The sequence below is a fragment of the Canis lupus genome, chromosome 8 (genome assembly GCF_011100685.1).
Source record: "Canis lupus familiaris isolate Mischka breed German Shepherd chromosome 8, alternate assembly UU_Cfam_GSD_1.0, whole genome shotgun sequence".
Lineage (NCBI taxonomy): Eukaryota > Metazoa > Chordata > Mammalia > Carnivora > Canidae > Canis > Canis lupus.
In genome coordinates, this window is record NC_049229.1 from 56,033,509 (window position 1) to 56,177,687 (window position 144,179).

General features: G+C 35.9%; 1 long non-coding RNA gene across 1 annotated transcript; it reads right to left on the reverse strand.

Annotated features, from left to right (window-relative positions):
- Nucleotides 1-10,728: 10,728 nt before the first annotated feature.
- Nucleotides 10,729-103,623, reverse strand: LOC119876469. Its single transcript, XR_005362923.1, has 3 exons — nt 103,538-103,623; nt 102,438-102,489; nt 10,729-10,805 (listed from the first exon to the last, which is right to left on the reverse strand). It is a non-coding gene; the product is annotated as an uncharacterized LOC119876469 (long non-coding RNA).
- Nucleotides 103,624-144,179: the final 40,556 nt, after the last annotated feature.

Genomic DNA, 144,179 nt, shown 5'->3' on the forward strand with positions numbered 1-144,179 from the left:
AAAATCGAACTCCAATAAAAAAATATACAAAAAACCCCCCAATGGAGATGATAATGGTGATGATGATGATGAGGAGGAGGATAGGATGGTTACTATGTCAACACTTAGGCATGGAAATAGCAGTTCTAAGTATGTTGTGTGCAAATACAATTTTCCAATTTACAAATGTAGGCAACTACACTTATGAAGTTAAGTGACTTCCTCAAGGTAACATAGCCAAAATGTTAAAAAAAAAAAAGCCAGAATTTACCCAGACAGGTTAATTCTAGAGCCTCCTCCATTATCAGTGATAACACTGACTGTATTTTAAACATCAAGATTTCCTATGTTCTCTGTTGAGAAAAATGATTATAAATACTTACCTCAAAATGTTATGATAGTTAAATTAAATTTGATGAGGTGATGTATATGAATTCCTATCAGAGTAGTTAGAACCTAGATGATACTCAACAAATACTAATTTGTATTCCTCTTTTATCTCCAAACCTAGTTTTATGTCACAGAATGAACAAATAACTTTCAAAATAGATTTTCCTGTTTTTGAATTTTGAAAATAAAATTTAAATCTACATAAAAAAACTTTTATAAATATTTTATTCATTTATTCGAGAGAGAGAGAGAGACAGAGAGAGAGAGAGAGAGAGAGATAGGCACAGACACAGGCAGAGGGAGGAGCAGGCTCCATTCCATGCAGGGAGCCTGACGTGGGACTTGATCCCAGGGCCCCAGGACCAAGGTGGCGCGAAATCACTGAGCCACCCTGGGCTGTCCAAAATATACATAAAAATTTTTATGAAACATAAGAAACTGTCTTATAAATAATGGTCATTTACAAAAAATGTACGACTAAAAATAAAAGCTTCAATTTCATTTTTAATTCATTTGTTAACACCTATTTTGAGTTTCTCACAATTGCATACCTGGTTGTCACTGGAGACGTCTTTTTATGTTCCCTTAGATTCAGCACTCAGGTATTCTAGGAACCATATTGACTTTTTTACTTGTTTATTTTCAAAATTATGTGTGTCCAGAGTTAAAAAAGAGACAACTGAAAAAGAGATTATTAAACTCCCACTTTAAGTAGTCACTGAACAAGTAGTAACTAGAGATGTTACTGGTATTGGATTATGAAGCTGAGCACATAACAAAGCCAAATAAAGTGAAAATGTATCTCTAAAGTAAATTTGGCAAAAACAAAACAAAACAAAAAAATCTTTTTTTTTTTTGAGTTTGGGTAAATAAATGAGCCTCTCTTCTTGAGATCAAACCTCCAGCTTTAAGTGATAACATGAAGAAAGTTCAGCATTGCCATCCCCTCCTGAAGCTTCTCTTTTTCATAATGCATCATAAATACACTTGAGATTGCATGCCTGTGAAGAGCCCTTTGAATCTTCTTGTCTCATTTGTGGAGTGAAGAAGTTTTTCCTCATGGGCTGAGGGGACCTCGTGTAGAACTCCTAACCCAGAACCTGGCCTACTATAGATGCTTAAAAGTTGCAGTTATTTTAATTTCACTTAAAATCCATTTAAAGCACTATATATCTCATTCTACCCATATGCATCCAAATTTTCAGATACACTTGAACGGAAAAAATCCATTATTTACACCCCTGGATAATTCTATATTTGCAACTGATTTTAAGGGTAATGAGAACCTTGCATGTCTTGAAAATAAATGGTCTTCTCTACTAAGGCTCTGTGCACAAAAGGCATGGGATAATAGTGCCAATGATCATATATTAGTTCGCTTTTGTGAATTCACAACCCTCGCATTGTCCTCTGTTTACCTCACAACCATGTTTAAACTTAGTTCTTGCAATTGGAAATAACTGGAACGGTAGGGAGGAGAGGGTAGATAAATGCACATATATAAGCAGAGTGAAAAATGGTCATAAGCAGTAAAAAAAAAATAATGCTTATCACTAATGGAACATAAAAATGTCATTCCCTGGGAGGCAACTTAGCTGCTAAAATTGCTCTGGGGAGGTAGAAGCCATGGCAATTTCCTAGCTCCAGGGTGGTCCACATCTCTATGGTTGAAATAATACATTGCAAATGACTGATTATGAAATCAAAAAGAAATAACTTATGTAGCACTTAATATTCCTCTTCAGAGGGATAAATTGATCAATCATAAAAGAATATATATATATATATAAACTTATATATATATAAACTTCTGTGAAAGTGGCACATGGGTTTCAATGTGAATTATATATATTCTTGCTAACTTTGAACTTCCTTCCTGTTTAGAAAGATATAAAGACATGAAGATATTGAGAAAGATATAATCACTTCTACTAAAAAAAGAAGTAAATTTTATGTTTTAGATTCAGTCTAATCTTCCGCTATAAACTTTGATTATTTTTTTACCCTCTTCTGTCCCAAGTGAAAACCAACTCATGCCCTGGGAAAAATATGTGTATTATTTCTTTAGTATTCATTGCAGAGTATTTAAATAACATCATCTTACATCTCATTAATTTCTACTGATTTCTGGTCCAGATGTTTGTTAAATTTTGCCTGTTTCTTGCCAGGCAAATAAGCTTTTTACATTGGTTTTGAATTCTCAGGTGGATCCATATCTGGGAATATTAATGTAGATCTACAACGAGGAAATAAGCCTATCCAAAAAAGATGTATTCCACTCACAATTGTTGCAATCTATTTCACTCTGGGAGACAGGATTGGGCCAGTAACTAAAAACAATCCTGATTTTTTTTTTCCTGGGGGGAGTTAGAGATTTAAGTAACAAAAAGTGAAGCTACTGATGGTAGAGATGTCCTTCCCTGTTACCATTCTCTGCATGTAGTGTTGTTTCAGCTGAGGACCTCAGACAATAAGAGTGGCAGATTAAGTTGACATATTTTAAATAATAAGAAAGTATTTGTCTACAAAGATTCCATTTATTACTCTAATAAAATAGTTGAAGTTTCCTACAGTATTATATCAAGGGCTTTTTTTCTTAATAAATTTGGGAGGACAGAAATTGGTATTTCAAATGGATAAATTAGGCATTTTTTTTAAAGATTTTATTTATTTATTCATGAGAGACACACAGAGAGAGAGAGAGAGGTAGAGGACAGAAGCAGACTCCTGCAGGGAGCCTGACATGGGACTCTATCTGGAGTCTCCAGGATCAGGCCCTGGGCTGAAGGCGGCGCTAAATCACTGAGCCACCTGGGGTGCCCATGTTTTTTGTTTAAAATTTAAAAGAATAATTATTTTTGGAGGAAAGACAAACTACTTTTATTGGCTTGCTCATCCCCAGTTGACTCCAACTCTAGTTCAATGCCAGCTCAACTCTTGTTGAGCTCATCTTTTAATACAATGTAGGTTATGAGTTCAGAGAAAATTCTACACAATTGGAAATAAATTCAACCAACACTTAGTCCTATCAGAGAAAGTGACTAAATTATAATCTCCAATATGTATGTTCAAGTGTGTATTTGCTTTCAATCAGTTTGGCTTGAGCTAGAATAAAGGAATCTTGCAGTAGAGTCCAAGAGGTTTGCCAGGTGGGTGGGTTTTGAATGACCTTGTTAACAAATATTCATGTTTATTTTTTTATTTTTATTATTTTTTGTTTTTTTATTTTTTATTGGTGTTCAATTTACTAACATACAGAATAACCCCCAGTGCCCGTCACCCATTCACTCCCACCCCCCGCCCTCCTCCCCTTCCAACACCCCTAGTTCGTTTCCCAGAGTTAGCAGTCTTTACGTTCTGTCTCCCTTTCTGATATTTCCCACACATTTCTTCCCCCTTCCCTTATATTCCCTTTCACTATTATTTATATTCCCCAAATGAATGAGAACATATAATGTTTGTCCTTCTCCGACTGGCTTACTTCACTCAGCATAATACCCTCCAGTTCCATCCACGTTGAAGCAAATGGTGGGTATTTGTCATTTCTAATAGCTGAGTAATATTCCATTGTATACATAAACCACATCTTCTTTATCCACAGTATAGAGAAAGGAATTTACTTTTGATCTCCTACTTAGTAGAAAAATTTTTTAAAAAAAGGTTTTGAAAAACACATATACTCTGCAAATCAAGTATCATCCAAAATACACGGTCTTTTTGAAACTGTCAAAAAAGTCTTTTATTATTCTCAAATTTCCATGTTTTTGTTTCACTTGTTTTTTATTAGCAAGACATCTCAGCTTTAACAATGTATCTCTATGAGAGAATCCAAAAATCCATTTACAATGGAAGAATGTATGAAAACAAGAGGCATATTATTCTGCTCAGGTAAGTGACTACATGATACATCATCAATAATAGCTGTTTTTTTTTTATTTCCAGCTCAAACATATTGTCAGCTGAGACTCTATGATCTGTTCTGAAATTTAGCAATGACACAGACTTCTTATCCTTGTGAGCAAATCACAAAAGCAAAAATATAATAAAACCAAACACCTGCCCATGGTAAATTGTTGTTAAATAATGACTGTAACAACACATTATTCTTGTTAGTGCACTTGTATTTACTAGTTAACAATACACAGAAGGGATTTTCAAGGTTGTTTCTGAAATTTGTGCAAAGAATGCTGGAACCTTGAGAGAATCAGCTCCAAGGGAAGTCCCGGAAATGTCAGCATACTGGTTTTCTTTACCATTCTTTTCTGTCAGATTAATCACATGCTACAGAGACCTTTAAATTTTGTTTTTATCCTGTGACACTGGGATTGACTAATACAAAAAGTGGGGAGTCTATATAATGCAAACACACACTTCTCTGATTCGAAGTATTAAAATGTTAAGTACAAACATATGACGTTGGTAGTCTCCCCAATTACCTTTCTCCTTTGTACTGTCATATTGTCAGAAATAAAATTGCTGTAGCTGTGACTACAAGAACTTAAAGAAATGCCTTCCCAGAGTTATAATTCGATATCTATTTTCTATTAGTATACTTAATGTAAAAATGATCCAATTGAAGGCCTGTCTTGATTTACCTGCATTTTCCAATATATCATTCATTTCTCAAGGACAAAAGTAATTAATATAGGTTGAAATACTTTCAGTAAATTATAAAACATTTATAATAGTTGAATTTTATTATAGTATTACTTATGTTACTTAGCAGTACTTATAAGTATTCAAAGATAAGCATTATTTAAAACTTATGAGTATTACTTATATAAGTATATATATGCATTATTAATATTAAGAAATACTTATGAACATTCACAAGCTATAATTCATAGTACTAACATGAAATATTTGCACATGAGTGTCTGATACTTGCCATCATCAAAGTACCATTCAACAGAATATGCTCCTTTTATCACTCCATTTGAGAGTAAAATGTGTTTCCTAATTTGTGTGTGGCTTAACCAAAATTACTGAAATATTTGTCTTTCTGCTTCCTTCACATGGCCTGGATTTGCTTTGAATATCATGTTATTTTTAGGTAAAAGCCAATTCTTAGTTGCAGTTTTTTGAAACAAGAGTCTGCAGATGTATATAATAATTATATATTTATCAATGCACATACACTAAAAAAGAGTCACATCAATTTTAGTGGCTCTCCTGAGGAACAGAGCAATATATGTAGTGGAGCTCAGTTCAGCTGAACAAACACTCAGATGATGCTTCCTTTGCATTTTTCCCTCTGCTAGGGATTATTGAGTCCATGGTCCTTATTTGGAGAAGTCGAATGTAGTAAAGAAGGCATACAGGGCATTTAAGAACTTTGCTAGATGTATGCACAGGATATTATTAGAACATGGATGAGGATCACTTGAACCTGGGCTGGTTGAAGAAGTAGGAGACAAATGAGTTGAATCTTGAACTGTATTAACTACATGAAGACTATGGATGGATGAGTGTTACTGATAGAAGAAACACCACAGCTAACATAAGATTTATGAGTACAGATATATGAAATCAGAGCAATTTTCTATTAATGTGCCATAAGATAGGTAAGAGAAGTAGCAGACTGTGAGTGTGGCAAAATGAATATTGTTTTTGCCCTTTGTATAATATAAAATATAATAAATGACCATACTGCATAAAGTAGAAATGGAACAAAAAATATGGTTGATGCAGGCAAAAACTGAATACAGAGACCTTTTAAAAAAAACACTTTGAGACATAATTGAATATAATAAAGTGTACATGTTTAAATTTTATAATTTTTTAAGGATTTTATTTATTTATTCATGAGAGACAGAGAGAGGGAGAGAGAGAGAGAGAGGGAGAGACTCAGGCAGAAGGAGAAGCAGGCTCTGCAGGTCTCTAGGATCACGCCCTGGGCCAAAGGCAGCGCTAAACTGCTGAGCCACCCGGGCTGCCCTAAATTCTACAATTTGATATGTTTCTACATGTGTTCCCCTCAAACCATCACTGAAATCAAGATAACAAGCATTATCATCACTCAGAAGTTTTCATGAACCACAATGTAATCTCTTCCTTCCAACCACTCCTACCATCCCCTTCCCAAACCCAGGCAATCACTAATCTGCTTTTAGTCTCTATAGGTTCATTTGCATTTTCCAGAGTTTCAATAAATGGAATTATACAGTATGTACCCTTGTGTTTTATGGTTGCCTTCACTCAGTATAATTATCATAACATACTTCAATCATAATTTGTTTATGCTTTCACTTTTTGATGATTATTTTCAGTTTGAGGCTATTATAAATTAAGCTGCAATGTACAAGTCTTTGAACAGATGTATACTATGGATATATGCTGTCATTTTGCTGTGTAGACACCTAGGAGTGGAATGAATAAAGTGGTAAATATGTGTTTACCTTTTAAAAACTGTCTCTTTGATTTTATTATTATTTTTGTCTCTATTAAGCTTTTAATTGATCGCCTATTATCCCCTACTGGTCACTGGATACCACTTTCTTCAGGAATTTATTCAGCTGTTGGTATAAATGACACACAGGCACCAAGTGATATGAAAAACATTCTATTCCTTACATAGTAAGGTTTCTCCAAGAATAAAGGACTCAATAAATGTTTATTAGAAAGAAATAAATGAATCTATGTTCCATTTAAACTTCAAATTATGCCTGAATAGTTCTGTTGATTAGAATATATTGCAAATAGGACAACTTAATATCTAGAAGGCACAGGAAACTTTTCTATGAAATTATCTTCACTCAAACTAGCCATTTATTAAATGCTGATCCTTCCTAGGGACTGAGTCCTCAGATGCTACAAAAGCTGGAAAGGATAATTTCTGTCCTATTGATGGCAGATCAGGAACTCCAAGTTAAGTTTTATCATCCACAGTCATGTAAAAACACGTTATGTGTAATACTGCAGCCAACCAAGATTTATGTTTAAGAAAGTGTTTATTTTAAATAATTTTATTACCTTTTTGTCTAGTTATCATAAAAAAAGAAAAAAAAGAGTAACATTTAGGATGATAATAAGGGGTAGTACCACCTGTCTATATTTTTTTGTTGTTGACACTTTCATGACTTTGTAAAAACATCCTGAAAGCAGTCAACAGATGCCAACTCTGTTTGTAAAGCGGCTAGCTAGGAATCATCTTTCACATAAGAAAGAAAGAAAGAGAAAAAAAAAAAGTATACTGAGTTTGGATGGACTGAAAGAAGGGACATTTTCTTGAGAGCAAAGTGCCACCATTAAAAGTCATTTCCTAGCAGCCACAATGCCCAACCTGCAACGAAAATTTATATATCACATTACTCTCATTACATACTCAATGATAAATTTATTGTTATTTCAAATTGAAAAATATGTTATTTTCAGCTAAAACCACTTTTCATTAAATTCATATTTTGCCAATACTCATTCTTCTTCTTCCTGTTTTTCCCCATATTTGGATAAGCTTATATAAGCTAAATCTTGTAAAATGTTATTTTCTGCACAAGGCAGTCTCCTTGAAAAATGCCCTTCTCAACAAAAATCATTTGCTATTGACAAAAGTATTCACTTTTATGTTTTTTATTTTTTATTACTTGTATTTGATACCACCACTTAAAATATAAAGCCTAATTTCGACATAGAATTATTTTTGTTTAACTACTCTTATTTTTTCAACTGTGGTTCCCATCCAGTTCACCTCAAGAAAGAGGTAACATTAAGTCTGGCCCACAACAAAATTCTAACAACCTGTTGACTGCCAGCTCTCACTTCAATTTTTCTGTAAATTTAATGCATTCGAAATATGTTTATTTTATTTATTTATTTATTTATTTATTTATTTATTTATTTTTAAAGATTTTATTTATTTATTCATGAAAGACACAGAGAGAGAGAGAGGCAGAGACACAGGCAGAGGGAGAAGCAGGCTCCATGCAGGGAGCCCGACGCGGGACTCAATCCCAGGTTCCAGGATCATGCCCTGGGCCGAATGCAAGTGCTTAAACCACTGAGCCACCCAGTGGTTTTTTCCCTAACATTTCCTAAAGATGTTTATTTTAATAGGCACTATTTTGTTTTCCACTTTCTAATCCAAAATATCAAGATATACTTCTCTTCATTTATTTGCTTCTTTCTTTTTCCCCAAATGCAAGATCAGCTCAGCCGAAGAAAAATAGGTGTTTGAAATACAAGATATTGTTAAGTATTATTTAAATTGATAACTATACCATTTTGTTGAAACTTTCAGAGTAATATGATATTTGAAAAGCTAACTGTTTTGTCTTAGAATAGTTAATAGTCATACAATAGGCTGTAAGATTTTTAAAAGACCCAAGTTCTAAGGATCATCTTGGTGTTTGGAATACAGTCATTGTTTGAAATTGATAGCTAGGCCTTTGGCTCTTGGTTGCTTCTTTCGTGTTTATTCCAAAAGGTACTAGCTGGTTTTAACTAGGCTTTAAACTCTAATAAAAATTATGGAAGTATATTTTGTAACTTATTTCCTAATCTCAAATAAAAACAAAACCAAACAATAATAACACAGCTCAAACATTTTTCTCAGTGGAAACCCTTTCATATTTTTTAAACGCTTACAAATTTACAGATGAATGAAGTAATCCAAAAATGATGTGAGAAAATAAACTGGCAAAAGAAATGAAAATAAAAAATAATCTCTAGGAATAAATAAGATTGTACAGATTGAGTATAATTAATTCATCTACAAGGTGTAGAGATTGAAATAATCAATGAGTTCATTAACTTGAGACTAAGTGACATATTTATTCTAGGATGGACTTGTTCACTCATTTTTGCTAATCCCTAATCTTGGGTTGCAGAGGCAATCCTGTGATTGAATCCAGTATATATTATTAAACTAAGAAAGAGATAGTGCTTATGAACTCAACTCTGTGGACACCTGGATATTTCAGTCTCTCCAATATATCTGTATAGTTTATCTTTCACTTTTCTTTCTTCTGCCATGATTCATTCTGTCCTATTTTTGTCCTCTCCTACATTAATTGAACAAAGAAGAATCAGTACATTTGTTTTGTTTCCATTTTTTGTGAGTGGGGGGAAGTGGTTAACAGTATGTCAAAGATAAATAGTTATGCCATTTTTCATTTAGTGGCATCTTGCATGCAGCTGTGGAATAATTGTCCCCATGCCAAATAGTCTGTTGAGTTATCATTTGAGAATGGGTTTATTAGCCAGCATATATTTAGTAACATAAATCTTGAAATTAGTAGCAAATCACATGGAGGCCTTTGGAAGCATTTAACTCAGAATGATAACACTCTATTTTACAAACCCTCATTTTGGAAATAGAGCAGTACACTTTCATAAATATCTTTCCAAATGATAAAAGTAGAATAGGAAATGTAGGTTCAGATTTATATAAATGCTTAGACTCAAAAGATTACAGGAGGAATTCAAAGAATTTATGTGTTCGAAATTTCAGATATTTAATAACATCATGACATTCAGCAATACTCTTTGTGAATGACAAAGTTAACCCTAAAGAACCTAAAAATAATGCAGATGATTTTTGATTTGGGATTCATCAATGGATAGTCAGCAAAGATCAATGATAAAATGATGATAGGTTACTAAATAATAATAATAATAATAATAATAATAATAATAATAAATCTTGGGAAAACAGAATATTTAGAAGTCCTAACAACTCCTTTATTTTATTTCAAATACCACAATAAATTAGACTTATTTTTAGAAGGCAAGCACAGATCTATTAAAGATCACTGTATTATGAAAGAATGCCTGATGAAAATAGCCTTGTTTAAGTAGGTTAGACAAAATGAGACATAATATCAGAAATTTAGTTATTTCATTACATTACACATTCTATTTGCTTTTTAATAAATTTCAAAAGCAAAACAAATTGCAGCACTTTTGGAATTTTCAAAACCAGTTCTTCATTGAATGCACTTGACTGTCTTTGGATTTACTCAGGAAAACAGCAGTTGCTCTAGGTACTTTGGGTTTAAGGATTTCACCAGATTTGGAGGGAAGCTATCACCAAAGATTTCAACCTACAACACCAAAGGTGGTGGGAGCTGTTCTCTAGAGCTCCTACAGAAGCTCCGCTGATCCCCAAGAAGCTCTACGAAGAGTCTTAGGCACCTGTATGCCTGAGTCTCAGGCATTCCTCAACAAACCACCTTGAACCTTACCTCTGTCATTTCCTTAACCCACTCAGTTTCTTACAATTGTCTCAGAATAATCACCTTTCCATCTCTTCCAACTTCCAAATGTTGCATGACTGCTTCTCAGTGTTAGAAAAAGGGGCTTGGGGGAATGTAGTTCCAGATACTCCTCTGGAAGAAGTGAGAAAGCCTTAGACTTACGAGGTGGAGGTGAAAGTGATGCTGTCACCAAGGACATGCCAGTGCACTGACCAAGTACATGAATTAGTCATTCACTACTCTCTGTAAAGACAAAAAAGAATATGTATGCATTCATTTGTGGATACAGTAGACAGCAGTTACAAATTAATTAATATATATCTACAATTTTTATTCATCATTCTAAAATCTTAAAACTGCAGAAAATTCAGTTTTTTTGTGATTTTTTTTAACTCATTTGTTGGCAAACTTGACTGAGATGAACTTATGCTGAAAAATTCCTATCCCACACAGCAGAAACGTCAGCATATATTCTTTATGTATGACACTTAGATTGAATGTTCTTATTTTTGCTGGGGAAATGTCCAAGCATGTGGTTGTGGAGTTTTATACTATGCTACCTTTTGCAAATCAGAAAAAAAAAAATCACTAAATCCTGAAACACACCAGGTCTGATTTCCAGAGTAGGATTATGGGCTAATATTTGATTGATTCTCCCTTCTGTTAGATTTTCCTCTACTGAAATGATATTTTCTTTTTTTTTTTAATTTTTTTTTAAAATTTATTCATGATAGGCACACAGTGAGAGAGAGAGAGGCAGAGACACAGGCAGAGGGAGAAGCAGGCTCCATGCGCCGGGAGCCCGATGTGGGATTCGATCCCGGATCTCCAGGATCGCGCCCTGGGCCAAAGGCAGGCGCCAAACCGCTGCGCCACCCAGGGATCCCTGAAATGATATTTTCTTTATCAGAATAATTTCTCCAATCATTGCCTCATTTGGTGGCACATTCTCTAAAAAGTAAAAATCTAAATACGTTGTCTCTTCTGGAATAAAAATAAAGTGTACCTAAATTGCATTTACATCTTATTATCTACTAGCATTTTGAGAATATTTGAAGAAAAAAATACTGAATGACAGTTTAACGGAACTTTGCCTGACAAAGTAATTGAATTTGTTGTTTAACCAGTGTATAGAGATTTAGTCTAATACTTCTGACCTTAGTGGATGTCATTATTATTTAGGATAAGTACAATTTCATGAACATAACCCTAAACAGTATGCCTTTCCTAAGAATTTATGAATATATTTCATGCATAGTGCTCACAGCTGCTAGTGTAGACATTTTCTTAATGCACAGAATTTAATTATTAAAGACTTTTGTATTTTCCTTTAATGTTCAAGCACAAAACACAGGATACAAAGAGATTTTTATTGTCTAACCTAAAAGAGGCAAAATCTCTGATTTTAACTAAATTTTTAGTAATTTAATATGGAAAAGATGCATCATTCTTCATAAAATTTTTCTTGTTATTGTGCTCTGGCATTAATTATTGAACTGCATATGCAATTACAATTGACACACATCTGTCACTTTACCTGCCTTAGCCATGCTTTGAGATAATGGAACCAAAAGTGTTGGACTGACTCAATCATCTAGTTACTGAAAAGGAGAGACCTGTCCATAGAGAAATCCCAGCAGACACTGTGTAAGTAGTACATTTTCATAAAGATACTTAGTTAGACTCAGGAGTTATTTGTTACAAGAGTCTAACCTATCCTAATATTATCAATGTCCTTCTTTACAGTTTCAACAGCTAATGGAATAATTAATATGGGATGAATGTATAGATTGTAATTGTTAGAAAAAAGATACCGTATTACCAATTTTCAGAAATGTTTGAACATTTAAACATTTATTAGGATCATATTTGTCATCCTTATGGACTTTGGGGTTAAAGAGAATCTGCTTGTTTGGGGCTGTTTCTGTACTCCCTTTGAATCAGAATTATACTTTATATAATATCTACAGTTGCTCACTGCCTTAATTAGAATGAACTCTGTAGCTTTAAGAGAATGATAATAATGACCTGTTTTTTAAATATATTTTAAATAGAATAAATATTTTGTAAACTACACAATTGAATAGAAGAAAGGAGAATTCCTTATCTCTCATTCACATAAAGACAGGAATCTTAAAAATATTTTTGATAAGGTAAGTCAAATATAGCAGATATTTTGAATGTTGAAAAATTCTTAAATTTGTTTTTTGTTCATTCTTGATCATATGCTAATAGAAGGAAGATACCTTATTTTTCTTTGACACACTCTTCATTCCAAGCCAAAAAACAATGACCTAAATAAAACATTCTATATGTAGCATTTAATAAAATAAATTGCAATATTTTTTATCTGAAAGAGTTATTCAGAAGCTTCCAGGCCAACATTCCATCAGAAATCTCTTCTAGTTTTTTTTCATTTAAATGCTGCCAGTACTAGAAAACTCTTTAGTCTAAAGGAATCTGTTTCATTTTCTGGAAGAATGGTTGTTCAATTAAGTGTGAATTTTTCCCTGACATGGGGACAAAATCTAGCACATCAAAACTCTTTACTGGTCCTCAATTCTTGGAGAACTGCAATATTGTCCTGCTTCCCACTGGTAAAATTACTAATATGTGAAAACACTTCATGTCGCTTTCTCTAGTCTTTTCTCTATCAGTCCAGACATATTGTAAGTAATTGTGGAAGTGTGCAGACTCTGCATTCAGATGGAAAAAAAGTCAGTTCCTGACTTTACCACTACCAGCTAGGAAACTTGGGGCATGACCCAATTTGCTGGGCTGCTTTAAATATTAAAAAGGTGTGTATATTAAGAAGTAACCGGCACATGGTAGGTGTCTAGTAAATATTACAGTTGGTTTTAAATCATCTTTTCTTTGTTAATATCCAATGTGCTATGAATTCCAGATATTCCCTCAAATAAGTAAGCCCTTTTGAGACATGGAAGTAAGATGGCCTATTAAGTAATTTGGTCCAATCTCTGGGGATGAAATTTCCTGACAGTTTCCAACTGCTCAGCATTTAACTTTTGTCCAATGCTATTAAAATAAAACAGAACACTGAGCTCAGAGATGAAGCATGTATTAGGAAAGATAATCTCTTATTAATTTATCAAATTTCTCCACCTAACTGTGCTGCCTAAATACTTCTGCATAGCACTATATGCCTGAAGTTGTTCAAAGCAAGTTAAAGGGAAGTTTTGCATCCCAGGGGAGTATAATTGAATATGCAGGATGTTTCTAAACTAGGACAGAAAGTAATCTCAATTATTTCAATTTGATTTGTGACAAAGATGGTCTTTCACTAAATAATGTTGGTTGATTTGACACCCATAAAGAAAAAGAAAGTTGACCCTAAACTGACACTGTGTACTTCATATACAAATCACAGGTCAGAAGGAAAAAAATATTGATAAATTCAACCACGTTAAAATTAAACATTTTCCTTTATCGATAAGCCATTAAGAGAATGAAAAGCAAAGACCTGACGTGGGAGAGGACCTCTCTGATGATAATAAATGGCAGAGGAATATTCAAAGAACTTCAACAAATCAGTAAGAAAACACATTTAAGTAAATAAACCCAAAATTTGGCTAAAAGACTTGAACAAAAACTTCACAGATTTGAGAATTTGCATAGCAAATTGCCATTTTATAAAGTGTCAAACTCATTAATTATGAAGAAAATGAAAATTGGTGCTCCCACAGATACAAGACACAGAACTGCAAAAATTGATAAGCTGATAATACCAAGTGTTATGGACTGAATCATGTTCCTTTCAAAATTCATATGTTGGAAGCCTTAACTTCACAAATGACTGTATTTGGAGAAAGGCCTTTACAGAGGGAATTAAGGTTAAATGAAGTCATGAGTGTGGGAGCTTTACCCAAAGGACTAGTGTCCCTATCGGAGAGGGAGAGACACAAATAAAAAAAAGGGGGGGGGTACTTGTGCACAGAAAAAGGACATGTAAGGACTTTGAGAGGAAGTGGACATCTTGTAAGCCAGCAGAGAAGCCTCAGGAGAACCAAACCTGTCAACACTTTGACCTTAGACTTTCAGCTTCCAGAACCTGAGAAAATAAATTTCCATTGTTTACACCACCTAGTTTGTGGTTTTGTTATGGCAGCCTCAGGAAAGGAACACACAAAGTATCAGTGAGAATGTGCGAAATGGGAAGTCTCAGGTTGAAATGAAAATTGGAAATTCCACTTCGAAAGAGGGTTGGCTATTATTTGCAGAAATCAGACACACTCCTAGGTCAGTGTTTCTCTACCCAGGACAATTACCCTTCCCTGCTCAGGATATCTACCAATCTCTGGAGACATTTTTGCTATTTATCCAACTGAAGGTGATAGTGGTGGTTTTAGCGATTTTGGCATCCAGTAAGGAGAGACCAGGGATTTTGCTAACCATTCTATAATTCCGAGGATTGCTCACCAGGAAAGAAAAATAATAAAAAAGAATTACCAGGCACAAACTATCTAACTGTGCCTCTGTGAAGACCTTAAGTAAAAACAAAACAAAACAAAAAAACTATAGAATTGCATGTATGTATGCTCCAGGAGACTTGTAGAAGAATGTTGAATATCTACAATAGTCAATATATTTGGAAACAGTTCAAATGTCTGATGTCTGTAGAGTAGGTAAATACATTGTGGTGTATTTATACCTTACAATACTCTGTATAACTAGAAAAATGGACAAACCACAGCTACGTACAACTCATGATTTTATCTCACAAACATAATGTTGATCAAAAGAAGAGAGGTAGAAAATAATGCATGTTGTTAGTGTTCAGTCATGTAAATGTATGTGAAAAAATAATGAGAAAAATAAGGGGGAAAGCAGAATTTAAAAGTTAGAAGAGGGAGGGGTGGGGGTGTGAAGGGATTTATAAGGCTTCAGCGATGCTAACAATATTCTACTTTCTCTCAAGCGAAGCTTTTATTCAAATGTTCAGTTTTAAATGATTGAAGTCTACATTTCTACTTTATATACATTTCTACACGTGCATTATATCCTCCAATTTTGAAAAATACTTAAAATATATGCCTGCAAACATACCCAAAAGATAATTCCAAGGCTTTTTTGTTTGTTTGTTCATATATTTTGTTTGTTTTGTTGTGGTTTTTTTGTTTGTTTGTTTGTTTGTTTGCTTAGTTAAGAGAGCCTTATCCACATTTGCAGCAATTCATTGAATTTATTCATTTCTCTCAGGTCACAGAAATCTTAAAATAATAGTAAGCATGGAATAATTATTACTTTTTTTGGCAAAAACCTTCTCTTTCTCTGTATTCAATTAATCGTTAAACACTGAGGTCTGAATATTGTGCAAATCAAAGAAATATTGATCTAGGAAGAGATACAACTCAGTTTCTCTAAAATGGAGTAACTTAGGATCATATATTGGAACCAAGATTTTGTCCCATGAGGTCAGTAGGGAACAGTGAAATGCCAAGCTGTGGTCCTGAATCCCAGTGTAGTCAAAGTTTAGCTAAGGGAGAGATCATAGAGGTTGGAAAGTGTTGGTTAAAACAAAAACCAGAAAACTTCATGGGAGAAGTAGAATTTTAGCTGGATCTGAGAGGAAGATTGGAGGAAATAACAAGATAAAACAAATTATGATAAATGATCTCTTGGCAACTCCATAAAGGTTGAGGATCACTGCTCAAGAGAAACATTTATTAACCAACTGTTCTTTGTGCTTTGAAATAGTACATGTCTTTCTTAAAGTGATGCTCTTTTTCAGTCACCAAAGAAAAGAGTTTAGTAGAAAATTATTTCTTCTTCTTACACTAGTTGATCTCCAAGTAAAGAATGATGTGTTTTTATAGCAGATCTCCTCCTAACACAAGTTAATTCCTAAGTAGAGAGCAATATGTTTTCATAATGATTGCTTGGGTTTCGTTAAAAAGTGCATCTGGCTTCATTATTTTAAATGGATGCTCTTAACTTGGAAAGTTATACTTAGAGCTATTTTCTGGCTAGGAAACCATTATGTGAGGGGCTCATTCTTTGAAACTCTAGTTCTCACTAGCAACAGGAAGATATAAGTGTTTTTGTTGTCACCAGTGACAGCAGATGAAATTTTCTGTCTTGGATTCACTGCTTCCACGTAATTTTAAGAGAGAATTAATTATTAACATAAGGAGTATCAGACTGGGAATGAATTTCCCTAGGTCCTAATATGCCATCATCTAGATGTCTGGCTCTAGACAAATCATTTTATGTCTCTGGATTCCTGATTCCTTTTCTTATTCCATAACGTGACATTCTCTTATCCATTATGTGACATAATGATTTCTGAGGTCTTGTTCAGCCATGTAACCTGGATAGTGTTATACTGTATGATGTATAAACAATTTGTGAACTGAGAGTCCCTTTTATAAATGAAAGATGCTTTAATGTCTCCATGTGAACATAGCCACAAAGGATGTTAAATAGTGCCTATTGTTGAAATATTTTGTTGCGTTCATGTTCCCCTTCTCTTTCTTAGCAATTCCAATGTCCATTTCAGGATTCATGTGGTTCCAAGAGAAAAAATCCTTAGCTGCCAATTCTAGTAGAGAGAAAGGGACTTGGGACAAAATGAATCCACATCCGCCATTATGCTAATGATTATTTTGATAATGCACAGGACAAACCCACTCTGGACCTGCCAGTTATACTTGTTGAAGAAAGTGTGACAAGTGTGCTTTCTCTGTCCTGCTGGACAAGAACTAGGAAGTATATACCACTGGATTGGATAAAAGGCAGCTGGAATGTGTGTAAGAATGTACACTTAGGGAAGAATGTAAGTCAAGTTTCAGTAGGGTTGCTGAGCCAGTTGATCAAGTCTTTACTGAAGTTTATATATTTGCTTTACTATACATCAGTTTATGTCTTTTTTAAAAATTTACAGCTAAATATTACATTATAAATTTAACATAAATTTAAAATTATAAATTTACAGCTAATATTACATATTTAGCGTGTTTCAGATTTGGCATTTCTGTGGAATATGTAAAGTCCCTTTGAATGTTACTTTGCAATAAATATATAGGGTCAATTTCACCAAAGTCTGTCATTAAACTTCCATCTCATTCCATAGGATTTGGAATCTAATTTCTACTAAATGAGAAAGAATTTTTGCTTCAGTATAACTTACCTTAAATTTTTATTTATTTTTCTCAGTTTGAAGATACAACCGTAGATAGTATGGGCTTTGCTATAGGGTATGCGTATGGAATAGAAAAATACTGTTACAAGGGAATCATTTTCCTTGTGAATTATGTGTAATACTGAAAAGTAAATATGCAGCAGGACATAGGAAAGATTTTTCTCTTGATTTTGGGGGTCGAGGCAGAACCCTGGAGTAGATTAGGGGATAGAGGAGGACAAGAAAGAGATATGTATAACTGAATAACTCTTTAAATGTTTGAAATAATTTTAAGTTAAGTTATATGCATATGTACAATATCTATGGATATGCATATATGTATGTATATATATATATGATTACATCATTTTGGTTATGATAGTTGATAATTGATTAGTTCTATTAAAAATCAGTCAATGGGGTGCCTGAGTGGCTCAGTTGGTTAAGCATCTGCCTTCAGCTCAGGTCATGATCCCAGGACCCTGGGCTTTGGGCTTCCTGCTCCTCGAGGATCTGCTTCTCCCTCTCCCTCCCCCGGACCTCTAGCTGGTACTCTCCCTTTTGGTCTCTCTCTCCCTCAAACAAAATCTCTCTCCCTCAAATAAATAAAATCTTTTTAAAAAATCAGTCAATAAATTTAGTCTACTCAACCTGTATGTATAAAAAAGACTAGAATATTTATCACTCATTACACACAGTCCAGAAACAATCACATACATTCTTGGTACTTAGTATCACCATAAAAATGTCAAAGACATGAAACTATAATTTTGTGTAATTTGTAAGATAACAGATGTATTCCAGTGGATTATTAGTGAAGAAAAACGAAGGGACTAGAACATGGAGGTGATGAACTTAGCATGTAAATTAAAAGGTCATAGGCAGAACACAAATTAAACATAGCAGAAAACTCAGCTTCTTTCCTTCTTGGCAAATAAAAAAACTATACACTCACTGGCTTTTATTAACTAAATTAAAAGCGAGGTGCCATGATGGCTTTCACAGTGTGCCTTCTCTTACATTTTTTGTACTGCTTAATTATATGAGCTCACTGCTGACAGTCTCGCCAACCTCTCTGAGCATTTTGTTGTCTGGTAGTTGCATCTCCTATACTGAGTGTTTAATCAGCAGCACTCATATTTACATGAAGACTGATTGGAAGAATATTGCTTTTTAGAACTTTGCATTATGGTAATTTTTGCTTAATTCCAATACATTAGTTTGCAACCAGAATACTAATGATTCCTGCCACCTAGGAGCCGATTGCGCTGTGTGGAGTCAGTAATGAGCTGCGAGCACTTGGAAGATCCCTTCGATAATGGCCGCTTCATAGGAACCAAACCCATTTGCTCTGCTCATCACTGTGTGCAAACCAAAGGCTTGGTCAGATTCTGCCCAAGACATACCCATGTTTCAAAATAGTCAGGGCTGGCTGTAGTAGAGTTTACAAGGATTACCTTATTTTATGAACATTACTAGTCTTTTGTTTTGTTTTTATGACTCACTGGTGCATATCAATAGACTGCCTCAGATTGCTGTCTTGCCTCCCCAGGTGAAGAATTCTGGAATTCACACTTAAAACAAACAGGCAAACTTAACAACACAGTGACTCTTCCAAAGACTAATATTCTCAGGCATCTGGTAAAAGAGCAGAAGGAAGGATTTTCCCTTATCATGAGTCAGGCCTTGGCTACAAAATAATTAGTCCTAAGAAATACCAAGAAAATCTTGGTATTCAATGGTCAGAATAGTGCACAGGACATCCAAGCACTCAAATATTTTCAACTGAGTAAATGGGCAAATAAAAGTGAATTAATTAGTCTGGGTTTATCTGGCACACAATTCATTTTATATTGAACTCCCACCATGTTATCACAATTCAAATCCAAAGAGATCTGGACCATGCAAATATGCTGCCCTTCACCCAAATTTTCCCTTATATTAAGCAGCCATTAATTATCCTTTTGTTATCCAATTTTTATTATGATCATTGTAATAGTTCAATTGTAATATAAATGATATATTTATTATAGATTTATAATTCATATGGTCCTCAATTACTTTGGTGCTCAAATTTTCCCAGATTGAACATGGTGAGCCCTTCGGGGTGGCTTCTGCAGTAAGGTGTTTTTAATGAGGTAGTTCAGTTGTTTTGATGAATCTAAGTTGATATACAAATGTGATTGTGGCGATGGCTGAAATAAGGCAGGATTGTTTGAATTCAGTAAGTCCAATTTGGCTTATGATATGTGAAAATCAATTTCTGAGTACCACCATTGTTTTGTTCAAAGTCTTGCAAAAGTATCTTTGTATAGTTCAAAGTTTATGAAACCACTTAGCTACCCCTAAGGGTACATACCTATCTGCTCTATTATTAACCTATGCCAATAAAATGAGTACTATTTATATCCAACACAAGTAAAACCAAAAGCATACATGTGCCGAGCATGATTATATAGCATAAATAGGGGTCATTTAATTCAGAAATCACTTAATATTATTCAATTTTGTTCCAAATTTGTATGGAAATGAAAGTATAAAACAATGTGTTCCAAGTAGTCATTGCATCATTAAAAAAAAAAAAAAAACTTCTGAGTATAACACAGAGTAAACAAATATCAACATTCATAAGCATAGTGGGAAATCTTACATAAAAATAAACATGATCACCACCATTATACAAGATTCAAGCTAATATACCATCTGTATGGAAAAATTAGCCATTTCTGCATCACAGTTTTTTCATTCAGTTTAATCAGATTGCTTAACATTGATACTTCTGCTGCAAAATGTTCATTTGAAGCCCACCATAAAAACATATACCACTTTTCACAGGAGAATAGATTGAGTTTTTCTCTAATAGGTTAAAATGGATATTTGAGAAATAAATATCCCAGGGCCCACTGGCAACTACTTTATTATTTTTTTTTTCTTTAAGTAAAGAAGTGTATCTAATTTGCTGTTTTGTGAGTTGCAGCAGCCTAAAAGAATTCTCTATTGAACCATCTATGGACTTTTCATAAGAAATGAAAAGAAATGTGAAAGGTGTTTAGTTGGATAAATTGGTGGATTGGTAAATTTTCATCAGATTTTAATGATATGTTCATTATAATGGCAGCTGAGTAAAGTTAAGTTTTTAAGTAATCTATAATGAAAAGGTATACTCTCTCTTTTATACATAAGAGGTTGATAAACACTTAAAAGTGTGATGGCACCAAATTCTGTCAAAAATGCACTGCATCAGACATTTATAAATTGCCCAAAGAAAACTAAATTTGCATAACTATTTTGGAAAACAGTTTGGTTATACCCAGTAAAATGCAAGATAGGAATGCCCTATGGTTTAGAAATTCTACCCAATGGCACATAACATTTAAAGCATTTTAGAACATTGCACCAATTAATATGTATACAGCAACACCGTTTATAAAAGTGAGAGCTTATAAACAATCTGGATGACCACACACAGGGAAATAGAAAATAAATTAATATATACTTATAAAATGGAAAATACTCATGTAGAAGTACAAGTGAATAAATGGGAGCTATGTTTAACAATATGTATAAATATCATAAACATAGTATTGAATAAAAATTATTCTTTCTATGGGTCATACATATGTACAGAAGGTACAATTGCATTCATGGGAAAAACACCACCCCAGAGTTTATGCCAGTTAAGGAGGGTTACACATGTCAGCAAGGGATACATGGGACTTTACTTGTATTTGTACCTATTTGCTTTTTTAAAGTGTTAAATAGGTGTACCTGGGTGGCTCAGGTGGTTAAGTTTCTGCTTTGGCTCAGGTCATGATCCCAGGGTCCTGGGATGGAGCCCCACAGCAGGCTCCTTGCTCAGTGAGGAGTCTACTTCTCCCTCTCCTCCCTACTTGTTCCCTCACTATCTCTCTCTCTCAAATATATAAAAATCTTAAAATAAATAAAAGTGTCCAAGAATTATTAACTATGTCCCTTATATGCTTAAAACCATTCATTCATAATAAGTTGCATTGCCATTTACCTGAAGACAAAATTGGAAATCAGCTTTGCTATACTTCATTATACACCGAAGAAATAATTCCAGATCAGAAGTGCCCTGACTGGTCACGTAGATAAACCAGAGTCATCTATAGAGACTCTCTGTTCCCAGCCTATACATTTGGCCACCTTATTTGTTACCATAGTTTGACTAGAGCATTTAAAAAAGGTTATTTTAAAAAGTCCCCTAATAGATCACAGAACTATAGAATAGTCATCCTGATAGCAGCAAGACCAGGACAATTTAGACTCAGTGTCTAAATATTTAATACCTGGTTGAAAGTGAGGAATTGGAACAAAGGCTGTGATGAGGAATCATATAAATCAGCTAGAAGGCCAACAGACACTCCCTATTGATTATGTGGTATGTAGAGAGAAAAATAAATAAAATAAAAGGACTCCCACACTTCACTATCTCCAGGTGTTCACCTTCACACTCTACCACCAGAATTATATTTCCTAAATATAGGAATGGAATCTTTATTTCTCTAGTGTCTGCTATTCACTTCCCATAACCAGCAGGATCAAAGAAGAAAGTATTCTATGTGCTCTTATGACTATCCATCACTTTCAGTTGCCTGCTTTTCTAGTCCACCACTCTGTTGGAGGTAAGACTTATCTACCTCCTTCCCTACTGATGCCTTAGCTTTCCTAAATTACTTACACTGCATTTCCTTTCTCAGGGCTTTGAGTGTACTTCTCTCTCTTCACTTTTCTCACCTCATGTTATTAATAAGTTGTTTATTTGACAGGATTGACCTTAAATATCACCTTTTCCTCTAATCATTATATTGACAGCTAGATGCTTTTTCTCTGCTTCAATCACATGGTGCTCAGGTCTTATCATTGACCTCAACACATTAGGTGTCATTATAAGTCCTATGAGTCAGACTGTTACAATTCATATTCCTGTGAAAAGGCATCGGTTAAATCACAAAGAATATACTTAGAAAGAATTTATTATATCTGCGATTGAGTCAAAGACTTAGTATGTCAACATTCAATATAGAGATACAGCTACCTACTGTTTCATTTTATATTGCACACTCCCACTTAGTGAGCAAAGCAAGTGTGGGCAGTCTAGAAGGATGGCAAGTTTATCCTCTCTCCCGCTGTATCAAGGGAATTGTGTTGGCCATTTCTGCTTCTTCTGCAAGAAGTCCCAGATGTGAGAACAAAACTGGTGAACCACCTAATTAAAACCAACAATTGGCTGTATCCAGGGACGTATGGGAATGAATTTTACAAACACTGAGAGTGGGTTAGAGCACTTAGAGCAGGATGCCCGTTCTATGTCTACCATCAATTTTTTTGGAGTAGAATGAATGTCAATTTAGCTAAATTTATGTGTTTATATTTTTCACTGACAAAATGGGGAAAAATGCAAATCCAAAGCCATGGTTTGTAGGGGTTAATGAATTAATATTTGTATAGTGCTGAACAAAGTGCCCAGTAAACTGCCAGCATTCAGTGACCACTGGGTGTGTTTTTTTTCATTTCTGTTTTCATTAATATCCAGCCCTGAGTTTTGATACCAGAGGCAGTCTCTAGTGTCTTCTCTCCCTGAAGTTTTGTAGTAAATAAAACATATTCCAGGAAAAATTTCAAACAATATAAATGTATTCTTTAAAATTTATAATGAAAAGGCTATAAAATGAGGTTTTACCTCATTTTCCCATGAGGAAGTAGAATGATTCCCCATCATGGAGTTCCTGTAAGCCTTAAAACTAAGCTAGTGCGTTCTATGCTTATGGCTTTGAGGACTATGTTATACCTCCACTCCTGTTAGTCAGCAACAGCCTTTTATAAGACTGTTAGTCTTTTTTATGAGTTGAGGAATTGTGTATGAGTAGCAGATGTAGAAATAAAACAATCATTCTCTTATCTGGCCCTTCCTAATGCCATCAGCTGATGGAAAATTAATCTTGCACAAATTAATTACATTACATAATTATTATTTTGTTATAATAAAAAGTAAGAAGAAAATAATTGAGAGCCTTGTGCTGAGTGGACATAATGCATCAATCGTCTTGAAAAGATACAGGTTCCTTTTGTCATCTACTAGATGTTAGTATATCTGCAGAAGAGAGCTGAGCTGAGTAAGGAGCCATAACGTATTCAATAAAATAAGTGCAGGCATCTGAGCTTTTGAGGTGCTCTTATTTATTTGACAGAAACAGTTTTATTGGTAACACATTGTAAATCTCCTTGGCCCCATTAAAACAATTTAACATAACAAAGTTGTTTCCTATCATGGTTTAGATAACACCTTCAATTTTTGCAACATGTGTAACTCTGAGTCTCTTTCTGGGGCAACTGTTTCAGCTCCTAACTCAGTTCTTTTTGCTTTAATAGCATAAAAGAAGAATCTGCCTATTAAGAATCATGGCACTCCAAATTAATTGTTTCCTCCAGCATAAAAGCCCAGGCTATTTCTCCACTTTTGACTGTTGTCTGAATTGAAGAGATTCTTATGATATATTAAAAGATTTTATCTTTCCACCAAAGCTACAGCTGGATGATTTAGAGCAAAAGCAGACCAACTTATAGCATGAATTAACAAGAATAGCGGTCACTGTTTAAAACCAATGAGTTACACAGGGTGGAGATAAGGTATGGCTAACCAAAGGCACTTTGTGGAATGTAATCAGTGGGGATGATTTGGAAATAAATCTTGCTCTCCAGGGGGTCCTCTCTTGTCTCCCTTTCCCTCGGGGTAAACAATGAATTTCTATTCTAATTAATTTTCCAATTTTCCCATTTAGAACATTCTATAACATTAATTCTTCAACATATAGGGATTTTGGATACTCAGTAGAATCAGAGGTTAGTCTTTAAAGGTCACACTTAAATAGCACTTATAAATTATTGTAATTTGCAAATTAAATTAGACCCTCAAACCAAATGTCGTTTTTTTTATTGCAGGTGATGGTTCATTATAGCTTAATAAATGACTCACAAAAGATGAGAATGCAGATATTAGCTGATTTAATTTTTTTTCTTTTGCTATTGTTGATTTCTGTACTGCATCTGAGCAGTAAGTACTCCAACATCTCTCCTTTTACAACTGAGGTAACTCGGGCAGAGAAGGGATAAGTAATTCCAGAAAATTATGCAGCTAGGTAGTGATAAGGCTGGTATTTAAATCTAGGTGGCTTAGTTCCAAATGTTATGTTTAATTACTAAGCTATACTTTTCCCATTAAGTAACTCATATTTCATAAATACAAAAGATTTCCTTCTCTTCTTATTGCTTGTCTTTATGCTTTATAACAAGAAGGGTTAAGGCTACCATATAAAATATTAACAAATCAGCTCCCAGAAATTCCTAAAATAAGTAACAAGTGCCACGAACACTGTAAAAAAGTGGCAGGACCAGGAGAAGGGTAGTGACAGAAAATAGTGATGAGAAAGGATTGTGGGAATATCCAGACAATCATAGACTCAGATACTTATTCTCCCTTAGCCTTTTTAATTTCATAGATATTTGCTCAGATCATATAAAGCTAAACAAATTATACAACTGTGTTCATCTAAAGCTATTATAATATTCATTTATTTACTTATTTGTATATAAATATTTACTAAGCATCCCTTTAGGATAAGCAATATCCTCAAGTTCTAATGGTAAATATGAGAAAGTAGACATATAAAAACACAAAATAGGACTTGATGAGTTTGACAATATTTGTGGCAATATGGTATACATGGGGAACCATAAGAAGTTGTTTGTTACACACCAAAAAAAAAAAAAAAAAGCGCCAGAATTTAGAAAGAGATAAGCCCCAAAAGATTATGAAAGATCATGACATGCAAGGTTATGAAGGGGCCCTATATTCCACAGTGAAGATTTTTTTTTTCTCTCCTAGGGCTAAGAGGGAAGTTCTCAACTAAGAATGGAATGATAGGATGAACTAGAGTTGAGGGACTGAAACAAGTCATTACTCTGAAATACACAATTTCCTTTTATAATCATAAGAAAAACTCCTGAACTATATGAAAGATCGTTTAAAAAAATTAGAGATGTCAAGTTACTGTATTGCACAAATTGGTTAAATAACTCCAAGGAGTATTCAATCATAGGGATATTTTTGAACAGTTGGTGCTATATGCTGATTTACTTATTTGGTTACATATGCAATATATTTGATTCACCTATTCAGATTGGTGAGACAGTCCCTTTATGGAGTGAGAGGGCCAGGGGCTAGATTGCAGTGCTTTGAAGAGTGAGTGGTTGGCTGATGGAAAGGAATAGCATAGGTAGATTGAATTTCTAAAGTGGTTTGGCAGTAAAAGGTATAGAGTGTGGGGGAAGCAGTGGGTAGATGGAGAGCTTATAAAGAAGGTTTTCTTGTTCTGTTTTGTTTTTTAATGTGAGACAATGGAGTATTTTAAATAGTCATTGGGAAGATCTGTTACCAGAGTGAGGTTGGATCCACAGGGAGAGAAAGGATAACCATAATTACTACCCAATGCTAGTGAAGCCAGCAGGAATAAACATCGAATTTACTAAAAGCAACCTCACCCTAAAGAAAGAGGAGAATGGTAAAGAGGGCACCACTCTATATTTGATAACCAGGCAAAAAAGGCACACAAATCTGAAGTGAGTGAACTGCAGAAAATGGGAAAATGAGAGAATATATGGGAGAACCAGACAATTGAGAAAAATAAAGAAAATCTGACATAGCTACTTTAGAGTAAGAGGTTAAGCTGACCAGAGAGACATATTGGTAGTCTCTGCCAATGAACAATACTGTTTAATAAAAATTGTGGACCAAAAATAAATTTTAAGTGAGGTAGCAAGTTGCCAAATTATATCTATTGCATTTAACTCTCTAAGTGCCCACAAAAAAAAAAATCTAGAAAGGAAATATACAGGATAGTGACCCTGACCACCGCTGGGATGTAGAACTAGTAATACATAGATGCATCTTTTTCCTTACGTATTGCTGAATTTGTCAAACTTTGTTCAAGGAGTAGGAATTAGGTTTTTATAGTTTTTATTATTTATATTTCTTACCTGAACCATAATTCATTTATTCATGGTTGGACTTTTTGTTTATTTTCCATTTTATAAGCATTAAAAGTGATAGACATCTTTTGTACAGGTTTTTGTATACATGAGCCAGAATTTCTTATAGGCTCTGCACTCGAAGTAAACGTTTAAGTCATAAGATATGCATGTTTTTCTTTGTAATATATTTTGAAACTTTAACAACCTCCACAACTTCAGAGAATAAAGTGAGAAGCACACGCATATTCATTTACCCTGAATTAGCTATTGTTTGTAGTTAGCCCTATTTCTTCAGATATTTTAAAGTAAATAGTGAGCCCAGTGCAGGTACTCCTGAGCCCTATCTTGTTCCCTATGCCATTATATCTCCTTTCCTCTCCCCAGAAACAACCACCACTATTCTACATTTCACAAGCTTCATTCCTGCCAATTGTTTTATTTCTAGTAAATATTTAATAATCCATAAATAACCTAAAATCTAATGTTTTGTGTGTTATGTTTTTAAAATGTACCTAAAGTCTTTTATATTATATACAGAATTCTGCACTAAGAAATTACAGAGGAGGGTTTATTGCACCATTGTATGTAATTACAAAGCCAATTTAGAAACTAGGAAGAAAAGAAAAAGCGTAGGAAGAAAAAACTTCATTTTATGTTTATGATGAACTATTTTACAGTGTTAATGAATAAACTAGATCTATATGATTCAACATGAAGAAACTCTGAAAACATAATATTGATTGTGTTCTTTTGGTGATAAGAAAACAAAACAAAACAATATATCAGTAAATATAGTATTATGTATGAATGACTCCCTTGGAGGTTTTACAACAGGATACAGTGTTCATCAAACTGTTTGATGTTTACCAAAGTATTTCTTTTGGTTATGTTCACTTTGGTCCTCAAAATCTGAGACTGAAAAGTGCCTGCGTCTGCTTTTTCCTCTTTCTATAAATAATTAGTTAATGCTTGTTTACTATTACCTTCTCTAAACAACAACAAAAAATATGTTTGCCTCCTCTAAGCTTTTGCTCAGATCAGACCAATATATAAAATCTTCTTCCAATACTTTTTTCCAACTGTATTCCCATTTCACACATTAAATCAAAATTCAAAGTTCTCCTCCAGAAACAGGATTTTTCTTGCACTCCAAGAAGAATGGCACTCCATAATTGCAATTTCCAGCTCCTGGGCCCTTATGTGTTTACTACTGATGTGTCAAATATGTGTGTCTAGAAATCTGTGGACTGAAGGCCAATCTTCCCCACACCCTCTAAGTCAACCTACACTAAACGCAACCTGACCCCAATAGATCATAAGTGTTTCAATGGTGGAAACATGATCTTAGAATATCAATATGCCCTGAATTAGTGGTCATGCAGAAGTTTCATATTTACTTTTTCTGTACTGAACTAAAGATACTAGCTTGAAGGTTTAAAACTCAGAGAAGAAGAGATTGCTTTTTATCACACCATTTCCTTTGTATAATTTCCATCCGTGCCTTGAGAAAGCAATTTGCATTAGTTAGCTATTGCCACAATCATCCTGTGCTTATGCATTGTACATTAGCTGAATACACCCTGTCCTGAGCTCAGAGCTGCAGGTTTGTGGGTAGCTTTGCTCCATGGGTGTTTGGATCCAGTCTGGTGCTGTAGTTCCTACATGGTAATAGTATGTAATGCCTATGTAGTTTCTCCTAACAGCCTTGGAAGCACCAGAGGGCAATTCCAATGACTTCTCCAGTGTCTCCTAACATCCCATGTCACAAGGCTATAGACAAATTTGAGTATGCAGAGTATCCAGAGAACAAAAGATACGCAGAAGAATAATCTGCCTGCCACGAGGCCACCCAAATAGTAAGGATGCATCATCCTATAACAGAATGAAAATAATTGAGACCAATAATTCACTCGACTGCAGAGCTCACTTCCTGCTTGAATCGTCTTGCTGAAAGGAAATATTGGCTCTGCTGAACACATGGATTTGTAGGCTATTTCTTGTCAGAAATGAGAAACACTGTTAGCCAACATGCTTCCCTGGTTAAGACAAAAAGATTTTCTTAATTGACAGAAAATAGAGTGTACATCCAGAACCCAAGTACAGCATAGTTATCTTTTCATCTTAGAAACCTGGGAATTCCTAAATCTGTGTTTGTTGTTGTTGTTGTTGTTGTTGTTTTAATAGAGGAACTCTATTTTATTCCTAATTGTCTGCTTTTGAATCCTATTTTAAATCACAAGCTCTTTCAAGTCCTCTTGGAAGTAGGCAGGGCTTTTGAAATAAATAAATTTTGGTTCGTGGGTAAAATAAATTATTGAGCACTTTAATAAGTAGAAAAGTGGCAGGCCAAACATATATCAGCTTCCAGAAAGTCTTATAGGCAAATGTAAAAATGAGAGAGTGGCTCATATGTGGATGCTCATAGAGAATTGGAACGATATCTGTTTTATCTTAGTGTAATGCAATGTATTTCTTCATATACTTTCAAATGTGCCATCAAAAGTTGCATAGATTTGTGGGGATGGAGAAGAAAGAAAAAGAAGTACATTACTTGATTCTTTAAGCACCCTTCCTAGAGAGGGTTTGGCTTTGCAAAGGTATCCAGGGCTGCTGGGCCAGTTTGAACTACTAATTTTATTGAGATTACACAATTATATAATGATTATACAATTATACAATAAAAGATTATTGTTGCACTGAACCTAATAAATAGAAACAATAATGGTGACATAGAAACATTGTTATACCCTAACAAAAAAGGGTATTGTAAGTTCTAGTGCCTTCCAAAATTAAATAACAGTGATGAATTTATTTTCCTTCTTTCTCAAAGTAAAATTCATTAGGGAGAAGTAAAAAGGATAATATATTGGAATTCAGATTTATAGTCTATTTACTGCAATCTCCTCTGGATGAGATATTGCAATTTGTATACTGGAATTTTTAATATATTTCTTCATTTAACAAAAACTTATTGGGAGCCTATTGTGTTTCAGGTACTGTTTGGGGAGCTGATACAAAGAATTAGACAAATCCCTACTCTCATTGGCTAAGGCATATACACAAAAATATGTATGTAAATAAGATATTATTAGGTAGTTAAAGGTAGTAGAATAAAAATAAGCCATAGTCTTACAACTTGAGTTGACTGAGACTATGTAGTTAAGGGCTATGAGAAATGGCATTTAAATGTACGAAAAACAGAAGACTTGAGGAAAAGCATTTCAGGCAGAGGAAACAGCTAATACAAAGCCTCCGAGGCAGTTCTTTGCACCACCTGGTTTAAGGAGTGCCTGGGATATGGAAAGCAGAGCACAGAGTGGTAGGCAGAGGCTAGTCCTATGAGCCTAGATAGCAGGTAAGGAACATAGATTCAGTGTACATGCAAAGAGGGAGATGGAAGGAGTTTTATCAGGAAGTCGAATGCCGCAATGTACACATCAAAAAGATCGCTCTGCAGTGTGTTATATGGGAAGTAGACCCAGGAAAGAATCAGATGTGTGAGTCCATAGTCAAGAGACAGGTTAGTCAAGTAGGAGAGATGAGGCTTGGGTTGATGATACGCTTTGTTAGTTTAAAAACAAAACAAAACAACTTTTAAGTAATCGACTCTAGGATTTTAAAGTGCAAACAAATGGCATAAGATTAGTTATTACAAACAAACAGAGTAAGGAACATAATCCATATTATGTTACTTATAGTTAAGTAGAATATTCTTACCAAAAAATTGTTTTAAAAGTAAACATTTTAGAGCTTTTAGTTTCCAGTGCTACATATAAGGAGCTTGGAAGTCACTACTCAGTCCTAACAAGAAGTATAAAAAATCTGAACAGGCTCAAAAATCAACAATTCTTCTTAGATCCATAAAGAAGTGAGGTCACAAGCAAACCACTGCCACTAAAATTGAAGAAATAGACTGGCCCATACAGAGGATCACATCTCACCAGAGCAGACTTCTTCAGGAAGAAGTGCCTGGTTAGGAAAATCTGAACTGTAATTGAAGAATTTCTGGAGGCTCACTGTGGGCAATTTGAAAGCTAAACAGCTCTGAAAAATACCCAGTCATAGGGGGGCCCTATGCTTTTGTGAAACTTATCTCTCAGAAGTCAAGGGTCTCACAGCAAATAAAGGAGTAAAATGCCCTGGAGCTTCTAGCAGGGGGAGGGAAAAAGGAACCATTTTGAAATATACCAGAGAACTCCGTTCTTAAAGAGTTTGCCCTCAGAGAAACTACTTAAACAGATCCTAAACTGCTGGGATTTTATCAGAGCTAACTGACTTAAGGGAATGGAATTACCCAACTGCAGCCCACTCTAGCCATCCTGTCCCACCTAAGGGGAGAAAAAAAATAAATTAGAAACACTTGTAAAGTTCATAGTCCAGAGGTACAGGCTCACTAAAAGACTGGCACCTAATCATAGAACTCTAAAATGCTTCCCCTCCTCCAACACCATGACATTTTTAAAATCTTATTTACAGCACTTTCTTTAACTTGGTTGATCATATCTGGCTATCACAAAAAATTACATGGCCAAAATGCAAAAAACAGGGACACCTGGGTGACTCAATGGTTGAGCATCTGCCTTTGGCTCAGGGTGTGATCCTGGGGTCCTGGGATATAGAGTCTTGCATCAGGATCTGCAGGGAGCCTGCTTCTCTCTCTGCCTATATCTCTGCCTCTCTTTCTGTGTCTCTCATGAATGCATAAATAGAATCTTTTAAAAAATGCAAAAAAAAAAAAAAAACAGTTTAAAGAAAGAGAACAAGCATCAGAACCAGACACGTTAGTATTGCTAGAATAATCAGACTGGGGATTTAAAGCAATTATGATTAATAAAGTAGACAGCATGTAAGAACAGATGGGAAATGTATGCAGAAAGTTGGAAATCTTAAGAAAGAATTAAAAAGAAATGCTAAACAGCATAACAGAAATGAAGAATGCCTTTGATGGGCTTATTAGTGGTAGACTGGACATGGCTGAAGAAAGATTCTGAGGATATCTCAGTAGAAACCTCCAAAACTGAAAAACAGGACAAAGACTGAAAAAAAAACAAAAACAAAAACAAAACAAAACAAAAAAAAAACAAAAACAAAACCCAGAACAGAATATCCAAGGACTGTGGGACAATTGCAGAGAGTGTAACTTATACATAATGGGAATTCCAGCAGGAGAAGAGAGAAAAGAACAAAAGAAATATTTGAAGCAATAATGACTGAGAATTTTCCCCAAATTATTGTCAGACAAAAAGCACATTCCAGGAAGCTCAGAGAACACCATGCAGGATGAATGCCAAGAACACTGTACCTATGGCAGACCATTTCCAAGGTATAGAAATTTAAATATTAAAAAAATATTGAAAGAAGACAAAGGGAAAGAAAAACCTCACCTGTTAGAAGAGCAAAGCTAAGAATTATGTCCAACTCCTCAGAACCATACAAGCAAGAAAAGCATGAAGTGAAATATTTTAAGTATTGAGAAAGAGAAAAAAAATCCCACCAATTTAGAATTCTGTACCCTGTGAAATTATTTTTCAAAAGTGAAGAAGAAATAAAGACACTCTCAGGCAAGCAGAAATTTATGATACTGCTTGCCTTTGTGACTCTCAAAGGCTGCTCCAAGGACACAGTCTTTATATGGTGATGTGGTGTTAAATACATCTGCACAGTGTATGTGACTGAAGCTAGTTGAGGCCTCTATATAAAATTTTAAGATTTAGCAAAATGGTGCTGGGATCCACTCATCTCATAGCCACCCAAAACAAGCCTCAGATGTTAAGTTCCTTTTGCTTATTAAGACTGCCACTTGCCAACCTAGAGTGGCCAGTTTCTTCCTTCTGTCTCTCCCTGCCCTCTGCATAAGGGATTCATCTCCAAATCACAACAGGGAAACTCCTGAGTGGACTATTAATCAACAGGGAAAAAAATCATAAAACTGTAATAAGTGAAATCAAAGAAAACTTAAATGTGGAGATATTCCTGATCATTTATAGGAACACTCAATGTTGTCAAGATGTCATCGTTTCAACTTGATCTATAGATTCAACAGGAGGACATAGCTGGAGATTGATATGACCAGACTTCAAGACTTACAATAAACTTACAGTAATCACGACAGAGTGATATTGATTAAAAAAAAAAAAAAAACGACATAATCAATGGAAATAATAGCCCAGAAATAAACCCAAGTAAATACAGTGGCCCAATTTTTGACAAAGGACTAAAGGCAATAAAATGAAGCAAGACAGTCTTTTTAAGAACTGGTACTGGTAAAACAGGACATCCATATGCAATAAATAAATAAATAAATAAATAAATAAATATTGAGAAAAGAAAAAACAAAGAAAAAGAAAATCTAGACACAGATTTTACAGTTTTCATGAAAATTAACTCAAAGGGATAACAGCCCTGAATGTAAAATGCAAACCTATAGAACTTCTAGAAGATACCATAGGAGAAAATCTAGATGACCTTGGGTTTGGTCATAAGTTATTGGATACAACACCAAAGGCATAACCCATGAAAAGAAAGAATTGATAGCCTGGACTTGATTAAAATTTGAAATTTCTATTCTGCAAATGACAATGTCAAGAGATTGAGAAGAAAATTCACAGACTGGGAGAAAGTATTTGGAAAAGATGCATCTGATGAAGACGGTTATATGAATACACAAAGAACCCTTAAAGCTCAACAATAAAGAAATAACCTGATTAAAAATCGAACAAAAGGCCTCAACAGACACCTCACCAAAGAAGATATACAAGATAGATGACAAATAAGCTTATGAAAAGATACTCCACATCATATATTAGTAGGGAAATGAAAATTAAAATAGTAATGAGATACTAATACACAACTAAATTGCCAAAATCCAGAACATTGACAATACCAAATGCTAGAGAGGATGTGGAGCTACAAGACGTGGCAGGAATGCAATAAATGGTGCAAACACTTTCAAAGACAGTTTGGTGGTCTTTTATAAAGCTAATCATACTCTTATTGTACGAGCCCAAAACTGAACTCACTGGTATTTAACAAAAGGCATTATAACCTTAGGAGGGGAGAGTATGGTGGGGAGAGGGGTAATTGGGTGATGGGCATTAAGGAGGAGACTGTCAGAATGAGCATTGGGTGTTATATACAACTGATGATTCACTGACCTCTACCTCTGAATGTAATAATACACTATCTGTTAATTAGTTGAATTTAAAGAAAGTGAAATAAATTATTAAAAAAAACACTTTATGTTCCCACAAAAACCTGCATGCAAATGTTTATAGCAACTGTATTCATAACCATCCAAATCTGGAAGCAACCAAGATGTCCTTCAGTAGATAAATAGATAAATAAACTGCAGTACATTCAGACAATGGAATATTATTCAACATTAAAAAGAACTGAGTTACCAAAAAAAAAAAATGAAAAGACATGAAGGACCTTAAAATTCATACTATTAAATGAAAGAAGCCACTCTGAAAATGGTAAATATTATATGATTCCAACTATATGACATTCTGAAAAAGACAAAAATACAGAGAAAGTAAAAAGATCTGTGGTCTCCAGGGATTAGGGATGAAAGTGGAATGAATAGGGAGAGCACTGAATTTTTAGGGCAGTGAAAATAGTCTGTATTATACCATAACGGTGGATACACATCATTATATGTTTGTCTGAAGTCACGAAATATACAACATCAAAAGGAAGCCATAAGGTAAACTACAAACTTTGAATGATCATGATGTCTATATAGTTTCATCAAATATGACAAATGTACCACTGTGTTGGGGGATGTTGATAATGAGGGAGCCTACGGGTGTGTGGGGGGTCAGGGGATATATGGGACATCTCTTTCTTACCACTTTTGCTATGAACCTTAAACTGATCTAAATAAATAAAGTCCTCTGAAACAGAATGTCATACATTTCCTATTATATAACACATTTGAGCATTAAGAGAAGGAACTTGATTTACAGAGCAGTATAAACTTAGACTGCATAAAAAGATTCTTCTCTCACTTATTCTCCTCTTATTTGAATTTATTCTTAATGCTAGAAATAAATTTCTCCTCTTCAGCCAAGAAAATACACTAGATGTCATAAATATCAAAATTAAATGAATCCTTTTAGTTATGATCCATCCCAGGTAGTACAGATCTAATCCAATGTAATGACTACCAGTTTTCCAGGGAGTTAATACTACTACCTTTCTTTTCATGAGAGCTCATAGTGTATTTTGATGAGTCAGGTTATTATTGATCAAGCCCAAACTGAATAATGGCAATATGTCCTCATTAACAGGAGCTAGATTACAATTAATCTTTCCTGGGAAATATATTTTAAAAATCTTCATTTTCAAGTTAATTCTATCTCTGTTGCCTTTAAACTGTAAGAAAATGGACTTTATTGCACTTGGACAATGAGAGGCCAGGGTCTTGCTATTTGAGGTCACAAGGCACCTATTCCAGACTTGAGCCCACTTGTGCTGGACCCACTTCTCTTCCTTTCCCTATGTTTCTTTGTGTTGTAGGAAAACAGTTCTGCGGGTCCATCTTGCTCTCACCGTGCTCCTGTGTCAGCTTGTTTACGTCTGGGTTTGGCTAATGAGAGGTATTGGTGGAAGCTGGAATTTGAGAGAAAGTGGGAAATCTGGTATTTCTCCCCTTCCCCAAGGGTTTCTAGGACTATTCCAACACTTCCATGGCTACTGCTCTTGCCAGATGACCCGAGGCCCAACTATGTTAGCCTGGCCTCTTTTCTTCATTCTTCCAGCAGGTTGTTGCTGATTTCTAAGTTGCTCACTGTCCTTAGTTGGTTCTACTTTGTGTTTCCTGCTATAAATACACAGAATCATTGCTGTTTGCCTGTTTGGACCTTCAAAGACATATCAGCCAATATTTTACTTTGTTTGGCTTCCTTCTCTCCCTCTCCCTCTCTGTCTCGTCTCTTTTTCCACTGCATATCTCCACTCACGTTACCTCCTTTAATGCCAAGGACACTGCATGTTCACAATGGAAATCTTTTTCACTATCTCATTAGGGAATATGTGAGAGATATAAATATTAATCTGGTACCATGTAAAATCAGCTTGTACTTAATTCATTCTCTTCCTCTGATTGTGTTGTCATCTTACCAGGAAGAATAGAAGTGTCTATTTAAATTTATGCCTGGATGTTCATTTCAAATATATAACCTAAAAGATGTGAGTAAAGCTTATCAGATCAGAGACAATAGAATATTCATCTTCCCTAACATGATGACTACTCAGGGTAGGAACTCAATTTAAATCAATGTTGGATGGATCTAGCTTTGTGAATCTTATATATAGTACTTCCACTCATTGCCTCATTCATTTATCTCAGATTTCTTTAGTCCCTACTAGATGCTGTGAATGTAATGGTGATTGAAAGCAGATGATCTTCATTTCCTGAGGCCTGCAGTCTGGTTAAGAGGATCCATCAATAAGATAATCACCTGATAAATGTATATTAACAACTTCTCAAAGGGCAAGAAGGAAAAGTGCATGGTGACATGGCAGGATAATAGGGGAACTCAAACTTTTAGGATTCGGTTTCACAGAATCCTCTTCCTGGGGTTTTAACCCTGAGCTGTGATCTGAAGAATGGACAGAGACTAAGCATATCAAGAAGTCAGGAGAATTTTCCGATCAGAATAAACAAACATATCTATAGCTAAGAGGAGACTGTCAGAAAGAAGATTGGAGTGACTCTTGGCAGAGGGATTAAGGATGAAAGGGGACTGCAGGGCTGCTTTTTCCTCTAATTTTAGATCATTGCATTAGTTCTTGCTTGCTGCCTAACAAACCAGCACAAATTTAGCAACTTTAAACAGCAACCATTTATGAGCTCACAGTTTTGTAAGTCAGGGCCTGGTGGGCACAGGTGGAATCTCTACTTAGTCTCATTCAGCAGAAATCAGTGTCCAACAACTTGCATTCATACTGGGAGCCCTGGAAGAGAATCTGCTCCTAGGATCATTCAGGCTATTACAATTCAGTTCCCTGCTGGGAGAGGATGGAGGCCCTTTTTCCTTTGTTGGCTGACAGCTGGATGCTGGTCTTTGCTTCTAGAGGCCACCTGCACCTCTTCTCATTTTTATCACATATTGCCTTGCAGGAACCATGGGTCAAGCCTCTGTCATGCTTTGTGACTTTCTGATTGATCCTTCTGCTTTCCTATTCAACTTTTAAGGGTTCATGTGATTCCATTGGGCTCACCTGGATAATCCATGCCATTATCCCTATCTTAAAGTTCCTGATGAGTAATATTAATTACATGGGCAAAGTCTTTTTGCAGAAGTACCTAGTTAGCATTTAATTGAAGAACAAGTGATAGAAATCTTTGGGGGGGATTTAAAAAAATCCTGTACAATACAATCATATTAGGGGACATTTACTTCTTTCTAAGATGTTTGTTATGCCACCAAAGAATTTTAAACATAATGATGGTGGTAGTGTTAGTAATGTAAACCTTGTAGTGTGTCACTGAAATACCTTCTGCTGCTAGTAAGAGAATTAAGTAAAACAGTATTTCCATCAGGAACTGTGAAAGAGAAACAATGTGTGTGAACAATCAAGAAATGTATGAGAAATTCAAGTAGTAAATCCAGCTGTGGACCTGGGTTCAAATAGAAGGAACTTAAAAGGAAACATGAGTTCTCACTCTAGGGAAATTATCCACTAACATAGAAAGCTGAATAAGCAAGCAAAATAAAATAGAGAGGACTGAACCAATATACATCGTCAAAACTATTAACTGAGGAGTTCACTAAAAAGATGAATGATACTTTAGGAATAAAAGTGTTAAACATTTAGGAAGTTAAGGTGTGGAGGTCTTCAAATTCACATGTCTATTTCTAAATATATATTATGTCGGGTATTATAGTTAATTTGTTTAAAGTTAATATTATGTTTTTAATGTAGGGAGCAGTACAATTAGCATTTCACTAAGCATTGAATCTGTAGCCCCTGAAAGTGCATCAAAAATTAAGTGCAGGGAGCTGTATTATGTAACAACTCTTCAGAAGACACATAGAAGGGCTATCTTAATAGGACATATTATCTGGAAGAGTATATTATTTGTGCAGAATTCCAGATATCCCCAGAATCTAGCTGGCACACCCACATTATGGTAATATGTGATGCAGGAAGGAATAGACATCTTTCCACTTTCTGTGCATGAATAGAAAGCAAGGATAATCAATAAGAATTCCCTCTCACTTCCTTTTGTATATTAAAAAAAAATAAATAGAACTCCAGGAAGTAAGAGTTGAGATTAGATATGAGTACTTCTAACAAAGGCTCATGTAGTACATTTTTATTTTCTATAGATGCTAGATACTTGGAATAACTGTCCTCAGTCTTGTCCAGCTTTTTTTGCAGAGTGGGACAAATACAAGTTCAAGCAAGATACAGAAGAAAATATGAGAGTGTGTGTGATCTTGGAGTGTATTTTAATGCTGTTAGGTTCTGCTCAGCACAGTTATTACATTTCTAATGGTATATCCTATTTCTATTGGGAGTCAAACCACTTTTCTGACTTTTCAAATTGAAGGAATAGCCAGATTAATTATCTTTAACAAGAGGTCAAAGCACAAGTTGTCTGTAAGTCTTTATCGGAAGATATCTCATATTTGAGTATTTATTAAAATGGACTTATGTGCAGAAAATCATTTATTCTTTAAATCAAAAGAATTTGGGGGAGGGTTTCCTTTTGGAGGAATTTCCATGGTAGCTATAAAGATCTTATAATTTTCAACTACTCAGAATTGTATCTCATTTCTAATAACTATGAAAATTCCTTTTGGTGAACAATCTTTTCCCCTCTTTCTTGAGGAAAAGAAATAACACTTCCACTTCAAAAGATGAGGAAATCATAGTGCCCTTCTTTCCACCCTAGAGTCTGAGGGAGGGGGATATGACTTATGCTTGGCCATAGTAATGCTCTTGTTCAGAATTTCCTATTTCATTGTTTCTAAGTCTCTTTAATTGGCGAAATGCACATGTAATTCCATGAATACTACAAATGTGTACAAACATGTACTGTCTCCCTCAGACCAAAGTATAGAAAAGTATAGAAAATTTCCAGCATCCAGAAAGTTTCCTTCTTGCCCCTTCCAAGTCAATATTCTCACCTAACAAGTAAGTACTATTCTTACTTTTACACTAAATTAGTTTGACCTGCTCTTCAATTTCATATAAAAAAATCATACGATGTATATACATTTTTGTATCTGTCCCATTTCACTGGAGAAATCTCTCTCTCTCTCTCTCTCTCTCTCTCTCTCTCTCCCTCCCCATCTCTCTCTATATATATTCATACGAAATCCATCTATGTAATGTCATATGCCTTTTTTTTTAATTTTTATTTATTTATGATAGTCACAGAGAGAGAGAGAGGCAGAGACACAGGCAGAGGGAGAAGCAGGCTCCATGCACCGGGAGCCCGACGTGGGATTCGATCCCGGGTCTCCAGGATCGCGCCCTGGGCCAAAGGCAGGCACCAAACCGCTGCACCACCCAGGGATCCCTGTCATATGCTTTTTGACCATCATGGAGTATTCCATTCTATGAATAAATCACAAATTGTTTACCCATTTTCCTACTCATATATATCTGGGCTTCTTAATGTATTTTTGCAATACAGAGTGAAAATGATGTATGCACTCCTGTGACTGGATCCTGGTCACTATAGGGACCCATTTCTCCTAGGTAAATACCTAGGAGTCAGTTCCTTTGTCATAGAGTAGATATATGCTTAGGCTTAACAGATACATCAGACAATTTTTCAAAGTTCTTGAACCACTTACCATGCCCACCAGCGATGATTGAGGATGCCGATTGTTCCACATCTCACCAATACTTGGGTTGGACTTTAGTTGTTCTGTTGATTGTGTAGTAGCATCTCATTATTTTGTATTGCATTCAGGTTGCATGAGTAAAAATATGGATTTCATTTTTTATATGCTTATTAGCTACCCAAGAAGTCTCACTATTTTATTTTGTTAATTTTTAGTACTTTACATAAATTAATGTGTATACTGCACACATTTTATTCTAATTTCTGGCTTCCTAATTCACATTGTTGATTTTTTTCTAAGCACATATTCTTAATTTTAAGGAAATTAAATTTATCATTTCTTTAAGATTAATGCAATATGAATGCTATGAGTTATCATTAAGATATTTCTATGTCTTCTTGTATTTTAGCTGTCTTATTTACTTTTTAAAACTATGATCCAACTCAAATTAATTTTTACTTATGGTTTCAGAAGAGTCAGTGTCCTTTTGCTTTTCACATAAAGTCCATTGCCCCCATATAATTTATTAAAGAACAACAACAACAACAAAATTCAAAAACATCCCCTTATTAAGTTGTAGTGGTGTCTATTATAAATCAAAAGACTTTATCTATGCTATAATATATCTAAATTCTATATTCTGCATTGCTCTGTCTATAGTCTTAATTTCTGCAGCTTTCCAGTAGTTCTTAAAATTCTTGAAATTTGCTATTAGATCTGTGTTCTTCTATTTAAGATTATTTTGGTTCTTTAGAGTCATGCATTTCAATATAAATTTCAGAATCAGATTTTCCATTTTTATTAAGAATTTCTTTTTTACATGTCTGTAGTTTACATTTAAAAACCAGAGATCAATTTGGTGACAATCAACACCAAATTTAAAAATAAACTTAAGAACTTATAATACCTCTTCATTTATTTTTTAAGCAACATTTTCTGATTTGTAGGGAAGATATCACACATACCTTTTGTTAGATTTAGCTCTATGCATTTGATATCAGTTGATTTTTTGATGCTTTATAGATGGTATTTTGAAAATTATTAGAATACTGACTTTGTATCCAGTTGCCTGAGTAAATACACTTATTTCTAATAATATATTTTTAGGTTGTTTTGGATGTTCTCTGCCATGTTCGAATGAAGAAAATTTTACTTTTTAAAAAATATTAATAGGCTTTGTTTCTTTTTCTTCCCATTTTATATTGTCATGAAAGGTAATATTATTCTTGACATCAGGCAGAATGTATGGTATTTTATCACTGATTATCCATTCTTGTACCTTTAAAGGTATTCTTCATCATAATATATGCATTGGTTTTCATTACTAATATATAAACATAAATAGCTATTGATATTTTAATTTTTTAAGATTTTTTAAAAAATTTTTAAAGATTTTATTTACTTATTTACTTAAGAGAGAAAGAGAGCTTGAAAGAGAGAAAGAGTGAGAGAGCACGAGCAGTGAGGAGAAGTAGACTCTCTGCTGAGCAGAGAACCTGATGTGGGACCTGATCCCAGGACTCTAGATCATGACCTAAGACAAAGGCAGATGCTTAACCAACTAAGCCACCTAGGCACCCTTCTGTTGATATTTTTAATAGACTATTTTTATGATAGTTTTAGATTTACAGAAATAATACCATGAAGATATAGAGATTTGCCATATATCATATACCCTGTTTCCCTTATTATCAATACTTTACCTCAGTATGGTATTACTAATATGTCCCAAATTATGAACCAACATTGATACCGTTATTATCAGCTAATGTCAATAGTGTATTCAGATTTCCTTAGTTTGTACAAAATGTCCTTTTTTGTCCTGGAAGCCCATCCAGGACACTACATTACATTAGTTGTCATATCTCCTTAGGCTTCTCTTGGCTGTTCACGTGTCTCAGATTTGCCTTGTTTTTGATAATCTTGATAGTTTTGAGGAGTGCTGTTTGGTTATATTGAAGTTATATTAGTTATATTCTCAACTAGAATTTGTCTGATGTTTTACACATGATTAGATGGATGCTATGAATTTGGGGAAGGAAGATCACAGAAGTAGTGTACAATCTTCATCACATTTTGTCAAAGTACATAGTATCAACATGACTGTTGATGTTGACCTTGATTTACTATAATGTTTGTCAGATTTTTCAACAGTAAAGTACATTTCCCCCCACTTTCATATTGTACTTACTGGAAGGCTGCCATTTGAATAGCCCAGAGTTAAAGAGTGGGAAATTATGTTTGCCCTCCTTTAATCTATTTGGAATTCTGTATAGTAGATTTGTCTCTTTTACCTCATGTGAATTTACTCAATCATTTGTGTATATGATGTGGAGTCATAAATACATTTTATATTCAAGGTTATAATCCAATATTAATTTATGTATTATGTTGCTCATATTGTTACAGTTTTGGTTATTGACACCTCTCTTAATTGGCTCTGGTGCTCATTTGTATATGTGTGTATGCGTGTGTGTGTGTGTGTGTGTGTGTGTGTGTGTATTTGGGATGCTTCCTTGCTTCCCGGCACTGCACAATTCTCTAGGCTCATTTTACGTATCTTCTATATGGTCCTATAATCAACCATTTCTTCAACGGATAAAAACTGTAAATAGGTAGTTCTTAAATAGTTTAACAGTTCCTCAAAACTATGAATATATGGTTTCTTTTATTGGAGAATGGCATTTAACTGGGTGCTGGCCCTCATTGTTGTTACTGGGATGTCATGTCTTCTAGGCCTTCTTAGCTACAGAACAAATAAATACAGGTATGTATACTAGCCTGTGTATATACACACATCTACAAATATTTCTAGTTATTTGTGTCTATACAAGTTAAATATAAATTGTTACTGATGTCTCCAACTCTAATCCATTATTACATGGATTATTCTAGCTTCTTCCCTTTCATCTGTAAATTTCATCCCCAAAGGGCAGAAACCTGGCTTTCACCATCTACCATCCCATTACTTAATTGCTAAATTCCAGTATCCATGTATAGTAATAACAGAATTGTTAACCTGTACCCTCATTGGAAACTACTTTCATTGACCTGACTACAATACTTTTGTACAATTCTTTTTGCCTCTAGACTTACAGAATGAATTAATTTCTGGTTATTTATGTCAGCAGCTTTCCTCCCACCCTCTGCAGTGAGGCTATTTTTAATCCCTTTAGATTCTTTTTTTTTTTTTTTTATTCATGAGAAACACAGAGAGAGAGAGAGAGAGAGAGAGAGAAGCAGAGACACAGGCAGAAGGAGAAGCAGGCTCTGTGCAGGGAGACTGATGTGGGACTTGATCCAGGGTCTCCAGGATCACACCCCAGGCTGAAGGCAGCGCTAAACCGCTGAGCCACCCAGGCTACCCCATCCATTTAGATTCTTTTATCACAGTCTGCCTTCTCTCTATGGAGCTCCTGACTTCCTAAATATATTTTTTTAATTTGCATACATTATGGTCCACTGTATTACAAAGTTCAATGAGTTTTGCCCAATGCATAATGTCATGTGTGCACCAATTCATGGTAACATATAGAATATTTTCACCATCCTAAAAATCCTGTGATTCACTTAGTCATCATCACTCCCCTCTCCCATTAGATCCTACCAGTCACTCATTATTTTGTTGGCTGGATAGTTTGACTTTTCTAGAATGTCCTATAACTGGAATTGCACATAATGTTGTGTTGGGAAATGAGAGCCGGTGTATTAAATTAATAATATGCAGATTATGACCTGCTGCATGAGGAGGTATAAGCCCCCCAGAGGGGGTCAGCAAGAGACTCCTTTAACATCTGAGCTCCCACTTTGGGGAAGGGAAAACCAAAGGGCCTTTTGATTGAATGTGCTGTTTCAATACACCCATGCAAAAGAAATCACCAGGTTTATTACTTACTGATCCCAGAAGCATGGGTGGGGAGTGGGGTGGGGCACAATAAGCTGAGGGGAAGGCAGCTCTCTCTCTCTCTCAGATCACAGAAAGCAGGACTGACATCGGGGTAGCAAATACCTATTGCTTAAGAGGTGGTTGGGGCGGAGGTCATCAACTTTTTGCAGGCTCAGCTCTAAGTGGTTATTTTAAAAGATACCCTGGAAAAAGCAATGTGGGAACTTATAGTGGGACTCATAAGCTCAAGTCCTTATCTAAATGTCCAGATTCTGGACAGAATTATCATATTGTAAAATTCCTAGGTAGCAACTCAAAATACTTGTTTTTCTCATTATGTAATCTTTTCAGACTGACCTCTTTTACTTAGCAGTTGCACTGAAGACTCCTTCATGTCTTTTTGTGTCTTGATAGTCACTCCTTCTTATTGATAAATAATATAATATTCCATTGTATGAATGCACCAAAATTTGTTTATCCATTTAGTCATTGCAGAACAGCTTGGTTACTTCCTTTTTCTCTTTCTTTCTTTCTTTCTTTCTTTCTTTCTTTCTTTCTTTCTTTCTTTCTTTCTTTCTTTCTTTCTTCTTTCTTTCTTTCTTTTCATTCTTTTTCTTTTTATCTATGAAAAAAGCTTCTATAAACATGGGCATGCATGTCCTTGTGTGTACATAAGTTTTTTCTCAAATGTTTAAATACCTGAGCATGATTACTGGATTGAATGAAAATATTTTTTTTAATCTTTGTAAGAAAATGCTAAAATTTCTACTATACCATTTTATATTCCACCAAAAGTGAATGAGAGTTCCTGCTATTTCACAATCTTACTAGAATTTGGTATTGCTGGTATTTTGGGTTTTAGGCAATTTAATAAGGGTGTAATGGTATATCTTTGGGGCTTTATTTTTTTTATTTGAAATTTTCTTATGATGAATGATGTCAATATGTTCATACCTGGGTATCATATATATGACATAAGCTCTACAAATACAGATATAGATATGGATATACTTACGCAGGTATAGATATCATCTTTGGTGAGGTATTTGTTTAAATCTTTTGTCCATCTTCTAATTGAGATTTTTGCTTTCTTATTTTGGATAATTATTTGTATGTTTCAGATAGAAGTTCCTTATCAGATATGAAGGTTGCAAACATACTCTGTCTGTGGCTTGTATTTTCATTCTCTTAATAGTATCTTTCATGGAGAAGTCTTTAATTTTAATACAATCCAGCATATAATTTTTTCTAACATCAATCATGCATTAGTGCTATATTTAAATATTAACAATCAAACCCAGGGTCACATATATTTTCTTCCATGTTATCTTTAAGAAATTTTATGGTTTTATTTTTTACATTTAGGTACAGTATTGATTTTGAGTTAATTTTTGTGAAAGGTGAAAGCTTTGTGTCTAGATCTTTTTTCTTTCTTTCTTTCTTTCTTTCTTTCTTTCTTTCTTTCTTTCTTCTTTCTTTCTTTCTTTCTTTCTTTCTTCTTTCTTTCTTTCTCTCTCTCTCTTTCTTTCTTTCTTTCTTTTCCTTTCTTTCTTTCTTTCTTTCTTTCTTTCTTTCTTTCTTCTTTCTTTCTTTCTTTCTTTCTTTCTTTCTTTCTTTCTTTCTCTTTCCTTTTCCTTCTTTCTTTTTAACATAGGGACATCTAGTTATTCAGCATCATTTGTTGAAAGCTCCATCCTTTTTCCATTGATTTGTGTTTGTTTCATTGGAAAAGATGTTTGCTATATTTGTATGGATATATTTCTGGGCTCTCAGTTCCACAAATGTATTTGTATATTCCCTTCTTTTCCCCCAATATGTATATACCTTTTATTTTCTTTTAAAAAAATCTTATTGCAACTATAACAATGGGTTTGTCCATTTCTTCCTCCAGTTTTACCAATTTATGCCTCATGTATTTGAAACTTGGTTGTTAGATACATATATGTTAACAGTTATTATGTATTGCTGAAGGATTGACCCCTTAATAAATGTAAAATAGCTTCCTTGTAGATGTCATATAGTTGTATCTTATTTTTTTATTCACACTGAGAGTTTCTATTCTTCAATTAGTCTATTGAGATCCCATAAATGTAAAGTGATAACTGAAATGATTGATAACCTTGTTTTGAGTGATAGCAGAGTGAAATTGGAAACACTCTATTATAAGATCCACTATGAAGTGTTAGCCTGTTATTTGAAAGTGGACTTTAATTAGTTGTAAATGTATATTGCAAACTCTATGGCAAACACTAAGATTTTTTAAAAAGAAGCATAAATAAGAGTGGTGAGAAAATGGAATTATATAAAATGCTCAGTTAAAATCAGAGAAGGGAATAGTAAGGAAAAATAAAAAAGAAAAAAGATAGATGAAATGAATAAAAAGTGGATATGGACATTAATCCAACTATATCAGTAATTCTTTCTAATTCCATTGAATATGCTATGAATTCCATGCTGTTTTGACGAAGTTGTATGTGCCAAGAATGTTTGCTTCTTTTGTAAAAATAATTGTCTTTTTTTCCCCTTTTTTTTAATTTATTTATTTATTTGCAAGAGAGAGGCAGAGAGAATCTGAAGCAGACCCTGCACTGAGTGCAGGGCCCCACACAGAGCTCCCTCCCACAACCATGAAATCATGATCTGAGCTGCAATCTGATATCATAACCTGAGCTGAAACCAAGAGCCAGTTGCTCAATGGACTGAGCCACCCAGGTGCCCCAGAAAACTCTCATCTTCTTTATACATTTAGTTTAAGTAATTTTTTAATTTAATTTTATTTTTTTTTACTCTTCCTTCTAATATGCTCTGAAAGACGCCAGCTATGGCTGTGTGATGCTGTGGCTCTCTAACTTTTTAACATGAGTACTCATAGAACATTTTTTCTTTAGTACATTTTCCTTTGTAACTGAGAGATTCTGCTATGGAGTTCACCCTTGATCTATCATTTAGTTGCTGAAGAGATTTTCAGAGTGTGTTCTCTGATTTTTTCATCTTATCCACAAAAAGGTCTGTCTTTTCTCCTTTAGCTTCCTGCATTGTTCCAGGTCATATTAAAAGCAACAAAATGTTTTGAACTCTATAGTAGACATAATTCTGTAAAACCAGACAATGAGATAGTTGTCTGTGGTTACTGTACAAAAAATGTTTATCTGTCCCCCCAGTGAACAGTCAAGTAGTGAAAGAGCCAGAGTTATGCTCCCTTATTCCAGCCTATATAATTATGCAAAGGCAAACTTTCTTGAAGACAGAGTCTGGATAAGGCTCAAGATTATACTTCCCTTTCTCAAAACTGACGTGATGGAACTGATGGTTCCCTCCTATGATACACTCAAGCACTTCCTTCTGAGGATTAAACTTTTTTTTTCCCCCCCAACGGAACAAAAGCTTGGATCAAACTAAAGGATGTACCTAGGTTCGGTGCTGACTGGGTATTTTCTCTCATTTTTTAAAGCAAGAAATGAGATTGTCAGTAATATTTTTACAGCATTTGTCCATATTCCACAAGTGTTCTCATATTTCTAGACATCTTTTAGCAACTACAAGCAGGGATAGGTCATACAGGAGAAAATTTTTATTCCTTCTAACTGTGGCATTACTATGAAGTGATAAAAGTCATGGAGGTACCAACTTACACCTGCCTCAGGCATCTTCTTTACCACATTGGTTACAACTGTTGATCCACATTTCCAGAAGATGAAAGTAAGAAAATCACTGCCTTCATTAACAATTGCCTTGACTAACTTTATCACTGCAAACTGAAGCTACTTTTATTTAGTTCCTTTCTCCCTAACTCTAACCCTAAGAGTATGTGTTCTTCATCCTACAATAGACTGAATTTCTAGCACCATTGGTTGAATGCAAAAGGAATTTTGATGGCGATGCTTTTATATTTGAGCTACAATTGGAAAGATTTCTTTCTTCCTCAGGCCAACTTTTCTCTACATCTCCTCCTGTTTGCCTTCCTTTCCTGCACTACGAACTTGTGTTTGTTCATGGGAGGCAGCAAAACACACACCTTGCAATGTTTCTCTTTTCCTAAGTGGCAATGTCTCTGGTCTTCTTACCCATGGAGATGAAAGCCTTTTGTTTCAAGTACCAGTGCCTAATCAATCACATTAAATAGATGCCTGCCCAGAAGCAGAGAATGATGAAGCTCATAGCAATCATTTTTAATTTTTATGAACTATTACTCCACTGACAATCTAACAAGAAGATAAAACAGTTGTAAATATTTATGCATCCAACATGGGAGCACCTAAATACATGAAACAGTTCATAGCAAAATGTGATTTTATCTATCTATATCATCTATATCTATATCTAAATCATATATATATATACATATATATATATATATAATGGAATATTATTCAACCATAAGAAAGAAAGAGTGAAATCTTGCCACTTACAATGATGTGGATGGTTCTAAAGAATATAATGCTAAGCAAAATAAGCCAGTCAAAGAACAGGAAATACCATATGATTTCACTCATATGTGGAACTTAAGAAACAAAACAAACAAAGGAAAACAAAAAGAGAGAGACAAACCAAAAAACCAGACTCTTAACTATAGGGAACAAACTGAGGGTTACCAGAGTAGAAGTGGGTGGAGGGATGGGCAAAATAGGTGATGGGAGTTAAGGAATACACTTGTCTCGATGAACACTGAGTAATAAATGGAACTGTTGGATCACTATATTGCACACCTGAAACTAATAGAACACTGTATGTTAACTACACTGAAATAAAAATAAATAAATAGAAATTTTACTCCCTTAATGATATGAAGTTAACAAAATCATAGAACAAAAGAGAAGAAAATTTGTGAAAGCTAATAAAACTATAAGAATTTCCTATGAGTAGGGAGAAGTCAGCTATTTAAATTATGGTCCTACCAGGGCCAAACCTAAGTGGATCTGACTTGGTGGGTGGGGGCAATATGATAGCTCTTTTTCAAAGATGAGCTGCAGAATCAGGTATATGATTTCTATTATTCTTCATATTAGAACATATTTTAACATAATTCATACTCATGTTTCAACAAATCTGAACAACTAACTAAAAGTCATAGCTAAATGGGATGGGAAAGAGCAGACCATTCCTCAAGTAAATGGTGTTTTCGGGTAGAGTTTTCCTGGTGTCTGACAACTAGGTTAGAATTTAGAATAAAGCTTCATTCTTGAGAAGAAATAGACTGTATGTCATAGAAACAAAGGCAGAAACCCAGGGACATGGGAGGAGGCATAGGAAAAAGGAAGTTATGAAAGATATGTAGAGTTTAGAGTACCACACTAGGCAACCCAATTGCCAGGCTTAGGTGACTCAGGCTTATTTTAGTTACCCCTCTTATCTAATCTGACCCTAAAATCAAGACTGGAATATCCAATATAACACCAGGTTTGTTCAGAATTGGATAGGAGCTGGCTGCAACTGATCACCCAGGCTGGTAGATGAGTAAGATTGAAAAAGGTGCAGACAGGGGCACCTGGGTGGCTCAGTGGTTGAACGTCTGCCTTCAGCTCAGGTTGTGATCCTTGGGCCCTGGGTTCAAGTACTATATCAGGCACCCACAGGGAGCCTGCTTCTCCCTTTACCTATGTCTCTGCCTCTCTCTGTGTGTCTTTCATGAATAAATAAATAAATTCTTTAAAAAAATTAAAAGAAAAAAAGGTGGAGACTGATTGAGACGCAGGTGAGGACCATTGTAAATGAGGATGAGAAAGAATAGGCAGTGGTTTGGATTAAGCAGACCTATGGAAAACAGGAAAAGAAGAGAAAGCAAACCATTGAAGAGTTCTTTTTCCTCTCTCTCCACTCCCTGACCCAAATAAAGCACAAGATTTGTGTATATTTCCATTGTGCTAATAGCTAGCCCTACTAATAGTACAGATTTTTTTTAACCTTTTTTGGACCACTGAAAATTAGATATTATTTAATTTAACATGCATAATCAGTGAATAAGAAAATGAAGACTTAGACCAAGTGACTTGCAGCAATTCATAAAGTGGGGATGAGGAGGCTTCACTCATTGGCTTCCACCATTCTGCTATGGTTGGGTCCTGAGCAAGATGGACTTAGATGGAATATACAAGGAGTTTATTAGTGGGGGGGGGGGGCGGGCTCTTGAGAACAATAAATAGAAAGAGAAGGGAAAAGAAGGGTCGGGAAGGAAAGGGAAGGGAAAGGAAGGAAGAATGGGTAGAAGGAGAAGTTGAGCTGGTATGCTGTCTCAAGGGAAGTTTCAGCAAACCTTAGAGGGATTCAGAAGAATCATTCCTAATTGTCCCAAGTGAGAGAGCCAGACTTTTATACTCCTGCATTGATCAGTACTTGAATATCATTTCCCTGTAAAGGTGGAAGGGCCTTGAGCAAAGTGGTACTATTCAGTGAGGTATCCCTGAATGGGTCTAGAGAGGAGGGCTGTCTTCCCACAGTAATTCTAGTTCCCAGGGTAATAAGTACTTCATTCCAAAGGAGTATGTACCTACATGACACATCATGGCTGCCACGACATAGACAATCTTTTATTTATAACTCAGGGAGAAGGAAATAGTCACAGGGGCAGAGAGCTTCATCTGGTAGGACCCACAGATTCCAAATGAGCAATAGCTGGAGAACCATTTAAAAATCGTTCTGATTTCCAGAAAAGAGAATGTATAGATGGGAAGTGGGCACTCTTATACATGGAACAAGCTTTCAGAGTGTGTGAACATCACTGCCACAGGTCATTGGGTCATCATTTTTGAGACTCATTTTACTCTAGATGAGCTGTAAGAAAGAAAGTCTGCAGGCCAGAGTTCTCCTCGGTCTTTGTCCTGATCTGATTTATCAGTTTATCAGCCTTTAGTCAATCTCTTCATCTTTACAATAGGGTGCTCGATTATCTGCTTCACTTAGCCTCTGTCAAAATTATATAAAATAATTATAAAGAAATGCTTTATAACTTGGGTAATATTTCTGTGAAACTTTCTGGTATAATTCAGGTTCAACTGAGACCTTCCTTCAGACATGAACTTCAGACAGTAAATGCTTTGTTTGTATGCAATGGGTAGACTTTCAGTCATTAATAGATGCAGCATCAATCATTTTTAAAATTCCATTGACGTTTGAAAAAATATTTCATTACTTTTAGCAATACACATTGCTTTCTTATCCATTGTCTTTCTAATCCATTGCATCTGAAAAACATAAAAGTAACTAAAATACAATCTTTTGTTTTGCCTATCTCTCTCCCACAGAATATATTGTTTGCTCTTACAAAGGGAGCATATAGTTCCTACTTTATTAGGTCATTAATTCTAAGCCTGAGAGAAGTTATTGTGCCCTGATAAAACCTTCTACTGTCATAAATACCAGAAAAATAGATGTTGGATTCATGGATCTAACTCTTGGATTTTATGATCTCCAAAAACTTTAGACCTTGTTTGTACTTCAATTTGACTCTTTCCAAAAATGAGAGTTTAAAAAATTATCATATTAAGATTCATAGGTGAAGCATAATTAGCAATGGATATGATGAACAATAGAAATAGGTCTTTTCACAAGTGTTGACCATACTGATAATAACAGAGTACACATAGAAATGCCTTTCACAGAAATCAAAAGATAAATTTGCTTGCTATAGCCAATAGGCAAATGAGGCTTCGTTTTTGTATATAATTTTTCAGATTTAACAAATATTACCTAACCTGATGTTTTCACATCCTGCTCAACATCTTTTAATGGTGGCTTAAAGTCCCCAATACTATTCTCTCTATTTAGGACTTTGAAGGTCACTGATACAGCAAAATATCTACCTGAAGAGATTATCTCCACAAAAATTTTAAGAGTTATTCAGTGCTGAAATTAGCCAGTGATTTACCCTTTGAAAGAATAAGAAATGAAGTGAGTGAATTTTTATTGAAAGAATCTAGGAAGGTCAGATTTAGGGCCATCACTATGAGCAGATTTACAGTCATCTTGAGACACAAAAGGAATTGAAGAACTTTGAAAACAATATTGAAGACTTATGTCAAGGAATTCACAATTTTGTTTAGGAGTGGTGTTTTCTGTTCTGAGTAGATGGGCATTTATAATTTTTGTCCTCCAAAAACATATCCAAATTAAACAGGTAGAGTTGTGATCAAATTTTGACATTTGTGTATTTCTGACATCTTCACATGCTCTTGTCATACTTTATAATCAGCAATAAACCATGAAGGCTATAGAAAAAAGGCTGTGTAATTGTTTTGAGTTAGACTGACCTTTTATCTGAGCTATGAGCTACTTTGCATAATCAAGTAGGCCTCATATATGCCCAACTGCAAATCAACTATTGCTTTACAGTCATCCTGACAACTGTATTAGAACTGAGGACTAAAGTGACCAGACATTCTGATATGGAGTCACATATTGATAATAATTAGGATAATTTCTTGCTCATTAACCTGAGATCTTCTTGGGGCCAGGAGATATGTCTTATTTGTATTTAAATTCTAAGGGTGTTAGTTAGCCTCTGTCAGGTTGCAAGTTTTAAAATCATCCAGTTTCCTCTGGTTAATGGAAGAGTTCTTATGAGACTAGGCAAGGAAGTAAAAGGATTAAGTACTTAGGTACTGTGTGCACTCAACTCATGGAACACCTCCTTGGGCTCCATCTCAGTAAATAAGGCAGTTCTGATAGACTCTCAGACCCACGTGACTCAGCTCCCCACTCCTTTCCTGTTTCTCTCTTTGCTTTTGTTTCCTTCTTACTCAAAATTATCATTTCTATCCTTTTCTTTGTCCTTTCTTTTCATCCTCATGGTTTCTTCTCTTTCTTGGCTTCCTTACTTCTTTACTTATCTCCTCCCAACCCCTGTTTTGACTTACTACCTTCTTTATATTAACTCTATGCATATGGTCTCTCTCTCTCTCTCTTTTCTGTATTTATGTTCGGCGCTCTAAAAAGTGACCATATGATCTTTCATCCAACCTCATTAAAAAATGAAGCATCTGGGATCCCTGGGTGGCGCAGCGGTTTAGCGCCTGCCTTTGGCCCAGGGCGTGATCCTGGAGACCCGGGATCGAATCCCACGTCGGGCTCCCGGTGCATGGAGCCTGCTTCTCCCTCTGCCTGTGTCTCTGCCTCTCTCTCTCTCTCTCTCTCTCACTGTGTGCCTATCATAAATAAAAAAATAAAAAAATAAAAAAAATAAAAAAATGAAGCATCCCTCTGTTTGGAATCATCCTCGATGAGCATCACTTATTTCTGACTAATTATAGGCCTCCTAGCAAACCTACGGTTCGTCATTGCGGAACCAGGTAGCTTACCTCTGATTCCATCACCTGCTACCACAATGGTCAGGCCACATGTGTCAAAGTATGTTTACTTCCTTCAGAAATTCATGGGGGTTTGTCAAAGAACAACAAAGCCATGAAACAGATTTTATTCAGTAATTACTGACGTTATGGGAAGAGCAGAGCTCCATTTTGACCTGCATAGAGGTGATTAGCCATTTTGAAGGGAGAATGGTGTAGAGAGAGGGAGCGAGTGGGGGCTTAATTAGAGTCAGGGAAGTGAACAATTACAAAGAGCTGGTCAGTGTAAATGCTGATGAGGCCTGCTACGTAGAAGAGCTGGTAATTATCTAAGTGAGGCTACATCCTCCCACAAGACTGGGAGACAGAAGCATTATCCCTCCTGATGATCACATTTCAAAGAAATGGTTTGCAGGTCCTTGAGAGAGACACTTCTGAGTTGTAGGAGATACATATACATCTCAAAAGGACAAAGGATGAATTCACAATTGTGAACCCTTTCTGCTGATACATATTTTTATAACCTTGGGAAACTCATTTAATTCAGAGGGGCTTTAAATTCGCACCTGTAAATAATGGAATCTGGTTTCAACAAATATGAAAGCAAGTTCATTATGACTTTAAGACTTTGCAACTAAACCAAGGGATGTGTAAAAGTAAGTAGACTCATTTCATCACAGCAACTTTTCCATGTATATTTCTACACCGATCTGAAAATAAATGACTTAAAAATAAAATGATGTATGTGATTCTAGAAGCTCAATTCAAAACATATGTGAAACTCGTTTACTCCATTATATATTTCCCAAATGTTTCTACTTCATTTGTTTCTCCTTTTCTCTCTCACACACACTTCTGACACCAGATGTATGAGTTTTCCACACAAAGCAACTCTGACACTGACTGTCTGGAGTTAGCATTAGATCCTGTAAGTTAAGGGCTTAGTGACTCAAGACTGTCTCCCCTTCAGATACCAGTTGCAAACCTCAAGGTGGTGCTTAGTACTTTTGACCTATCAAACCTAAACAGGGTTCCCCAGCCCTGAGTTCAATAATTTCCTAGAATGGCTCACTGAACTCAGGGAATCACTTACCAGTTGATTATAAAGGATGTGTTAAAGTTCACAGATCGCCAGATGAAGAGATACATAGGGTGAAGTCTGGGGGAAGGGTTAGGGAGCTTCCATGCATTCTCTGGGGGAGGTGACCACCTAGCACTTCCATGTGTTGAGCAGCCAAAGCTCTCTAAATCTTATGCTTTGGAGGCTTATCATATAGGTATAACTGATCATTAACTTACTTTCTAGTCTCTCTCCCCTTTCTAGATGATGGGGATGTAACTGAAGATTCCAATCTTCTAATCATGGTTAGATCTTGCTGATGACCAGCCCCCATCCTGAAACTATCCATGAAAAGTCATCATTAGAAAAAAAGACACTCCTATCACCCAGGAAATTCCAAAGGATTTAGGAGTTGTGTGTCAGGAATTGGAAGCAGAGACCTATATATATATATTTTTTTTCCATTATTTCACATTTGTTTTTAACATGGGACACTGCTGAAAACTTTCTTGGGTTAGCATAATGGAAATTTATTTGTAATATATGATTTTAATATGATAAGCAAAAGTGTTACACTTAAAGAGATCTGCATGCCTACACAATAATTCATATGCCATTGTTTTCATAAGATTAGTCCTATGTTTTCCTATAGCTTCCAGGTAATGACTTGAATAGCCAAAACTTCAGTTTTTAAGGTCCCAAATGTTTTCTGTCACCCTGCCTCTCTATCCTTCCTAGGCTCACCCCAACTTTCTCTGTCTTCAGGAGCTTTCTCTGAGGTCCTCCAGCATATCATGTACCTTCTTACCACTGGGGTTTGGCACATGCTATTCCCACTGTCTATGATGCTCTTCTCCCACTTAGTGAAAACTTGTAATTTTACAAAAAACATTATTGTTTTTTCAATGAGATAGTTAAGTGAAAAGAAGAATTCTCCGTTGTCTTCAGTTTGTTAAAACTAATCATCATTGAAAAAGTGAGTAAGCTCATGCAGTCTAGCTTTTATGTACAAACAGCAATTTTGAAGACTTGTGGATTTTTTTCCATACCACAATTTATTTCTCCACTAAAACGTAATCACAGTCTTTGTTTTGATTTTAGAAAGAATTTGAAATAGGATGGGACAGTATTTAAAAGCCGCATGCAATTCTACAAATGATTGAAAATAAAGATATGTGGGAAACATGGCAAAATTTGGATGACTTGTCAGTGAGCTAAATATGATTTTGGTTGAAATATGAATAGCCCACCACTGTGGGTTTAAGTGTGTCCCCTACCCCCAGCCCCAATTTTGTAAAGTTCTCATCCCTATACCTGTAAATGTGACCTTACTTGGAAATAGGGTCTCTGTGCATGTAGTCAAGTCAAGGTGACACCAGTAAGAAGATGCTGAATTAGGGTGAGCCCTGATCCAATGACTGAGGTCCTTATGAGAAGATCCATATACACAGGCACACAAGAAAAAGTACCATATTGAAATGACATATTTATAAGCCAAAGGACATCAAGAGTTGCTGGCAAACACCTGAAAAGAGAAAGAGGTGAGGAAGTGTCATCCCTTAGAGACTCCAGAGAAAGCCCGGCCCTGCCAACACCTCCATTGGATTTGTAGGCTCCGTAGATTTCTGTTATTTTTAAGCCACCTACTCTGTGGAGTTTTGTTCTGGCAGCCCTGGAAATCTAATATACCCACTAATACTTGGCCCTTGCCAACACTGCTTTTGGAATCTGTGATGATCTCTGAAATATCCAAGTGTCCGTTTACATCAGAGAATCCCGCTATCATTCATTTTCTTTTGCATTCTCAATGGATTTACGTAATGGTCAATGACAGAGACACATTTGCACAAACACCCACAAGTACAGTTCAAAAGCTGAAGAAGATGATTTTTGAACTTTAAAACTAATCACCGATTTGGTGGTGGTGGTGTTGCGGTGGGGGGGAGTTATTTGTTTTCAGTAACAAAATCCTGTGACTACACAGGTTAAAATGGAGATCATTTTCAATTTCATGGTGTTTTTTTTCCTCCCTTTAATTATTTCTCAATGAAAGGAAACAAAGAGGAAAAATATAACTGTGAAAAGTCTCAATAATTAAAATGTCACCTCAAAACTTTAAGAAGCACTGGAACGAAGCTTAGTATTTCATTTGAAAATAAGGATTTTACTATCTTGTGTTCACAGTTGGGACTTTCCAGCAGGATTCCACAGCTGTGTCTACATTGAGCCAAAGCGCCGCAATGAAGAGTTATATTCAGCCCAACATTTACAGAGACTCTCAGGTAGCCAGATGTGAAGTTTTTGATGAAATTTCAGATGACTCACTAAATGTTTCTTTTTAATCTTTGTTTTGTCATTACATTGGCAGTGATTGAGTTAGTTTGGGAGTGTTTTTGATACTTTAAGTGAGCAGTTCAGAAATAAGTACTGGTGGAAATGGCTTCTTCATCTTTGTAAATTTTATTTTATTTTAATCTACTGAAAATCCTCTATCATGCTTTTATGTTATTTCTCATTTATTCACTTATAAATATTAATTATACAACTATTATGGGCCAGAGCCTTCAGTTGTTGGATCTTTCAGGATTGTGTCATTTGCAGAGAGCTGTTTCACCCAAGCTCTCTCATCCTTCCCTGGGACAGCCCACATGTAATAGCTGATGCATCTGGAGTTATCAAACCCTTGCCCTTAATTCTAATGAAGGACAACTTTGGTAGGACATGTTTTGCTTCCAGAGTTCATGATGGGGCTGGCTAAGACTGATTTAGGTTAGAGAGGCTCTGGCACCTTGGAGAATTTCAGTGGTTGCTCTTCATGGTAGACCATGGCAGACTGTAGGAGAGACCATTACAGAATTGGCCTCAGGATAGCAATTGGGATGATAGGATTAGAAACACTAGTGGTGCTAAACCACCAGAAGGCAGGAAGCTGCAATGATTATAATGAGTGACAAGGTTAGAGCAGCAGCCAGGAGGCTTAATGCAGATAGAGTTATGGAACTAGTTAATAAAATACAGCATCCCTAGGAATGTGCAGCCAACAGAGTCATTGCCAAGCTCTGACAATTCTGAAAGTCAGAGAGACCTGTGATTTCATCTCTGCTCAATTATTTACCATCTGTGTAGTATTAGCCAACTCACTTAACTCCTCTGAATTTTTGTTTTTCTAAATATTAGGGATAATAAATCCTGCTTTGCTAGATTACTGCTTGATTTAAATCAGTTATTATATACCAAAATAAAAAAGACAGAATTGAATCACAGTGAGATTTCAGGAAGGCGTAACAATTATTGTTACTTTATCTGTGGCATTGACTAATAGAATATCAATGAACGCTTCTTTAGAACATTTAATAAAAGTCTCTCTATGAACAAAGAGGAAAGTTTGGGAAAAAAGAAATAATAGATATCCAAATTAGCTTATTAATGACAGACTAATCACAGATGTTACATATATGCCTAAATTGCCTCTATGATAAAACAATCGGAATGACGCAGAGCCCTTTTTGGGAAAAAATGATAAAGCTAAAAGAAGACATTTAAGACCCATTTTTGACTCCATCTTATGAAACTTAGACCTTTGAATAAATGCATTGGGGGAAAAAAATCATAGCTTTGAGGAAATATTCCAGAAGAGAGCAAAATACCTTTTCAAGGACTGGGATATGCAGGAAGATAATTTAAATAATGTAATTTCTATTTTTATAGTTAAAAGACAATTTTATATTATGCATCTTGAGGTTTGCCTAGTCAAATGATGACATTTCTTTAAATCTAAATATAAATGCATGGCAGAAAAGAGAAGACAGAAACAGCTTGTCAACATGTGACAGTCAAGTGCCAAATTGTAAGTGAACAATGATAGTAAATGGAGACATATGACATAAAATCTGTTCTTCGACTTAGGAAGGTTAAGTTTGGCAATATTACACATTTTTCAGGAAAATCAAAAACTAAAAATCTGTGAAGCTAAGCATATCTGAGAATGTATGGTCTCTCCATATTTTCTGAAATTAAGACACCTTGTCCCTAAGCTCCTAGGCGCACTTAACTTTTAAAACCTTGTAGTTAATTTTATCTCTGGAATGTAGCTGTTCTGATTGTCAAAAATGTGACAACTTTTAAAAGTCTTTTTGACCAATTTCATTTTCCCTAAACCTTTCTAGCTGGTTCCTTCTCTCTTCTAGATCATTTCCTTCTAGAGGAAACATGGATAGTGCAAATGGATCTTTGAGGTGGTCATTTCTCTACTAAGAAAGTGTTTCAAGTAAAATGGACCAGATGGAAAACGTAGAATTAAATCTTAAAATGTTTGAATTCAATTCCAGTTCTACTACATACTAGTCATATGATTTTGAATGGCTTAGTTATTTTCTTTGAGTATTATTTCATCATCTTTGAATTGGAGATTCATAATATCTCCCCTTTTTAGATAGCTAGTTTACTTTTGCCTATTGATTTGATTGTATTTTTGATAATAAAATGATATTATCTACACAAAAGTATTTTTTTAATATTTTATTTATTTATTCATGAGAGACACACACAGAGAGGCAGAGACACAGGCTGAGGGAGAAGCAGGCTCCCTGAGGAGATCCTAATGTGAACTCGATTCCAGGACTCCAGGATAAGGCCCGGAGCCAAGGGCAGATGCTTAACCACTGAGCCACCCAGGCGGCCCTACACAAAAGTATTTTTAAGTGTAAAGATTTGGGAGGGTCCTGTGGTTTTATTATCCTCACGAACTTATTGTTGTTTGAACAGTAAATGTATTTTTATGTAAATTCAAACTTTGGATGATATGGAGAACTACCTACAAAAGTTGACATATTGTTGATCAGCATCTCCTATGGCCTTGACTTAGATGTTTCCTGGAAGGGAAATGTGATACTTCCTCTCACTGTTGATATTCTCCCTCTGTCACAAGTCTTAAACCAACCAAATGATAGCAAACACAACAAAACAAACAAAACAAGCAGGAAGAAAGAGAATGAATCAATTTTTTATTTGTTTTGAAAAATTCTTTATTTAAAAACAAAACTTCTAAAACTGTGGTACACAATACTTTCAAGGGAAGTAAAAATTCCACAATTTAAATTAAAAAGAATTTGCATGGAAAAACAGAAATATTACATGATTAAAAACAAAATCTCTTAAAAAAAAAAAAAAACATTGTTCTTAAGGTAGATACAAGGTTTTTATTTTAAGAACCAGTGTAGACTTGTCATTTAGACATGTATATCTCAGATACATGGCTCCCGCTTGTCCTTTTTCTCCTCTTTTCCATCTAGTCTCTTATCTCCCAACTACTATTTTCCTTAATACCATTAGCACTAGAAATGTTAGTGAAGATTTTCTTTAAATGTTCTTAAGGGACCAAACAAGGTAAAATAGATGGTTCGGCAAAATAGCATTCGGATTTAAATACATTCGCTGAGTGAAAAAAATCCCTGACACATATAAAAACAGGATCTTTATATGGTAATTGGAGCACATCACAAAATTTTATGTTCACCTCATATTATGTCTAAGGAGAATGAATCCAATTTAATAATTTTTATTGAGGCATAATTTACATAAACTAAAATACACTCTTTTTTTGTGTGTGTGTGTGTGTGTGTGTTCAGCTTGATGAGTTAGATAAATCTAGATGTGTTACTACAGCCCAGAGAGGTTACAGAGCATATCTATTATTCCGGAAAGTTCTCTTATTCTCCATTGCAGCTAACCTTCTCACCTATCCAAGGCAACCATTGTTCTTCACTTCATCCTATAGCTTATTGTATCTTTTCTTGCATTTCATGCAGATGGAACAATATGCTCTATATTTCTTTGTGTCTTTGTTCATTTGTTCAAGAAAATATATTTGAGACTTACCCATGTTCATGTCTGTATCGATATATTATTTTGTTATTTCTGATAAGTATTCCATTCTATGAATATGGCACTTGGGTAACCATTCTCCAGTTGATGGACGTTTGAGTTGTTTCCAATATTTATGATTGTGAATAAAGCTGCTATAAACATTTTTGTACAGTCATATTTGGACACAGGTTTTCATTACTCCTAAGTAAATATATGAGTGATATTTCTTAGGGTACATACATTTTTACTGCTATTTTTAAAAACTGCCAAACTGAAACAAACAAATTGTCAAATCATTTTCCAGAGTGATTGCATATTTTATACTCCGAGCAGCAATGCGGAAGTGTCTCATTTACTTCTCATCTTCCCAATAGTTGATATTTTCACTCTTTTCTTTTGATTATTTTTCCATTTTAACTGAGCGATGTCTGTCTGATTTGGGTTTTAATTTTAGCTTCTTTGGTACCCAAAGATGATGAACATTTTTCCATGTTTCTAATTGAATGTGGATTATTCGTCTGAAGACTCTTCAGATCTTTTGCTCCATTTTATTGGACTGTTTTTTCCTTTTATTATATGTTTGAGTTATGTTATAATTTTGTATACAAATCCTTTTTCAAATTTATCTAGTGTGCTTATTTCTTGAGGTCATTAAATTGTGACTCAATGGTGACTTTATTTATTTATTTATTTATTTATTTATTTATTTATTTATTTATTTATGATAGTCACAGAGAGAGAGAGAGAGAGAGGCAGAGACATAGGCAGAGGGAGAAGCAGGCTCCATGCACCGGGAGCCCGACGTGGGATTCCATCCCGGGTCTCCAGGATTGCGCCCTGGGCCAAAGGCAGGCGCTAAACCACTGCGCCACCCAGGGGATGCCTCAATGGTGACTTTTTTTTTTTTTTTTTCAATGGTGACTTTTAAGAACAGAACTTATTAATTCATATAAAGTCTTTTTTTTTTTGAGTGTTATGAAATTGTGTTCCCCTCCAAATTCATATGATGAAGTCCTAAATCCCAGTACTTCAGAATGAGCCCAAATTTGGAGATACGACCTTTAAGAGGTTATTAAGGTAGGATGAAGTCATATGTGTGGGCCCTAATCCAAAATGATTGGTATCCTCACAGGAGGTAATGACACAAATATACACATGCACACAGGAAAGACCATGTGAGGACATAGAAATAAGGCAATTATTTACAAGTTAACAGGAAAAGACTGAGAAGAAATCAAATTGACCCATATCTTGATTTTGGACTTCCAGCCTGTGGAAGAACTGTGAAAAAATAAAGTTCTGTTGTTTAAACCCCCCAGACTATGGTACTTTGTTATGGTGGCTCCAGCTAATAAAATGAATAATTTTCTTAATTTCATTCCTAAGAAATCTTTGCCTACTCCAAGACTGTGAACTATATTCTCTTTCATTCTTTCTAAATTGAAGCTTCCTTGGGTTAGTTTTATATTTAGGTCTATGATTCACCTTGAATTAATTTTTGTGTTTGAGATGATGTAGTGCTTAAACTCTCTTTTCTTTCTTCATAAGGTTATTTGGTTGTTCAACAATGGCTTTTGTTGAAAAGCCATTCTTTTCCCACTGAATTACTTTGGCACTGTTGTTCAAAATTAATTGACAAATATGTGTGTCTATTTCAAGGCTCTCTATTCAGTTACAGTGATCTATCTATGATCACACCAATATTCTACTGCCTTGATCATATTTAGGTATTGATATGAATTACTTTAAAATTTTTAAAATTTTCTTTTTTTTCAAGGTTAATTTGGCTATTGTAGCATTTTACATATAAATTGACATCTTGTCAATACTTTTAAAGAATATCATGCTAATGTTTTTAATAGAATGTAATTGTATCTATAGACCATTAGGGAGAGGATTGATATTAATAACGTTGAGGCTTTTATCAATAAACATGCTACAATTAGCAATCTATGAAGGCTTTATTTGAATTTCTCTGTGATATTTTGTAATTTTCAATGTAGAATATTTACATAGTTAAAACACCATTCACCTCACCATTCATAATTACCAGTTTGTTGTTGTTGTTGTCGTGGTGAGAACATTAAAACTTTACCCTTGTAACAATTTTTAAGCCTGTAATACAGCATTGTTAACTATAGTCATCATGCTGTCCAACAGAGCCCTAGGACTTACACATATTATAACTGAAAGTTTGAACATTAAGACCATATATATCTCCCTATTTCTTCCACACCTCAGCCCTTGGCAACCACCATTCTATTCTCCATTTCTATGAGTTCATTATTTTTAGATTTTACATATAAATGAGATCGTACGATGTATGTCTTTGTCTGACTTATTTTACTTAATAGATAAAGCCCATGAGGCCCATCCATTTTGTCCATTTTGTCTCAAATCACAATTCTTTCTTTTTTAATAGCTCAGTAAGTTTCCATTATCTATATCTATATCATCTATCTATCTATCTATCTATCTATCTATCTATCTATCTATCATCTATCACATTTTATTTATCCATTCATCTGTCAATGGACTCATAAACACTTAGGTTATTTCCATATCTTGAATATTGTAATAATGCTACAAGGAACATAGAAGTGCAAAAGTGCAGAAAACTCTTCAAAATAGTGAATCCAGTGCCACTGGGTTTATACTCAGATGTGAGATTGTTGGATTATATGTTATTTCTGTTTCTAACTTTTTGAGAAAACTTCATAGTAGCTGTACCAATTTACATTTACATTACATTACATTACAATAGGATTCTTTCTTCACATCCTAGGTAGCATTTGTTCTCATGTTTTTTGACAACAGCCATTCTAAAAAATTGATTTATTTAAAAGATTTTATTTATTTATTTATTTATTTATTTATTTATTTATTTGAGACACAGAAAGAGAACCAGAGACATAGGCAGAGGGAGAAATAGGCTCTTTGAGGGGAGCCCAATGTGGGACTCAGTCCCAGACTATGTGATCACGGCCTGAGCAGAAGGCATATGCTCAACCACTGAGCCACCTAGGTATCCCTAAAATTTGGAATTTAGATTTACATTTTTCTGATGATTAGTAACGTACTTGCTGGTTATTTGTATGTTTTCTTTGGAAATATGTTTATTCAAAAACCAATTTCACATATTGGTTCCACAGATTTTCAGGTATATTAGTCAGTTTTGATAAAATAATATTGTACAACAAACAATTCCCACATTCAGTGTCTTATACTTGCAATAAAATATTTCTTATCAATAGTTTTGTGGATCAACTGTATGCTACTGACCTTAGTATGGATCCAAGTTTTGGGTGGGATTAAAGCTGTCTTTAAATTTCTCCTTGGTCTAGGGACACCTGGGTTGCTCAGTGGTTAAGCCTCTGCCTTTGGCTCAGGGCATGATCCTGGGGTCCTGGGATCAAGTCCTGCATTTGGCTCCCTGCATGGAGCTTGCTTCTCTTTCTGACCATGTCTCTGCTTCTCTCTCTGTGTCTCTCATGAATAAGTAAACAAAATCTTAAAAAAAAAAAAGTATCCTTGGTCTAGAATCAACAACTAATTAAGCATGTTCTTAGAAATGGAAGACATAAGCATAAGAGATTGAGTGGTGACATGTGTTGCATGCTAATGTCTCAATTTAGAAATGGTGAAATGTTATTTTACTCATATTCCTTTGGGCAGAGTAAGTCATATGGTCAAGCTCAAAGTACATACATACATATTTATATATATATAGACTATATATATATATATATATATAGTCTGCTTATCTACCTTACTGGGATGTAGGATTATGTAACTACCAAGTTACATAATAAAAGGCATGGCTGTAATTCCCATAATAGACTAGTGAATAATTGGGAATGATGATTCAATCTATTCCATCAGAAATGACCTTCATATCTGAAATTGACTACTTAGTATTACTATTCCTTTTGAATATGTTCCAGCCACTATTTTGTTTCGATAAAATATCTCCTGTCTGCCTAAAACCCAATAGGAGATAAAGGTTCATTCTAAGTGTGTTCCTTTAATCCTATGCTTTGATCTATAATGACATACTTTATCATATATGTACCATTGCGTTTATTTCTACTTATCCCATCATTGCAATGGAAATTTTCTTAAATCATACTGAGAGTCTTTCCTTTGTATCCTTAGCACTTTGGATCAGACCAAGCACTGGATTAGCATTTGGAAATGTTCAATATTCCTCACTGGCTTGAATGCCTTATCTGTACTTACTCCTATCTACACTTAACTAGTTTCACTTTAAATTTAACTATGAGGGAAGATGCAAAAGTGCAGTTCTTATGAAAGTGTAATATGTCCAATTCACTGTCCACAGAGTGGGAAAGAAAGAAGAAAGAAAGAAAGAAAGAAAGAAAGAAAGAAAGAAAGAAAGAAAGAAAGAAAGAAAGAAAGAGGGAGAAAGAGAAAGAAAAAAAAGAGAAAGAGGAAGAGAAGTTAAAAGAAAAAGAAAGATTAGCCAGAGGTTTTAAGACCTGAAAAGGAATAATATATCAAATAGATATTGAGGCAATTTATTAAAATATGCCTACACAAAGTGTATTTAAAATGCATTCAATTTATTATAACTCATTCTTCCTTTGATTTGCATAGAATCTATTATGTTTAAGCTTTTTTTTGTACATGCTTTTTTTTTCCTACTTATGGCAAGATGAGTCAGATACAAGAATAGGATGATGTTATATAACATTTCAGTAACCACATTATATTTTTGTACAAATAATTCAGAATTACCTTGTGGGATAATTGTTTTGTATATACAACAAATGTTAACATTTAAAACAACCTTAGGAGGGGGGTGTTTATTTTTCTAATGTATAAGTGGTGATACAAATTTTTGTTGACTAACTATAATTCCCAGTAGCATTTAACTATTAATACAGGGCAGAATTAAAACAGGTCTGTGTTCAAAATACTGTTCAATATATTTAATTTCACAGATAGTGTATAGACATTAAAAAATCAAGAAATTGTGAAAAAAATTCTCAGTTGAAACAATACAGAAGAGTATATAAAAGTCTTATGTTGTCTAGAATTATTATCTTCCCCTTAACTCCACTCTCTCTCCAGAACCCAAGAATATTTTTATAACTCCAATGTCAATATCCAAAGTATGAAGGCGGAGTGAAACTTTTTATCATTTAATCCTTTTAAAGAAGATAACGGCTTCCATTCTTTTATTCATCTTTAGCCTTTGAAACTGGGAGTCAGCATGAGCGTATTCTTGGTGATTACTGTCATCTGGAATAACTTTTTATCTTTCTTTTCCAATTGGCCTTTTACCTCATCCTCATTACTCATCACCAAACAAGATGTCTTCCCCTTGTTAACACTTTTTACCTCCATTCCCTTTCAACTGTGATTTATTATCAGCATAAGCTATGTATCTTGGCAAAGCAATTTCTTTGATTTGTCCAACCAAATCAAGTCATGGTGCATGATAGATAGATTTCCAAAGATGCTGCCCTGAGTTTCTGGGGATAATTCCCAAAGCTTAAAACACCCACAACATCATTCAATTAACATATTTCATGAGCATCCTCTTTGCCTAAGACATGGTAGTCCCTTTTGCAATTAGACTTTATGAAAGTTGGGTCTAATAACTAACTTTAAAAAGTACTCAGTTCATTAGGGGAGGCTTGCATATGCATGCAAAAAATAATTTAACAGAACGTGAAGTATGTTCTACATTATAGGCCATGTATTGGACACTGAGGTTACAGCATTACACAAAGAAGACAAAAGTCCTCACTCTTATGTACCTTATATTTTAATTGGGAACACAAATAATAAAAGTTAAATATGATAATAACATGCATAGGAAGTTATAAGTGCTAGGCTAAAGTGGGTGGAAAGGATTGGGGATTGTATGTGATTACAATTTTAGATGTATGGCCAAGATAGTGTAATGAAAAAGCAGCATGTGATCCATGTGGATACCTTGCTGATTAGTGTCCCTGGCAGATGGAGCAAATGGTGCCAAGACTTTGAGATGAGGGCACTTGGCATATTTGTATTTGAGAAACAGGAATTAGATCAGTATGCTGTAGCAAAGTGTGCAAGTGCAACATGTGAGTAATAGGAAAAAAGGTTAAAAAATTAACTAGTGCACAATTTTTATAGGATCTGTTAGATCACTTTAAGTTCTCTGGCTTTTGTTCTGAAAGCAAGGAGAAGGCATCGGTAGATTACATTATGTAACTCTATGGGGTCAAAGATGTTTGTCAAAATGTCAGTTGGAGAACACATCAATTGTCCAGGTTAGTGATAATGGAGCTTTGGACTGGGGTAGCCATGGCAAAAAGCTGGTCTCACCAGGGGTAGTGAGAAATTCAGGATATATTTTGAAGGAAGAACCAACTACATTTTATGATAGATTGGCTGATGTTTGAGAAAATGAGACAGACACCTTCAAGATTTTTGAACCAAAACAATCTAAGACAGAAACTCTTAAAATAATACCATAGATTTCTGGAAAGATGGTAGTTTGGTACAAGTGTAGTAATACTTTCTGTATTGGTGAAGTCACTCAGAAAAGAACAAAAAACTCATAGATGAAGCAGGTTTAAAATTGAGCCTTTGGGGACAGGTAGGATTTAGATAGAAAAGACCAGAGGGACATGTTTCCAGTGAGGTAAATGCCACAAGCGAGATAAAATAAGACACATATATTTGTGCAAATCCGGTATATATGGTCTGAACCAAGAATGTGGGGAGCTAAAACAAAACAAAACAAATAATTAGAAATTAGAAATTAAATTGGGAGAATTTTAGGTGTTAGATCTAATTGAATGAGGCAAGTGAGATAAGGTTGAAATAATAATATATATACTAATTTTAAGGGTGAAATAATAATATGTAATACTTTTAAAGGCATCTGGATATAATGGGGGAACAAAGTGATACTTCTTTAAAGCTAATTAAAATAGATTTTCATTCTAAGTGACAATACAAAGTTTAGGACCTGTATTAAGATATTCAGTCTTAAAAAAAAAAAAAAAAAAAAAAGATATTCAGTCTTGGGTTGAGTCCATCATGGTGTGTTTTCTTCCTTTAGAAGCTGATTTTTAGGTACTTGAGATTTGCAAGTGGGATACAAAATGAGCAAAACAATAACCTGACCAACTTGGTCAGTATTTTAAAAAATACAACTATTATCAAGCCCTTAATCCATCAAGTGTGTTTTATGACATTCAACTGAAAGTGGTATTGTTGTTTCTGATTTCTATAATAGGCAAATGGTCAGATGTCCCCCAAAGAGATATCAGTGACCATAAAATAACTGACCAATGTATCAGAAGAGGAATTTATTACTTTCTACTATTCAGTAACTCCATGGAAGTTGCCCTGAAGACAGTCTTTAACATAGCATCTTCTTAGTAGATATAGTGCTACTCATCGGCTTTGTTCAGTCAAATACCTGTGTTTTTGTTTTGTTTTGTTTTGTTTTTTGGCTTGTTTTATTTTCCCTATCAAAAAAAAATCTCTGATTATGCATATATATATTCTCTAAGGGAGCCATGTCTTAGAATCTACTTATGTTCATTGATAATAAAAAAAAAAAAAAATCAAGGGAAGAAAAAGAAGCACAGGGCTGCATTTCCACAGTACTGTGTTATCTCTAGAATAATAATATAAATATGATAATAATATAAATATGATGCACTTTATATATATATTAAAAAGAGAAACGTAATGTCAAATTAGTTTGCATATGCAATTATATACAATATACCATGCATGTGTATTGAAATACATACATTTTGAACAGGTAACGTTTGCAGCATGAAATTATATTTTCAAGGATGGTAGGTAGACTTACAGCAGGAATAGCTTGTAGGAGAAGGCTTCTTAAAATGTACATTTTATTTTATTTTATTTTATTTATTTTATTATTTTATTTTATTTTTAAAGATTTTATTTATTTATTCATGAGAGACACACAGAGAGAGGCAAAGATGTTTGATCCCAGGACCACAGGATAATGCCCTGAGCCGAAGGCAGGTGCTCAACTGCTGAGCCACCAAGGCTTCCCTAAAATGTACTGTTTAAAATACACTTTCATAGTAGCACCATTGAAATGAATAAGTGAGCAAAATGATTTAATCTAATGACTGATTCAGCAGAAGTCCCTTACTACAGATCTCTTGCAAGTGGACAGAGGTACTCATCCTGGGCATGAGTCCCAGTGATGTCTGTTTTGTGTACCAAGTAATGAATGTTAAATTGCTCTGCCAGCCTGTCACCAAACCCCTATGGTCCCAGAGCCCAAAAAAAAGTGCATTTATTTACTCACAGTATCTGCCCCAGACCATGAGCCATTTATCTGTAGAATGAGTCAACTTATCAGTTCTCTCCCTCATATTACCTCTCTGTAGCCAAGTTATCCTGAGACTATTTCCCAAGCTTCAGTTGTCCATGGAGTACCCACATGTTTCACCAGTTGTAGTATTATTTGGCTGTTTTCATTTTACCAACAAATTTCAACTAAAATATGCAGGTGCTCATACTTCTTTCACAGGAAGATAACCACTTAAATATTAAAACACCAAGTGCTTCTATATTTTATCATCAAACAAATCTTTAATATTGTGTAACATGTTTTGAAATATAGGGACTCCAAAATTAAAATTGACAGCAAGATAGAATTCTCCCTTAATCCATGTTGAGGTTGCACTACACTGTATTCCGTTGTCATGAAACTGAAAAACATTAAAATTTATTCAACAAAAGGGTGCCTGACGTGTGAGGGAGGACTTTTTCCTGCCTCAGAAAATCCTAGGAGAACATGACTCAGTATCTATTTCTTTTTAAAACATTTTTAAAAGATTTATTTATTTATTTTAGAGAGAGAGCATGAGCAGGAGAGAGAGAGAAAGAGAAAGGGAGAGAGAGAGAGAGAGAGAGAGAGAGAAACTCCTCACTGAGCATGGAGCCCAAAGCAGGGCTCCCTCCCAGGGCCCTGAGATCATGACCTGAGCTGAAACCAAGAGTTGGATGCTTAACAGACTGAGCCCCGTAGGTGCTCCTGGTATCCCTTTTCAAAGAACTTCTATGATATCAGGGACACACTACCGTGTTGCAAGAAACAAAGACAGGCTTACTAAAGCTACAAAGAAATTCAGGATGAGGAAACATGCTGTTGATCCAGGGGATGAGTAAAGAATTCAGGAATAAGGTCAAGTTTTTCCTGGGCCTTCAACACTTGATAAAGGGCTGGGGAGAGACATTCCTGAAGGTTTTTAATGGCAGGAAAGACGAACAAAGCTGTTGATGGAAGAGTGCTAAACAGGGTCAGAGTACTGCATATGTCTCTTAGAGTACAGGGCACAGGAATTTTGGTAAGGAAGAAGGCAACTAAAAGCATAATCAGGTAGTGGATTATGCAAAAGTCTAAATGCCAGCATGTGTCATTTGAAATTCTGCATTAAGGGATTCTGTGATTATTTTTCTTTCAAGACTGTGTAACCATTAACATGTATATATATTTACTTACTATAGTGTATCACATATTATCATTATAATATTTATATCATCCTAATTATTCCTGCTATTATAATAGTATATATATTATATTGCTCTTATTATTAATGTTATACACATGACATATAGTGCTTCATATATATGTATATTTACATGTATACACACATGCTTAAAACATTGCTGCTCCAAACATTATGCATCATTCAAATTGAAAAGAAAAAGTACAGTGTTAGATGGACTTTGTTATCTTTATTTTATAAATCTGAAAACTGGCAATCAGATAATGGTGACTGTCTAACATCACAGAATTACAATTCATACCCCTGTCTGTTATGATTCAATCTATGCTTGACACACATTAAGTAGGGTTAAAAAAAAGCCTTTTAAAAAAATTCAGATTCTTCTGGGGAGTTATTCTTCACTTTAAGAATTTATTAAAGTCTCTCTGTTTCAGAAAAAAACACACAATGTCTTTAACCACAAATTCATCAAATTGGCATTGATAACCAGAATTTAATAATCAGTATACTCAGGGTCACTGGCAGAATCAGACTTGGGCACACAATCCTTGGTTAGCATATGTTACTGAAGCCATGATATCGAACCTCAGTTTTTCATTCAGAACACCAAGATCTTTGAATTTAATAATCTTGAAAATCCTTACCTAATCTATGAAGCTATAATTTCCTTACTGCCAGTAAGAAAAGTAGGTTTCAGTCATGTCATCATGTTCTTCCCTTCAGTGATTAGTATGGTCATTTTTAGAAAAAGTAAAATAAAGTTACTTTGAGGACTACTATTAATTCTGAGAATTGTAAAAACAGAGAGATCATCTTTGTTGTGTTTCCATTGTGGTATAGGAAAAAGGGGGGGAGGGGAATCATGGTTTCAAGCCATGGGTTAGTCACTTCCTACCTATGTGATCTTGAGTAATGTATTGCTAGACATTCTGAATTTTAGCTTCTACATCTAGGAATATAGCATGGTAAGGATTAGAAGTAACATATTTGAGACACTAGCCATACATCTGGCAGTCAGCATAATGGAGAAAATATAGCATGCTGTTTATGAGTACAGGGATGGGAATCAGCTAGCCTGGGGTGATGGGTTGTATAACCTTGAAGGTATATGAGTCAACCTCTCTAAGACTTTAAAACAGAGACTGTAAATACCTACTTTAAGGTGTGGTTGTGAATAATAGAGAATGTATTACTTAAAAACTGCTTGGCTCAGTGCCTGGTAAAGATGAATGATATCAATTAATCAGCTAATCAATACATACATATTTTAAATTATTTCTTAGTAATAGGTTACAATTACAACTACTAATAAATCTAATAATAAGAAATGATAGTAGCTATTGCTATTATCATTCCCAGAGATACTTCTATTTTTTGACTATATGAAATATGTAACTTAAAATACCAGTAGATTTATAATTTTTAAAAACTATGTGCATAGCTTAAGTGACATATTGCCTGGATTACTTATTCCTATAATGTTTTAACACTGGCCACTGATAATCAGGTGCCTAGCACAAAATTTCTGTAAGTAGTGAAGAGTCATTTTGAAAATTCTTTCAGTTTTCTTTTAGGATGTAAATAATAGACTGAGTAAAGTTGCCAAACCAGGCTATTACCAAGAAACTTTTCTAATATGATATGACTAAACAGTGAGAGAGAGAGCAAAAAAAATTCTCAGTTTTGTTTCTGAAAAGTCTGGGAAAAACAGTATTTCGAATCCATATTCTAGTCATTGTTTATGAAAGCTAAGAACAGAGCTCCCTTTTGTCTTCTAATTGTAAATTCAAGAACACATATTCTGTTACATAAAGTTACAGTATCTAAACACAAAACTATTAAAATATGCATTGGAATCAATTTATAATGATTAGGAATTTCAGGAAGAAGCAATGTCTTTCTGGTGTCATTTTCCCTGAAATACCAGTCTAGGTTATTATTTAATTATAACCACAAGTTGTTTCATTTTCAGGGTAAAATAGCCAGTATTAATTTGCTCACTCTAAGACTGTTCTCCAAGTTTATTTATTCTTGTCCTAGCTTTTGCCTTAATGAATGCATTATCTGTTCTTGTCTAATCCTGCTGCACGGGAATGGTAAGGGATATCCGGCATGAATGCCTTTTGACCTTCATCTTAAGTGCATTGAAACATTCCTGAAAGTCAAACCAGCGTGCCTTTTCGCTTCTCATTCCTGAAATCTCATACTTAAAGCGTGTTGTGTTTGTCTGCTTTATTGGCCTCAGGACAGAAATCCTGACCTTCTGGGCCATTCATTCTACCATGCCCCTTTGTGGTTCCCAAAAGCTCTTTTACCCTTGGGAAAATGAAATAGAGCAAGAAAAATGAGGAATCAAATTATTTTATGAATGAAGGAAGGGGAAATTGATAAGAATCAAATAGCCAAGCCATATATCACACACACACACACACACATTCAACCCCTATAATATATATATTTTTATATTTGTATATATTGCATATTATAAGTTTGTATGTGTAAACATATATGTAATTTGTATAAAATAAATTTTACATATAATATACGCATATATATTATGCTTAGAGAGGTATATGAACTCTTGATCCTGTGTAAGTTTCTATTGTCTCCAATATTAAAACAGGAAGTTGGTGCTATGACCAGGTCACATACCTATGAAATCAAATCTGTATGCATTATAATGGATGAATTTTATAGGCATAATATTGAGCCAGAGATGTCAGAACCAAAGGAGTGCATTAGATATGATTTCAATTAGTACCAATCTACGGGATTGGGGATCATGCTAGTAGTTACACTTGGAAGGATACTAATGACAGGATAGGAGTATGAGGGCATTTCTAATTATGGATCCTTGGATATGTGTATGGTCACTGTGAAAATTTATCAAGTTAAACTATTAGAACATAGTCCTTTATGAATATTTCAATTTAATAAAATGTCATAAAAGTATTTCATCTAGAGAATCAAATTTACAACTCTTATTCATAGAGGAGAAGATGTCTTTTATTTTACTTATTTTGAAAGGTACAGAAAATTGCATTTATGAAATGACCGCTTCAATAAGAAATGACACTTGAAAAAAAAAAAGAAACGAAACTTGATTTAGCACAAAACTACTGAAAATTCCTAATTATTCTTCATATATTTTCCTTCACTTGCTAATAATATCCTGTCAGATTTTGGAGACACAGGAGTGATTAAAAGGGAGTCCTGCCTGCAAGGAGCTTGCAGTCTAATGGGAAGGAGAAGTAACTCCAAGGGAAATTTATACTTTTAATATGATAATGACTTTAATGAAAGTTTATGGCACAGATGAAATTGGAACTCTAAGGAGGAACACATGGAAATGCATCCAAATAAAGCTCAATGTAGTTCTTTAAAAAAAAAAAAAAAAAACTGATACTAGGTTGTCTGCTACTGGAATGAGTCTGAGTTAGCCAAATAGACAAAGAGTGCTCAAGACATCCTACAGATATCTTATATGTATCAGGTGATAGATACCTAAATACAATTCCCCAAAGGCATTATTCTCAACATTTTCTCAATTGGACTCTAGATGAGAACTAATGAACTTTTCTAAAGGTCAGAAAAAGTGTATGTTTTCTCAGTATCCCAATCAATGGTGCCCAGCAGAAGGACTTGAGTGACAGAAGAGAGTAAAAGAAGAAATTGAAGCCTCCTTCCTTGAAGGCTTCCTTGAAGTCTCCAAGGAAGGAATTTTAAAAGTAATTAATTCCATAAAGAAGAGACTGAGGGTTGCTGGAAGGGAGGGGAACAGGAGAATGGGTTAAATGGGTGATGAGCATTAAGAAGGGTACTTGTGAAGAGCACTGGGTGTTACATAAGTGATGAATCACTAAATTCTACTCCTGAAACTATCATTATACAACTTGTTAACTACCTAGAATTTAAATTAAAAAATTGAAACAAAGAAAATTTAAGAAGTAATTAATCCCTACCCTTATGGAAACAGTATGACACATGTGGAAAGAATATCAAGGAATAGGGTAGGGAAGCAGTAGGGGAGCTACTCTTCAAAGAGCTATTTTCCTCTTATTTGTGGTCCAATCAGGAAGTTTCTAGAGTTTGGATTAACACCATCACCAATATATAGGTATCTCAATTCACCATCTATATGTATGTAAATAAAACAAGATAAGGCACTTGAAGTAATTGAGACAACAGGAATCCTAAGGCATAGTTCTTTTTTACATTTAAAAAAAAATTATTTATCTTTTTCTTCATTTATTTTTATTAAAATTCGATTTGCCAACATATAGTATATAACACCCAATGCTCATCCCGTCAGGTGCCCTCCTCAGTGGCCTAAGACATAGTTCTTGAAGCTAAGAATATTAGCCTCTCAACCTTGACTATTAGCCAAATTGGGATCAGAGTGACTCATTAGTGGGTTTCAGATATAGCCTCAAAAATATTTCTTCTTTTCTAGGCAAAACACAAAGAAAACATGTGAATATTTGCGGCAAAGGGGAGAAAGAATTTAAAAGCAAGCAAATGAATGACATAGACAAACTTTTCTGAAAAACAGTGTTTCAGAAATACCTTGTATCCTTCCAAGACTTCAATTGATTATTATACATGTTTAAATCAACTCCCGACAAATGATCATTGTAAGAGTTTCATTGAGAGTCCAATGGGCTAAAAGTCCAGCTGAATGATTAGAAAAGCACCTCTATTAAGAGTGTTTTAATTAATCTTAGATTGTATCATACTGCAACTTTACTAGCTCCCTCATAAATGAGTTTACTTGTCTACTACGTAACAAAGTCAAATTATTTATGATGAGATACAAAGATCTCCATCATCTGGATCCTGATTATCTTTCCAGTCTCTATGTGCTCTATCCCCCTCACTCAGCAGGTCTCCACTGCAGTGACCCCCTTGAAATCCCCAAATTAACTGCCTTGTCGCACTTCTACTTCTTTATACATGCTATTTGCTTTACCAAGAATGACCATCTTATCAGAGATAATGCATCCCAACACCTCTAAATGTCAAACACAATAAAAGCGTTCCATAAACATTTGTGAAATGGAAAAACAAGAGCATTAGATTTTATTTATGAGTCTAAAGACATTATTCAAGGTTATTGAAAGATGCTAAATTTAAATAATCCCTGAACTTGCAGTGATGATTACCTACTCCACTGTCTTGAATCTTCATCAGACACAGCTCATTTACTCTCACTGGGTGCCTAATAAGAGAATTTTCCAGAAAGGAGAGCCTGAGGTGAAATGGAGTAGTTCTTGCTAACAATTTTGAGACAGAGAGTTTACATCTGGAATGAAGTAGAAATACATATGTTTTCTTCCTAACTTGGAGCTTGAAGTTGCAAACTTTTCATTCTCCATTCCAGCTCTTGATGCTCATTATCTATTCCACCCTCCCTGCCAATTTGTAAAATTATCTTGACTATAACAATACCGATGAGTTGCAGTTGTTAGGAGTTTACAGTAAGGTGGACACCGACATATACTATATCATTTAATTTTCAAAAATGCCGTCAGGGTTCCAGTAGATGTACACTTTACAGATGAGGAATCTGAAGCAAGGGATTCTAGATATATTGCTAAGGATACATAGCTGATAAGAAATGAAGTCAGGATTTTAAAACATGAGGAGTCCAGAGGCCCTGTTCTTAGTTATTGTGCCACATGTCTTCAGTACTAATGTGTATTTTCCACTAAATTTGAGGCTCAGAACTCAGTAATTTGTATTAACATTACCTCGTTGAAGTTTACTAGAATTTTGTTTACTATATACATGTCAAAAATATAACCCAGACAGAAGACCCTAGCCCTAAAATCATGAAATTATTTCATTAGCCATAAAAATTGAATTTCAGATCTATATATTCTAATTTAGAAAACACAAGAAATGAAATTATTATGCTTTGGAAGAAAAAAACAAGTTATTTTATACATACTTTGTAATGTGACAATAACACTGGAAGACAAAATAACAGAAAGAACAAAAAGATGAATGTGAAGATGATAGGACTACCTCCAAGGAGTTACGGTCATGGGCAGAGACCCTGATGATTTCTACGCATTGTTCTCTACTTAGGTGAAAAGAATTAGGGCTTTACCAAAAGTTATGTGTAAACACAACTGTAGACATACCACACTTCCAACCATTTATAATGAATTTTAGAAAAAAAGCTTGCATGGTGCCCTCTCTTCTCCAAGGATATTCTTCCATTTTATACATAGACCATGTCTGTTCTTTTTCTCTTCAACTCTGTTTATAATTTTCTCTTATCACAGACCATGGTTATTTAAAACACTATATGAGAATATAGAATTAGGACTCAAAACAACACCCAGTTAGTGTCATTGCCAATATAAGGACCCAGATCATCTCAGATTTTATTTATTTGGGAGAAAGTGAGTGAAAGACCTATAAGGGGCGGGGAGGAGCAGAGGGAAAGAGAGAAGCAGACTCCTCATCGAGGCTGAGCAGGGAGCCTGATGCAGGACTCGATCCTGAGACTCTATCCCCAGACTCAAGCCTGGGACTTAGGAATCATGACCTGAGCAGAAGGCAGATGCTTAATTGAATGAGTCACCCAGGTGCCTTAGAACTCAGATCTTTTAACTCATACCTTCCATTCAATGGCAATATATGCAATTTAATATTTATCGTCTTATCCTCAGAACTCAGAGCAGAAACAGTGACCCTACAGAAAAAGAACTGATAGTCATAGAATAAAGGAAACCGAAAATAGCTACAATATACAGGAGAAGTTTAATAATGTGAATAGGAAGCATTTTATGAACCCGTAAGAATAAATTAATTTAGCCCAAGGAAATCAAGAAAGACTTCAGCATTGGAGCTTTCACCAGTGCCTTCCTGGAAGTTTGGGGTGGGACACCTGTAACTGATGACTATGGCTACTTAGCTTTTAAGAGGAAATTTTCCTTGCAATTGCTTGTGTCATTTTAAATGTAATGCAGCTTTAAAGTCATCCATAATTTGTATGTGTTTTATTTGGAATATAAAATTATCTACATCTTCAAGTGAAATTAAAAGACCAGGAAGAAATGTTAAAAATGTTTTAAATGCACTTCTGTTTGAGGATAAGAGTCTTCAGTGGAACTCTGTACTTGGCCAAGGGGAGGCCTGTGTGTGGGAGGAGGCCCCGGAGGACTTGGCTGTTTGTGCGAAGGTCTGGGGGCACCAAAAGCTAAGAGGGCTTCATGTTCAGTGAATGGTGGGGTGACTAGAAAGGTGGAGTCCAGAGCAGGCAAACGATGAATCATACCAGAAGTGTGAGTTGTTACTGGCTCTCTGGGGGAATGGATAAAATAATAATTAAAACATTTCTGTCTGGAGATGTTATCAGACATTTTTAACATAAGTTGTTTTCTCAGATAGTTTTCACAGTAGGCTGTCCTCTTGTTTTGAGATATTTTTCCTCATTGAGAAGGGAAAGGGAGACCTAAGCTTTAAGTTCTTGCACAGATAAATCCATTCCCTCTACTCATTCAAACAGCTACAGAAAAGCAGAAGGTGATGCCCGAAATTTCGTTTATGAAATATTTCCTCTCTAAACACTACTGGAGTATGAAACACAAAGTTTTTGAGAGAGGAATTTTATTATTTATAGTACCAATGTTTTTAAAAATTTAATGATTATTTTTATTAGAGCATTTTTCTAAAAGAAAACTTTCTCCATCCTCCATTTGAAACCAGTTTTTATTTTCTTTTGCTTAATAATTTTTTTTTATCATTGAAAAGTCAAAATGCTCCTTGTAGAAAAATGCTGCTGCCCTTTTGTTTTATGTGATAAGTTGACCTCCTGCTTTCCCTTTCCCTGGGAAACAAGTATTGTCTCCTCACACACACACACACACACACACACACACACACACACTCTCTCTCTCTGCAGTCTTCAGCTTATTCTGTTCATTAAAAGTCATTGCTCTTATGCATTACAAGCTGTAATTGCTTCTAGCAATATAATGCCTTACCTCACTAACATAATCATAATGCAGTTACTAAATATTTTTTACATGGCAGTATCTGTCGTTGGATAACTATTATGTCGGGTATTATTATAATTCTCTCTTTGTACCATTGTAGTTTGAAGATGTATAGAATAGAACTGGCTTCTATCTGCTGAGCAATTAAATGAAATATTATAAACAGAATAGCCTATCAGTAAAGCCTGACTATTTACTTGCCAAATTGATGTTCGGCAGAGAAGCAGTGGCAGCCCAGAGTGCCCTAGGTAGGAAAGGACACATTTCATCCACAATCATGTAGGCAGCATGCTTCCTTTATGAGGTCTTGATATTCACTTCCTCTGTTAGTAGAAGGTGATAATAGGGCAGGCAATCCAGCGAGGTTTGACTGCACAAGAAGACAAAGAAGGATATCAAAACGTATCTCCCCGCCCCCCACCCCGCTTCAGCTCACATTCAGAAATTCTGCTGATAGAATAGAATGATAATAAAAACTGGCATTTAGATTATGACTTTCATCCCAAGTTCTCAGCCCTTGCAAAAACAATTTCTCCCTTTTCTGTGTGATTATCATCACTAGGGTAGGAGCCAATTACCTTTAAAGAGCCTAGTCACCTATCCAAATATCCTTATATCCTCATCCAAACAACAATGCATAAGGAGTATAATATAATCAACACATCGAGATTGTCCCAAGATGTGAGGGTATTTTCCAAGTCTTCTCTTCATAAGTCTTGTGGTAATTGGAATGATTAAGAGATCTATTCTCACATTTTAACTAATCATGGTCCAGTATTGGTCACTAGGGTCAGAGACCTCAAATTTATCATGGAAAGATGCTAGCAAGTTCCTACACTACATCTCCTTGAGATGAGCTACAACATTTTTCTATCCTAAATAGACCAATCCAAATAAATGTCTCTCCTTCTGAACGCTTATGGCATTTACATAAGTTCCTTACTTCTTTATGCATTGTCATGAGCTTTATTTATTTTAATTTTGTCTCCTAGTAAGAATAAGTGTATCTGAGTTATAAGATTGAAATATCAGATTGCTTCTGCTTCACGTTTGGCAGACCACAGGTTAGAGCTTAGTAGTTTTTTTTTTTTTTTTAAAGATTTTATTTATTTATTTGGGAGAGAGGGAGAGAGAAAAAGAGCACAAGTGGTACAGAGGGGCAGAGGGAGAAGGACCTGGGGCTTGATCCCAGGACCCTGACATCATGACCTGAGCCAAAGGCAGCCACTTAACTGCCTGAGCCACCCAGACCCTCCAATAGATTTTCAGCTGATAATCAACAGTTAATAAATTAGATGCTTTGAGGAAGAGTTCTAAACCAGATGGCTTTCTTATTCCTTTGAATATATGATTCTATTTATTCATTTCAATACACAGTACAGGTGGGTTATTTCAAAAAAAGAATGCATTTCTGTGGAAGTGACAGACTCTTCAGATTAAATCATGTCCGTGGGCTACATGAATTTAGGATTTCTGGATAATAATTCTGGTTTATTCTGAACCATAGTTGCTTTATGACTAGGTAGGTAGACTTTATTCAAGGACCCTGTAGACCAAATTCATTCATTTTAGGATTAAACTAAATGTACTTATAAAATCAAGAATATTAAAAGAAGATACATTTGTAAAACTAAATAGAGAATTTTCTACCGCAAAAGAATGTTCTTTCTGTCAATCACTCGCTGTCATGGAATTGAACCTCATCTTTGTCACACAGGTTAAGACTCTAACTTTTACACCCAGGCTATTGTTGATGGCAGATGGAAGGAAAGGGAGAGAGGGTGAATCACTAGTAGCATTTGTTACATTTAAAGCAAACTGATGCTGTCGAGTTGGACCAAAATATAAACAATGTTTTAGAAAAAAAGGTAAGTGCTCCCTGAATTATTTAAGTCTGTACTATATAATTAATATACAGCGCTATTGATTTAATTAAACTAAGCTGCCTCCATACCAAAGAAGGCCCAAAGTTAATTAGCACCATAGCCCTAAGCATTTTAAACACAAGAGAAAGTCATTTGCTGGTAAAAATGCTTGTTTATTGTAATTTTGAAGACCTTAGCAATGTGAGTAATTTCTTGTCATTAGTAGTTTTCCCTCATGGTATTCCTCTCCTATAGATATATTACAGTTGGACATATCACTTATTAAATATAATCTTTGCTGAGAGTGGATTCTACAAATTCTACAAATACATCTGTTCAATACAACCCTAGAGCTCCATGGAGAGTTAGTAGTACCCTCTAAATTGAATACCCCCCGAGAGATCAAAATAGTTCTTCTGCCCACCCTTGTCTTTCTCATCTTCAACATTTATCGAGCACCTACTAAGTGCAAGATGACACTAAGAACAGAAAAGGCAACCTAAGTGTGGGGCCTGAGAATCATCTGCCATTCTTCTTCATCTGCCCACATCCAAGAAATAACCACTAATTGCTAATTCTACCTCCTAAAGGCTCTTCTTCTAGGCACACATAAAGAAGAGCTTGGAGAACAGAGTTTTCTAAAGCCATGGTCTTTTTCTACCTCTGATGCTCCACGCACTTGAACTGTTATTCTTGTTTCCTGACCGACCTCCCTTAGAACCTGATGTTAGCTCTCCACACAGGCTTCAGGAGGAATTTTCGTAATACCAGCCTGTCCATGTGACCATCCCTGCCCCATCACTCCAGTGACTGCTTACGTCACGTCAGATGAAGTCCAGATTCCTTAAATGGAACCAATAGTTCTGCTTACAAGTGAAAATGGCATCCAGGCCTGCAGATGACACATTTGCAATAGTTAATTGCAATATTTAATTATTTGCCACCTCTGATATTTTTCTTTGTGTTTTCTTAGCCTGTACTTTTGGAAATATTTATAATATGTCATTCATGCTTCTAATCTTGCGCTTGAAAAAATAGTGCATACTTAATCCATGCTGTGTCTGCCTCGCCAGATGATGAGCTCTTTTAGAAGAGAGGATGTGCTTGATTTATCTTTGTCTGATATAGTGTCTACTATATCACCCAGCTCATCACATGATTTTAAAAAATGCCTTATCCACATAGTTAAGAGCAAATAATCTGAGATATAATAATAATAATAATAATAATAATAATAATAACCTACAATTGTATACCATCTAAATGCTAGGGACTTTGTGTATCTTTTTCATATAATTTTCCAAATCACCACAAAATATTTCTCTGACATGAAACCTAGGAAATGAAAGCCCAGATGATTCAGAGACATAACCATGAGTTTTAGAGTAGAAGTCTGAACTCAAGCAGTCAATGGTTCCCGAGTCAACACTCTTAATCACTGTCCTATAGGAAGTGATAAATTGGACTATATAACTATAAAAGCATGGGCTGTTATTGGCGTGGTACACATAAATACTGTCATTATTCAAAGGATCAAAGCAACACTACAACAACACTATAAGCCCAGGTGAAGAATCATGAGAGTTCAGGCTTGAGTCTGATTTTCTCCTCTGGGTTCAGATTTTCCCTTACTTCTCCCAAATGACTCCATTTATTCCTCCCCATAGAGTGTTAACTTACTTTTTATAGCTCCATTGTGGATATTCTCATAAGCAGCAAACTTTTGAGTGTTTTCTTGTAACATCTCTTTGCATTTAATCTCTTAGATACAAAATGGCTTGATCTTCAAAGATGCTGAAAATTCTGGTGACCTTGACCTCACTATGAGAGTGTGCATTATTTTTGGAGAAAATTAACCAGATAAACATATGTTCTCATAAAATCAATCGCTGACATATCACATCTCATAGTGACCTGTCAAAAGGAAGAGCTACCATAAATCCAAGCATCTGTAAAATGTAAATTTAGAGGACATAAAAACCCTGTGCAATAATACAAAGCACAATCTAGTTAGAGAAATATAGAGGAGGTGGGAAGGATTTATGCACTAACCATAAACTTGAATATACTAAATATAAAGCACCTGATTAAAGTATCTGTTCCTCTCTCTTTTGTGTATTTTATAGTGCATTTTCTAAAGGAGTACAAGGCAATGAACTATGTTTATTCAGAGATTGGAAAGGCCCTTCAAATCTTCCTTACATTTAGAGAATGAAAAGCTAAAGTGTACTTTTCTATTGGATCCAGGATCCAGGATTCAGAAAAACATCAACTCCTTTCTTCCTTTTGCCAAGACTAAATGTCTTCCTCCCCATTAGAATTTACTGTAGAAAAATTTTACAGTTACCTATATCCTAGTGTTAATAGTTGGATATTTTATCACTTTGATGGCTGTTTGCCTTTCTAGGTTACTTTTTTAGCTAAGTATGAAAATATGTTCCCAGAATCTAGTTTTCCAAATATATTATTCCAGGAAAATTGCTTTCAAAATCAGTGATACCTTATAGTCAAATCCAATATTCAGTTATTCATTTACTTTCTTTTTTTAAAGATTTTATATATTTATTTTTGAGAGACACACAGAGAGAGGCAGAGACATAGGCAGCTCCCCTCAGGGAGCCCGATGTGGGACTCGATCCAGGGACCATGGGATCATGCCCTGAGCCAAAGACAGATGCTCAACCCCTGAGCCACCCAGGCAACCCCAGTTATTCATTTTCTTACTGAAATTCTATAGTCCCATAAATCGTGGATATACATTTATTTGTTTGTTTGTTTGCTTGTTTATTATTTATTTATTTATTTATTATTTATTTATTATTTATTTATTTATTTATTTATTTTTATATTCTTGGGGTTTTTTTTGCTAATTTCCTTCCCAGTTTCTTCTGTTCCTTGGTTTATACCTCTTAAATGTCACGGCTACTCAGGCTTCTTTTCTCAGCCCTTTTATCATTCTATATATTTTCTTTAAATGATGTCACCCAAGTGTATGATTTCCATCACCACCTATGTTATCAATGACTGTAAATTATAAATCCCCATCCCTGACTCATCTCTTTTACTATAGATACACATGCTTCCTGAATTTGCTAGTCAGTGCTTTTTCAATGTTCCCAATGGAGGAGTCTCTGTTTAACACATGATTCCCCTTGCCAGTTCCTTCACACCCTCCAGCATCCCCTGACCCCATGGGTAATCCCATGAGTCATTCCTCTCCTGATTAAAAAATAAATAAATAAAAAAAGCTGTTCTGTAACTTATATGTGCAAACTTTATGTTGAACTCCCTCAACTCTTGGAGCTTTCTCGAAGAAGCAGACCCAAGCCAGGTTTTGGATCCATGTTGGAGACTGGAGACACACGGAGGACACAGAGTTCTCTGATAAAACACACAATGGTCCCAAACTTCCAGCAACTTAGCCTCTGTGTGAAGGCTGCCAAAATCAACCTGGCAGCCCTCCTGAGTGAATGGCCCTAAATGGGGTTCAGGGGAGTCACCTAATAATAATTCTTGCAGAGCCAAGAGATGATGACTTTCAAGGCAAATAGGAGGACATCCTTGGGGTTTATAGTTGCATTTTACTATAGTGTCTAGATGCATGTAACTGAAAGTATACAGGTCGCTTGAACACCATAGAAACAGAAAATTTGACGAAGAAGGGAAAAGAGAATGCACCTGCCATTCCCTAGGAAATCTGCCCTACCCAGCTGGTACCATGGGGATTTCTTGTGTGTGCTTTTGAATGTGTTCCTAGGCTTCAAAATGAGATTCCTGAGTCTGAAATGCCGGGTGCCTATAAACCATTTTGTTTGTCAGGGTTTAACAGCCTCCCTCTGTGTGAAGGGAAGGTAAAGGGAGAGAGCTCCTCTGAACTTGATAGCTTGAGTTGGCTCCATTTATTATGGCCTTGCCCTTTCTGAAACACCTGCCCTGACAATTGTACGGCCCCTAACACACAGAAGAAATGCTGCGGATTTACAATATGCCTTCCTTCTGTATAGCTCCAGGGACCAGAAGGCAAGCAGCAGGTGAATAGAATAAACGAGTTTTCTAGGATCCCAGACTTGGTTGTTTGTTCTCAAATTTAGAAAGAACTTTACAAAATATGGCTCTTTCCCTACATTACAGAAGTCCCAATTCCTGCCTGGATCAGCTGTGGATCATTTAATGTTCTGTACTAAAGCCTACACTGTGTATAGTTCCATACCTAAGCAGAACTAAAAGTTTGGTTTTTATTCCTTTCAATTAAAATCCAGATTTATAAATTATTTACTGATCAAGTATGATATTTACAAAGTTTAGTAAGAGATTTTGTTATGCAAATAGTAGTCTCCTATTTTTTTTTTAAGATTTATTTATTTATTCATGAGAGACACAGACTGAGAGAGGCAGAGGGCATAGGCAGAGGGAGAAGCAGGCTCCTTAAAGGGAGCCTGATGTGGGACTCGATCTGGGATCCTGGAATCATGACCTGAGCCAAAGGCAGGCGCCCAACCGCTGAGCCACCCAGGCATTCCAGGCGTCTCCTATTAAATTGATTCGTTATCTAATATTTACAGCATTTCACTATGATTTGCCTTAACATCGGATTCTATCATCCTCCATTTACAAAGTGTTTTAGGGCACCTGAGTGGCTCAGTGGTTGAGCATTTGCCTTTGGCTCTAGTTGTGATCCTGGGGTCCTGGGATCAAGTCTGGCATTGAGCTCCCTTTGAGGAGCCTGCTTCTCTCTCTGCCTATGTCTCTGCCTCTCTCTGTGTGTCTCTCATGAATAAATAAATTAAATCTTTAAAAAAAAAACAAAATTTTATTATGGTCACTATAGGGCAGCTGGGGTGGCTCAGCGGTTTAGTGCCACCTTCAGCTCAGGGCATGATCTTGGAGACCTAGGATGGAGTCCCACATCGGGCTTCCTGCGTGGGGCCTGCTTCTCCCTCTGCCTGTGTCTCTGCCTCTCTCTCTATGTCTCTTGTGAATAAATAAATAAAATCTTATACATATATATATATATATATATATATATATATAGTCAATATAGAATCTTGCAGAATGCTTCAATGATGCTACTAGCTATTCAACATGTAGGCTATGGTGGAAACTGCTGAGGAATTTTTGAGTATGAAAGGCTAGGTCTGCCTATTTAGGATGACACAGGCATTGTTCAGCCCAGTTATTCCATCCATTCCAGCATGTCGCTTAATTTTCCATTTTGATAAAAGTATGGGTTTCTTACCATTGGTGTTTCACCACTGTGTTCAGACTGTCTGAGGTTGAGGGTTTAAAATCCCCTCTCTTCTTTTTTTCAGAAGGTGTTTTATTAAAGACTTTTCTTCTATTACCACTTCTAAACATTTGTCTGTACATATTTGATCCACTCATTTAGCTATACTCCTCTTGCTGGGGTGGGGAAAGAAAAAACCCAAAATGTGATACTTAATTAGTTCTGCATTCCTTCCAGTGTTATTCCTAACTTAAAATACCATAAAAAGTAATTTCTTGTCAGAATGCATTTTTATTGAATTTCCTCCTGTGCTTAACTTCAGTGGTAATGTGTAGGCTCAGAGTCCTGCTTCAATGTCTACTCACTGGCATACATTATTCGTATCGCATTTCAGGAAACCATCAGTGGAGCTCTCTCTCTTGCTTCCTTCGATTAGAGAATCAAATCTGTGAGCCAGATCTTAAGTTCTCGGGCTGTACAAATAGATGTGTGCATTCCTGGTCAGTGAAATGTACATTTCTTATATCAGATGCTCTCCTCATTTCATTCTTTTACTTTGGTTTTAAAGAAGTTCAGGAAATTGTGTTTCTGGAGGATAACCTTCGTAGGGCTTTGATGATATGTTGCTTTGAAATAAAGACCTCTATAGACCGTTCATAAACATCTGATTCTCCATAATTACTACCAGAGAAGGGAAAACAAGATCCTGTTTATATAGTAGATGAAATAAATATTAAGTGCTTTGGAGGCCAGTATCAAGTTGTTTACAATTCATCAACCAGAACATTCACATCTTATGTCAAGAGATCAATTCTGCTATTAAATAACACATTGAATCATACTTAAATGCATTTTATAAATCTCTCAAAATAATTTTCTGAAACTAGATTAGGAATAACACCGCTGAGACCTAATGGGTGGAGTCTGTTTTCTGAGGGTCAATTATGTATGAATTGTACCAATCAGGCCTTCTGTGTTTTTTAAATATAGTTAGCTATGAGTATATAAATGGCAAAGCAACTATATGTTATCAATATCGGTAATTCTTTCTATTCTGATTATTTGAGAATAATAGTATGCAGTATATTGAAACAGGTATTTTGATTATTTAATATTAGTAATGCTTAATTTAATTAATGGGCTATTTCAATAAACTTGTGATTCAGGAGTCTGAGAAAGTTCAAATATACTGTGATACAGCATAAAGCACAGTTATGAAAGTAAGTAAAGTCAAGAATACGTACCTTATTTCATTAAGCAAATATACCAAGTATATGCCAGGATCTATGAGGAATCTGAAGGATTCTGAAGGACCTAAAAAGTGGGTCCTTTCTGCCCTCCAGAAATTAAAATTATATATATATATATTTATATATATATATTTATATATATATACTTTGCATATATATATATATATATATATATATATATATATATGCAAAGTACAATAGATCCTCATGGCATAGTGTGAAATCATGAAAATACAGGCACCACAAGCCAAAGAAATCAGAGGTCTAGTGTGCAGGTCACTCAGGGGGGTAGTCTTCTCTGACAGTGGCCATGAAGGACCATAGCATTAGATCAGGCAGAAAGAAAAAGGAAAATAACCTCCTATTGGAGGGATTTGTAAGAGGATAAAGAAGGGGCTGAGACTTGCCTGTGGATGTCACAGGAGACCAGAATAGAGAATTCAGTCAAGGCAAGACTGTGAGTTCTATATTCTCCAAAGTTCTATACTCTCCAAAATGTTAATGTTACATCACTATCAAGCATAAAAATAAGATTCAATTAACCCTTATTTATATAAGAACTATTACATTCTATAATTTGAAGGGTCAAAAGACAAAACAAAACAAAGCAAAAACACCTTAACACATGATGCCAGCTGCAGAGTCTTGGCTTGAAAACTCCAAAAACATGTACTTTAAATATTTACCTCCTTCTCTACTACACTGATAAGCCCCCTTTTACTCCCGTTCTTTCCTGGTCTGCCTGTCCTAATTATTTAGGAAATTGAATTACTGATGCAGGATTTTGTAAAGGAGTTCAATGGTTTCTTTAGGGGCTCAGGGTCCTAATGCCCTAAATTAGTTTGGGGAACTTCAAAAAGCAATTTGCAAAGTCATCAGAGAATCATCTCAGCCACATGCTTCAGCCTCATCAGGGTTGCTTGGTAGATTGCAGATTTGGAGCTAGGTCTCTAGAGTTTCTCATTCGGTGAATCCAGTGTGAAACCTACAAACCTGCTTAAAATCAAAATGAGGGGGAGTCTACCTTTTTAAGCACAGCCCCCTCTGTTTGATCATTCTTTGTGCCCTAGAGCTGATTTACCAAAATGCAACAGGTTTTCATTGTTGAGTTGGAAATAACTTGAGACATATCTTAGAAATTAGGAAAAAGTTAAAGAGACCCCCTAATAAATTGGAGTTCATCAAAGGTGTGGTTGCAATGTCTTGCTTGCCCATAAAGTGCTGTCACATGAACAACTACCAGATATCAAAGCATCAAATGAATGATTGCATTGATTATTCATATTTTACCACATTAGTGTTAATGATACTAAAAAATAAAGAAGATTGCTTGGTCTCTCCACATACCAAAACTCTTCTAGATGTGATAGTGGTCCCACTGGCATCTTTCCAGAATAAAGCTTAATTCTTAGATAATCAATGTGTTTTGCATATCAGTAATCCTTACCATCCTACCAAACATAGTGAGATTGTCTAGATCCAACTTTTTTAACAAGGTAGAAAAATATTATGAGAAGAAAACCAACATATTGAAGATCCATAGTGTTTAAGGAGAAAATGGTTTCACAGTGAAGACTTTTCTAGATCCATTGCATTCACTGAGCTTCTCTTTAGTATGGATTCTCTCATTTCAGAAAAATTGCTTCTTTTGATAGAAGGCTTACCCATTTTCACTGTATTCATAGCATTTATCTCCAATATGAATCCTCTGATGTTGCAAGGGAGGAATTCTTGGTAAGGGATTCCCACATTCATTATTTTTCCATGGAACTTTGCCTGCATAGATGCTCTGATGTTTAATTTGACATAAGGTGTGTTTAATGTGCTTTTTTCCCATGTGTCTCACATATGTGGGATTTCTTTCTTGTAGCAACTGTCTGCTTTGTAATAGGAATTGATCTGACTCTAAAATTGATTTCGTGTTTCCAAGGATTTCTTTCTTCTGGAGAATTGTAATTTGCTCCAACTTTATGAACAATGCATTCATCCCCAATATTCTCCCAACCTGGAGAGTTCACCAGGTGAGTATTTCTCCTAATGCTCATGTCCCAGAAGTGCCCTACTTTGATAATGGTTTCTCTGTTTCAGATAATTTCTCATTATGGAATGGAGTGATTGCATTTACATTGCAACTGAGATCTGAAGATGTAGATACCAAATTTAGGTGCCAGTACAAAATACAAATATTCTAAGCAAATGTCATATTGATGGGTTCATATTTATTAATGCCTCTCAATCACCTGAGAAATATGCAAAAAGGTATCAGAAACAATTTAGTGAATACTATTTTCTTGAAGAAAACTGTTTTGTTGTCTCTCTCCAAAAGGAGGAGAGTATGGAGTTATCTACTAATCTCAACTTGAGCCAAGTGAGGGGGACCTTCATTATGAATTCTAGGAAAATTGATGTATGACTCTTGCACTTGAGAAGATATAAGGTATTTTAATTATTGCCTGGGACTAGGAATTCTAACAGAAGCTGTAACTGCAACTAAAAGTACACTTAAGACTTTATCAGAGAGGGGCATTTGGGTGGCTCAGTGCTTGAGAGTCTGCCTCTGGCTCAGGTCATGATCCCGGCATCCTGGGATTGAGTCCCACCTCGGGCTCCCCACAGGAACACCGCTTCTCCCTCTGCCTGTGTCTCTGCCTCTCTCTTTGTGTCTTTCATGAATAAATAAATTTTTAAAAATCTAAAAAAAAAAAAAGAAAAAAAAAAAAGACTTTACCAGAGAATGAGCAGAATAAGTGTGAGCCCTTGGAGAATGAATAAGTGTGAGCCCTTGGAATTTTCATTCAAGAAATAGAAAGAATCCCCGTACTGAGATAAAATTCCAAAGAGATAGTGAGAGAGAAAATAGAGTTGTATATGGATTATCTCTCTTAACATTGTCCATGACCAACGTACAGGTTCTGTGAATTTTGCATATATCATTTTCATCATTTTTAAGAATGCTTTGCTCTGATTTGATGATCAAATTCATTGTCAGGGAAATGTATAAAGTCGGTGGAGCTGTGTCCCATTGATACTTCTTCCTGGGTGAATTCCACAGGTTAATTCCAATGGTACTGATTCAGAACTTGCCGATGTGCTTCTGTGCTAGCTCTTAAGGATTTGCTTTTAGAGAAGAAAATCCAAGACCTCCAAGAGGGAAAAAATAGCCCAAATTGTTTTGCTGCCCTTTTATCTTTGAAAATTCAAGGTAAATGTTATGCTTATAGATTCTAGACTCTGGCTGAAGTGAATGTCTTATTTGGCTTATGTGAAGACTGTCTCTCAATTCCAGTGCTGATTCAGGATTTTTGAGTTTTGAAGGCAGTGTGCATAACGGGTTCTTATATCTGTCTATCTGCAACCAGTCTCCACCAGGTCAAGTGGAAACATCCACCTACATGTTAGCTCATTTTGGACTTGAGAGACAATTTTTTAAAATATATAACTGAAACATAGGATATAAGCTGTACAAATTTTTAACCAAAGAGGAACTTTCAATAGGACACCTTTTCCATCATGTTACTACAGATATATAAATCCTCTTCTCAGAAAAGACCCACAAAACCTTGCAATGTGTCATTGAACAAGAAGGAAAGATAATTACAGTCCGTTAATTCCTTCTGTTTTCAGTAAGCAAACAAGGGATGAGTACACGTTCTACCAGAGGATTTTCAGATTTAGTGTTCATTTTTTTTCTTTCTTTCTTTCTTGCCATTCATGGGGAAAGTTGGATTCTCAAAAGGATCTCCTTTTTCAGATACTGTGGCCAAAGCTTATGTTCCGATTAACTACATCATCCTTATTTGTTCTTTAGATGTTTTGACTTCACTCGAGGCTGGATATCCCTTGTCTGATGCCCCAAATTTATGATATAACATGAATTTGGGGAAATTGGTTAAAGTTATAGGGATAGATATATGGTATAGTACTCTAAATTGCACCATGTCTATTTGTTTAAGTTTGTAAAAATGAATCTGTGTCTGTTCTACTGCAGGAATGTTGGTGGAGTCATTAAAAGCAAAAATCGCTGAAGCCAGACCATTTTTTTTTTAAGTTAACATGTTTTTTTTTAAGATCTTATTCATTTATTCATGAGAGAAACAGAGAGAGAGAGAGAGAGAGGCACAGGCACAGGCAGAGGGAGAAGCAGGCTCCATGCAGGGAGCCCGACGTGGGACTCAGATGTATACCTAAATAGAAATATATTATAAGGAATTGCTTCACATGACTATGAAGCTTGGGAAGTCTCAATTTGCAGTGTGTGACGGTAGCTAAAGAACAAGTAAAGCCAAAGTTTTAATTTTTTTTTTAAGATTTTATTTATTTGGGACACCTGGGGGGCTCAGCGGTTGAGCGTCTGCCTTTGGCTCAGGGTGTGATCCCAGTCTCAGGATCGAGTCCCCACATCGGGCTCCCTGCTGAGCCTGCTTCTCCCACTGTCTGTGTCTCTGCCTCTCTCATGAATAAATAAATAAAATCTTAAATTTTATTTATTTATTTGAGAAAAAGAGATAAATTGTCAAAGAGAGCACAAACAGGGAGTAAGGAGAGGGAGAAACAGGCTCCCTGCTCAGCAGGGAGCCCTACATGGGGCTTGATCCCAGGACCCTGGGATTGTGACCTGAGCCAAAGGCAGACACTAACCAACTGAGCCACCCGTGTGTCTTACCAAAGTTTTAATTTAGTTAAAGGCTGGAAGAATGAAGAATTTCCTCTTGCTCTAGAAGGTCTGTCTTTTGTTTCATTCAGGCCTTCATCTGATTAGACATGGTCCATCCACATTATGAAGGCTACCTGTTTTGTTCAAATTCACTGATTTAAATTTTTAACTCAACTTAAAACACTCCCCAAGCCATCACACTTACAGAGACAGAAGAGTATCATTAGAAAACATAAAAGACAGCAGAATTCATGGAAAAATTTGAGAGTAGAAAAAACAAAATTTCATGAACAGGATCTGTGGCTGTTGTTACTAATTTTTTTGTTTGTTTGTTTTTTGTTTGTTTTTTAAGGAGAAATTTGAATTGAATGACTAATAAAATCTCTCTCAGCTCAAAAATTTGAATAAGTTCAGTAGCTAAAATAATTTTGTAAATTATCCAAAATGCTTTCTTTGTTTTTTCATACACATTCTACTTTTTGAATAAGGCAGATCTTATCCAAAATTGACCTTGACCTTACTGGCCATTCCCTTCTTATAAGTGAAAAATTAACTGAGAGGTAAAATTATAATCAATCAATTTTTCCTATTGATGAATTTTTAATGTTATCTACGGATTTAAATTACACATTCTTGAGTTCTCCAATATTATAAGTAATCAGTGGCTTATATAATCTGTATGGAGTACAGAAAATTTTGAATTCCAGAAATTATTTTAAAACCAAAGAAACTAATGCTATTTAATGATTCAAATATGTTAGATAATGAATCTGATATTTATAAGGCTGGATGATTGACAAAGGAAAGAAAAAGCTCTTACATTTTCCATTTCCAGCAATATTCATTCATTTTCATTATAAAATGTTTTTATGAACCATGTTAGTATTGCAGCAGGATATTAGATGGCCTAAAGGAGACAATTTTGATTTATACCTAGTACTTGCTTTGACTAATGTGTCCTTTTGGAACAGTTGAGTAAATCTTGAAAATAATAGATACTAATGCAGAAAGAGCCCATAAACCAATTTTTTTTCTTATTTTCTTGAAAGCTTCACTGTGCTGAATAAATCTTAAAAGTGATGGAATTTTTAGCCTGCTGTTCCTTAACTAATGGAATTTCCAGCTTGTATCCATTAACTGTTATTTTATAATTTAATTATTATTTTTCAAAGTATATGAAATTCATTTTATTGAATAGGAATAGTTCTTGATTTTATTAGTATGTCGAGATAAAATAACAATAATAACAACCGATCTAGCATTCACTGATAAATAGAACTGCTAAAGTCTAAAAGTAAATTTTACATGATTCCTTTGAAAATATTTTGATTATTTTTTGCTGGTTTGTAGATAATATGCCTGACTCCTACTTCTGGGAAACGAACTAGGGGTGGTGGAAGGGGAGGAGGGCGGGGGGGGGGTAGGGGTGAATGGGTGACGGGCACTGGGGGGGGGCACTTGACGGGATGAGCACTGGCTGTTATTCTGTATGTTGGTAAATTGAACACCAATAAAAAATAAATTTATTTAAAAAAAAAAAAAGAAAACGCCAAAAAATAAAGATAAAAAAATAAAAAATCATTTTCAATATTAGCAAGAATAAGTAGAATTGATAGCAAAACAATAAGGAAAACAACAAAACTCACAGTCCATTCTTTTTTTTTTTTTTTTTTTAATTAGTAAACCCTAGGGGCACCTGAGTGGCTCAGTCAGTTAAGGGTCTGCCTTTGGCTCAGGTCATGATCCCAGGGTCTTGGAATCCAGCCCCATGTTGAGCCCTCAACAGCTGAGCAGAAAATTTGCTTCTCCTTCTCTGTCCTACCCCCTAACCCCACCTGGGACTCATATGTGCTTTTCTATCTCTCTCTCTTTTGTTCTCTCTCAAATAAATAAAAATCTTTAAAAATAATAATAAAGTAAATAAATTAGTAAACCCTAGTAGACTGATTAGGGAAAAGAAGGAAAGAAAAAAAAGAGAAAAGAAAAGAAAGAAAAGAAAAAAAAGAAAAAGAAAAGAAAAAGAAAAGAAAAGAAGAAAAGAAAAGAAAAGAGAAAAGAAAAGAAAAGAAAGAAAAATGTTACCAATACCAGAAGGGAAAGAAGAAACATCATTATGGCATCTAATTAAATTATAAAGAAGAATAAATGAATATTAGGAACCAATCTATTCCAGTTAATCCAGTAATTCTAATGAAAGAGGCATTTTTAAAGTATAAGTTACCAAAACTAACTCAAAATGAAATAAATAATCTGAAGAGCCTCTATATATTTAAGAAATGATTCATAATTAATGGCCTTCTGATAAAAAACATTCCAGGTTCAGATAGTTTTACTTGTAAATTCTGTCAAACATAAGGGTAAGATAACATCTATCAAGAAATAAAGCTACACTTCACAATTCACCTCTTTAGCTAGCATAACCATGACACCAAAATCTGACAAAGGCTTATGAATACAGACCATAAACCTGGATGCACAATCCTTTAAAAAAATTAGAATACAATAAATTTCTATTCCTTTAAACAAAAATGATCTGTCTTCCTTTGGTGAAGGTCCATCAAGGTCTTGCTCTGTATCCAAGTAATTGTGAATCTCAGTAATTAATTAGCAGCCTTTCAAATCATAATGGATTAGCATGGAATTAATCTGTACTGACTCAATCATGTCTCCTGGTGGTACCTCTTTGAATGTGTTTCTTTTATTTCCTTGCTTACCCAACACTTCAACCTTCTACACTAAAATGACATGATAAAAATCAGTTAGAACTTTCCAAATTTCAAAATCCAAGAGAGATGGGAAATGCTTTTAATTTTAACCAGACACGATTCTGAAGCATAATGGACCTCTTATTTTCCAGTTGAAGTCATAATCATCTTTTTTGTTTCTCTGTCTAGAATTTAGGTTGATCTCCATGGGTTTAAATCAATGTTCAGGTTGACTAAAAATGAAGGCAATTCATATTTAAATGATCTTCTGTAAGTGATAGTTAATAAGGAACTCATTCTCTAGAGACCTCAGTACTCACATTTCTTCTAGGATGGAACGAAAATAATGAGAATGATATCTCTTAATTTGCTATGTATTATTTCTCTTTGGGTCAAATAAGCAGACATGTTTGATTAGGGAAGAAATGTTTATAGAATTCTTTTCTATTTTGACAAGAATTCACAATTGCTATCTGTTTTGTGGAGTTAGAAATTCTCAGAGGACTTGGAGAATACTCTGGCACTATCTTCACACACTGTACATATGCATACAGATGAAATGAAATGTAAATAAATTCAGGCACTCTGAGGTCCATCCATGGAAGAGTCCAGAACCACAAATGAAGATGTACCACTCCAGGGCTTTCTTTCCACATTTTAAAATACTAAATAACATAGGGTTTTAAAGAGAAATAAATAGTAAAAACAGTTTGTATTTTAAAGAAATACTACAATTCCGTTACTTAAAGACAAATTCTCAGTTTGATTAGGAAATAATTACAACAATAAACCTAGAAAAATAACATTTTGAAAGCAGATTTAGTCCAACCATATGTTTGCTGTGTGACCTTGGATAAGGTCTGTTTCCATATTGTTAGTTCAGAAAACAGCAATAACAGCTCTCACACAAGGTTGTTATGAAACATGAGTGACGAAATTGTCCTGAAATGAATTTCTCACTGTGATTGGCACATTGACTGTTTTCATAAATATTCATTGAACCAACATAATGCAGATTGCAGGGCTCAGGTCAAAACCATCAACAATTCTCCAGAAAAGCTACCTTTAAGTTCCAAGGAACTTCTCTCAGAGGTGCTAACACATTGTGTCACTAAAACAAGAGGTGCAACAGTGTAAATAAACAAAGCCAAGGCCCTTGAAATTTAAGAAACCCAACAGACTTGTTGAGTCAATTTCAAATCCTATCCACACCCAAAGCACAAAATCATTTGGTTGCATAATGAAAACATTTGGGAGTAGAACCTAAAGGTTGCAGTTGTAGAATAGAAGTGGGGAAGAAATGTGTCTGTGATTATGGTGCCCACCCCCAGCAGACATTCCATGATCTAGAGCCAAGACATGACTCAGTTTACAAAAGCATTTGACAGCCTTACAATTACCAGTTACTTCTTTTTCATAGAGTAGTTGTCAAAATTCTGGGGAAACACCTGTTTAAATCCACACCAAGCATCTTGGCCCTCAGTAGGTTGCTTTCATTCTTCAGCCTCTGAAAAATCTGCTAGGCTTGCCCCTGCCTCTGCGTTTCTTTTCTAGTGGGTAAGGCAAAAGCGAGGTGATTTAAAATAACAGTCCTCTGATTTTATTTATTTATATAAAATGATTTATGCCATATCAATTCTTTGCCTGTTAAAATTTGCCCATTTTCCTTGTGATTCCAGTATGTGCATGTTGTCACATATGGACAAATTACAGCCCCTCACCCCCACCATGGCCCATACACATACTCACAAGTACATACTTCACTATTCCTGCCCAGGCTGATTCTCTTTAGAAGGCACCAGAGACTAGACTAAGAATTTTTGCAAACATTATCCAATTTAGTTTTCTTAGGCAATATTGATGTTTTACTGATTTGCTGATTTTGACAATCAGGTCATAGTTTCTCAATATCACAACCTATTAAGGGGAAGAATAACAGTATTTTTCTGCTATCAAAGCCCAGTGCTTTTGATTGCTAAGTTATACACTCCCCCATATACTTAGAATACCTATGTGTAGATACATGCAGGTGTTTTGCAAACCTGAAACCCTGTGTGGGGTTCAGGAATACATTGTCTTTGAGATTTAGCTTCAACAGGACCGGCATTAAATTAATCAAAAGGAACAATGCTCTCTGTTTTCTCCAATGTTTGGTACAACTCAAAGCTAGGTCACAGCAATGCAAGATGGCCTCCTAGAGGATGAAGCTGAATACTTGGTGACATAATGGCCAGAGGTCCAAGATGGTCCAAATTCTTTCCTGTCCAGCTAGTCATCCCTTCACAGCTCCTCATGTTCTAAGGAATCTAAATGCAAAGAACTGGGCAGCCCGGGTGGTTCAGCAGTTTAGCACCACCTTCCACACAGGGCAGGATCCTGGAGACCCGAGATCAAGTCCCACGTTGGGTTCCCTGAATGGAGCTTGCTTCTCCTTCTCCCTGTGTCTCAGCCTCTCTCTCTCTGTCTCTCATGAATAAATAAATAAAATCTTTAAAAAAATAAATGCAAAGAACAATGGCAAAATGGGAAGAAAAGATCTTCTTAGTTACTAGCTGTAGAGCTCAGATACAAACATCTATTAACACTAAGGCTTAGGCTAGTAGGGTCTCATAGTTAGCTCTTACCCCTGGTCCAGCCAGTGCTTAGCCTTCCCTTCAGCCCTGATCAATATATTATTAAGCTTTAGAATGAATTTAGAATGAATAAGTGCCATTCCCTAAGGTTACCACTCAAGTCCATTCACCTTCATAATCACATGGAAGCAACAGATAAAAAGGAAAAAAAAAGAGAGGATTTTGATTCATCTGTCCCATTGCTGCATTGAGTACAAGAGGAGGTGAGAAAGAGTAGAGCATCACTCCATAATGATAATTGTCTTATTCAACACATCAAGTTCTGGCCAATCACAATATCAACAATTCCTCTTTTTTTTGTGACCCTGGACGTGTGAAGCGGTATTTAGCAGAGGTGCTATAAGCTCCTTTGTGAAGAGAGAAAAGGCTGAAAATACCTCTCTCTCAACACAGATATACTCCATAGTTCATTCATTGATTCATTCATTCATTTTACAGATACTATGTCAAAGGCACTCTTTCAGGTCCCAGAGATATTTCCATGTACAAGACAAACACATTTTGTGCCATAATCCAAATTATGTCTTAGTGGAGATCTGGGGGCAATGGAGATATGACATAAAAAGTTATTTTAGAGAGGCTGATTACTTTAAAAAAATGGAATAGTGCCATTTGACAAATGACTGTCTTCCAGTAAGGGAGAAAGACATGATTTGAAGTCAAAAGACCTAAGGTCTTCAGATACACATTATCACTTAACGTTCTATTCCATAGTTCATGGAGGCTCCTTTTTATTCTCATCTGTAACATGGAGAAATCAAAATTATTCAAAAGCATAAGGACTCCTGGGAAACAAATGCAAGTTTTAGTGAATACCAATTCCACTCTTGTTTTTTTTTTTTTTTCCAGTACCTGCTCTACACACATTACCTGCCATACTAATTTTAATTCTTAATGCTATTCTAGGAGGTGAATACCACTGCTATGCTTTATCTCACAGATGATAAAACTTAGGCAAATAGATGTGAAATAATATGCCCAAGGTCACACATGGGGAAGGGGAGCTATCAGAAATGGATCTAGGGTTATTCTCTGTGAAATCAGAGCATACCCATATACTACAGTTGTTTTTATATTATTTTTTAATCTATAAAGTAATGTAAGATAATTGTTGAGATTGCTGTAGTTGATTAACTCTTTTTGGCAGTTTCTTTCCACTTGGGTAGGAAAAATCCAAGTGGGGACCTATGGGGTCTTAGGGTAGAGTCATGATTCTTTGTCTCTCATCTCAGGACCTCTTCTCTAGTAGATCTGAGAGTCAGTCCTTAGGTACATGGAAATAGTTTCTTTAGGACATAAATCCTAGTGAGATGGGAGGATGATAAATAAAACCAATATATTTCAACGTTTTATTGTTATGTGCATGTTTATCGTTAAATTTCCCCCTGGTTGAAATCTTCTTTTAATGATACAAAATTTCAAGTTACTGCAAGCTCTAAAGAAGTGAGATACACACATGGAGGAATATTAGGAAATACACAAAAAAATAAACACTTGGTAAAATTGGAAGAAGTTTTGCCAAGTTCCACTGCAAATGTAAAGAGCAGTGTGTGGATATGCAAGTCAGATAAGGCATTCACTGCTCTTCAAAGAGATTCAGTCTTATTGCAGAGACCAAGCATGGCTTTAACTCAATAATCCTATGATTAGCAGACTACATTATAAAATTTAATATAGAAAGAGTGAAAAAAAATTCTAGAGTTTAGAGGAGATAACTATGTTGAAGTTACCAGCTTTACATGTTTTTATACATGTCCTTTCCTTTAACTTTCCCAGAAGCAAAGCCAGGTTAGCATTCTATGGGGGGGCCATGGTAGATATAGATCAGTGGAAGAGAAAGGCCAGGGAACACCAAAGCATCATGTAGAAATAATCATCAGGGCCATCTAACTAAACCCTTAGCGACTGCAAAAATGTTGAATAGTAACAGCATGAATGTAGAGGCAAGAACAAGAAGGTGTGATGGAACAGGAATAATGATAAAGCCATGTGGGGTGGAGGATTCTGGGTGCAAGCAGCACCAAGCGAAATTGAACAGACTCTAAAAGGCTTTCATCCAGACAATGGTTTGAACCCTAGTTTCATTATCTGGGACCATTGCCTTGGTCAAAATGATTATCTTCCAAGAGAGGTGAGCTCAGCAGGTGAGCATAGTAACACATGGTTGTTTTGCCTCACCTTAGATGATGTCCCAGCATAGGACTGAGCCAAGTCCGGGGCTTCACAGTTCTGATTTTATGGGCAGTGGTATCATTAAGAGACAAAGCACCATAGAGATTTGAAATCAACAGATTCCACATGCCTGTCACTCAGCTTGGCTGTGCATGGTAGCTAATGGGGATGGCTCTGCTCTACTTGAGCTGGGTCTCTCGGGAACAATTTACAAAGTGTGACTTAAATGGAGTCATTGTAAATGAGTCTGTGCAGGGCAGGCTCTGAGTGTGTCATGTGGGAATCAGGCTGTTTGTGTCAGAGACGAGATGACAACCTGAGTGCTAAAGGGAGTGTTTACTTAAAAGAGGAGGGCATTCAGTCTTTAAAATGGTTCACATTATTCTTTATATTACTTCAGAAGTGCAACTGGTCTCTACTTCCAAGATTGAAGAGATTTTCATGTTAAATAGATGTTTTAATTTCCAACATGTAGGTATGTCTCATTTAGCAATAATAGAGAAAACTTACTCTGTGGGCAAGAAGTGGAGAGGTAAATCCTCCAGACCTGACTTCTCAAGTTATCTTTATATATGGTATATGCACAAAGTAATGAAGTTTTAAAAAGTGAACGCTGCAGAATATCTGTATATGTAAATGAGCTCTGGTTACATAATGAGCAGCAGCAATCATGATTTAAAAAAAAAAAGTAAAAAAAAAAAAGTTACACACACACACACACACACACACACACAAATAAATAAACCAAGAGTTCAGGATTTGGAATCTGGCAGTTCTGAGTTCCAATACTGGCTGTCCCCTGCTGACTGCATAACCTTCAGCAAGTCATTTCTCTTTTATAAACCCCAGTGTATTATCAAATAATTAACTATAATGCATACCTACAGTGTTACTGAGAGAATTAAATAAAAATCATTTAAGGCAAAAGCCAATGGTATGTAGTAGGCACACATCAAATAACTTGTAGTATATCTGCTTATTCTGATGAGGTGTCATTGTTTTAACCTCTTTTAAAAATTTCCGTAAAAAAAAAAAAAAAAATTTCCGTATTCTAGGTCTTCTTTGAATAGAGGACAATGGCATAGCGAATGAGTGAATGATGTACAGGACTTCTTTGCTAAAAGTCTTCTTCTTCTTAGTGTGTAGTCAGATTACATGCCTGAAAACAGAAATTTTCTACTCAATTTCTCAACAAGTCGGTTAAAAATTTCAGCACATCTTCCCCATGTCGTTCTTAACACAGGTAAATGTTCTCAGGATAGATGGCCCACTTTATTCCACATAAGCTTTTACTCCTAATGATTTTTGACCACTTCCCAAATTCAAAGCTCAGGCACAAATCACGGGCAAGCAGGTTGTGAAATCTGTCACCCCATTTACTGCTAGGCTTGACTCAAATGATCCGTCCACTAAGTGGATATTACCTTCCTACATCACAACTCAACAGGCATCCCTCCTAAAGATGCGGGATCAAAAATGATGATCTTGATGATCTGTTCAGAAAGAGGATATGATATATATCCATCAGTAGTTTGCAGCAAGTGGCTGACCTCTGCCAGAGTCTCCACATACTTATGAAAGGCTATTTATAGGAGAAAATGAAATTTAACGTTAAAGGACAGAGATCAGACGTGATGACAGGTACCCACATAAGTGTCCTCCCCAAGAACCTGAGGGAAATATCAAGAACAGAATCCCAGAAATATCTCAGGCAGTGACAACAGCTATTCCTGGGGAAATGCTTAGCCTCCCATATGTTTGAGTGGGCAATTTTTATCTGATTTACTCATTTTTGAATTCCAAACTCCTAGTGCATGCCTGGTCCTTGCAGGGAGCATTGCAGTGAGTCAATAGATATTTAAGTGAAATAATTTGTATATTTAGCTTGCTTTTTTTCTTCTTTCTTTCTTTCTTTCTTTCTTTCTTTCTTTCTTTCTTTCTTTCTTTCCTTCTTTTTCTTTTTTCTTTCACTTTTTAAAAATTTTTTATGTCATTGCTTTGAAACCATGGATCCCCCAGGATTCTTTTGAAGCATACCATGTTAAGCAAAGTTTACTACATAGTCTGTTTCCAAAGTCTCCAGCAGGAATACATTACAATTAAGAGATGCTTAGAGGGATCCCTTGGTGGCGCAGCAGTTTGGCACCTGCCTTTGGCCCAGGGCGTGATCCTGGAGACTCAGGATTGAATCCCACATCAGGCTCCCAGAGCATGGAACCTGCTTCTCCCTCTGCCTATGTCTCTGCCTCTCTCTCTCTCTCTCTCTCTGTGACTATCATAAATAAAAAAATAAAAATAAATAAAAATTAAAAAAATTAAAAAAAAAGAGATGCTTAGAGTATAACCTCAATCATTTGAGGTTTAGATGCTTCAAGAATAGGGCCAAAAGTTTTAGTAAATATTCACTATTGTCACATCAGTGATAAGATGCCAGATTTCACTGATTGGTTTTTCTAATATTTAACCCAGATCTTCAGATTTTTTATAATACTTTTTTATTAAAGATTTTATTTATTTAATAGAGAGAGAGAAAAGAGAGATATCAGGCAGGGAGAGCAAGGGGAGGAGCAGAGGGACAAGCAGACTCTCTGCAGGGAGCCAGACGCGGGGCTTTATCCCTGGTCTCTGAGGTCATGACTTGAGCTGAAGTCAGACACTTAACTGACTGAGCCACCCAGGCACCCTGAGATATTTTACATTTTAGGAAAACAAACTATATTTCATTACTTACAAGTTTTTAATTATGAGATCCCCTTCAGCATTGTTTCTAAGCAGCTAAATCAAGTCAACTTCACCCTCACATTTATAAGGGAAGCTGTAAAAGCATTCAATTGTATCATCTTTGAGCATGGATATTGCATTAATGGGAGTGAAACCAAGTTGAAAAAACAGGCTTGGTATCAGAAATTACAATCCTGCTTGTACCCTAGATTAGCTTAAGACTTTGTCTAGGACACTTACCATATTCTGGCTTCTGTTTCCTTGTATGAACAATTAGGAAAAAATTTACACATCCTGGTATTGTTGTAATGATTACATGATGCAAAATAAGCAAGTGCATAGTAAAGGTGGTGGTACACAGCAGGTGCTCAAATCAACATGTATTCACAAGGAGATTAGTAAGAGTGGGTCTCAGATTATAATGCAGAGTTATTTTGAAGGATGGACTGTTTAGGGAATTTTAAAGGATCTTAAAAGATAAGCCAGAGCAGAATTCCAATGCAATTGGATAATAATGTACATTATTATCCAGCTCTATATATTGAATATATAGAATATTAATGCCACATAAAATAGCTGGGCATCTATATAAAAAGGAATTTTGAGGCAGGGTAGTTACTTTGAGAAGGTGGGTTTGGATTTGGTACCTGCAAGTTAGCATGCATGCAGATGCCATGATGTTCTCCTTAGCAAAGGTTCACGCACATGCCCCTGCAGTACTTTGGCTCTATTCAGCAACCTTTTCATATGAGAGTTCTCCTGGGTAAATACTATCATTCTGTTTTAAGAAGAATTCTTAGTGAAGGCAATAGAACCATGTAAATATTTGCTAAATTCAAAAATTTCAATAAAATTAAAGTTCTTCTCTACCAGCACAAGGATATATTAAAAATTTTATTTTTTTTCTGGAATACCCTGAAAACATCAGTAGCTCTGAAAACAAAGTACTGCTTCTCAGTAAGGATCTTGGAAAAGGATGGGAGGTTTTCATTATCTTACAAAAGCTTATCACTATCAAGCACACAACAGAAGATGAGTTTGATACCAAGGGCCTCAGGATTGGCTGGTAAAGATACAACAAGCCCCTTTTCGATTCAAGTCCTTTCTAACTTGCAACGAAAGGATGAATAAACAAATATGCCAGCTACCCAATCCCTGTCTCACATACCAAAAAAGATGACACAGGATGACTCAGTGTATGCTATGGAATATATCCTACTGCTGAGGAGGGAACTCTAGACTGCAGCTAAGTGGCTACATGTCCTGCTGCTTTCCTCTGCTGGGCAGAAAGCCCATATTCATCAGAAACCTGGAGGCAATGAGAAAACGTCTCATGGCAGCCTCCCAGGGAAGAAAGGGAGGAGAGCAAAAGATGCCTTCCTAGCAGCTCCTCACAGTCTTCCTGTGCTCTCCGGTTCTGACGGGATCACGGGAGTTCCTCTAAGACTCAGAGAAGCCACCATTAGAACCCTTGCCTGGATGGTCAATGGGAATATGTGCAAAGTCACAGGTGCAAAATTATGGGGAAACTGTCCTACAATCACCCTCACATTGATCTTTCCCCAGTGAGGGAAATGCATTATTTTGCATTCTCCACCCAAATATTCGAATGTAAATAATATCAAGATAAAGACTAGAAACCAGAATTTTCATGAAAGTTTCTAATTCATAACTTGTCTATCATAGGCTAGAAGTGAAAGCTTAAAATTTCTTAGCGAACTGAAATGAACTTTCCGTGATATATTTTTTTTTAGATTTTATTTATTTGTGTATGTATGAGAGAAAGAGAGAGAGAGAGGGAGACAGAGAGAGAGAGATAGAGCACTTGAGCAGGGGAAGGACAGAGTGAGAAGGAGAAGCAGACTCCCTGCTGAGCAGGGAGCACAGTGCAGGACTCAATCCCAGGACCCTGGGATCATGACCTGAGTGGAAGGCAGACACTTAACTCACTGAGCCACCCTGGTACCCCATTATAACATTTTAAAAATGCATTAAGCTAGTTTTTATTTTGTCACTTGAAAACCTTACCATTTCCTTGTAAAACCATGCTTCCTTTTTCTTGAAATCCAACTGGAAGAAGCTGGAAGACAATAAACCACCAACACTCTCAAGTAAGGTTGACCTACAACATCCAAACATGAGGATACATAGGCCATGTAACCGTCATTAGGAGTCAAGTAGGGTAAGTTCTAGGCTTGTATCCATCTGACTAGGAGCTATTTTTCCCTCATTCTGCTCCTCCAGATATCTCTTTGGCAAGGTAGGGCAGGAAAAAGCAATGTAGCTCTGATTCACATCTGAGTCCTATTCAACATTTGTTGACATCGCTTAACCCATGATGAAAAGCAGCCTCATGTGGGGAAGAATCTTAGGCTTCTAGAAGCAGAAGACCTCTGATATTTCTTAACTTTGTAAGGGCAGACAAGTTAATAGGGACACCTCTGCCTCAGTTTCCTTATCTGCCAAACTACCATGAAGAATTCCAAGAAAATATTACTTATTAGCATTTTTCTTGGGGAAAAGCACTGAATTGTTTGGAGTCTTTTTTTTTTTTTTTTTTTTTGGTAAGGAAAAGACTCCAAGGGAATATACAATAAAGTAATTTTAAAAAGGGAGAGGACTGCTATATCCATTAGTGAGAATAAGAAGGATTTATTCTGCTTCAGAGAGAGAGGGATCAAATCAATGTAAAGAACAACTTGCTAGGGCACCTCAGATGACACTGAACCTTCTATGATTTGCCCCTGTTTGTGACCACCCCCTAGTTTTTATTTAAATGTTTTTAGCTCACAAAAAGTTCAGTGCTAATGATTATTATTTTCTAACTCATCTGAGAAATATGCTATGGTTAGAAATCAATCTTATTCTTTCAATCAATTAAAGCAATAATTATTCACTTTGAACATAGCTCATCAGAACCTGGGAGGCAAGATGAAAGTATCCACATTCTCACTGATATCGTCTTCGTGTTTACTTCTACAACTAACATTGCAAGCACTTGCAATCTCTGCAGTACAGAGGGATTTACTTTTACTGGCTTCAGGATCACTGTCAACCAATATCCATGGCAGACTGCAAATGCTACAGAATTAATGCCCTTGGAAGTAGCCCAGGGTCTTGAAAAATACCTTAGCATTCTGATCGTTGGCTGGCAACTCTTCAGGAATATTCTGCTCTGTCTCCAATGGTTCCCTCAGCAGAACTGAGCTCTGGTTGTCCACAGGCGTAACTGGCTCTATTACATAAACTGTATTGGCTTTTTCCTCCCCTGAGTCACTTTTTCATTTCCCTATCAGTATTCTTCTGGATGAACTCCCACCAAAATTATTGGCACTTAAATTCTTGTCTCATCATCTGCTTCTGGGAAAACCTAAACTGAGATATGAGTGCATAAGGTGAAAACAGAAGAGAACATATATACTCCAAAGGTCCGGGATTCAGAGACCACGGTAGGAAAATAAGTTGCTTGGAATTTTCAGAAAATTAGAAGACAGGCTGTGCATTTACACAAGACATGCAGTTAGTGGCTTTTCAACAAGTTAAAACAAGGTCTATGAGAGGAGTATCTGCCATTCAACTTACATTTGTATAATAAAACCTACCACAGTAGGTGGTTGTGAGGTTTAAAATAAATGGGATAATACATATTTAAGTGTGTTGTAAACTGTTAACTTCATGAGGAATGTAGATCATTTCTCAACCCTGTGATTTTGATAGATCGGTGAAATGAATTTTGATCAAATATATTTTATAGCTTTGACCTACTTTGTTGAGTTCACTTGGCTTTAGCACCAATCTGAAAGAGAGCACTCGCTGTTACTCCCTCTCCTTATTCCCAGTCTGCAGTCTGTCCTTTCTCTTATTATCAGATGAGATTTGCAGCTACAGCAGTTTTTGTGTGAAATCCCTGTGCTAAAATATTCAGCTTGGGGTAGGTCACATAGGTGATTCTGTGCACAGAGGAAGTGACATGTTATCAGAATCTAAGAAAAGATTGATCCCCTTTCTCAATAGTTATGAAAAAGCCAAGCTTGACTTTGACACGTGTTATTTGTGTGTTAGGGTTTAGTTCTCTGGACCAGTCGTGGCACAGTCAGTAAACAAGACTCTTAGTACTGTTTTCTTCTGTTAGTTTTGTTATCTGAGCCATATTTCTTAATTGATGACTATTGTCCTTTGGGGATCAAGCCTCAAAGTATTGATGTGCTAAGTGCCGCATAGTAATCTTGACTTTTGACATTGGGATTCATGAAGCAGACAGTATCTTGTTGAGAACAGGATTTTATTACCAGAAAAAAAAAAAAAAAAAAAAAAAAAAAAAAAAAACCACAAACTTGTTCTTGGTGTATAAATGACAGCTTTGAGATAAATCTATTGTGGCTTTTCCTTTCCCCCAGATATTATAGGCCTGTCACTACAGAGGTCTCAAGTAAGTTCAGGTCAGCATGCGGAAAAAAAAAAAAAAAAGGTATTTGTTGCACCAGGACTCACTTCTATCACCTCCTGGCTTACCACAGCTTTATTCTTCGCTGATTGGCAACATTGTCCAAGGCTATTTCATAGCCTTTTAAAAAAAACATGAAAAGAATATCCAGTAGGTAAATGCCTGAGTTACTAGATTTAAGCCAGGCCACCATGGAGAATGTAACCCAGAATGTTCACACAGAGGTCAGAAAAAGATTTGTCCCTTGACTCATTTCAATTCCCAAAAAGGAAAGATGAGAACTGAGATCTCGGCCTTTCAATATTATGTTGTGTAAAATCATTACTGCACATGGGACTTCTATAAGGAAGCACATGTGTAGGTCAGCATCAAAAGAGCATTTGCTGAGACATTCTTTCAGGAGCCCAGGGAGAGCGAAAGACTGGCATTAGGGCTGAACTCACTCACTCTTCCCCTTGTGTGGGTCACAGCTGACAGAGGTGAGGATTCAAGTATTGCTAATAAACCATAAAATTGAAACCATGACCCCCTACACACTACACCAACCAATGGATCACCTGGGTCGCACATGTACAAAAAGAAAGAAAAAAGAAAGAAAGAAGGACAGAAGAATTAGATTGTGACAGCAAAATTACTGATGCTAGTGTTATGTTACTTGTGTGAAGTACATCAGAGTAGAAAGATTATGAGTTTAGGAATCAGAGAGGTGAGTTCTTGTGGTGCCTGAATGGCTTAGTTGGTCAGTGTCTCATTCTTGATTTTGGCTCACGTCATGGCTTCCCTCTCCCCCTGCCCTTCTTATCTCTTTCTTCCTTCGTAGAAAGAGAGAGATTGAGAGAAAGAGAGAGATAGAGAGAGAGAAAGAGGTGAGTTCTCACTAAGTGATGTCTTCAGTTTCATCATTTGTAAAACAAAAATGTCTATCTACCTATAATATATTTGCTAGTTTATTTATTTATTTATTGTTTACATATACCACCAAAGGAGAAGAGTTGTAATAATTAAAATCTTTGCCAAGTGTTTAGCACAGTGTCTAGAAAGAAAGAAATTCTGAATCAACGGTGAATACCAGTATAATCACTCAGTATTTTTCAATGAATGAACTCTGAATGGTTAAGTTGAAATCATTCATTTACATGTTTATAAAGTTATCTCTTAGGTGCCACTATTATAGTAGGAGTCGAAGTGTACACAATCTAAACAGCAGGTAAACCAGAAGTTGTATATATTTGGAAAAGCTATATAGTGCTGATCTTGATATTAGCCTGTACTTATGAATCTGAATTCAAAAAATAATATGTCAGAGAATAAAGTAATGTAAGGAGAATTGGATTTTTATCTCTGATATCTGGACATAATAATAATAAAGCCATCAATACCTCGATGTCACTATAACCTTCTTATAATATACTTAGTAACTTTGCATATTCTGATATATGACCTTGCATAAAGACATTCACTCAGCTGACATTGGCCTTAGTTCCTTTACATACTAAGTAAAGAGGTTGGATAAAATGCTTGGTACATGCCAAGTATAGAATAGCACAGGTTATAGAAAATTCAATAGTTTTGTGCACTAATAATAAATTAAAAATATTTTCCCTGGGGTGCCTGAGTGGCTAAGTTGGTAAGGCATCTACCTTTCTGCTCAGGTCATGATTTCAGGGTCCTAGGATTGAGCCCCACATAGGGATCCCTGCTTAGTGGGGAGTCTGCTTCTCTCTCTCCCTCAGCCTGCTGCTCCCCCTGCTTGTGCTCTCTCTCTCTGTCTTTCTCAAATAAATAAATAAAATCATTAATAAAAATGTTTCCCAAATAATAATAATTTTACCCAAAGAAAATGAGAACACCAATGTGAAAAGGTATATGTATTCCTATGTTTATTGCAACATTACTTATAGTAGCCAAGATATGGAAGCACATCATGTATCCATAGATAAATTAGATAAGTGAATGTAAAAACAAGACATATATACACACTTATATAATGGAATATTACTCAACCATAAAAAAGAATGAAATATTGCCATTTTCAATAACATGGATGGATCTGGAAGGCATAATGCTAAGTGGAACAAGTCATTCAGAGAAAGACAAAAATCATATGACTTCACTTATATGTGGATTTAAGAAACAAAACAGATAAATAAACAAAGAAAAAAAACAAGCTAAAAGACAGACTTTCAAATAGAGAGAACAAATCGGTGGTTGCCAAAAGGGAGGTGGAGGGGATGGGTAAAATAGATAAAGAGAGTAAAGAGTACATTTATCAAGATGAGCACTGAGTAATATATATAGAAATGTTGAATTATTATATTGTACACCTGAAATGAATAGAGCACTATATGTTAGTTATACTCAAATGTAAAATATAAAAATCTTGAGCTATAAACCAGGTTTTTTCAAAGATTGCATAGATTTAGATATCTTTCTCAAAGTTAAATTTCAGAACCCTTTATATAGTGTGACATTTAGTAACATCACCACTGTGACATTCTATTTTAGGTAGTCACCACCATGGCACTCACTGTATATTTGCTTCTAAATCTCTGTCCTGAGTTCAAGAAGGGGGAGGTGGAGGAGAAAAGTGGAGATTTATACCCTTTGGAACATTGGAAATTATTTGCCAAATGTTATCCACAAGATAGATACTCCACGGGACAATTACTGTAAACAAAGATACAGAAAAATAGTTCTGTCATGCCCTGAGGACATAGTATGGGAACTTATTCCTCCTGAAGAGTGAACTCAGAATTATGGAATACAGTTAAATTTTGTAGTTTTACATTCCACAAGACTTTATGATACTTAGAGAAATTGAAATGGAAATCAGGCCAGCCAACAGAAGTATAAACACAAAAGATGCTTTAATGGAGTATATGGAAGGCAGCTTGGAACCCATTTAAGTTTATGTATTTGATGGAAGTAATGTTCTTTAGGCCTTAATGCCTTTATCCAGGCTACAATAAAACATACTGAGTCACATGAGTCTTCTCTCGCATGTTCCTAAAGCCTCTCAATTGGTCTAAAGATTGGTATCCATATGTATAAAAGTCTGTTCCTTTTACTGTATAATCAGGCTATGTAGTGTTTTGGTAGTAGTTTGGGGCTTTTGGAAAAAGTGGATTATTTCAAATGCTCACACTGCAGAACAAACCAACACTGTTCCTCTGAGAGTGGAGCTCACAAAATGTTTGCTGCTGGCAAACGGACATGCTCTGAAGCCATCTCTGGAGTTTGCTTTGACAGATGTCAGCTGATGGACATGTGCACAAAAGTCTACGAAATGCCTTATTTTACACCCAGTGTCAGTTGGCACATTACTTTCTTGTACCTTCTGTGTTTCCATTAAATTAGGTTGGAAACAAAGCCTCCTATTTACTGAGAAAATTCTTTTCTATGAGAAATGGTGAACAATTACAACCATTACCCTGCCAACCATTTCCATCAGTTCAATTAAAAACGCCTACACTCTGCATTCTGAATGAGAGTCGCCCTGAGTGGAGCCTGACTCTGGCATTCATGACTGGTGAAAAGTCTCTGATCACACTGGGGTAATGGTGGAGGGTTCTTTAATTTGTAGACTTCTTAAGGATTCTGAAAAAGTGAACAATATTCTATGAACTGTTGGCACAGTCTCATGTCCCCATTCAAAAGAAGGACTTTCCATGATTACCAAAAAAGCCATTATTCTTATCAAAGAGATACTAAGAAAGCATATTTTGATGAATTAAGTATAAATGAAGGCAAAATATACCAGCTGGAGTTCATGCTTTTTTAGCCAAGAGTTGAATGCCAATGTATTCCAGATATGGTCAAGTTCAAAAACATGAGGAAAGTGGAAGTGATTTTAATATTCTGAAATATTGTCATATTCTCTGTTTCTATGGGTGCTCCTATAATTACCATATGCCAAACATTATACAAATTTGATCCTTTTAGTATTTCTGAATTAATACCTCACCTACCATTCATAAGAAAGTTTTAGTCTAAAGCTTTTATGCCTAATAATTTATTATTCATCTGTCCTATAAGTCATTCATCAAATAATATTTTACCAACTGACTATGAAGTCTATAACACTTTGCTAGATTATGAAAGGAATTTACTTGACAACAACTCTAGCCATCTGGATATTATATGTGTTGGTGGTAAGCAAAATATTCATTCAAGAAACTATATATTAATAGAAGCTAATAGATCATTACCAGCTCAAAGGAGTACATCAGTAGATACTTTAACTGTCATTAAGGGACATGGAGAGGACTTTGGAAATGCATAATAGACACATAATAAGATTTAACATTAACTTAATATTTTTTACAGAATTAATATGCATGTTTTAATCCATCATTAACCAAAGGGGAAAACTATGAGATACTTTAGAGAAAAAAAAATACTTTCAGATTCAATTATAATTTAATCGTGTCCCTTACTAAGTTTTTGGTAGCAACCAATTGTCAGGTGGAAATTATATTCTGCATCACATTTTAAGAAATGAGAAAGAGGAAAGAAAGAAAGAAGAAAAGAAGAAAGAAAGAAAGAAAGAAAGAAAGAAAGAAAGAAAGAAAGAAAGAAAGAGAAAGAAAGAAAGAAAGAAAGAAAGAAAGAAAGAAAGAAAGAAAGAAAGAAAGAAAGAAAGAAAGAAAGAAGAAAGAAAGAAAGAAAGAAAGAAAGAAAGAAAGAAAGAAAGAAAGAAAGAAAAAGAAAGAAAAGAAAAAGAAGAAAAGAAAGAAGAAAAGAAAAAGAAAGAAAGAAAGAAAGAAAGAAAGAAAGAAAGAAAGAAAGAAATGAAAGAAAGGTAATTGCTGTGTTGAAGGAAAAAACCAAAACCAGAAACTTCTTTACAGACTGATTCCATGCTATAACTAATAGCATAAATTCTATTTTTCTGGAACATTTTCTGACACTTTGAATGTAGAACTAGATCTCTAAACTTCCTGGCTTACATTTCAGAGAATATCTTTTAAGAAGAAATTAACAAATAGTTTAAATTGTTCTCTGAATAATTGAGTTCCATAATTCATTGATTTGATTCTTTAAATAGTTTGAAATATCCTCCTCTTACCTGCCTTCAAACCATTTGCAAGGCTTCTATTAGAAGTGTTCCTAAGTTGTTTTTTTTTTAATAGTTTGAATTAAAAATACAAACCAAATTTGACTAAATAATTCTTTGTTGTTTCCTCATCAAGATTTTTCTATTAAATGAGGAGTACTGGCCTACTTCCCAAAAGAGAAACAATATCAGGATTTATTCCTCACATGTTTACAAATCTGATTGCTAAGCTTTTCAAACTCCACATGTTTAGTTATCTTCATGCAACAAATATCCAATCCAGTTAGAGGTGTAATATACATGTAAAAAGTGACCAAAATAAAGGCAGAACAACACGTAAATAAGGATGTGATAATGCCACACAGAAGCAGGGCTATCGAGACTTAAAATGAGCAGTGATCAGAAAGGGATAAAGATAAGAAATTCTCATGAGAAAAATAATGGCACAATTGAGATCCTCATTTATCAAGAAAAAGAGGTTTATAAAGGTCTGTAAAGGATTCTGAGTTAGAGAACATTGCTTCTTTTTTTTTTTTTTTAAATTCTTTTATAACAATTTTTTTTTTGAAATTTTTATTTATTTATGATAGCCACAGAGAGAGAGAGAGAGAGAGAGGAAGGCAGAGGGAGAAGCAGGCTCCATGCACTGGGAGCCTGATGTGGGATTTGATCCCGGGTCTCCAGGATCGTGGCCTGGGCCAAAGGCAGGCGCCAAACTGCTGCGCCACCCAGGGATCCCGGGAACATTGCTTCTGATGCGGTTCTGCTGCATATCAGCTGTAAATGTGGGAAAGTCATCTAGTCTCATTTGTACACCAGAAAGGAGAGACTTACATGTTTCAAGGGATAGTGCAGCCCAATTTTAATAATATGCTGAAAACACGTATAAACTGATAATTCACTGTAGGATTCCAAGAATAATTGCAATCATATCCAGGATCCCAGGATGAGGACTTCTTATGGCCTACCTGCTATAAGAAATTGGGCAAGCTATAGGAACCCAGAGTGAAAAGAGAAGTCAGGCACATTGGAAGTCCAGCTATCTTTAGCCAGATTCTTGCACTGCACTGTCCAGCAGAGCTCATCAGGCACATGTGGCCATTTAAACTAGCATTTAGGGATCCCTGGGTGGTGCAGCCGTTTGGCGCCTGCCTTTGGCCCAGGGCGTGATCCTGGAGACCTGGGATCGAATCCCACGTCGGGCTCCCGGTGAATGGAGCCTGCTTCTCCCTCTGCCTATTTCTCTGCCTCTCTCTCTCTCTCTCTCTCTCTGTGACTATCATAAATAAATAAAAATTTAAAAAAATATTAAACTAGCATTTAAATTAATAAAATCAGATATAAGTAAAACTTCAGTTATTATGTAACAGCAGCCATATTTCAAGGGCGTCGTTGTCATATATGACTAATAGCTATCATACTGGACCATGCAGACACAGGTCATTTCCATCATCACAGAAAGTTTTTTCTTATGAGCCCTGCTCTAGATCTTTAGTTCTCAACTGGGCCCAAAGTTTGCTTTCCAGGGGATATTTGACAAGGTTGGTAGGAAATTTTGGTGTTACTGAGGTGCCTGGGTGGCTCAGTTGGTTGAGTGTCCTGACCTTTGATTTTGGCTCAGCTCATCATATCAGGCTCCTGAGACTAAGCCTCCATCAGGCTCACTCTGGGCTTGGGGCATGCTTGGGATTCTCTCTCTGCCTCTCCCTCTGCCCCTCCCTGCCTTATGCTTGAGTGCTCTCTTTCTTAAAAAAAAAAAAAAAAAAAAAAAAGGTGTCTTGTCTGGACTGGTGGAGGCCAAGGATGCCGCTAACAATGCACAAAAAATCCTTTCACAACAAAGATTTATCTAGTTCAAAATGTTAGTAGTGTTGGGGTTGAGAATTGTGCTCTCAGGTAAGCAAGGCCAAGTTTTGGATATGAACTTCCCAGATATGTGCACTTGAGGAAGGAATTCACTTGGGGGAAAAGAGTTACCTCCACTTGTATATATAAGCAGTCAGCATTTCGAAAGCAGCTCTAGGTGTTTCATCGACTTCTCACCTGACATGGTCTGTGAAGGAATTTATTGCAAGTTCCTAGATAGAGAGAGCTCTGGAAAATAGCTAGGGATGACACATGAAGGAATCAAAATTAAAGGCAACACTACCAGCGGGAGCTAGGACCAGGCTTGGGAACATGTCATTAAGACTGGGAAATCAATATCAAGTTTGTTGACTCTGGACTATGACAGTGACAGCACATACAAGGAATAAAAAAGGAACTTGATGCCAAAGCCACTACTAGGTAACTACCTGGCAAGCCCAGGATTCAAGGCGAAGGAGTTAATTTGGCCAACATTTAAAGCCTGTAATTTTTGTTTGTCATGAGGAACAATAAAACATGTGTCCAACAGTGTATTAGAGACCATCTTCTCCAAATATGAAGCTATCTTTTCATCTTGAAAAAGATAATAAACCACAGTAAGTGTGGCTGACACTGCCCATATTGCCTTCGAGATTCATCTTATCAGTTCTGCACCACACCCCAGTGTAGTTCATGACTGATTCTGAGACAGGAAAGCCCAGCTCCCTTGCCTTAAGGGGGAGGAAACACTCAGGGTGATTTATGCTCCGGAACTCCCAGCAGGGTCAGGTTGAGGTTAGAATTTTGCCTGAAATTACATCTTAGCTTGGCTTCTTGCCCTTTCCTGTCCAGCTCTCCACTCTGTGGGTTCCTCTTCATTAAGCTTTTGCATTTCTTTAATTCATCACTTGAATTATGCTTCAGAGTTGGCTTCTGGAGAACTTGTCCTAAGATGATAATTTTCAGAAGTCATGCATTCCTCTATCATTTTCTGTTTTCAGACACATATTTCTGCTCTTACTGTGACTATTTTCTTTCTTCTTGTTGATTTGGAGTTATATTCCTCTTTTTTTCCCCTTAATTTCCTCAAATGGAGGATTAGGACTTTGATTTCTTTCTCTTTTTTTCTAGCATATGCATTTAATGACGCATATCTTCTTCTAAACACTGCTTTAGCTGTAGTCCACCAATTATATGTTGTATTTTGATTTGTATTCAGTTCAAAATATTTTATTATTAGCATATGACTACCTTTTTGACTATGTTCTTGTCCTGCTTAGTTGATATATATTTAGAGATTTTCCAGATATCCTTATGCTATTACTTTCTAGCTTAATTCTATTGTGGGTTGAAAAATATTTTGTATGATTTCAATTCTTTTAAATTCATGGACGTTTCAAAGGACATTTGAAAATGTTTGTATTCTGATGTTATATGTGGTGAGTTCCATTAGAGCCAAATAGTTCAAGTTAGTTGATAGTATTAGTCAGACCTCAAATATTCTTTACTTATTTTTCTGGTTTCTTTCCTGCCCCCTTCTTTTCATTTCTCTTTGTTTGTTTGTTTGTTTGTTTCTTCCTTCATCAATTACTCAGAGAAAAGCTTTAAAGTCTTCAAGCATAATTGCAGATTTGTCTATTTTCCCCTTTATATTTGTTTTTTTTTAATTTTTTTAAATTTTTTTATTTATTTATGATAGTCACACAGGGAGAGAGAGAGAGGCAGAGACATAGGCAGAAGGAGAAGCAGGCTCCATGCACCAGGAGCCTGACGTGGGATTCAATCCTGGGTCTCCAGGATCGCGCCCTGGGCCAAAGGCAGGCGCCAAACCGCTGCGCCACCCAGGGATCCCTCCCCTTTATATTTGAATCATTTCTGTTTCACATATCTTAAGGCTTCGTTGTAAGATACATTCATTGGATTGTTATACCTTCTAAGAAAATTGACTCCTTTTTCATTGTGTATTCTCTCTCTCTTTATTATAGGTAATATTTCTTGTTCTGAAATCTATTTTTCTGACATTAATATAAACATTCTAGCCGTCTGTTGAGTAGGGTTGCATGGCATATGCCTTCCTATCCATTTATTTTATCCTAGATCTGTCTTTATATATAAAGTGAGTCTCTTGTATACATCATATAGATTTTAAAAAATAGAATCTGGCCATTTATACCTTCATTTGATATGTTTAAACTCCTTATATTTGGGTTTGGATTTGGTTGTTATTTTGGTTGTCTTCATGCATTACTAGCCTAAAATTTTGCTAGCTTTGCCTTCTCCTTAGGTGTAGACTATTGTGCCTGAGGATTCCTAAGTAATCATTCTCTATCCTAAGCTTTTAGTTTATCGGTGCCATTGAGTCACAAAGAACTTCTGTTGGGCTATGTATCAGGGACAAAGCTTACTCAGTGGCCACGCCCATCTCCTGTCTTGTAGTTTTAGCATATCCTGTCTAAAAACAATTTCCTGACACTCCCAGTGGCAGGAGAGCCTAATGGCATTGGTACCGAATTCTAACCCCAGGATCTTTGCCTGCTTTTTCCTTAAGATAGAGAGAGGCCTTTTTGTTTTGTTTTGTTTGTTTCAGCTCTTCCTCCAGTTGTAAAGTATTATTCACTTGAGTCTAGGAGGTTACAGGACTTACTACCCTTAATTAAAAGCATAAGGCTTTTTTCTGCTGAAGAATAAGATTCAGTAGGTTTTGTACCTTTCCTGCAGGGCTGTCAATTCACTTTTTGATGTTTACTCTGCTCAGGTGAGTTTTCTCTGGTCTGACTTCTATTCCGAGCTTTTCTTGTGAGCACTGTGGAATTCAGGGAGAAGAGACCATTAATATTTTCAGATCAATCTCTGTGGGTGATTCTGATGATCCTGGAAGTTCTCTGTTATCCAGAGAACCTATACTAGGCATCAGCTTTAAATATTTTAGTGAATCTTTATACTTCCTCTATGTCCATCAGCATCTCCTCCTCCTGTTGCTCTGCCAGGGCTCAGAAAAATCTACTATCTGCTTCCCTGGGTGGTTTGTCTTTCCTTGGCTCTTAGGTTACTTGTTTGCCCTGCAACCTCTGCTGTGTGCATTTAAAAGAAAGTGGTCCTCATAGTTTTTTGTTTTTTTATTCTTGTCATTAAGGTTACAGCCTCTCCAGCTTTTCACAGCCTAGGGAATGTGGAACCTACTGCCTTAATATTAACCCAGATCTATGTTTGTTTATAATATGGATTTCTTTCAGATAACATATAATTGGCCCTTGCTTTTTATGCATCCTGGCAATATATCTTTTGTTTGGGATACTTATACCATTTACGTTTAATATAATTCTTACTATTAGATTTAACTTGCTGATAGTTCTCTATTTGATACTTGTTTTTTTTTTTTCCTCTCCTATTGATCTTCCTGCTTTTGATTAATTTGAGTTGAGCAGTTTTTAAAAAATTTACTTATCTTTATTTGTTACTTATTGCTCTACCTTTTCCACTACATTACTTTAGCAATTGTTCTAGGTTTTACACCAGATCTCTTAACTTCTCACCATTTGTCTTCACGTGGTTGTATACCCCTTGAGGTATAGTACAAGAAATTCATAATAGTATACTATTGGTGCTTCCCTGCCATCCTTTGTGCTATTGTCTTCAGACGTTTCATTTTTGCATGTGCAAACATAACCCTTTTTAAGGTTCTCTGAGCTTCTTTGATCTCTGATCTTTCATTGCTTAAAAAATTTGGTAATGTTTATTGATTATTTCTTAATATTGTCTTCCCTATTGATGAGCCCTCAAAAGTTTTCTCCATTTCTGATGCTATGTTCTTAAATTTTTGTCATTTCCATTTGACTTTTTTTTTTTTTAATAGTTGGACAAAGATCCTATCCTTGACCAAACTCTAATGGGGTTAATCTGTGCCCCTCTTAGTTTTTTGGTGAATTCTTCCTCTTTCTTTCTGAGATATATAAGTCTCTGCTAAAATAACAGGAGTATCTTTCTAAAGGATCTGAAAGCCATTCCTCTAAAATGTATTCATCAGGGGCACCTGGCTGGCTCAGTCAGTGGAGTATGTGACTCTTGATTTCAGGTTTTTTTTTTTATTTTTTTAATAAATTTATTTTTTATTGGTGTTCAATTTGCCAACATACAGAATAACACCCAGTGCTCATCCCATCAAGTGCCCCCCTCAGTGCCCATCACCCAGTCACCTCCACCCCCTGCCCACCTCCCCTTCCACCACACCTAGTTCGTTTCCCAGAGTTAGGAGTCTCTCATGTTCTGTCTCCCTTTCTGATATTTCCCACTCATTTTTCTCCTTTCCCTTTTTTCCCTTTCACTATTTGATTTCACGTTGGACATGAGCCTTCTTAAGAATAAATAAATAAATAAATAAATAAATAAATAAATAAATAATTCTTTAAGAAATTAAATGGACTCATCAGGAAGGATGGAAGCTCTGTTTCCTACCTGTGTGAGGATAGAATTCTAATGCTGATAACCACCAGCTAACAGACACAGGTCAACATTTACACTGACCAACCTTCTGTAATTTCTCACTTTCCTGACTTTACTGAGTATTCACTCACCCTCTTCCTTGCAACATCTTTGTTCCTATAAAACTCTTGTCACTCCTGTTCAAAGCAAAGTTGAGTTCAGTTTATGCTGGGTCCCCTACCCTATTGCACTAATATATTACTAATTAAAATATATACTTATTGCTTTAACTAATTACTAGATTTGTCTTTGTCAATTTCTTTCTCTTCTGAAATCCACCACCACTTCACAGGGTTCATTTTTCCACTACATCTTTTAACATGCTAATCAGTTACTAAAATTCCTCATCTGTCTGATAGTTGCAACATTGCTGTTGTCTCTTTTTTTTTTTTCTTTTTAAGATGTATTTATCTATTTATTCCTGAGAGACACAGAGAAAGAATCAGAGACATGAGCAGCGGGAGAAGCAGGCTCCCCGTGGGAAGCCCAATGCAGGACTTGATCCCAGGACACCAGGATCATGCCCTGAGCTCAAGGCAGACGCTCAACCACTGAGCTACGCAGGAGTCCCTGGCGTCACCTCTTGAGTCTGGTTCTGTCATTGCTTTGACTGTTTGACAGGTTTGTGTGTGTGTGTGTGTGTGCACATTTGTTTAAAATTTTTTGTGTGCTAGATAATTCATACAAAAGGAAAGACTGAGGTAGATAGCATTCACATATGAAAATGAACATGCCTGAGAACCTGGGTGGTTCAGTTGGTTATGCATCTACCGTCAGCTCAGGTCAGGATCTCTGGGTTCTTGGATGGAGCTCCAGGGGGGCTCCCTGCTCAGTGGGGAGTCTGCTTCTCCCTCTCCCTCTGCCCCTTCCCCAACTTATATTCTCTCTCTCAAATAAATAAAATCTATTTTTTTTTTTTTTTTTTTTTTTAAGAAAAGGAAATGAACATGCCTTTCCTCAGGCAGCTTTTGTGGAGGGATGATCCAATCCTGTTAGTTGAGCTGGCTATGCCCCCAGTGCTTCTTGCTGATAGAACCTAACAATAAGCAAAGAGACAAGGGAGAATGTTGATGCAGTTTTCAGGCTCCTAGTTCTCCAACTTCATTCCTCCACATTTGCATAATCATAACAAGTTTTTATACAGAGCTTGAATGAAACTCGATGTGAAATTACACAGAAATACACCCCAAAATTAGTTTTTATTGGTATTACTAAACATTTTTCTTCCTAAGTAAAGTTATGTATCTGAACAAGCGATACTTTGATTCTTGTTTCCTATGATTGAATCTTAAGATATAGAGAATAAGATCAGGAGTTGAGAGTTACAAGTTAAGGATGCAAGCAGGTCTGCAGAAAGGATGGGGGTGTTGTGATGCTTTGTGATCAATTCCACTTGAAGAAAGCCCCCGGAAGACAAATCCATACAACACAGCAGGGGCCCAACAAGAGCCAACTCATGCTGCTAGATGTGCCATAAAATCCAGATCCACAGCCAACACCCCCACCCTGATCTCATCCAAACAGAGTTTGGCACATATAGTTTGGGTTGAAGGACTGGTACCATTTGCTTTCCTTATCCTTTTGTTTGGCTTTTTTGTTTAATAATCTTCTTAAATAAATATTTTCCTTCACCTAATAACTGATATTCATGAGTGACCGTTTTAAAACTCCTACGCTATTGATTTCAATCCTTCATATTGCTATAATCCATGTTACGATGTTAATTGATTCTCTTTATGAAGTTCCCTCTTCAAAAGGCACCTTCCTTATTTACTGTTTATCTCGTTAAAGGACATCTTCTGGGCAAATATTACTCCCAGCACACCATCACTAGAGCACAATTAAGTCAGAAGGCTGCTTCTCTACACTTCAGCAAGTGGATGTGCTCAGAGTTGACTCTCAATTTGTTAGAAGCAATTTATTTTTCTGGTCTTTCTTAAGTGCTGCATTTATTTTGTTTCTTTGATAGAATTTTGAGAATTCCTTAGATCTTGATGCCAAGCCTGCAATGTTAATCTAGATAAAGGGAGCTAGTAATGGGGAAGGGTTGAAGAGGATTTGAAAAGTCAGCCCAGGGCTCAATTCAAAGGATCTGCCAAAGAACCGGTAGATAAGTGCGCATTTTTATTTCCTGGAGACGAGTTTGGGATATTGAAGACATAAGAAAAGGGTGACCGCTGTATCATTCCTTTAAAATAATTGGTTAGGATGTAAGAATAACAGACAAAAAGCCTCTGAGTTTCGCTGACTCATTAGTATGAAATAATGTACCTGATTCCAAAAACACGTCAAAAAGCGATATGGAATATAAGCCAATTCCCAGCAGTTTGAATTTATTATTTATGATGCCAGTTAAACAAGGCTAATGTGCTCTGCAAAAGTGGTTATAGCTGCTATGCAGTATTAGTAGACATTAGTCAGATGCTACAAGCTCAATACAAAGTAAATTTGCAAAGGTTCCTGCAAATGACAGTTTGGCTGAATTAACATGACAGTTGAGAGCATCTAAGCGACTTCAGTGTTGGCGAGTGGGTTTAGAACCAAAGTCGGCACTTACTGGGTAGGAAACAAATTAAACCAAAGTGGAGGAGGAACAGTAATGAATTCCAGCACTTTACCCATCATGTGAGAAGCCTCCATAATGTCCTCCTCCTCATTAACCCTCTTACAGATCTTAAAGAAAGGCTACAAGGGTTACCTTCTTCATGTTATTGAGTTACTGCTCTGTCCCGCTCCTGTTCATAAAAGTGTGCTCTAGGAAGCCCCTCCAGCAGTGGGTTCTCGCCTACAGGTCGTAATTATGTCAGCTTGCTGTTCCTAAAGGAAACAGTACAGGAGGATCTTATCGCATACTTTGGGGTGTTTAGCAAAATTATTTTGCTAGTGAAAAGACATACCATGAGATTTACTTTTAATTCATAAACATTGATCATGACTATACTGATGATGTCATTCGGTAAAAAGCTTAAGGCAATAAAATATTGACTCGTTTTGTTCACAAGAGCCAAACTGTGGAAGGAGCCTCGGTGTCCATCGAAAGATGAATGGATAAAGATGTGGTTTATGTATACAATGGAATATTACTCAGCCATTAGAAACGACAAATACCCACTATTTGCTTCAACGTGGATGGAACTGGAGGGTATTATGCTGAGTGAAATGAGTCAATCAGAGAAGGACAAACATTATATGTTCTCATTCATTTGGGGAATATAAATAATAGTGAAAGGGAATAGAAGGGAAGGGAGAAGAAATGGGTAGGAAATATCAGAAAGGGAGACAGAACATAAAGACTCCTAACTCTGGGAAACGAACTCGGGGTGGTGGAAGGGGAGGAGGGCGGGGGTTGGGGGTGAATGGGTGATGGGCACTGAGGGGGGCACTTGAGGGGATGAGAACTCGGTGTTATTCTGTATGTTGGCAAATTGAACACCAATAAAAAATAAATTTATTATAAAAAAATATTGGCTAGTTTTGAAAAGCGGTGCAACGTATCAAATAGCAGAGAATATACATATATGCAAAAATACCTTCTGCATTTCTCAATCTGAGCAAGGAAATGTTAGTCTATCCATTTGAAACTTTTCGTCAAGAAGAATGCATATCTAATTTTTAGGGGGATTTGGAGTAATTCTTGAAGACTGAGGGGGAAAGCAATACCCTTTTAGTGGAAATGTGGGCTCAAGGAGATCCATCTTTAAATTGGGTTTAAATAATTCCTGCTGCTCATTTCCTTCCCTTCCCCTACCTTCCACTCTCTTTCCCTTCCTTTCTCTTCATTCCTTGTCAGGAGTGTACTGCACTCCCATTAGGTGTGAATTCTCCTCCCTTCGTGTCAAAAAAAGGGCAATGTTCCACTCCTCGTGGAGCTTGCCTCCAATCATCGAATAGGTAATCCCTAGGAGCTTTAAAAATACTTTGTGCATGGGCAGCCCTGGTGGCTCAGTGGTTTAGCTCTGCCTTCAGCCCAGGGCATGATCCTGGAGACCCCAGATCAAGCCCCCTGTTGGGCTCCTGGAATGGAGCTTGTTTCTCCCTCTGCCTATGCTCTTTCTGTATCTTTCATGAGTAGATAAATAAAATCTTTAAAAAAATACTTTGTGCATTTCAATAAGTATGGAGATAACTGATGTACTGCTCATGATGAACTTCATTCTTGAAATATAGGCTCTGGATACTGTATGCAGATAAATGTGAGCTAGATGCAAGTAAGGTTAGAATCCAGAGCCAGGCTTTTAAATGCATGGCTGTTCAAGTTACTTCATGATAATTAACTTTCTCTTCTTTACTAACTGTTGAATATTCTGTTGCTACTCTTCTGAAATAGCTCTATCTAATATTTTATTTCAGTTCCCAGTTCACTATCTCAACAATTGCGTGGCCTCCCAACTACTCTTAGTGCTATTGGGAAGATTATTTGCAGTTTAACATAGTCTCTAGACCATGGAAACAAATGATAACAAAATTTCCAGATACTCGGGTATAAAATGATAATCCTGGGACACCTGGGTGGCTCAGTTGGTTAAGAGTCTGCCTTCGGTTCAGGTCAAGATCCCAGGGCCCTGAGATGGAGTCCCGCATAGGACTCCCCGTGTAAGGAGACCCTGCTTCTCCCTTTCTCTCTGCTAGTCCCCCTGCTCGTGCTCTCTCTCTCTCTCTCTCTCTGTCAAATAAATTAATAAAATCTTAAAACAAATTAAAATGAAAATCTTGAACACCATCCAATTTGACTCATAAAGACACTTATTGTGACACTTGCCTCAAGTGGTACATACAGTAGCATATGCTTGCAGCTGTTTCTACCCAATTATCTCCCTGAAGCTTTGCTACTACCTTTAAATTAGATGAAGTGGGCAGAACTACTCTCTGTTGTACTTAAGTAAACTAAGGTCCAGAGGCAGAAGCTGGCCTGCCTCGGGTTACATCTAAAATAACTTGGAGTTAGATGTGGTAATTCTCCAGGGCTGCTGTAACAAAACAGGACAAATTAGGTGGCTTAGACAACAAAGATGTGTTGTTTTATGGCTCAGGAGGCTAGAAGTATGAAATCAAGGTGTTGGTACAGTTGGTTCCTTCTGAGGACAGTGAGGGAGGGATCTGTCCGAGGCCTGTGTCGTTGGTTTGTAGATGGCTGTGTTCATGTTTATGTGGCGTTCTCCCTGTGTGCGTGTCTGTGTCCAAATTTCCCCTTCTTATGAGAACACCAACCATGTTGGATTGGTTCTACCCTAAGGATCTCACTTTGTAAGTTGATTACCTCTCTAGAGACCTTATCTCCAAATAAAGTCACATTCTGAGGTCCTAAAGGTTAAGACTTGCACGTATAATTCAACCCAAGACATCATGAAAACTCTCATGTCTCTGTTTAGTACTCAGTGTCTTTGTTGCCATGCCAGGCTGTTTAAGGAAGAATGGGAAAGTGTTAGCAGGGATAAATCAAAAGAGCTGAATGATGGGGAATTAAGGGAAAGGTGGGCAATTGTGAAGAAAGTTCAGAAAATAAAAGAACGTCAAGTATCATGGCTTGAATACAGTTCACAGAATTCCCTCAAGATGGTTCTAAGTTTAATAATACATAGATTTCCTTCAAGCTTTGATAGGATTAACTACAACAAAAGAAAAGTTTCGAATGGAGTAAGAAAGCACTTGCCCATTCTATTTAGTTTATGGTAATAAATTCCAATTATTTTGAATTGACATTGTTCTGTTCAGCCTAAAGTTGACTCCAAGAACTTCCTTCTCTGCTCTGTTTAAATACCAAAGACAAACGACTGCACTGGATTCTTTGGCATGGCTCCATTTATTTAAAGCTCATCTGTGCCTTTCTTTTTCTCTCTGGGGGACTTTGGGAGAAGAAAATACACACAGACTAAACACGGAGCCTGTTGTGGATGCTCTGATTTTAGAAAAGAAGTGATCCAAGCCTGAGGTTCAGCTCCTCTGGTTAGAAGCTTCTGTAGAGAAATTACACTAACAGCAACGGATACCAGTTTATTGTGTGAACCTGGGAGGGTTCACCATCCCCCACTTTTATCCACCTACCCTCCTGCTCCTCCAACTCCATCAAATGCTGAAGTTATTAATTCAAAAGATACATTCCCAGATCTGTTTGGTTCCCCCCTAATCTTGCTCTCATAAATATTTGAAAATTACAGCCAAAGCCCAGTTGTGCTTCTCACAGGATGGAACTGCAGGCGAGTGCAGCAACATGCTGCTTTGAAGTTCCTGGAGTAGGGAGGTGAGAGATGATGAGATTTGGGGACAGTTTATGTGAGCAATTTGTTATGCATGTAGGAGGAATGGTGACTTGATGACAGATTCACTTCTTGGTCCTGAACCTTAATTAACAAGGCCCTCTGAGGAACACACTGAGAAACAATAGAAAATTCTTTGGAGCATTTCACAGATTATTCACTTATAATCTATGGGGATTTATTTTATTATTATTTTTCTTTCTTTGGGAGCTGTAGCCTTGTTGCCTTGACATCCACACTCAAGAGTTATTGGTATCAAACCAAGCTATATAAAAAGCTATCAAGCACTTCTCAGATTTTCCACAGTTCAAAGCGGTGTTGGCAGCATGCCCACTGTGAAAGATGAGCTGAGCCCCAATGTGGTGAGTGTGGCTGCACGTGCAAAAGGGAGCCTGGGGGTGAGGTGGGAAAGGCTGACAACTTTGAGGGCTCTGGAAGGAAGAGAGCTGGATGCTTCCTCACAGACCTGAAGGTCACATTCTCCCCCTGCAGGGAGTAAATGGAACTTACAGTGATGTCCACTAAATAAATACAACCACAGCAGGCATAGCACTCACTGTTGTAGAAAAAAAAATAAAAAAAAAAATTAAAAAAAGAAAAGAAAGAAGAAAGAAAAGAAGAAAAGAAAAGAAAAGAAAAGAAAAGAAAAGAAAAGAAAAGAAAAAGAAAGAAAGAAAGAAAGAAAGAAAAAAGAAAGAAAGAAAGAAAGAAAGAAAGAAAGAAAGAAAGAAAGAAAGAAAGAAAGAAAGAAAAAGAAAGAAAGAAAGGAAGGAAGGAAGAAGAAATCTAGTAATATTATTCAGATAAAATATTAGTGAGAATTCCATTTATTTTGGTTCAGATAGGTCAGAAAACTTAAAGATTTAGGGAATCTGAGACCAAAATGCCAATGGGTAGGAACTGTGTTACCTCAGTAATACAGTCTTATCACAGACATTAAGAAATTCTGATTTTCTAAGAAAATCTGTGACATTCTGTCAACCCTGGCTCTGTCCCAGGCACAAGATTCAAATTTACTTTTAATTTTGTGGTCTGTATTTTGCAATCCTAGTTTGTAAATGGAGGTGGAAATGTAAGGCACACCTTAATTCCTTTTTATCTTCCCCAAACAATTCTGTTTGGTGTTCATTTAGGGAATGATGGTAGACAGTGATGTTGACATTCCACAGATGAAGACCATCATGACCCAGAGATATTCAACACTTGTCAAAGCCCATTGGACTAGCAAGTAGGAGAAGCAGAATCAAGATCTGCTTTCTACCCACCCATCTCATCCTCTTGATGCAGGGATAATTTCCCCTTCTTAAGAGCATATTCATTTATGAATGCAGGCATCCTACAAGGCTAAGGGAGAGGATTCTGTTGGTGTTCCATCTATGTCATCTGGACATTAGGTGGTGTTCACAGTGGAAGTGAAAGTTAACACCCTAAGAGTGATCTCAACCAATGAAGATAAGAAATTGGGGACAGATACCACAGCTCCTTCGTCTCGCAGTGGTACAATTTCATGAACACTCAACACAGGTTCTGGAAAGGTCCGAAATGGATGGAGCCTCATCTGTCCACACCATTGCCTCACTTGTTACCGTTCCTGTTAGTTGGCTGTCATCCACTGTCATAATTCCCCTTTTCCTCACTTTCAGATATACTCCTTGAACCCAAATCAACCTCAACTTACACTGTTAACTTGAGTACTTCCCACATATTACATAAATAAACTGACCTTGATTCCAAAGATCTCACAATTAGGAAAATGAAGTTAGACCCGTGGCTTCTGTTCTAAATATAGCTTCACCTGTGACTTGCATTGGCTGCTTTCTTTTTAAAGCATTTTAATACTACAATATATTAAGAATAATACAAGTTTTTTTGGAGAATCTAAAAAAATCTATTCTTTATTTAGAATATCTAAATAAAGGCAAGCAGAAAAAATTAGCTATCTACCCCTAAATTCTACTAACTAGAAATAACCATAGTTTGCATATTGGTGTATATATACAGATATATACACATATATTTGTTTACAAAATGAAACCATTATACATACTATTATAAAACCTTTTGACTTAATATATCATGAACATCAAATATTATTCTTTAATATTGCTTTTGTAACTGCAGACAATTTAATTACTTTATGTATAGAACTTTAAGCAGTATTATAGGACTCTTTCCCCCTATTTTCTACTTACATAAACCTTCTTGGACTTAAGAAATGTCCTTATTTGTGTTTCAACTAGCAGTTAATAAAAGCACTGAGAGCTTCCTTGTGATTCAGAGTCATATCCTTAAAAAATGTTAAGAAATAATAAAGCAAAAAGTAAATAAAATAAAACAAACATTTGCTAATTTGTTTGTAACAATTTGATTTTACCACTCTCAAACATGATTTTTTTTTTTCTATTACTCACTAATCTCTTCTTTATATGGTTATCCTAAGTATAGCAGTTTCCCTCTTTGAGAATGAGAAAAACTTTGCTGTGAACTTTTCAACTTACAATTCTTTGTGGCTGAAAACTATCCCCAACAGCTGTCTGAGAATTTAGTCAATTCCATCCCAAGCAGCTGTTGGTTTTGGTGGCTATTGGGGTAGTAAGAATGTTCCAAGGGATTGAAGCAGTAAGAAGATAGGACTTTCTGAGGTATTGGGAATTGAACTTCAACAAGATATTTTCTTGTGGGTTTTTTAATGTGTGGGAGAAAGACTTTCAACATGTGACCTTCCCATAATATCTAAATCAACAATATCCTGTCTGTCTCTAGGTTTAAAAGCAAAGCTCTCTGAAAGAATGCAATAGAGCTGTGTATGAATCTTACTTTATTTAATCTCTGATTTCCCCTATCAGGAACATTGCACTATGATTCTCATAGTTCTTAGAAGGTTATGAGCTCAGTGTCTGCCAGGAAAACTTGAGTGATTTTAGGGGTTTTCATATTTCCTGCTGCATCAGTTCCACTCAGAAATGTAGGGAAAAAATAATCTCTCTTTTGAGCATCTGTGCAGTCTGGCATCAGATCCCTAAAATGTAAGCAAGCTAACCACAATGTCAGAAGAAAGTTATTTTAGTGAAAAAGAAGGAGAAGAAGGAGGAAGAGAGAAGAAATAGAAAGACAGAGGGAGGGGGAAGAGATAGAGACAGAATGAGGGGGGAGGGGAAGAAGAAATAAAGAAAAGGAAAGAAGGAAGAAAGGAAGTAGAGGAGGATGGGAAGAAGGTACGGAAGAAGGGAGGAAATAATGAGCTATATTTAGTGGCAGGCTAGTTATACCACAGCGAAATTTGGAACACTACAGCATTCCATTAGGAGCAATTGCTAATGTCACTTCCATCCCTGGATGATAAATACTTTTAATGGGAAGGAACAGGCTTATATGAACTATTACTGTTTCCATGAATTCTATCATAATGTACATAATCTCTGGGTGTGCATTGTGTGCATGATATGCTGGATGATTTGGGCTGATGGGATTGTTCCCCAGACTGATTGAGCTACAACAAGTTTCTGTTGATATTTCCCAGTGTCTTCTACTTGCTTTCTTACAAGTTATGGACATCTCTCCAACCTCAAGATGGACAAAAAAAGACTGAAAAATAAATATACTTTCTGACCTGGCCTATTACTATACCTCTTCTCACTGAATCCACAGCTTTGGATAGATAGAACAAATTCATTCAAGCCATTCCATAGAGCAGCTTTTACTTCCAGACAATGTCTCCTTACTATAGACTTCCCAATTGATCCCCATCTTTCCTCTTCAACTACTCAACCCAGCCCTATTTCAAAACCCCTAAAGCTTTGGTCAAGAGAGACCTAAGGCATGATTGTAACCATAAACACATTTTGCCTTAGGAAAGTATTTCTGCCCAACATTGTTATTCAGGGTTTGCTCAGTAGGTTCAATTAGCACTTGTAGAAAACTAAGGCTAAGTGGATGAAACATGCAGCCTTTCAGTAGTCAGTTTTGAGAGCCAACTTTTTGTATTCCAAGTGAAGTTGAAACATCAGCAAATTGAAGAATTTGAGATGGGGGTTAAAGCAATATGAATCTTTCGTCTCTACCTTTAAAATATTCCCTTAGCCAGTGACTATTATACCAAGAAATGCAATAAAGCATACAATGTAGTATAGGTAGCCTCAGGATGCATCAATTGGTAGAAACGCAGAATCAAAGCAATGCCAAAAATACCTATAATTTAGGGAATGTCTACTCTGTGCCAGTTTTTGAATTAATGTCATTATTTTATTAATTCCACAGATAGTTACTGCAGAACAACTATGTGTCATATACTTTCAACATGCTGGAGATATAGCCATAAATTACAAAGTTAGAAAAATACTATTATTTTAGTCACATTGCAGGTTAAAAATTAAGGTTCTGAAACTTAGATCATTTGCCCCATGCCAATTAGTTGATAAATATCAGTAGAACTGAAACAATCTAACTGATGCTTTAGTGTGTGCCTTGATACATCTACACTCAGAATCAAAGAATTAATTTCTTTTCTTTTAAAAAAAAATTATTTATTTATTCATGAGAGACACACAGAGAGAGAGAGGTAGAAACACAGGCAGAGGGAGAAGCAGGCCCCATGCAGGGAGCCTGATGTGGGACTCGATCCCAGGACTCCAGGATCATGCTCTGGGCCGAAGGTAGGCACTAAACTGTTGAGCCACCCAGGTGTCCCAAAGAATTAATTTCTATATGTGCTTTAAAGTCTTCTCCTATGCCAAGTTTGAGACCCATGGAGGGGATTTATACCATGCCTCTTTTCCTTTCTCTTCTCTCCTCTTCCCTTTCCTTTTATTCTTTTCCCTCATTATATTCTATTTTTTTCTTTAATCTCCCAGATATTTTTGTCACAGTGGGCAAGACTGTATTATCTGTTTTCTTCAAGGAGCAGGAAAAAAATGACTAGGGTACTGATAATCTTTTTATTTTCTTTTAAACTCTACATCAAAGTCCTCATTTTAAACTGCCTTTATTTTCAGTAAAAATATAAAGTTACATAAATTGAAAAGAGAATGAGAGATTATCATTTGCGTTTGTGAAATTGCAAAACATTACAAGTCAATTAGGTAGAAATGCATGATGTATAAACTAGGGGTTGGCGGGTGAGAGAGTAGGGGATTGCATAATTATACAGAGAAATAAGAAGTATTTTGATTTGGCTGAAGTGTTAATATTTTAACCACAGCAGAGATTTGTTTTTTTAAGAAGATACAACAAAACGCTCCAGTATTTCAAGCGATTGAGACAAATATCTTATACATCTCATAAATCAAGAAGGATGTTTATATTCTCTGAGACATTCTGTTACAGTTTCCTTCTTGAATGATAAGCTTCTACAAGAGTGTTAGATTTGGGCTACAGAAACAGGAATGCTCTTTGTTTTGGTTAGACAGTCACCATCTTTGAAATAGATGTGCCTTGCTATTCTAGGAACTATTTTTAAATGATTTCTTAGAAAATGTGATAAACGATTCTTCTCAAGATGTAGAAATGTGCTCCAACAGGACCGGACTGGAGAAGAAGATAAGGAGAAAATAAAAAGCAGAGCTTCAGTTTCTGACTTCAAAAAGTGGGGATGAGGTTGTCACAGTTATGGCGACTTATGGTTTGCTTTTGAAAATTCCTACTAGGTGGTATTTGAACTATCTAAACTTGGTTTGCTTTATAAATCCTGTTCTTGTCCTTCTTATGTGGTTGTTCCTTTTGAGATCAATGAACAAAAATAACATATACACATTCTCACTTTACAGGACCATCTAATAAAAGTAAAATTAAAATCACACATACACACACACACACACACATAATTCTATTACCTGGCTTAGCAAAGAAACGATGCTGTAAGCCTTCATTATGTCCATGTTGGTTCTGGTGTAGATGTGATGTAGAACAATGTTGTGCTCAGGGTGTCAGATTACTCATTAGTTACACATAAGCATGTAATGGACCATGGGGTACGTTTCTCTTGGAATTATAAGAAAGTGGCATGAATGCAAAGGGGTTTTTTCAACTAACATAGTCCACTGGATCACGCCCTGAAGGTTTGTTGCCGTTTTATATGCTTGATTTCAACTTCTTTTTAAACTTTCATTTAGTTATTTGAAGCTATGAAGTACAGTAGTAGAGGGGACAAGCTTTGCAATCAGTTACACGTTACACATTTTGCAATTCGCTCTCATAATCAGTACCCATATGTCCTGATCAGGTTCTCAATCATAAATTTCAGCCTTCTCATTTGTAAAAAGAAATACTACTTAAATTACAGAGTCACTAATAGATTCGAATGAGTTAAAAAATATCAAGCATTAATAACACAGATATCATCTAGAAACTCCCTTTACTCTTGAAATTTCAGGGAATATGGCTCAAGCTCACAATTTCATTAGTTCGAGAATGCAGATACTATTACATAATTCCAGAACATTTCTGATAACTTACTTCTTCATGGTTCTTGCTTTCTAAGCTGCTTTATCCCTACATGCTTTCTCAAATTTGTTCTTGGTCAAATGGGTACCACACTCATTGACTTCCATAGAGACAATTCCACTCACAAAGTCTCCGTGATTTTTTTTTTCTAATTTTATTTATTTATTCATGAGAGACACAGAGAGAAGCAGAGATACAGGCAGAGAGAGAAGCAGGCTCCATGCAGGGAGCCCGATGCAGGACTCCATCCTGGGTCTCCAGGATCATGCCCTGGGCTGAAGGCAGCACCAAACCATTGAGCCACCTGGGCTGCCCTGTCTCAGTGATCTTAATAACAGATTACATATTACACAGCATCGTGCTCACTCTTGTGTCTACGTCCATACTTTCGTTTACAATAGCAGACTGAAAATCCTTTTTCTTGTCTCAGACAATACAATTTTAATCACAGGCAGGTTTTCAGTTTGAGTTCCAAGTTCTTAACTGAGAATTTTCTTAGTGTTTTATACAGATAGATAATCTCTCTAAGAAGAGTTCATGTCACCAAACGAAGTGTACTCTATGTTTTTTAGATTATAAACAGTTTAATATTTGTGTAGTTGGTTATTATTGTTACTGCTGATTATTCTTAATACTTAAATGTGGGAATTGGCTTATTGTCGGTAATACTTAATTATTGTTCATACTTAAATGTGGGAATCTGACATGCTTATTCAGACTCTTCTTGCTCTTGAGTCTTGGTGCCCACAGAGAATTTGTACCTTGCTCCACTTACTACCATTCACTCAGTACTTATTCAGCACCTACTGTGTGCCTGACACAATTTTAGATGTTGTTGAGACAGCTTGTAGCTGTCAAGGGATATCGAGTATTGGGTGGGTAATCTGAGGTTCAAGTTTGGGAATTCCATTTTTATCAGACATGAAGCTGATATTTTAACATCTTTATTTCTTACTCTTTGTCTATTTTCATTTAATTAAGAAATTGGGTGGCATATAGTTCTCTAATTTAGGGACCAAACTCCAACATTATTATTATTTTTACATTTGGCTATGTGTTGTCTTTAATTTATCAGAGCTCAGTGACTTTCAACCCCAAGATAGTTCTGTTTTTCACTTGAGACAAGTTGTAAAGCAAATAGTCATTAGCTCAGAAAGAGCCAGCATACTTTCCCAGCTCCCCTTAGAGAGTTTTTATACAAGCCTGAAGAGTGATGCTGCTTATTTCTTCATTATAAAACTAGGACCTGCTACATATCACTCTCAGCTGGCCCATGCTGCAGTATTTCCATTTTACCCCATCACACTTTCATATGAAGTATAGTAGAATTTTTGAAATGTGTATTTATGCTAGTAGAGAGTACTTTTATCACACTCACATACCTTCACATGCACATCACACATATTCCACCACTTTGCCAAACATTGCTGACACTTGAGTTCACATGCCTCTTTGGATCGTCACCAATGATCTTATTTGTCAAATGGTAGGCTCAATTGTTTAGCATGTTTTGAAGGATTGATCTCTTTCTATTGATGATGGGAACATCAATATAACAAAGACAAAATAGAGAAAATAAACTTTGTGTAGAATGGAAATTAAGGCAACAAAAAGGGAAATGAAGCTGCAGGTAAAGTCATGTGTCAGCTGCTTCCAACCTGGATTTTCACCAGCAGTTAGGGGAATAATTAGGGGAAAGTGACAGCCCCGGAGAGTGAGCAGAGGACACTAGCCAGAGTCACACAGCATTTCAGAATTCCAGCTCAACACTCTGAGATTCAAAGCATTGGACTTGTCCCTGAAGAACAATGTGGTATTGACCATAATTCACAGACTCTCAAATGAAGTCATACAATAGGCTAACCTGGTCCATGAATACATATAATACAGGACTCATAGCTATATTTTAGGCACAAATTATACTCAGCTCATTGCCAAAATCCAAATCTACTGACTGGTGGCTATAAGCCTCCTGATATATTGACCAGACTATATAGCAGGATTCTAAAGCTCAAAAATTTGCCCTGGTGCTTTATAGAAGACGAAAAAAGACTTTACTATTTTGTAAAGGTTTGAAGATAGTATCCTTACAAAAATCATGAATCACTGAATAACTATTCATTAATTAAATAATTAATACATTATGCTGTTCACTATAGTTAATTCAACAGGCAAAATAATTATACGTAATAGATAAAAGTACAATAATACAAGAGAGTGTGGAAGTGAGAGAACTTTCTAAACTTAAAAGTAATGGAATCAAGTCATAATCATAAAATTGGCTCTCTATGTATTTAAAAGTAAACATCCCTCAAATCACCATACAATTAAAAATAAATAATATCCACGTAAAATATGTTCCTTCAAATATGATATACAGGGTCAGCATTAATTACCTGTACTGAAATTCCAATAGATAATAGGTAAGGGAATTTTCAGACAATTTACAGAACAAAAAATGTGGCTCAAGAAAGTGAAAATTGCAGGTTCATCAGGGATCAAAGACAAAGGCACTGAAGTAACAAAATACAAGCAGTTTCTTCCTAAAGTAGTGAAAGTTTGTGAAGTTTGCACTTCCATGTGGGTGGGTGAGAAAATGGTTTGGATCCTCTGTACTGTAGTGCACCAGTACCTATGGAGAGTGTTAATAAATTCATTAACTCATTCTCACCCTTCCATGATGTCTCATAGGAATATCAAGCATATAATACCTAAAATTGACCCCTTCCTCCTCAACTATGAATGCATTTGTTTAAAAGTTCTTATATCAATAAACGTCAGTGTAAATTTTCTAGTTTTTCATGTCACCCAATCCAGAGACAAATCTGGTGTCTCATAACTGTCATGGAAAACATCTCATTTCCCAGCTACTACCATCTTACTCCGGGTAAAAACAATCCTAGGTCCATCACCTGGGCATCTATACTAACCTTTGAACTGATTCTCTTTTTCCACTGGGCTCCTCTGTCCATTTCCACCCAAAATTTAAAGCAATTCTTTAAAAATTCAGGCCAGATCATATGATTTCTGAATTCAAAATCTGTCTGTGGTTTTACATTATGATTAGCATGGAATCTCAAGTCTATACGTACCTACACCTCATTCTGTCAGCATATTCATATCTCAGATTAAAAATACCCTCTTCAGAAAAACACATCTTGTCCTGTTCTTTCTCCTTTCTCTGCCTTAACATTTTTCCTAGCACTTGTCACAATATTATGTTATAATATGTGCCAATTTATTTCTTTATTGACTATCTCTCTTATGAAAATCTAAGATCAATGAAAGCAGATAATTTCCTGGATTTCTCTACTTAATAAATATTGAATAAAGTAAATAAATAAATTAGTTAATAGGGGATATTAGAATTAACCCAAATAAGCAACAATAAAAATAGTCAAGTTAAGTGGAATATTACAAATTATATTTTCAAGAATATTTACTAATCTAAGTAAACAATTCTGTATCATGATGTCATGTGTACAGTGGTTGGTTCAATTTAGCAAGCATTCTTTGCCAATACTACGGTGATTGATTACTTCTCAGCTCTAATATTATGAATGACTTTGGGTCCTTTGGACAAACTTCATCTTAAAACAATTCTATTATATTTTTATGTCAAATAGGTTTTTAAAAATTTTCAGCCAAAGGCTCAAAACCAAGCTTAGTTGTGGCCAGCTTGCCATTTGCAGAGTTGGTTAAGATGAACTAAGATCAAGGCAAAAATAGTCATGCAGGCAAATATCTCTATTGAGTCATTGTTCCAGATATATATCCAGTATGCTTTTCTAGATCTGTTTTTTTTTTTTCTCACTTCTCTGCCTTGCTCTGCCTCAGAAAGCTGACATGTACAGACCATACCAACCTGTCTTCCTGCTATCTTTGTTCTCAGCTTCAGTGAATGGAGAGTCCCAGTAGGACCAGAGGGTCACAGGGGAGTTACTCACTCCCTGGGGTCCCTCCCTGTTTACTAGCCTACTTCTGGACACCCCTGTTGGAAGATCACTGCTTCTCCAGAGAAAGCTGAACCTACTCATCTCTACCTGGGTCCCAGGAGCCACACATTTTCCAGTCATTTTCAGAAAGCAATTTTTACTAAGTTCTCATTACTATCCTGTGGTCCTCCTAAACCCATTCCAGGTAAATGATAAATTTTAAAATTATTGTATTCCATATATGCTATTCATTTCCTATGGGGACCCTGTATAAGACTGCTTGCTTGCCCAGGCTACCCTCCCTTCAGCCTATCCTTTTACTCCAGGCATTGTTGAGGCACTAGGATAAACTAGGGTAACATCTTATCACTTCCCATTCATCAATTGCATCATACGCTTTCCTCTTTTAGCCCCTGGACTCTGAGCTTCCCTGCCTGGAATGTCTCCAGGAATCTATTCAACTATTCTGATGCATGAAGAACTGTGGAATCGAGAAGACACTAGCAAACCATAAGGTAGCTTCTGACCAATAAAGGACAGGAGTTAGGAAAAAAGAAAGGAACAAACAAACAAACAAAAACCCACACTCCTTTCTTTTACATGAACAATTCTAAGGTTCTAAGGTACATATTTTACTTAGATTGTGTAGTATCTTAGCAGGATTAAACCCTAGTTGTCCATGGCAGCAAGCCAACTTAATAATACATCTTTGGATTGGCTTCCCTCCATCCTTGTTCATTCCTCCAGGTTCTTAAACCCTGTACCTTGAAAGCATCCCAAAATAAACTACCTTTTGCAAACACCTATTCCAGGCTCTGTTTCCTAGGGAGATCCTGAGCTTAGAGATACTACAGTTAATACAGTGACATATTTATGTGTATATATGTATATATATACATATATACACATACATATATATGTATTATATATAATGCATACGTATAATTTTCATTTATTACCAAAATCTTTATTGTGTAGATTTATTAAGGAAAATCTAATTGATATCATTCAATGTAGTGCTGTCCATTTACTAAAATTCATTTTGAACATGCCCCTCATCCTTGCCCCCTACACACCATCTCCACCCTCCACCCTCCATCCTGCCATCTTCACATGAATGAGAACTCATGAACCTCAGTGCACACTGGTAATCCATCAGCAAATTTTTCCAGTGTGCTTCCTGACAGGTCTCAAAGAGGTTCATAATGGCATTTCCCCTGAGGGCAACAATGCCATTAGTCAGAAGTAATAAAACCTTTTAGTGAAAGGGAAATAGGGGGGAAAAAAACCCTTCATATTCTCTGCACATTTTCAAAATTGAGTAAATTTAAACTTCAGTTTCCAGACTTCTAGAATAAATTCCAAGCTTAATTTCCATAGCAAACCCATAGGCAAACAGGTGCTGGAAAGAATTCTAATCCCCCCATTTCATAACCTGGGCAACAGGAGCACTGGCCTGTTATTGAGTAGCGTCTGCACCAGGGCTGTGCCGGCCAGTTTGCAGGCAGGGGTGACTTCCTCTGCAGAGCAGCTGGAGGTTTCCTTGGCCCCAGTCTGACTGCAGAGGACAGGAGTATGAAGTGTTCCTCACATAGAGAAACGACTGAGCAAGTGTTACCAGACTAAACATCACAGCCAGGATTAAACACATGCTGCCCTGTGAACATACCCCCGTGTAAACTCTTAAAAAGATAAACCAGTAGGTAACATAGAAGTGTGACAGCAGTTTTTGCATCAAATACTACCTATAATTCTGATTTGTCTCCTTTCACAAATTAGTTTCCCTGGATTCTGGTTTTCCAGATAGGAAAGTGGAGAAATACGATTATTGGAACAGCAAGAGGAATCTCTTCTGGGCCATTTCCAGACCCCAAACGGGGACTTCCAGAGGGGAGGCAAGAAAGCCTGCACTCTGGAGGTTTTCAGAAAGGCTTTGCATCTGAAAGAGGTCTGAGTATGCCTTATGCCAAAGAAGCTGCTTTGGCACATTAATGTAAACCTCAGACCATTTGAGGTTTGCCCTTCTCTCTTGAAAAAGGCATCTCGTACTATAGATAAGTGTTAGCACTGAAGGTCATGTTCTCCCTCCCTTCTTAATTCTGATTTACATTTACAGGAAAATCAAGCGGAAAACCATGAGCTGGGAAATGCTGTTCATTTGTAAAGAGGCATTACTGTTCCAGGCCTCTGGGCTGAATTATGCCGTTGTTCTAGGTCCCAGGTGCCAACATCCGCAACACCCCATTCCTGCCCACACCGCACACAGAGTCTCGGCCTAGAGCCATTTCAAGGATCTATCCGGCTTTCTAAAGGAAATTGGCTCAGTGGTGCACTCATGTACCAGATGTGAGACCCATCTACGAGTCTCTGAAGGTCAGCCAGGATAATAGTCACATCTGTCCACAAGATAGCTCAAAGATTATCTACATTGTGCTCTCCTTGGCCACAGATTTTATGTGTTGGCTTGGGAAGTCTGTTTCAATTGGCAAAGCAGTTAATCTAACTCATCCTTTGCTCACATTTGTTTACTTTTTTTTTAACCTTACCACAAAATTCCCAAGATATAAAATATAGCCTTTATTCCAGGCTCTATTTGCTGGTCCATTTCATCCATTTATTCCCCTCAAATAATGAGCACTGGTTATATAATCTGTCCACGTGGGGGATTTTTATGCACTTAGGACATGGGCATTACAAATACAACATCAGAGACATACTTATAACCATAAATTCTCTTTTGAAATTCCTACTTCTTGTTAAAATATCACTGCACATTTGAAATAGTTTTTTTTTCATTTCCAAATTGTCTTGTAGTCAACAATGTAGCACTTCCAGCTATACATGTTACTGAAAAATTGCAAAAGAATATTTATTATAGTCCCCAGTTTTTCACCAGTTGTAACTTTATGAATAAAGAATGTGTTGTTTTATTTTTTTTTTCTGGCAAAAATGTTTGCTTTCTGACCCAAAGTCATTTGGAGTAGGGAAATGGGAATGTGTCAACAGAGATAAATGAATATGGTCAATGGCTTAGTCACAGTATTAAGAAAACAAAAACAGTTTCCCCACTTTTTTTAGCACACGCCTGGTTGTCATTATGTCTATGATGTTGAATAGAATTATTCTCTTTAATTAGGAAAAGTCACAGAACACACAGAGTTGATGTCTCAGTATTTTATGGAGGAAATTTCATTATTTGGAAGTAGTATAAGATGGGAATTTTATTGTTTTGGTTGTTAATGTTTTTCCCTTTTAATTCTACAGCTGCAATTTACTGGAGGAGTTGTCTAAGTCATAATCCTTTCCATTATTAACATGTTTCATTACGTTGTAGCTCTGTTATTTAGGCCATAATGATAAAAAGGGTAAGATCACATATTATATGCCATAATCAAGCTAACAAGCTATATTGGACATTTGTTAATTTCCTTGTTAATTTTCTCTTTAACTTACGTTCTCCTTTCTTCTTCAACAATGAATCAAATTCTGTCCAGCATCTACCCTCAAGCCCCTGCGCTGCTCTCACTCTTGTTCTGGTGAGACTATCATTATGTCCTTATCCAAGGCTGGAGAGAGTGATGTAAGTCAGAGTGATCTATTCCCTGGCCACAGGGACTGGTTCAAGGACAAATGTATTACCTAAGTCAAGCAGACAAGGTCAACAAAACTTGATTCTGGGATCTTTCTTTGAGTCACACAGTGGCAATTAACTTGCTTTTACTACACTTGCTCTTGTAATAATATGAGCCTGAAGATTCGAGGAACATATTGTAGAATCTGAAAATGGAGTCCACATTTTTAAGAAACGTAGGTAATTGAAAATTCCTTATTACTAATGGAAGAATAACTCAACTCAAGGGTCAGCAACATCTTTTTCACATTTAACTTCAAATTATAAACATATATTATCTTTTTAAAAAGGCAGGGGCATTTCCATGGGATTGAAACAAATTCTAACCCTTCTACACAACTTCAATGACTCCTAAAGGGATTTTCTGTTTAGAGGAAATTTTAGCTGAGTAGATTTATTTAATCTACACACACACACACACACACACACACACGTGTATTATATACATACACAAAAAATATATAAGTGACTCTTCTCTTCTTAGGTTTCTATTAGTAACATATCTATTGTGCTCTAGCTATGAGAAAATTTTCCAGATTCTCCAATTAAAATAAAAACTAAAATGATGCTGAGTGTTCTGGAACTGAATCAAGAGATGCACCAAAGCTTTCAAAGACCGTTAAGCTGATTTGAATTGAATTATATAAGTAATATTACCAAAAAAAATCGATATGCTTTTTTCTAATATACATTATAATACTCACTCACTCAAATGTCTACTGTATCCTAAAAATTATCCAGTAAGAATAAGCAAGCCCTGCACAGAGTTAGAATAGTAACTTTTTCTTCACTGTGTGATTTTCTGAATGACAAGTCATCACTCGGTTGCAAACAAAACTTCCTTGGGACTTTTTAGCATTCTGCAGTTTATGGCACAGGAGGTTATAGATTAAATTCAGCTGCAAGTTGAGAAGGACAGTATATCGATTATTACAAATATAATAACAGCATCCATTTGGAATCATTTTGTTACCTCATGTTTTTGTTAGAACAGTTCAAAGAGGCAATGATATTATGGAAATTAGAGGAGATATACTTTAATTAGAGAAGTTCAAGATGTAGAACCTGAAGAATTGTGAAGCACTTTCCAAACTGGCCCGCTTAGCTAATAAATTCCCCAAGGACAAATAGCAAGTAATGGACAGCATGAGACCTGGAGACAGAGAAATGAAGTAAATATACTTAGGAGAGAAAAAGCACTGAAAAGAAACTTAACCGTACTTTTATATTTCTCTCATGGTTGAAGTACTTGAAAATTTATTTATAAGGATGTGACCCTACCTTAAATAAACCATCCTTTTAACTTTGTAAGACTTTTATTTATTTTTTTTCTTTGTAAAGACTTTTAAAAATCTAGTAGGATCTACTATATTTTATGACCTAATTCCCAGCAGCTAAAACATAGGCTTTGGCAATAAGAAAATTTATTTCATAATTGATAGAATTAAAATACAGAAACTTAAAGCTTGAAAACTTAATCACGACAACACAGAATACCAAACCTCACTCAGGATTCTGACTGCCAGGTCCATTCTCCGCCCCCCAACCCCCACCCCAGCCCAGCCACAGCAAGGCCGTGCAAGATGACAGGACAAGATAAAAGGAATCTGGATCCCGAATCACTGCTTAGAGAATAAATGACTGACCTGAATTGCTATGGTGGCCTATTATTTGTGTGAGGAAAAAAACAAAGAACAAAACCAAAGCCTCTGGTTTTCTTTTTGAACCATAATATATACAGTCCACTGTAACTCACACCTGAAAACAAGCTAAGTATTTGTGGCTAAATGTCCTTGTGCTCCACAAAATAAAACCTTTCAAGATTGGACTCAAATAATCGCATCTCAAACTCTTCCACAGTTAAATGCATTTTCTGTTGTACTCACTCACGTTGTGTTTTGTCTATACCTGTGTTGCATGTAACTGGTGAGCAGATGATTACCATCTAGTTTCATAACTACTGACAAGATCCTGAGTGCCTCAAGAAGGCTTTTCCTTATTCAACCGTATATCCTCCTGCATCTTATCGCTGTTCAACATATGCTTTTTAAAAGAATGGGTCGTTGTGTAGTTTGTCAAATATAATTCACTGCACAAAGTTTAGGTAGCTGGTTTTCTTAGGATGCTCTCTCTTTATTAGTCATTATTCAATTCTAAAGCGTTGATCCATTTTTTTTTTCATGCAATTCCATGAGTTGATTACAACCCGTACTGACACAAATAGAAGACCTAAGTACTTTTAATTCTTTTTTTCCCCCTTAGGAATGTTTTGGTTTTTGGAGTGTTCTGGTATATGAGAGTTTTGTTTGTTTGGGAAGGGAAGTGGGTCAGGGAGGGGGTAACTGGCTGATGGGCATTAAGAAGGACACTTGATAGCGTGAGCACTGGGTGTTATATGCAACTGATGAATCACTAAATTATACCTCTGAAACTAATAAAAAAAGAGTTTTGTTTGTTGGTTTATATCTTTTTTTATACTTGAAGATTAGGAGGCAAATAATTCCCTATAAAATATTTGACATACTGATCGATAAATTTAGATGATCATAAATCTTCTAGTCATGTACATATCCTTCCATGGGGGAGGGTGAAGGGAACATTATCAGTTTGCTTCTTGTTTATTATATTAGCATCATAAAACCACATTCCGTATAGCTCTATTTTCAAGTTGACACCGCCACTTAGAATTAAGCTCAGAACTCTAAGAAAGGATCCTTCAGAGACTATCCTTCAGAGTATCCTAAGAACAGTACACATTTGAGATACGATAATTAGAAAGGATTGACTAGATAAGAGCTTCCTTGCCTATAGATGAAGTTCTTACAGAGATATTCCAATATATAAGATAATTCTCACAGCCACTGAAATTCAGTGAGGTGGAGAATTAGTTTCCTAGGTAAAACCCCCCAAAATTGCTGCACCTTCTGCTTTTTCAACTTTGGGGGGATTATTATGACCATTGTTGGTGGAGAAGAGGGTAGTTAGTTTCAAGATACCAGATTTATGTAACATTTTTTCATTGTTCATCTGAATCTCTTGTTCCCAAATGAGTTCTGCGGCTCCACCTCCATCATTAGTAGGTGGGGTCTCTTATAAATCATGACCAAAAAAAAAAAAAAAAGACATTATAGCATAGATTATAGTTTGCATTGAGGCGTGACTCTCATAAATGTAATGGATTCTATTTTACCTGAAACATAGTCAGTCGTAGGTGACCAGAAAACTAGTGTCACAAGGAGAATCAGCTAGGTTAGCATTGTGATGGATTGTCTTCCTTTGTTGAGATCCTAAGCTTTCGAATTTCAACTCTGAGGTATTGTTTAGAAATTGTTCTGGCTCAGTTGTAGTGAACTAATGTGTGATTTACAATTCTATCTCATGTCTTATTCTGCTCATGGGAAATTTCACTCTTTGCTTTCCATGTTTCCAGGGCATGTTTCATAAAAGAGGCTTTACATGGCATCTGTAGGAATCAGTTTTATTAGCTTTCTTGTATTTTCATTTTTTGTGTACATGTAGTATGTGTGTGTGCACGTGTGTGTGTCCTTCCTCCAGACGTGACATTTTTCTACTCAATTCAAGAGCATTTGTTCTATCTGACCACTGGATGGCGATTAAGTGTTTTTCCCCAAGCAGGTAGATTATTAAGAAGCCAGTCGCCAGTACAGATTGCTTTTGATTCATGGACAGGATTCCAAGGGACCTTATTAACAAGAAAACAGAGAAACATTTCACCTTGTCTTCATCAATTAAATGATTTATTAACAAAGCTCACAACTTGGTTTATTACCAAATGCAAGAAGGTGATAATTTACACGATATTTTAAATTCAAACACCTATGAAATAAACTCACAGCCTTTCTCCTGACAATTCCTACCTTCAAGGTCCTCTGCCAAATCTCAGCCTACAAGAAACCTTGAGAAATACATTGAGAAATGATCACCATCTCTCATGATACTGTGTCATAATTGTTTATTTATGTGTAAGATCTATTAGTTTTGCCCCTCACTGAATCTGGAGCACTATTAACCCAGTAGTTAGTAGACACTAGTTAAGTAAATGGAAACAACAAATATTTTTTTCTTGCATTCTGGTTATTCGTGCCCATCTGGGAGATAAGATGAAGCTCAACTCCAGGAAATAGAAGTGGTCTGCAAATGAGATCTCTAGGCATTGGAGATAGGGATGGGTGCGTCCCAGCCTTTAACTGATCAGTCTACTCTTCCCCTACTTGAAGAATACACCCTCTATGAAGTGAAGAGTTGGACTGACTTCCCTTCTATTGGGTTTACAGTAAATCTTGCTTTTGCAAGACTGAGATGATGTCTTCTATTTTTTTTTTAATTTGGATATTTGTTTGAGAATATTTCAATCCACTTATCAATTGAGAAAACTATTAATACAATCATCTCAGCATCCGTGTGCTCAACTTTTTCTCTATAGCCAACCTATAAATTGTGCTTACACTACTGGCCCTTACAAAAGAGAAAAAAAGCCGTGGCAGAAGGTGATGATGTTATGATCTCTGAGTGGAAAAGAAGGCGGAAGGAAGTAAAAGTGGAAGGGGACACAGCTCCCTGGAGAATTTTTGCAGTGCACCATGGGAGCCACTGAAGGAAATAGAGACCATTCAGTCTTTTTGTGTAACAACATACTAGCACATCCATGGAATAAATCAATTAAAGATACTTTTATTAAGAGAAGGTCCTTTTTTTCTCTTGTCCTTAACATCATGTTCCTCTGCTATTACTTGGTTTCAAAGCCAACACTGGGCTCGCATGTGCAGAATATTTTGTTCTTGGTTGAATGGTTTCCTTTTTTTTTTTTCTCTCTCTCTCTCTTGGGTGATAGAATGAAAATAGCATATTAGTCTGGTTGTTCTGTATTAGTTTGCTAAGGTTGCCTTACACAGTGGGTGGCTCAAAGAAAAGGGATATATTTTCTTATTCTTCTGGATCCTAGAAGTCTAAGATCAAGGCGTCCACTCTGCTGATTCCTTCTGGGGCCTGTGAGAAAGGGGAGGGTCTGTTCCAGTCTCCCTCTCTGGCATGAAGATGCTCTCTCTTCTCTGTGTCTTCACATTATCTTTTCTCTATATGTATCTCTACTTTCACATGACATTTTTAAAAAAGATTTTATTTATTTATTTATGAGAGACATAGAGAGAGGCAGAGACACAGGCAGAGGGAGAAGCAGGCTCCATGCAGGGAGCCCGATATGGGACTCGATCCCGGGACTGCAGGATCACGACCTGAGCTGAAGGCAGATGTTTAACCGCTGAACCATCCAGGCATCCCATATGGCATTCTTTTAATAAATTCATGAGTAATATTGGATTATGTCTCACCGTAATGACCTTATTTTAATTTAACTAATTTAATCTGTAAGACTCTATTTCCAAATCAGGTCATATTCTGAGGTACTATAGGTCATGACTTTCAAGATATGAATTTAGCAAGCACACTTAGTAAATGCTACACTTACAAATATTTATTATAAATATTATTGAAGAAATAAACTGCCTTCTAAGTACAGGAAGTAGTCCATACACTTGGACTATGAATGCTTGCAATCCCAGCAAAGAACACAGAGCAAGTCTGGAAAATATTGAGACACAGTTTCAAGCAGGCAATGCTTCAAGTCATGCAAATGTCACAAGTAATCATAAAAGACATTTCAACTGTTTTCTATCTCTGAAATTAGGTCCCAGACTCATTAGGGAGTCATTTGGACACTCCACTTGCATCTCTCAAACATAGTCTCACAGAACAACCTAAATACAAAATAAGGGAACCAGTCCTTAAGAAGGGACTAGCGCTGGGACACTGTACTGTGTATGCCTGCCATGTCCTTGGTCTGATACCTAAGTACCCCCAAAGCATTGAGTAGATGTCAACTCAACCTAAGAAGTTCTTTCCCACATTTTTACGTTAAGATCATGCTCATTTCTGCTTGCTTCCACTATTGGGGCACTTCATTTACAGTCTACCACTATTGATTGTCTGTTCCTGCCTGAAAACTAGGTAAACCTGGATTCAGGCTCCTCTTTGCTGATGTGATGTAAGGATTTCCTACGTACTATTGCATTTAACACTCCGAACAACTCTTTTAGGGAAGTATTCGCTTGATCATCAAAAATTAAGGGACAGGAGGGTCTAGAGATGGTTCATATTGCCCAATATCTCAAAGTAAATATCTAGGATAAAATCTGAATCTAGATCAGTATGAGTCTAGTGCCCTAGCACAGTGACAAATCCATTCTCCTACACAGATAAATAAAGAAGTCAGATCCCTGACAGTGCATTTTATTACTCTGTATTGAGGCTCACATCAACAATTGGGCAACTTTGATAATGAGATTTTCTCAGCTTAATTTCTAATTCTAGATCCCCTTAATCTGAAACAGTCTCAAGTCATGCCATATATGGCTATGAAACCAGTGGATCAACACATGGGCCCTTTTCATACATCTGAAACGCAGTGTAGAATTAACTAAAAATAGAGACATCTTCTGTAGACAATTCTTAAATGTATATTCACATATATCCCAAAGATATCAATGACTAACTACACAAAACAAATTCACATCCTAAGGTTCTGGCATCATTTACTTTGAACTAAAATCTGAGATGGCACTAAGCTTTTTGTAAGTTCTCAGATGTATTTGACTTACTTCAAAAAGTTTTCTTTAAATTGGCTTTTAAAAATACAGTCATATATCACATTAACAGAAAGGCTTATCAATTATTTGAATAGCATACCCTTTGAATAGTGTACCCTAACTTAATTTTTGTGATTTTATATATTTGAATTCAAGTTTTCTGAAAGTGGGACTTATGTTTAAAATGAAACCAAAAAATAAGATTGAATTGAAATAAACAAATACACATTGAGGAACTACCACATGCCAGGTTTTAAAGATATAGATAGATGGGTAGATATCTGTATAGACACAGATATAGATATGATTCGGAAATGATGTAGATAGATATATCTCTCTGTCTACTATCTATAGCCATCCATTTGACATTGAACATTGGGCAAATGTGATGATCTTCTCATTGTAGCAAGAGGTTAGCATTATGTGAAGGATGGTCTTTAAGTATAGTCTTTATTTTTGTGAAAATACAGAACACAGAACTAAGAAATGTTGGGCAAGTTGAAAGCAAAGTCATAAGATTTTAATGGAAACTTGAGGGGTTGGGGGTTTTGTTTGGTTGTTTTGCTTTTATTTTCCTTTGAAAACAAAGTGATTAATAAGATAAAGTCATTATGTTGCTAAGAATATAATGAAAAGTTATTATGAACCAGAATTCAGTTTCATGAGGAAATGAGACATGAGAAAGGTTAACAGAAAATAACAGACTATCTTGGCATCGCCTTTCCCAAAACTTTATATTATGTTTCTGTTTATTTTGTTCTCCAGTAAGAATGTACTCAATCTAAAATTATAACTATTAATCTTAAGTAATAGCAAGTCATGTATATAAAACAAACCTAGAATGTGATTTCTTATCATTTTGCCTTTTGTCTTATTTACAGTTTTCACTTCCTTAGCTACAAAGACATATTTATAATTAAGAGTCTCAATCTTCAGAGTTTAATCAACACATTTGACATATTTTATGTCTGAATTGTTTTCTCTGTCTGACTTAGATTGTATGCCTTAAGGGTAGGGACTATGTCT